At 41.8% G+C, this 135,967-nt stretch overlaps 5 protein-coding genes, 1 long non-coding RNA gene and 2 pseudogenes across 6 annotated transcripts; all 8 read left to right on the top strand.

Annotated features, from left to right (window-relative positions):
* Positions 1 to 4,296: 4,296 nt before the first annotated feature.
* Positions 4,297 to 7,045, top strand: LOC129631690 (zinc finger protein 345-like). Its single transcript, XM_055552870.1, has one exon. The coding sequence runs from the start codon at positions 4,323 to 4,325 to the stop codon at positions 6,909 to 6,911; it is 2,589 nt and encodes an 862-aa protein (XP_055408845.1). The 5' UTR covers positions 4,297 to 4,322; the 3' UTR covers positions 6,912 to 7,045.
* A 17,821-nt stretch (positions 7,046 to 24,866) lies between these two features.
* Positions 24,867 to 36,768, top strand: LOC129631694 (zinc finger protein 85-like; annotated as a pseudogene).
* Positions 36,769 to 52,227: 15,459 nt separating this feature from the next.
* On the top strand, positions 52,228 to 60,242 carry LOC129632475 (zinc finger protein 345-like). Its single transcript, XM_055554119.1, has 2 exons — positions 52,228 to 52,279; positions 56,953 to 60,242. Exon 2 carries the CDS (start codon positions 56,982 to 56,984, stop codon positions 59,442 to 59,444), a length of 2,463 nt encoding a protein of 820 aa, XP_055410094.1. The 5' UTR covers positions 52,228 to 52,279; positions 56,953 to 56,981; the 3' UTR covers positions 59,445 to 60,242.
* A 1,263-nt stretch (positions 60,243 to 61,505) lies between these two features.
* On the top strand, positions 61,506 to 72,459 carry LOC129632477 (KRAB domain-containing protein 5-like). The gene is made up of 3 exons (XM_055554121.1): positions 61,506 to 61,622; positions 71,646 to 71,772; positions 72,266 to 72,459. Exons 1-3 carry the CDS (start codon positions 61,608 to 61,610, stop codon positions 72,457 to 72,459), a joined length of 336 nt encoding a protein of 111 aa, XP_055410096.1. The 5' UTR covers positions 61,506 to 61,607.
* Positions 72,460 to 76,893: 4,434 nt separating this feature from the next.
* LOC129632476 (zinc finger protein 93-like) lies at positions 76,894 to 80,461 on the top strand. The gene has a single exon (XM_055554120.1). It carries the CDS (start codon positions 76,930 to 76,932, stop codon positions 78,301 to 78,303), a length of 1,374 nt encoding a protein of 457 aa, XP_055410095.1. The 5' UTR covers positions 76,894 to 76,929; the 3' UTR covers positions 78,304 to 80,461.
* Positions 80,462 to 81,396: 935 nt separating this feature from the next.
* LOC129632478 (uncharacterized) lies at positions 81,397 to 86,376 on the top strand. Its single transcript, XR_008704540.1, has 3 exons — positions 81,397 to 81,533; positions 83,842 to 83,937; positions 85,423 to 86,376. It is a non-coding gene; the product is annotated as an uncharacterized LOC129632478 (long non-coding RNA).
* Positions 86,377 to 96,081: 9,705 nt separating this feature from the next.
* LOC129630716 (zinc finger protein 501-like) lies at positions 96,082 to 102,969 on the top strand. The gene is made up of 3 exons (XM_055551213.1): positions 96,082 to 96,199; positions 96,693 to 96,785; positions 101,459 to 102,969. The coding sequence occupies exons 1-3, from the start codon at positions 96,082 to 96,084 to the stop codon at positions 102,799 to 102,801; spliced, it is 1,554 nt and encodes a 517-aa protein (XP_055407188.1). The 3' UTR covers positions 102,802 to 102,969.
* Positions 102,927 to 103,665, top strand: LOC129630715 (zinc finger protein 677-like; annotated as a pseudogene).
* The last annotated feature ends 32,302 nt before the right edge of the window (positions 103,666 to 135,967 follow it).

The following is a 135,967-nucleotide window of genomic DNA, read 5'->3' as shown; positions in this document are numbered from 1 at the left end:
AGTGGTAGACAAACTACCAAATTTCCAGGAATACTAGGGACGGGTTTTTGTTCTCTGATTTATAACTTCCTATCTACTGGGAGCGACCCAGAGGACTTTCTAAGTAAATTTCAAATTCAAGTAATTTTTCACTGCAGAAAGCAAAACCTGGTGAAAATGAAACAATGCACATCTCAGGTTGACTTGAAAGTTTCTCTTTACCTTATATGATCTCATACTAAATATCTTTAGTGTATTTGCCCCAATTCTAATGTGCTAAAATACTTTATTGTGTTTTATTACCTCATAGAATTTTAAAATAAATGGACATAAAATCTTAGCACATTTTCCACTACATTATTAATGGTTGATTCAAACTATGACAATTTTTAGATTCTATAAAGAAATCTTTATTAAAAGTTCTAATTGGAATATAGCTGTTTTCCAATTTTGTACTCCTATACAGCAAAGAGCATCAATTATACATATCAGTCAGTTCAGTTCTGAGTCTGCGATCCATGGTCTGCAGCAGGCCAGGCTTCCCTGCCCATCACTAACTCCCAGAGCCTTCTCAAACTCATGTCCATCGAGTCAGTGATGCGATGCAACCATCTCACCCTCTGTCGTCCACTTCTCCTCTCATCTTCAATCTTTCCCAGCATCAGGGTCTTTCTCAGTGGGTCAGTTCTTCATATCAGGTGGCCAGAGTATCAGAACTTCAGCTTCACTATGTCCTTCCAATGAATATTGAGGACTGATTTCCTTTAGAATGGAGTGGTGTGATCTTCTTGCAGTCCAAGGGACTCTCAAGAGTCTTCTCCAATAGCAGAGTTCAAAGGCATCAATTCTTCAGCAGTCAGCTTTCTTCATGGTCCAACTCTCACATCCGTAAATGACTACTGGAAAAACCATAGCTTTGACTGGATGGACCTTTGTCAGCAAAGTAGTGTTTCTGGTTTTTAATTTGCTGCCTAGGTTGGTCATAGCTTTTCTTCCAAGGAGCAAGGATCTTTTACTTTCATGGCGGTAGTCACCATCTGCAGTGATGTTGGAACCCCCCAAAAATAAAGTTTCTCACTGTTCCCACTGTTTCTCCCACTATTTGCCATGAAACAATCTGACCGGTGCCATGATCTTTGTTTTTTGAAGATTGAGTTTGAAGCCAGCTTTTTCAGGCTCTTCTTTCAGTTTCATTAAGAGACTCCTCAGTTCCTTTTGGCTTTCTGCTCTAAGGGTGGTGTCATCTGTATATCTGAGATTATGGATATTTCTCCCTGAAATCATGATTCCAATTTGTGCTTCATCCATCCCAGTATGTCCCAATATGTACCGTGCATATACATTAAATGAGCAGGCTGACAATGTACAGCCTTGACGTACTCCTTTCCCAATTTGGAATCAGTCCGTTGTCACATGTCCAGTTCTCACTGTTGCTTGTTGACATGCATAGAGATTTCTCAGGAGGCAGGTAAGGTAGTCTGGTGTTCCCATCTCTTTAAGAATTTTTCACAGTTTCTTGTCCACACAATCAAAGGCTGTGATATAGTCAATAAAGCAGATGTCGTCGTTTCTCCAGAAATCTCTCGCTTTTTATATGATCCCAGGCATGTTGGCAATTTGATCTCTGGTTCCTCTGCCGTTTCTAAGTCCAGCTTGAACATCTGGAAGCTGTCGGTTTACGTACTGTTAAAGCCTGGCTTGGAGAATTTGGAGCCTTTGCTATTGTTGGAAATGAGGGAAATTGTGTAGTAGTTTGAGCGTTCTTTGGCATTGCTTTTCTTTGTGATTGGAATGAAAACTGACCTTTTCCCGTCCTGAGGCCACTGCTGAGTTTTCCAAATTTGCTGGCTTATCGAGTGCAGAACTTTAGCATTATCATCTTTTAGGACTTGAAATAGGTCAGCTGGAGTTCCATCACCTGCACTAGGTTTGTTGGTCCTCATGCCTTCTAAGGCCGACTTTACTTTGGATGCCAGGATGTCTGTTACTAGGTGAGTGACCACACCATCGTGGTTATCTCGGTCATTAAGATCTTTTTTGTATAGTTCTTCCATATATTCTTGCCAACTTCTCTTAATATCTTCTTCTTTTAGGTCCATCCTGTTTCTGTCCTTTATCGAGCCCATGTTTGCATGAAATATTCTTAAAAGAGATCTCTAGTCTTTACCGTCCTATTGATTCCTTCCCATTTAGGTCTCCACAGAGCAATGAGTAGAGTTCCCTCTTTCAATCATAGTTTTAAAGTCTCTCTTATTTAATTTCTTAAAACTAGGACTTTATTAAGTTTATCTTATTTGTATTCAGCTTCCTTGGACACTGTCTTATGTGTCCTCAGTTTCTGACTAGTTCTCTGTCACTATCATTTATGCTTCTTAGATTGAAACAGCTAATAGAACATTCTCAGAAACATGTGTGGCAAGAAGTGGATTTAAGAATTACTAGGCACCTAGGATTTGTGAAAGTGTTTAGTGTCTCCACTTAAGATGACTAAAAGCAAGAAGTAATCATTAGATTGCCTATCACCTCTTAATTCAGTGGTCTTTGGAGGGTTTTATCTTGTTTCTTCCCCTATATCGTATTTCTTTGCCATCTCATGTTGTCCTGCGTTCTGTATGTGGTCTTTGTTTTGAAGCATGCAGCCACCTAGTTAATCTTCCTTCTGATAGCTGCACCTTGGTGGGTGAGGTTGGTCCAGAGGTTTGTGCCCTTGTCCTCTCTTGATCTGTGCTCTGATTGCTGTTAACTGTGACCAGAGCCTGCCCTGGATATTCAGGGCTGTTTCCCCCTTGTTCTGTGGTTGTTGGTGCCCTCTGGTGGTGTCTGCTCCCTGCATGGTGGAATAGAGCTCCCAGATCTGAGTCTTTGCTGTGATTCTGATCTGTGGTGCCAGGCAGGTGGGATTGGGGCACACCCACTGGGAGAGAAGTCACTGAATATTACTCCTCTAGGAATGGTCCCCTCAGGGTGTGCTCTGGTGTCCTCTCTCATGCGTTCTGCAAGCTCTCATGTTATGAGGTGCTAGCACTGCTCTTGTCCCCACCTTAACCATGGGCATGATGGCACACGGCCCTGGTGTCTCTCAGCTGTTGTTTTCACAAGGTCACCAGCATGGATTCAGTGAAGTCAGGTTCTGGGATTGCATTCAGCATGGAGCTGGACCCACTGTGGTGCTATGGGGAAGCTCAGGCTCTGTCCTGGCCCAGCCCCCTTGGATAGGAGCCCACAAAGTCTACAGCTACTAAAGCTATACCTGCCGTGAATGAGAGAGCCCTTGGTTGTTGGTTCAGATGCTCTGTAGGGGCTGAGGTTACAAAGCTGGTCATGGGTATAATACCGTGGCTTGTGTTGCTGCAAGGAGAGTTTTCAGCTTTTCTTCTTTATTGCTGGCATTCACCTGTGCTTTCTGCTCCATCTGTGCATGTGGCCAACTCACAGGTGTCTTCTCCTGAGGCTGCCCCAGAGCTCAGGATTCTGCTGATTGGGGAGGAGGTCAATGGGGGAGGCCATGGCTGGGGGCTCAAATGATCCCAGGCTGTGTAGAGTTCTTTGTAGTCCTTGGATAGCAGGGGCAGGCATAAGGGACAAAGGATGCAACTGGCTCATTGTCTGGGCATCACTCAACAATGACACTTTCTCTGTAGTGGTTCACGCTTCCTCCACAAGCATCCTGTTTATAGACCTCCTCCCTCACTCCCGTCCCCTCAGTACGTCTCCTCACAGCACACCGCAGTCCTCTGCCTGGGTCTGCTCTCCAAACCCCACATTTCAGCACCCAGCCCTTGTCTGCATTGCTGGACATGCCGCTAAGGCTGGGTGGGCAGGGCTGGGGTCAGAACCCTGTGTGCAGGTCTCACTCTGTCCTGCTGCCACACACTGTTTGCCGTGTTCTCTTCCCACAGAGAATGAGGCTCTTCTGTCCAAATTGAGCTCCCCCAGTGAGGGGATTCCTTGAATATGGAGACATCTCCTCACTTTCATCTCCCTGCAGGGTTGCAGGCCCCAACCCACTTCCTCTCCTCTTCTTTTTCCTTCTTCTTTCTTTTGTCCTACCCTACAGAGCAGGAATCTTTCTTTTCCTTTCAGATTTCCAAGGGCCTCCGCTAGTGTTCAGCTGGGCTCTGTGAGAATTGTTCCCATTTCTCATTCATTTGTGGGGAGAGAGATGAGCTCCACATCTGCCTAAGCCTCTGGCATCTTGATCCTTCCATCTCCATTGTATTTTTAAACTAGCTATGGTCATCAATTTTCTGTAAATCTTTAAAGATATTCACTAGGAATAGCAGGTAAAATTACTTGTTATTTGGTATCTTTCAGCTATGTCTCCACAAGACACCCAGGATTTGATGCCAAAGAATCCAGCATTAGAAGATGTATTCCAAAAAGCAAACCTAGGAATGTATCAAATATTTCACCTCAAAAACTTAAATTTAATGACGGATTGGGAATATACCAGGATAAATGAAAGACAGTTCTTCCCCCAACAGATATCTTCTATCCATTCCAAGATGTATAATGTTGATGATAATGGAAGAGATGCAATCCAACCATCATTGTTCAATACATATTGTGGTATGGTTAATACACAACAGCTTTCCATGTATAATAAAATGAGTCAGACCTTAAGTAAGAGCCCCAGCTCCAATAATTACAAGAGTATTTATGGCGGACTGAGAAGATATTCCGGCAATGAAACTAGGTATACATTTGAAGGAGACTCAAACCTTAAGAAACATCAGGGACCCGAATCTTCAAACAAGGATTCAAAAACTAATAATAGTAGAAATACCTTTGATCAAATGTCAGGTTTTTCTCTAGATAAGAGTACTTGTACTGGAGACAGGACTTGTAGTGAATATGGTAAGGTTTCTAATCACTGTTCAGAACTTACTCAACAGGATGCTATTCAGAATCCACAGAAAGAAAACAAGTGTAAGATAGGTGAGAAAATATTTAGTAAGTCATCCAATCTAATTAGACATGGGAGAATTCATACAGGAAGGAAACCTTTCAAATGTACAGAATGTTGCAGAGTATTTAACTGTCACTCACTTCTTACTCAACATCAGCGAATTCATGCTGGAGAGAAACCTTATATATGTAAAGAATGTAACAAAGCCTTTCGTCGTTCCTCATTTCTTACTCAACATCAGAGAATTCACGCTGGAGAGAAACCTTATAAATGTACAGTATGTGGCAAAGCCTTTACTTACAACTCAAGCCTTATTAAACATCAGCAAATTCATGCTGGAGAGAAACCTTATAAATGTACAGAATGTAGCAAAGCCTTTACTTACAACTCACTTCTTATTCAACATCGGCGAATTCATACTGGAGAGAAACCTTATAAATGTACAGAATGTAGCAAAGCCTTTACTTCCAACTCACACCTTATTCAACATCAGCGAATTCATGCTGGTGAGAAACCTTATAAATGTACAGAATGTAGCAAAGCCTTTACTTATAACTCAGTTCTTATTAAACATCGGCAAATTCATACTGGAGAGAAACCTTATAAATGTACAGAATGTAGCAAAGCCTTTACTTGCAACTCACTTCTTATTCAACATCAGCGAATTCATACTGGAGAGAAGCCTTATAAATGTACAGAATGTAGCAAAGCCTTTACTTGTAACTCAGACCTTATTCAACATCAGCGAATTCATACTGGAGAGAAACCTTATATATGTAAAGAATGTAACAAAGCCTTTCATCGTTCCTCATTTCTTTCTGAACATCAGCGAATTCATACTGGAGAGAAACCTTATAAATGTACAGTATGTGACAAAGCCTTTACTTACAACTCACGCCTTATTAAACATCAGCGAATTCATACTGGAGAGAAACCTTATAAATGTACAGAATGTAGCAAAGCCTTTACTTACAGCTCAGTTCTTATTAAACATCGGCAAATTCATACTGGAGAGAAACCTTATAAATGTACAGAATGTACCAAAGCCTTTACTTACAACTCACGCCTTATTGAACATCAGCGAATTCATGCTGGAGAGAAACCTTATAAATGTACAGAATGTACCAAAGCCTTTTCTTACAACTCACTTCTTACTCAACATCGACGAATTCATACTGGAGAGAAACCTTATAAATGTACAGATTGTAGCAAAGCCTTTACTTGCAACTCAGACCTTATTGAACATCAGCGAATACATACTGGAGAGAAACCTTATATATGTAAAGAATGTAACAAAGCCTTTCGTCGTTCCTCATTTCTTACTCGACATCAGAGAATTCACGCTGGAGAGAAACCTTATAAATGTACAGTATGTGGCAAAGCCTTTACTTACAACTCAAGTCTTATTAAACATCGGCAAATTCATACTGGAGAAAAACCTTATAAATGTACAGAATGTAGCAAAGCCTTTACTTACAACTCACTTCTTATTCAACATCAGCGAAATCATACTGGAGAGAAACCTTATAAATGTACAGTATGTGGCAAAGCCTTTACTTACAACTCACGCCTTATTAAACATCAGCGAATTCATGCTGGAGAGAAACCTTATAAATGTACAGAATGTAGCAAAGCCTTTACTTACAACTCACTTCTTATTCAACATCGGCGAATTCATACTGGAGAGAAACCTTATAAATGTACAGAATGTAGCAAAGCCTTTGCTTACAACTCACGCCTTATTCAACATCGGCGAACTCATACTGGAGAGAAACCTTATAAATGTACAGAATGTAGCAAAGCCTTTACTTGCAACTCAAGCCTTATTCAACATCAGCGAATTCATACTGGAGAGAAACCTTATATATGTAAAGAATGTAACAAAGCCTTTCATCGTTCCTCATTTCTTACTCAACATCAGCGAATTCACACTGGAGAGAAACCATATAAATGTACAGAATGTGGCAAAGCCTTTACTTACCAGTCAAACCTTATTCAACATCAGCGAATTCATGCTCGATAGAAACCTTATAAATCTACAGAATGTAGCAAAGCCTTTACTTAAAACTCAAGCCTTATTCAACATCAGTGAATTCATGATGGAGAGAAACCTTATAAATGTACAGAATGTAGCAAAGCCTTTACTTACAACTCACACCTTATTCAACATCAGCAAATTCATGCTGGAGAGAAACCTTATAAATGTACAGGATGTAGCAAAGCCTTTGCTTACAACTCAGTTCTTATTAAACATCGGCGAATTCATACTGGAGAGAAACCTTATAAATGTACAGAATATAGCAAAGCCTTTACTTACAACTCACTTCCTATTCAACATCGGCGAATTCATACTGGAGAGAAACCTTATATATGTAAAGAATGTCACAAAGCCTTTCATCGTTCCTCATTTCTTACTCGACATCAGAGAATTCACACTGGAGAGAAACCTTATAAATGTACAGAATGAGCAAAGCCTTTATCTGTTACTCAGATCTAACCTCTCATCAGCAAATCCATACTGGAGAGAAGCCTGATATAGGTAAAGAATGTAACAAAGCTTTTCATCATTGCTCAATTCTTACTCGACATCATCGAATCCATTTGGTGAAAAACCATACAAATGTAAAGAATGTGGCAAAGCCTTTATTAGGAGTTCAGCCCTTTTTCAACATCACCCAATTCATACCGGGGATAGACGTTATAAATGGACAGAATGTCGCAAGGCCTTTAGTACGCGTTATAATCTTACTGAACATCGGCACATGCATACTGGAGAGAGACCATATAAATGTACTGAATATGGCGAAGTCTTTGGTTACAACTCTGCTCTTACTCAACATCGGCAAATGCATACTGGAGAGCGACCTTATGAATGTACTGAATGTGGCAAAGCCTGTAGTCAGAGTGCTTATCTCACTAAACATCTGAGAACACACACTGGAGCGAAATTCTAGTAATGGAACAAGTGATGGAAGAGGTTTGCCCTAAACATGCATCAGAAAACACAAGAGTTTATAGAAAAAAAACAAAAAAAAAACAAAAAAAAACAATGGAAATGATGTAACCAATATGTAGAAAAGTATTTAATCAAAAGTTAAATGGAAATAAATATCAGAGATTGCATAATAGAAGGCATTTCATCAATCTTGTTTTCAGAAGTTTCTCTGAAGTACAATGACTGTAGGGAGTACTCCATAGTTAAAACACATAGAAAATGGACATATTAGCATGAATCGTGAGATGAAGGTTGATGGTTAGAAAGTTACAATTCTTAGCAATGTATGTATGAAAGCAAAAGTAAAGTCGCTCAGTTGTGTCCAACTTTGCAACCCCATAGACTGTAGCCTACCAGGCTCCTGTGTCTATGGGATTTTCCAGGCAATAGTACTGGAGTGGATTGCTATCTGTATGCTTGTTTAGAATGATGTGATTTTAGATTCTTTTACATGAATGTAATTGAACACTCCATCCATACTAAGCTTTCTACTGTGTTGGAAAACGTAGTTTTTTTATGGTTTGTTAAAGATTAGCCTTTTTATATTGTGTTGCAACCATTTCTATCTATCCTCCATTAGAAGATGAAGGATACCATAATGTAAAATGGACAGTGACCATCTAAATGGAGGTGTTTGGCACTGATGTGAAATATCTGGAAGTTTCCATGATGTAAGTGATCATTTAATCTTTCCATGTATTAAAGTAAGATAGAAGTTGGTTCTAAAGTTTCAATAGTAATATCCTTGATTTGTAATAAAAACACAATGAGAGTTCACTGCAATATTGATGTATCTTTATAATATCAACACACAAGTCATGATTATTACTTGACAGTGTTGAAATAAAGACAGCTTCTGTGATAACCCAGAAACGTATTAGAAAGTCTTCCTGGAAGAGGCGTGGAATTAGTGTATACCATGCTTCCTAAGTGCTTCCTAGGCTTTGTCTGGTAAGCTGTAAAAGTCACAAATCTCATATCCTTATATCAAAAAACGAATATTGTTGACAATTTCTGTAAACTGGTCCATGCTGTTGCTGCCTCAGCATCTGTCTGGGCAGCAGGCAGCCTGCGGTTTCTTGAACTCACAAAAGCCAGTCCTGTGAGCACCTGGTCTAGGCGACCAGCTTCCTTGAGATCAACAGTCTTGCTAAACACCAGGGTCTACTTTACAAGCCCCTCTTCAATGACACCCTCACAGTGCTCACCGGATTTGTTGTATTGGTTTAAATGGGTTAATTCACACACACCCAAGGGATCCCAGAGCACCTCACCCAGCGTAACTTCTACAGGCTAAACTGCAAGAACTGGTGTTTTCTCTGCCTGATTCTAGCTTTGACCTCTCTCAGAAATTCCTGCCCGAAATCCTCCCCTACAGAGAGGTCTTAGGTGTGGTGAGTGTGAGGCTTTGAGCTCAGGACTCCTGAACGTTGGTTTGGGAGAAGAAACATCAGAAAAAAGTGGGATTTGCTGATGACTCCATTAACGGCCACATTGTAGACCTGCAGATTGATAACTACTTGGAGTGGTGACCTGACCACCAGGGATTTGTATTCATTGAAATGGTTCAGAAAGAATCTTTACCCAAGTAGTTTCCATCTGGTTTTCCATCAGGATCACATGACCAGTGTCAGGAACTGACCTCACTGATGCCCCCCCAACAGAGTTCTATGTTGGTCCTGTGGGAGCATCACTGTGGTGTCTAAGAAGTACTCCAGGGCATTCTAAGCAGAGGCCCTGGTTAAGGAAGTGCCTCGTGATCCATCTGTGAGAGCTGAGCCCTGGCTTTCTCCACAGAGAGGCAACAGGGTTGGTCTAGCTGGATTTGGACAGGGAAATTCAGTCAGCTCACATCATCTGTGTGAGGAGAATGTTAGGAGCTCTCTATGGTGAGAGAACAATCAAGAAATAAGTTCACAGGCTGGTCTCCAGGTAGGAATTGATTGTTCCTGAATTTCTCCTGAGACAGAGGACAGGAGAGGTCAGGCTTCTCAGCTTTTCAAGGCCCTTCTGTCTGTAGGAGCATTGGTTGCATTTTAAAGAGCTATTGTGATGCCCTCAACGGTATTTTCTGAAACTTCAGAAGTGCGTTTGCAGCGTAATATCCCCAGAGAAGACAGAGCAGGAGGAAGAAGAGGAGGAAATGGCAATTTCTCAGGTAAATATCCTGTCCTGGGTCTGGGGCTGCATCTGCTTTTCCTCCTGAAATGCCCAAATGAGAATCTGCAAGCCTTTAGCTTTCTGCTCCTAGTTTTTCTTCCCGGGCATCTCATCATCTTATTTCTTCCCATTTCTTCTTATCATAGTGAAGACCAGCCCTTTAGACTTCCTTCTGTCCCAGAGCCTTTGCTCCATTGTCTGCATCCTCGCTTTCTGTGGAGCATAATGAATTCTCAACGTGAATTAGGGAGTTTGAACTGTTGAAACTATTCTTTTTGTGAGAGATCAGCATGGGGAGTCACTCCTATTCTCACTCCCACTGGGATGTGGTTTGGTGTTGGGATTTTAGGGATGTTGCGAAATGCAGTGATGACTTAGCATCTGGGTGCAATATAGATATTTAAAACAGAGTTTGAAAATGCCATTATACAAAGAACCAACTCTCTTCTGTCCATGGGATTTTCCAGGCAAGAATTTTGCATTGGATTCCCATTTCCTCATCCCAGGGATTCTCTCCACCCCGAGACTGAAGCTGCATCTCCAGCATTGGCAGGCAGATTCTTTACCACTGAGCCAGCTGGGAAGCCCAATGACTCAACTCAGAGGACCAGAGTTTTTCAGAAAATTTTCAGAAATAAAACTAGGAGATGCTGTCTTTTGCATTGCTGAGTCTTACTACTTAAATGCATTATTAGGATACTAAACAGGGGAAGTATATGTGAAATGAAATTTGCATAAAATTGAGATTTTTAAATGTTAAATTCAAGTTATAATTTCACTGTTAATTCCAGAATGCCCAGGCAGTGATTGTGCATTTCATGTGATTCATTTACACCGTGACATCTGATGTCCACTGGTTCTGGAGACGTCACTCTGACATCATGAGACTATGAAGTTCATACTTCTCTCTCTCTTTAAACAAGGTTGTGGAAAAAAGAAATAAGGAATGTGTGGAAATGCTCATAGTTAATGGAGAAACTCCCTATCTTCTTGGTTTCTCTTTGCTTCTGAGAATGAACACTCATTGTGTTGATTATAGATAGTGGGTTTTCCGGGTAGACGAAATGATCAGTCAAGCCCAGGTGTGATGTTTCCAGAACACTCCAGGCTCAAATCACAGACACAGTCTTTTTACCACCTCCCTGTACTTCTACCCCATGACTCATGTTCACTGGTTTAAGTGTTTCTGTGAGATTCCCATGCTGTGAATTTGTTTTTTTCCACTTGACTTGAACAAGTGTCTTGGAAAGAAAAATGAGGGATGTGCCTAAACTATCACAATTAATGAAGTAACTTCCTGTCTTCTTACTTTCTTTCTGCTTTGGAAAATGAACACTCGTGTGTTTAGCAGAGATGCTGGGTTTGGGGAGTGGTGGTTTTCATCCCAAGCCCAGGTCTGATCTTTTCCAGTACACTCCATGCTCACATCACAGAGTCTCTTCACAGTTTTGTATTTTCCAAAATGTTTACAAGAATCTTATTAGTCCTAATCTATGCTCAACTGTATTAAAATTTAAAATACAGCTCAGTGCAAGTAACAAATATCATCCTCTAACATTATGTACATTTTACTACATTCAAAATTACCTGAGTTTAGTGACATGAAAATGTCTCTCTCTTCCCCCTAATGAGCATATAGCCCCATTTGAGTGTATGTCTGTACTCCGTGGAGATGAGTTTGAGTAGGCTCCGGGAGTTGGTGATGGACCGGGAGGCCTGGCGTGCTGGTCATGGGATCACAAAGAGTGGGATACGACTGAGCAACTGAACTGAACTGTGTGTATGAAAATATTAACATGACTTGATCAATTTTTTCTTCTTCTTTTCTTTTTGCTTTGTTTTTCTGAAGAACTTCTGGGGAAGGGAATGACTACCAGTTCCAGTATTCCTGCTTGGGAATTTCTTGGACAGATGAATCTGGCAAGTTAGAGTCCATGGGGTCACTAAGAATGGAACATGACTGAGTGACTAAAACTTTTCTTGCCTTTAGTATTCTTTTCAGTTACAGAAACTTCTACAACTTTTCTTAGAGTTGTCACTGTGAATCTGTGTTTTATTAGTTAAAGTCTGAAGTACATAAACTGAAATAACGTTTAAGCTCTGCTATTTAATGGCTATTTGTTAAAATATGTGCCAAAAAGTACAAGAGCAACATTACTGATTTTTAGTTATTTCTCTTGCACTTTCAAGACTCTGATAAAAGCAATCAGAAAGATACAGAGCATATACTAAATAGTTAAAATGATTCTTTCTGCCAAGGTTGTGGTTACCCAAAGAGTGAAGAGCAGATAAAACCAAGGAGGGTCTTAGAATGCAGAAACTGAAAAACCAAACCCGTATTGTCTCATGTCTGGAAATTCTTTTCCAACCGGCACCCAGACCGTGACATTTTTGTGGCTTGTTCAGGGACTTGGAGTCTCTTGCCCCCCCCACCCCAACCCACCCCTGCCCTCACTTCTCCTTTCTCACAGGGACCCTCATCCAAAAGGCAACTGCTCTGGAGGCAACTGAGGAATGCTGGCCAGGGTTACCCTCTGGTGTGTTCCAAACGCCCCACTGCTCACTGCGCCCAAAGTATCTGCCACTTGAATGGGTGAGGGTCTCTCCTTTTTTTTTTTTTTTTTTTTTTTTGCAAATGAGGACTATGCCAACCAATATTCTGTGGGCACAGATCAGACACGTAAAAGCCATTAGGGCTCCTGCCACAGAAAGACTCCCATGTGAGGATGGGGGGCACACAGAAAGGATCAGGCCACAAGGGCATACACCTGCAGCAAGACAACTTCCGTCCACCATGTCAGGCTCATAGTGGTTGAAGCAAAACAGAAAGCATTCTTCCCAGGCCACCACCTCCCGGATATATTGTTCGGCGGATGCCTCAGCCTTCTTCCCTGTCACTTTCTCTTCTTTCCATTTTGGTTTGGATTGATTTACAGAAGCCTGGGTATTGCCTCTGAGCCATCCCAAGAGTGCCTTCCACGTTTCAGGGAATCACCAAATGGTGAGTCACCTGGTTGCTCCCAGGAATTTCTGTCTTTCTCTGCCCGTGTCACCTGGTGGCTTAGCTGCATGGTTCTCAGAGGTCTCCTCTCACTGTTGGATGTGACTGTTGGGCCGCTCAGCCATTCTGTGCCCTCAGTCACACGGAGAGACCACTGGGGAAAAAGGGACGTCTTTCTCTCAGCCAGTGACTCTCAGTACTCCCATTCTATGGTAGATAGGTTATGAGTGGGTTCTGTTACATCCCAGGAGGCTCTCATACTCAACCTTTGTCTACATTCTCAGAAACTGGATACTTGTCAGCCTTCAAAAGGCCTGGCTCCAAAACAAACAGGGGACCGCCAAAAATGGCCTCTGAATGGCTCACTAGGTTTTGCCAAAAGACGGGAAAGGATTCAGAATGTCCTTACATTCTGTTGTCTCCCTGTCTCCTGTCCCTCTCTCTCTCTCCATCAGATTTCCTAGATGACCTCTATGTGACCTTTTATATCCACATGATCTCTAGGAAAGGATTCTGAGGTTCCCTTTGGTCCAGGTTTCTTCTATATTCAAAAGCCTGAAGGATCAAAAACTGTCCCTTTCTAAGGAAGCTTATCTCTCACGTGGAGAGGGAACCAAGCTTCCCCCACGCCTGAACATCCTAAAGAATTCCCTTCTGAGTACTCCTGTTTCTCAGGGCTGCCAAGGACCAAGGTTCCCCCAGTCCTGCAAATTCCCTTAACCCTTCAGATTCTTCTGATGGGACAAAGACCTCACTTTCCACCACAGGGACAGTCCAAAATTTTCATTAGCTGAAATGCCCCTGATATTAGAGTCAATTTGAGCATTATTTGGTGTATATTTTAGCTATAAAACTAAGACTACAGAAAGGAAAGGTAACTTTTTGACACAGGATGGCCCTGATATTCTTTAGACTGGAGAAAACTGGTTAAAATAAAAGTTTCTTTCCCTTGGAAACTGCAAAACCGGTTCTTTTTGCATATGCATTTTAAAACAACTAGCTTGTTAACAACTAGGTTGGAGAAGGAAATGGCAACCCACTCCAGTATTCTTGCCTGGAGAATCCCAGGGATGGGGGAGCCCAGTGGGCTACCGTCTATGGGGTCGCACCGAGTCGGACACGACGGAAGCGACTTAGCAGCAGCAGCAGCAGCTTGTTAAAAGGCCTGCCTAGGGAAAAACTTGTAGTTAACCCTTTCCATGTCCTTGAATGTCACTGCCCACTTTGCCTGAGACCTGAGTCAGCCTTGGGCAAATCAGAACTTCAAGCCAAACAAACAAACAGTCAAAGAGATGTTTTAAATCTTAAGCAGGAAACTATGAAATATCTGTCTGTCTGTCTGGATTTATGTATGTCTCAGTGTGCTTTTTTTTTTTTTTTTATAATATTGCTGAAGTTCTAAATGAGTTCTAATTTAAATGGCCTAAAGGGCATCCCTGATGGCTCAGAGGTTAAAGCATCTGCCCGCAATGCAGGAGACTTGCGTTCGATCCCTGGGTTGGGAAGATCCCCTGGAGAAGGAAATGGCAACCCACTCCAGTATTCTTGCCTGGAGAATCCCATGGACGGAGGAGCCTGGTGGGCTGCAGTTCACGGGGTCGCAAAGAGTCGGACATGACTGAGCGACTTTACTCACTTCCCCTAAAGGAAGGTAAGTGCTTACAAATCAGACAATTCTAACTCCAAGAGAAATGTACCTAAGTAAATTTCAGATTCATGTGAACTGGGAAATATTAAATATCTAGCATTAATGTTTGTTTGCTAATCTAATGTAGATATGTCTAAGAGTCATTAAGCACAGTATTTTCATTGTGCCTAGGTTTATTATTACCTACATATTGTTATATTTTTATATCTGTTCCAAGTTTCTCAACCAGGAAAGTACCTCTAGGAAAGGGAAAACAAAACTTCAAAGAAAATGTAAAAGAGATATGATCTTTCAGAGAAACTCTTTTAAGAATAATTATACTTTAGAAATATCTCTCTAAAACATTCTCTAGATTTCGGTAACCTGACTTTCTAGGGCTGTGCCAAACTAAGTGATGGAAGTTTATGGAATAGCTAGGTCATTTCCAAGTAAAATAAGATTCTGAAACATTCATTACTGAGGACTAACTTCCTCTTACAGAGAAAGTAGAGATGTTGGACTGTTCATGACTAATGCTTGATGCCATCCTGAGATGTTCTCTAGAATATTTCTTTTAGTACTTATCACTGGTATTTATGTTCACCAATCCACAAAATGCTTAAGTTCTAGGCTGCTTCAGGAAAGTAGCATGTGTATTTTCAGTAAAGAAGGTATGAGGAAAGAAATTACATTTTATGAAGAGAAAAGGAAGTAGGTTTGACTTAGAGGTGGCTCTTTCAGCATGGGAGAACAAAGTAATGGGTACAAAAAGTGATAAGGTTTTATGGAAAGAGGACACCAAGGGAAGAGTTTTGTGCATAAATACATGTTTTCTTGTGATGTTGAGCTGCCTTTGATAATGGATTTTAAGTTTCTTTACCTCTGAAGTGATCTGTTCTAGGTTTACCTTTGAGATCTTCTTTGTTACTTGGGCTAAGTGAATACATTGTTTCCCAGTGATCTATATGATTTTCCAAAGTAGTTTTTATACCTTAAGTTATGCATAGAGGATAATGGGGGAAGGGGTAGAGTCATGCAGTAAGCCAGGCTTTCTTCCTGCAAACTTATCATATGCAAAAGTTTAGGTGATTTGCATCATCTTCTGGCCCGGAGGCCTGTTAACATTTTAAGAAATTTATTTTTCTCTAAAGGTGATTAAAGTCAGGCGCCACCCTCCAAAAGCATTAGATAAAGTTGCATTCCTATAGGGCAAAGGTGTGGTGGGCTATAACAAGAAAAAGAATTAACTCAAGGGTCCAAGATTACAAACATTAAAGCTACTACTTACACCAATTATATTAATCAATACATTGCCAGGAACACAGCAGGTAAGGGATATGGAAACTTAGCAGCAAACATTGGCGCAAGAAGTGAAAAACCCTTCACCAATACAATTTCTAATCAATCTTTTAACTGCTCAAAGGAATCTGTATTCAGACAGTTTAGAACATCTCATGCCTCTCACAGTTGGGAGGCTCTGAACAAACACATGTGGCCTGAAAAACCTATTCAGGCAGGCTAGAGGACTTCCAAAGGAGTTTGTAGGTTGAAACACTGTCACACCCAGGAATTATTAACAGGAGCTCTAAGTTAATTCTTTTTTCAGAGAGAGGTAGTGGGGGACGGCCCCCCAAAAAGTCAGAGGTGTAGGTGAGAGCACAAAGCAGAAAGTAGGCAGACACTGATTTTGGGGGGTAGATGCTCGAGCATTTCCAGGGGGACTCCTGAGGCTCGATCCCGCCTTTGCGTATGCCGAGCCTCCTTCCTCATGACCTTTGCCAGGGGCAGAGCTACTGCTCCCAGCAGAATATGCTATCTAGGTGGGTCATAACTTTCTTTCCAAGGAGTAAGCGTCTTTTAATTTCATGGATGAAGTCACCATCTGCAGTGATTTGAAAGCCCAAAAAAATAAAGTCTGACACTGTTTCCCCATCTATTTCCCATGAAGTGATGGGACCGGATGCCATGATCTTCGTTTTCTGGCATTGAGATTTAAGCCAACATTTTCACTCTCCGCTTTCACCTTCATCAAGAGGCTTTTTAGTGCCTCTTCACTTTGTGCCAGAAGGGTGGTGTCATCTGCATATCTGAAGTTATTGATATTTCTCCCTGCAATCTTGATTCCAGCTTCTGTTTCATCCAGTCCAGCGTTTCTCATGATGTACTCTGCATATAAGTTAAATAAACAGGGTGACAATATACAGCCTTGACGTACTCCTTTTCCTATTTGGAACTAGTCTGTTGTTCCATGTCCAGTTCTAACTGTTGCTTCCTGACCTGCATACAAATTTCTCAAGAGGCAGATCAGGTGGTCTGGTATTCCCATCTCTTTCAGAATTTTCCACAGTTTGTTGTGATCCACATAGTCAAAGGCTTTGGCATAGTCAATAAAGCAGAAATAGATGTTTTTCTGGCACTCTCTTGCTTTTTCCATGATCCAGTGGATGTTGGCAGTTTGATCTCTGGTTCCTCTGCCTTTTCTAAAACCAGCTTGCACATCAAGAAGTTCACGGTTCATGTATTGCTGAAGCCTGGCTTGGAGAATTTTGAGCATTACTTTACTAGTGTGTGAGATGAGTGCAATTGTGCGGTAGTTTGAGCATTCTTTGGCATTGCTGTTTTTGGGGATTGGAATGAAAATGGACCTTTTCCAGTCCTGTGGCCACTGCTGAGTTTTCCAAATGTGCTGGCATATTGAGTGCAGCACTTTCACAGCATCATCTTTCAGGATTTGAAAGAACTCATCTGTAATTCTATCACCTCCACTAGCTTTGTTTGTAGTGATGCTTCCTAAGGCCCCTTGACTCCACATTCCAGGATGTCTGGCTCCAGGTTAGTGATCATACCATTGTGATTATCTGGGTCATGATGATCTTTTTTGTACAGTTTCTCTGTGTATTTTTGCCATCTCTTCTTAATATCTTCTGCTTCTGTTAGGTCCATACTATTTCTGTCCTTTATCGAGCCCATCTTTGCATGAAATGTTCCTTTGGTATCTCTGATTTTCTTGAAGAGATCTCTAATCTTTCCCATTCTGTTGTTTTCCTCTATTTCTTTGCATTGATTGCTGAAGAAGGCTTTCTTATCTCTTCTTGCTATTCTTTGGAACTCTGCATTCAGATGTTCATATCTTTCCTTTTCTCCTTCGCTTATTGCTTCTCTTCTTTTCACAGCTATTTGTAAGGCCTCCCCAGACAGCCATTTTGCTTTTTTCATTTCTTTTCCAATGGGATGGTCTTGATCCCTGACTCCTGTACATTGTCACGAACCTCATTCCATAGTTCATCAGGCACTCTATCTATCAGATCTAGGTCCTTAAATCTATTTCTCACTTCCATTGTATAATCATAAGGGATTTGATTTAGGTCATACCTTAATGGTATAGTGGTTTTCCCTACTTTCTTCAATTTAAGTCTGAATTTGGCAATAAGGAGTTCATGGTCTGAGCCACAGTCAGCTCCTGGTCTTGCTTTTGCTGACTGTATAGAGCTTCCCCATCTTTGGCTGCAAAGAATATAATCAATCTGATTTCGGTGTTGACCATCTGGTGATGTCCATGTGTAGAGTCTTCTCTTGTGTTGTTGGAAGAGAGTGTTTGTTATGACCAGTGCATTTTCTTGGCAAAACCCTTTTAGTCTTTGCCCTGCTTCATTCCGTATTCCAAGGCCAAATTTGCCTGTTACTCCAGGTGTTTCTTGACTTCCTACTTTTGCATTCCAGTCCCCTATAATGAAAAGGACATCTTTTTTGGGTGTTAGTTCTAAAAGGTCTTGTAGGTCTTCATAGTACCGTTCAACTTCAGCTTCTTCAGCGTTACTGGTTGGGGCATAGACTTGGATCACTGTTATATTGAATGGTTTACCTTGGAAACAAACAGAGATCATTCTGTCATTTTTGAGATTGCATCCAAGTACTGCATTTCGGACTCTTTTGTTGACCATGATGGCTACTCCATTTCTTCTGAGGGATTCCTGCCCGCAGTAGTAGATATAATGGTCATCTGAGTTAAATTCACCCATTCCAGTCCATTTCAGTTCGCTGATTCCTAGATTGTCAACATTCACTCTTGCCATCTCTTGTTTGACCACTTCCAATTTGCCTTGATTCATGGACCTGAAATTCCAGGTTCCTATGCAATATTGCTCTTTACAGTTTTGGACCTTGCTTCTATCACCAGTCACATCCACAGCAGGGCATTCTTTTTGCTTTGGCTCCATCCCTTCATTCTTTCTGGAGTTATTTCTCCACTGATGTCCATTCTCCATCACAGTGTAAACTAAAAGTCTCCTCGTGCCTTGTGACAAACTGCATTCATTCGTTGTTCTTCCATTTCTGGGGGCCCTAGGAAAACTCTGCCCATTTCTGAGTAGCTGTATGACAGTCCTTTTAACATTTCCTTCTACCTCTAGACAGAAATGTGTGAGTGAAGTGGTAGACAAACTGCTAAACTTCTATGAATCCTAGGGACGGGTTTTTGTTCTCTGATTTATAATTTCTTATCCACTGGGAGCGACACATAGGACCTTCTAAATAAATTTCAAATTTAAGTAAGTTTTCATTGTAGAAAGCAAAACCTGGTGAAAATGAAACAATGCACATCTGAGGTTGACTTCAAAGTTTCTCTTTTCATTATATGATCTCATATTAAATATCTTTAGTGTATTTGCCCGAATTCTAACATGCTAAAATACTTATTATATTCTATTACCTCATAGAATTTTAAAATAAATGGACATAAAATCTTAGCACATTTTCCACTATATTATTAATGGTTGATTTAAACTACGACAATTTTTAGATTATATAAAGAAATCTTTATTAAAAGTTCTAATTGGAATATAGCTGTTTTCCAATTTTGTACTCCTATACAGCAAAGAGAATTAATTATAAATATCAGTCGGTTCAGTTTAGTTGCTCAGTAAAGTCTGAGTCTGCGATCCATGGTCTGCAGAAAGCAGGCTTCCCTGTCCATCACCAACCCCCAGAGCCTGCTCAAACTCATGTCCATCGAGTCAGTGATGCCATGCAACCATCTCACCCTCTGTCATCCCCTTCTCCTCTCATCTTCAATCTTTCCTGGCATAAGGGTCTTTCTCAGTGCATCAGTTCTTTGCATCATGTGGCCAAAGTATCGGCGCTTCAGGTTCACCATGTCCTTCCAATGAATATTGAGGACTGATTTCCTTTAGGATGGAGTGGTGTGGTCTTCTTGCAGTGCAATGAACTCTCAAAATTCGTCTCCAACACCACAGCTCAAAAGCATGAATTCTTCAGCATTCAGCTTTCTCATGGTCTAACTCTCACACCCATACATGACTACTGGAAAAACCATAGCTTTGACTAGATTGACCTTTTTAATATGCTGCCTAGGTTGGTCATAGCTTTTCTTCCAAGGAGGAAGCGTCTTTTACTTTCATGGCTGTAGTCACCATCTGCAGTGATTTTCGAAGTCCAAAACTTAAAGTCTCTCCCTGTTTCCACTGTTTCTCCCCTTGTTTGCCATGAAACGATCTGACCACTGCCATGATCTTCGCTTTTTGAATGTTGAGTTTCAACCAGCTTTTTCACCCTCTTCTTTCAGTTTCATCAAGAGACTCCTCAGTTCCTCTTTGCTTTCTGCTGTAAGGTGGTGGTGGTGTCATCTGTGTATCTGAGATTATGGATATTTCTCCCTGAAATCTTGATTCCAATTTGTGCTTCATTCAACCCGGTATGTCGCATGAAGTACTGTGCATATAAGTTAAATAACCAGGGTGACAAATGATGTGCTCCTTTCCCAATTTGGAATCAGTCCGTTGTCACATGTCCAGTTCTCACTGTTGCTTCTTGACATGCATACAGATTTCTCAGCAGACAGGTAAGGTAGTCTGGTGTTCCCATCTCTATAAGAATTTTCCACAGTTTCTTGTGATTCACAAATCAAAGGCTGTGGTGTAGTCAATAAAGCAGATGTAATTGTTTTTCCAGAGCTCTCTAGCTTTTTATATGATCCAAGGGATGTTGGCAATTTGATCTCTGATTCCTCTGCCGTTTCTAAATCCAGCTTGAACATCTGGAAGCTCTGGGTTCACATACTGTTAAAGCCTCACTTGGAGAATTTTGAGCCTTTGCTATTGTTGAAATGAGAGAAATTTTGTAGTAGTTTGAGTGTTCTTTGGCATTGCCTTTCTGTGTGATTGGAATGAAAACTGACCTTTTCCCGTCCTGTGGCCACTGCTGAGTTTTCCAAAATTGCTGGCCTATCGAGTTGCAGAACTTTAGCATTATCATCTTTTAGGACTTGAAATAGCTCAGCTGGAGTTCCATCAGCTTTGTTGGTGTTCATGCCTTCTAAGGCTGACTTGATTTTGGATTCCGGGATGTCTGTTACTAGGTGAGTGATCACACCATCGTGGTTATCTCGGTCATTAAGATCTTTTTTGTATACTTATTCCCTGTATTCTTACCAACTTCTCTTAATATCGTCTACTTCTTTTAGGTCCATCCCGATTCTGTCCTTTATTGTTCCCATCTTTGCATGAAATATTCCCAGTACTTCTAATTTTCTTAAGGAGATCTCTAGTCTTTACCGTTCTATTGATTTCCTTCCCATTTAGGTCTCCACAGAGCAATGAGTAGAATTCCCTCTTTCAATTATAGTTTTAAAGTCTATCTTCTTATTTAATTTCTTAAAACCAGTACTATATTAAGTTTATCTTATTTCTATTCAGCTTCCTCGGACACAGTCTTATGTATCCTCAGTTTCTGCTTAGTTCTCTGTCACTATCATCTATGATTTTTAGATTGAAAGATCTAATAGAACATTCTCAGAAACATGTGTGGCAAGAAGTGCATTAAAGAATTACTAGGCACCTAGGATTTGTGAAAGTGTTTGGTGTCTCCACTTAAGATGACTAAAAGCAAGAAGTAATCATTAGATTGACTATCACCTCTTTATTTAGTGGTCCTTGGAGGTTATTACCTTGTTTCTTCCCCTATAACCTATTTCTTTGATATCTCATTTTGTCCAGCATTCTGTGTGTGGTCTCTGTTTTGAAAGGTGCAGAAACCTAGTTAATCTTCCTTCTGGTATCTGCACCTTAGTAGATGAGGTTGGTCCAGAGGTTTGTGCCCTTATCCTCTCTTGATCTGTGCTCTGATTGCTGTGAACTGTGACCAGAGCCTGCCGTGGATATTCAGGGCTGTTTCCCCCTAGTTCAGTGGTTGTTACTGCCCTGCCTCTGGTGGTGCCTGCTCTCTGCGTGGACTAATAGAGCCCCCAGATCTGAGTCTTTGCTGTGAATCTGATCTGTGGTGCCAGGCAGGTGGGATTGGAGCACACCCACTGGGAGAGAAGTCACTGAGTATTGCTCCTCTAGGAATATTCACCTCAGGGTGTGCTCTGGTGTCCCTCTCATGCGTTCTGCAGGCTCTCATGATATGTAGTGTTGGCACTGCTCTTGGACGACCTTAACCATGGGCATGATGGCACATGGCCCTGGTGTCTCTCAGATGTTGTTTTTGCAAGGTCACCAGCATAGATTCAGTGAAGTCAGGTCCTGGGATTGCATTGAGTGTGCAGCTGAACCCGCTGTGGTGCTACGGAGAAGCTCAGGCTCTGTCCTAGCCCAACCCCCCTGTGTAGAAGCCCCCAAAGTCTACAGCTGCTAAAGCTACACCTGCCATGACTGGGAGAGCGCTGGTTGTTGATTCAGATGCTCTGTAGGGGCTGAGGTTACAAGGCCGGTCGTGGGTGTAAGCCCATGGTTTGTGTTGCTCCAAGGAGAGGTTTCAGGTTTCTTCTTTATCCCTGGGTTTCACCTGTGCTTTCAGCTCCATCTGTGCGTGTGGCCAACTCACAAGTATCTTCTCCTGAAGCTGCCCCCAAGCACAGGATTCTGCTGATTGTGGAGGCGTTGGATGGGGGAGGCCGTGGCTGCGGGCTAAAAGTCCTACGTGGATGGAGTTTTTCATAGTCCTTGGAGAGCAGAGGCCGGCACAAGGGACAAGAGGTGCCATGGGCTTCTTGTTTGGGCGTCACTCACCAATGGCACTCTGCTCTATGGTGGTTCAGGCTTCACCACAAGCATCTTGTTTGCAGAGCTCCTCCGTCATGGCCATCCCTTCAGGATGTTTTCTCATAGCCAATAGTAGTCCTTTGCCTCGGTCCGCTCTACAAACCCCACATTTCAGCACCCAGCCCTTGTCTGCATTGGTGGACATGCCTCTAAGGCTGGGTGGGCAGGGCTGGGGTCAGCACCCTGTGTGCAGGTCTCACTCTGTCCTGCTGCCACACGCTGCTTGCCATGTTTTCTTCGCACAGAGAATGAGGCTTTCCTTCTGTCCAAACTGGGCTCCCCCAGTGAGAGTCTTCCCCGGATATGGAGACATCTCCTCACTTTCATCTCCCGGCTGGGTTACACGCCCCAACCCACTTCCTCTCCTCTTCCTTTTCCTTCTTTCTTTTGTCCTACCTGGCTCAGCAGGAATCTTTCTTGTCCTTTCAGATATCCAAGGGCCTCTGCTACTGTTCAGCTGGGCTCCGAGAGAATTGTTCCATTTCTCATTCATTTGTGGACAGACAGATGAGCTCCGCATCTGCCTAAGCCTCTGGCATCTTGATCCTTCGGTCTCTATTTTATTTTTAAACTAGCTAATTGTCATCAATTTTCTTTAAATCTTTAAAGATATTCACTGAGAATAGCAGGGAAAATTACTTGTTATTTGGTATCTTTCAGCTATGTCTCCACAACACACCCAGGATTTGATGCCGAGGAATGCAGCGTTAGAAGATGTATTCCCAAAAGCAAACCTAGGAATATATCAAATATTTCACCTCAGAAACTTAAATTTAATGAAAGACTGGGAATATACAAGGGTATATGAAAGACAGAGGGATGTTTATATGGACATAAAGAAATGGAGGCAGTTACACGTAATGCTAGCAATACTGCCAAAAGCAATGAGCAACGTGAGTCGAACTGGGAAAACACCAACTTCAATCTTCAATATCTGCCGAGAAGTGTAAGTGTTTAAGAAAAGATTTCCATCCTTTTTTGAAACCTACATATTCTCTGAAGGGACATGTGGAAAATATGGAAGGTAATTTAGTCTCTACTGCAAATCCTCATTCATACAATTGTGAACGTAGGCTTCGGCTAAACATACATTCAGGGATGTCTGAACACCTACAATTTAACACTGAGTGGGAAAATTCACTATCTAATCAATTTGAGAGATCCGTGAGCAGAGAGTCATTTTTCTTCCCCCGACAGATATTTTCTCTCCATTCCATGATATATAATGTTGATAATAATGGAGGAGACATAATCCAGCCATCATTGTTCAGTAAATATTGTGATATGGTTAATACACAACAACTTTCCATATGTAATAAAATGAGTCAGACCTTAAGTAACAGCTCCAGCTCCAATAATTACAAGAGTATTTATGGTGGACTGAGAAGGTATTCAGGCAATGAAAATGGGTATAGGGTTGAAGGAGACTCAAACCTTAGGAAACATCAGGGTACCGAAACATCAAACAAGGATTCTAAAAGTAATAAATGTAGAAATACCTTTGATCAAATGTCAGGTTTTTCTCTAGATAAGAGTACTTGTACTGAAGAGTGGACTTGTACTGAATATGGGAAGGTTTCTAATCAGTCTTCAGAACTTATTCAACAGCAGACTGTTCAGAATCCACAGAAAGAAAACAAGTGTAATATATGTGGGAAAGTATTTAGTAATTCATGCCATCTACGTAGACATTAGAAAATTCATACAGGAAGGAAACCTTTCAAATGTACAGAATGTACCAAGGCGTTTAACCATAGCTCACTTCTTACTAAACATCGGAGAATTCACGCTGGAGAGAAACCTCATAAATGTACAGAATGTGGCAAAGCCTTTAATCACAACTCAAATCTTATTCAACATTGGCGAATTCATACGGGAGAAAAGCCTTACAAATGTACAGAATGTAGCAAAGCCTTTATCTGCTACTCACAGCTAACCTATCATCAGCGAATTCATACTGGAGAGAAGCCTTATAAATGTAAACAATGTAACAAAGCCTTTATCCGTTCCTCACATCTTACTGGACATCAGTGAATTCATTCTGTGGAGAGACCTTATAAATGTAAAGAATGTAACAAAGCCTTTATCGTGGCTCACATCTTACCGAACATCAGCAAATTCATACTGGAGAGAGACCTTATAAGTGTAAAGAATGTGGCAAAGCCTTTATTACGAAAACACCCTTACTCAACATCACCGAATTCATACTTGGGATAGATGTTACAAAGGTACAGAAAGTGGCAAGGCCTTCATTAAGGGTTCTAGTCTTACTAAGCATCAGCGAATGCATACTGGGGAGAGACCATATGAATGTACAGAATGTGGCAAAACCTTTAATCGGAATTCAATTCTTACTACACATTTTCGAGTTCATACTGGAGAGAAACCTTATAAATGTAAAGAATGTAACAAAGCCTTTCATCGTCCCTCACTTCTTACTCGACATCAGCTAATTCATTCTGGGGAGAGACCATATAAATGTAAAGAATGTGACAAAGCCTTTATTCAGTGCTCACATCTTACTCAACATCAGCGAATTCATACTGGAGAGAGACCTTATAAATGTACAGAATGTGACAAAGCTTTTAGTCATAGTAGTAATCTCACTAAACATCTGAGAACACACACTTGAGAGAAGCCCTAGTAATGGAACAAGTGATGGAAGACGTTTGCCCTAAACATGCATCAGAAAACACAAGAGTTTATATAAGAAACCAATGGAAATGATGTAACAAATATATAGAAAGGTATTTAATCAAAAGTTAAATCGAAGTAAAGATGCGTGCTCCTGCTGCTAGGTCGCTTCAGTCGTGTCTGACTCTGTGCGACCCCGTAGATGGCAGCCCACCAGGCTCCCCCGTCCCTGGGATTCTCCAGGCAAGAACACTGGAGTAGGTTGCCATTTCCTTCTCAATGCATGAAAGTGAAAAGTGAAGTAGCTCAGTCGTCTCCGACTCTTTGCGACCCCAAGGACCGCAGCCCAGCAGGCTCCTCCATCCATGGGAATTTCCAGGCAAGAGTACTGGAGTGGGGTGCCATCGCCTTCTCCGAAATATGCGTACTAGAAGGCATTTCATCAATTTTCCTTTCAGAAGTTTCTCTGAAGGAGAATGACTGCAGGGAGCACTCCATAGTTAAAACTGGTGGAAAATGGATATTTTAGCATGAATCGTGAGATGAAGGTTGATGGTTAGAACATTACAGTTCTCAGCAATGTATATATGCTTGTTAATAATGATGTGATGTGACGTTATTTGAACTGAATGTAATTCACCACTCAAATAATCCACGTTATGCTTTCTTTCTAGTGTGTTTGCAAACATAGGTTTTTGATGTTTTATTAAAGATTAGCCTTTTTATGTTGGGTTGCAACCATTTCTATCTAATCTCCATTAGAAGATTGAGGATAGCATAATGTAAAATGGACAATGAACATTTAAATAGAGGTATTTGTCGTTGACGTGAAATATCTGGAGGTTGCCATGAAGTAAGTGATCATTTAATCGTTCCGTGTATTAAAGAAAGACAGAAGTTCGTTGTAATGTTTCAATAGTAATATCCTTCATTTGTAAGAAGAACACAATGACAGTTCACTGCAATATTGATGTATCTTTATAATATCAACACAAGTCATGATTACTATTTGACAGTGTTGAAATAAGGACAGTAATAACCTAGAAACGTAAGAAAGCTTTCCTGGAAAAGGCATGGAATTGGTGCATATCATGCTTGCTAAGTGCTTCCTAGTCTTTGTTTGGTAAGCCATGGAAATCAGAAATCTCACATAATTCTATCAACAAAGGAATATCTTTCTCCGTACTTTTGATCTGTATTTAATCATGGATCATACCGCGGATTGTAAAAGGTTTTATTTCAACTATGTGTGAAATTTAATACATGGTTATTCATAAAAGTGAATGGCTTTTATTGTTTCGGTTGTTGTAATGTATGAAATGTTAACCCACCACCAACAGCAACCTCGCCCACCTTATTTAAGGTTGTAGTGAAGAGACCACAATTAACTGTTCGGTAACACACAAAGATGGCATATGGGGAAATTAGTTTACTCACTGGATTTAAACTTCTCATAACTTCATGTACATTCCATCATTTCTAGGTTGTATCTCCTCTTTCATTTTGTAACTGCTTAGACACTGGGATGATTCTAGTAAGAAAGATGATACAGAGTATTGTTGACAGTTTCCCTAAACTGCTCCATGATGTTGCTGCCTCAGCATCTGTCTGGGGATCAGGCAGCCTGCAGGTCCTTGAGCTCACACCAGCCAGTCTTGTGAGCACATGCACTAGATGAACCCCTTCCTTGAGACCAGCAGTCTTGCTGGACCTCAGGGTCTATCCACAGACCCCCGTTCAATCACACTGAGAGAGTCAATTTCTTGGCAGGTTGATAAGTCCAGGGGTCCCCAAGGAGAGAGGGGTCTGGAATTCTCAAGGAGGAAGAAAGGACAAACGTGGTTCTTTCCTGTTTGAGGACACTCGGGAAAAAAACTTTCTGGCTAATCTTATTGTCTTAAAATGTAAATTATGGGAGTGGGCCTAGTGAGGTCTTTACAACCTCCAGACAGTCTTTTGATTCACTGGAATAACTAAATAATAGTATGTAACTCCTTTGCTAACACTAGCAAGGGGGCACTCTTTCTGCCCCTTCTGAAGTCTATGTCAGAAGCTTTCTCTATTCTCTTTTAAACTTTAATAAAACTTTATTACACAAAAGCTCTGAGCGATCAAGCCTCATCTCTGGCTCCAGATTGAATTCTTCTCCTCAGGAGGCCAAGAATCCAGGGGTCTTTTTTGGTTGAACAACAACCTTTCAACACGCTCACAGTGCTCACTAGAATCCTTGACTTGGTTTGAATGAATTAACCCACACTCAGCCTAGAGAGCCTGAGGCACTTCACTCAGGGTAAAGTATAAAAGCTGAACTCCAAGTACTCCTGTTTTCTCTGCCTGATTCTAGCTTTAACCTCTCTCAGAAATTCCTGCCCTAAATCGTCCCCTACAGAGAGGTCTTAGGTGTGGTGAGTGTGAGATTTTGAGCTCAGGACTCCGGAACGTTGGTTTCGGGGAAGAAACATCAGAAAAAATGGGATTTGCTGATGACTCCTTTCACGGCCCGACTGTAGACCTGCAGATTCATAAGTTCTTGGAGTGGGAACCTGACCACCAGGGATTTGTATTCATTGAAATGGTTCAGAAAGAATCTCTAGCCAAGTGGTTTCCTTCTGGTTTCCCATCAGGATCACGTGACCCGTTTCAGAAATGACCTCACTGATGCCCTCCCAACAGAGTTCTATGTGGTCCTGTGGGAGCATCAGTGTGGTTTGTAGGAAGTGTTCCAGGAGATTCTAAGCAGAGGCCCGGGTTAAGGACGTGGCTCCTGGTCCGTCTGGTCCATCTTAGAGCTGAGCCCCGGAGTCAGTCTGAGGAGAGGCAGCAGGGTTGGTCTAGCTGGATTTGGACCGGGGAAGTCAGTCAGCTCACATCATCTGTGTGAGCAGAGTGTTAGGAGCTCTCTATGGGGAAAGAACAATCAAGAAATGAGTTCACAGGCTGGTCTCTAGGTAGGCATTGATTGTCCCTGAATCTCTCCTGAGACAGAGGACAGGAGAGGTCGGTCTTCTCAGCTTTTCAAAATCCTTGTGTTTGTACGAGCGGTGGTTGCAGGTTAGAAAGTTGTGTTGATGCCCTCCAAGGTATTTTCTCAAAACTCAGAAGTGCGTTTGCCGCGTAATATCCCCAGAGAAGACAGAGCAGGAGGAAGAAGGGGAGGAAATGGCAGCTCAGGTAAATATCCTGTCCTGGGTCTCAGGCTGTGTCTGCTTTCCTCCTAAAATGCCCGAATGAGAATATGCAAGCCTTTAGCTCTCTGCTTCTAATTTTTCTTCCCGGGCATTTATTATCATCTTATTTTTTCCTATTTCTTCTTATGATAGTGCAGATCAGCCCTTTAGACTACTTCCTTGTGTCCCAGAGCATTTTCTCTGTTGTCTGCAGCCTCACTTTCTGTGGAGCATGATGAATTCTCAACGTCAATCGGCGACATTCAACTGTTGAAAATATTCTTTTTGTGAGAGATCAGCATTTGCAGTCACTCCTATCCTCACTCCCACTGGGATGTGGTTTGGTGTTGGGATTTTAAGGACGTTGGGAAATGCAGTGATGACTTGGCACCTGCATGCCATTTAGATATTTAGGACAGAGTTTGAAAGTGCCATTATACGTAGAATCAACTCTCTTCTGTCCATGGGATTTTCCGGGCAAGAATTCTGCAGTGGGTTGCCATTTCCTCCTCCCCGGGATTCTCTCCACCCCGAGACTGAAGCCGCATCTCCAGCACTGGAAGGCAGATTCTTTACCACTGAGCCAGCTGGGAAGCCCAGTGACTCAATTCAGTGGTCCAGAGTTTTTCACAAAATTTTCAATGGGCACTGTACAGGGACGTGATGTGAGAGAACTCTAGGAAGCTGGCCTGCTTGGATGATGACAGCTTCCTTCCAGAATCCCTTATCTACCTACTGGGTTTTGGTTCCATCATTTCTAGAATGTTTCTGAAAATTTCTGATTCCCACAATAGTTTGAAATCTCTCCTTTCTAAGGGAAATGGGTATGTATGAATTTGGAAAGAAAGGCTTCAGGATAATTCATTATGCTTGTAACCTTTTTCTTCCTTGATGTACTCTGCCTCCTGTGAGTCAATTCCTAGGCAGGTTGATAAGAAGTCCAGGGTCCCGAGGAGGAAGGGGCAGGGGGGTGGTCTGGGACTCTCAAGAAGGAGATACGGGTCTGCAATTCTAAAGGAGGAAAAGACAAATACCTTCTTTCTCTTTACATTCCTTGGTCTTAGACACATAAAATGACTTTTTTATGTCTTTATGAGTCTTAGACACAGGACTTTTTCTTTAAGCCCAGAACTGATGATTAAACAACAAAAAACTCGGTTTAAACTCTGTACTAGGGATTATATAACAAAATGTATCCTGCTTGAGCACAGTTTCTCCTTCCTGAAAACATTCTGGCTAATCCTGATATCTTAGAATTTATATTATGGGAGAGGGTCTGGTTCAGTTCAGTTCAGTTGCTCAGTCTTGTCTGACTATTTGCAACCCATGGACCTCCGCACACCAAGCCTCCCTGTCCATCACCAACTCGCGGAGTTTACGCAAACCCATTGAGTCGGTGATGCCATCCAGCCGTCTCATCCTCTGTCGTCCCCTTCTCCTCCAGCCTTCAATCTTTCCCAGCATCAGGGTCTTTTGAAATAAGTCAGCTCTTTCCATCATCTTGACAAAGTATTGGAGTCTTAGTTTCAGCATCAGTACTTCCAATGAATATTTAGAACCGATTTCCTTTAGGATTGTGGGAGTGGGTCTGGTAAAATTTTTACAACCTTGAGACATTCTTTTGATTTATTGTAATTACTGATTAAAAAAGTAAATAGCTCCCTTGTTTAGACTAGCAAGGGGTCACTCTCCACCCCCTTCTGATGTCTACGTCAGAAACTTCTGTCCCTTTTTCACTTTAATAAAACTCTGCTACACAAATGCTCTTGAGCCATCAACCCTGGTGCCTGGTCTGTGGTCCCAAAGTGAAATCTTCTTGTTTGGAGATCATGAATCTGACACCCTTCACTGGAACCTATCACTACATTCTAGGTTAGTGGTAATTGTTTAAGCTCTGTAGTATTAAATAGACACCCCTGTTATTTTTTATTTTTTTTCCCCTTTTTTTTAGATTATTTTTTTTTATTATTTTTACTTTACAATATTGTATTGGTTTTGTCATACATCAACATGCATCCACCACAGGTGTACACGTGTTCCCCATCCTGGACCCCCCTCCCACCTCACTCCCCATACCATCCCTCTGGGTCATCCCAGAGGCACACCTTTTCTTAATTTCACAGTTACACACTTACTTTGCCTTCGTAGTACTTGACCAGTATCTCAGGATCTGATGTTATGTATTTGTTAGTGTTATATAGGTGATTTGAATAAAGGATTTGGGGAAATCATTTTCCAGGCTGTATTAACATTGTCTCTTGCGTTCTTGTCTCAACTGAACACATATTGGATTGGACACTGATGAGTCTCTGAAACACAAATATTCGTTTCTCTGATGAACAAGTCTTGTGGGCTCTAAGCTGGACCTCATTACCTTTCTGGAGCAACTGAGCAATCCCAGGACTATAAGGAGAATGGAGGCAACAGCCATATTCCCAGGTCGGTATGAATGGCTGGAGATGATGACTCAGATAAGAGGTCCAAGGAGCTAGAGGAAGTCATCCTTTGTCAGGTGGTTTTGGAAGATCATCTTCAGTGGAAATGATTTTGGAAAACCTGGGTTTGTGTCCACTGCTGCCATAGAAATGTATCACCTGCCCTAGTCTGTCTCTTAAATCATTCATAAATTCATCTCCAGTGATTACTTTCCTTCATCACAGTGTGAACTAAAAGTCTCCTCTTGTCTTGTGAGAAACTGCATTCATTGGTTGCTCTTCCATTTCTTAGGGGTCCTAGGAAAACTGTGCCCATTTTGGGTAACTGTATGACAGTCCTTTTAAAGTTTCTTTGTACCTCCAGGCAAAAATGTGTGAGTGAAGTGGTAGACAAACTGCTAAATGTCTAGGAATACTGGGGACAGGATTTTGTTTTCTGATTTATAACTTCCTATCCACTGGGAGCTAGAAGGACCTTCTAAATAAATTTCAAACTCAAAAGCTTTTTTCACTACAGAAAGCAAAACCTCCCGAAAATGAAAGACTGCACATCTCAGGTTGACTACAAAGTTTCTCTTTTCCTTATATGATCTCATATTAAATATCTTAAGTGTATTTGCTCCAATTCTAAAATGCAAAAATATTTACTATATTCAATTACCTCATAGAATTTTAAAATGAACTGGCATAAATGCTTAGCACATTTCACACCATATTATTAATATTTGATTCAAGTTATAAACATTTCTAGATTATATAAAGAAATTAGCTTAAAAAGTTCTAATTGGAATATAGCTGTTTTACAATTTTGTACTACTGTATAGCAAAGAGAATCAATTATACCGATCAGTCAGTTCAGTTCTGATGCTCAGTCGTGTCCAACTCTTTGGGACCCCATGGACTACAGCATGCCAGGCTTCCGTGTCCATCGCCAACTCCCAGACCCTGCTCAAACTCACGTTCAAGTCAGTGATGCCATCCAACCATCTCATCCTCTGTTGTCCCCTTCTCCTCCTGCCCTCAGTCTTACCCAGCATCAGGATGTTTCCAATGCATCAGTTCTTCACATCAGATGGTCAAAGTATTGGAGCTTCAGCTTTAGCATCAGTCCTTCCAACGAATATTCAGGATTGATTTCCTTTAGAATAGAGTGGTGTGATCTCCTTGCAGTCTAAGAGACTCTCAAGTGTCTTCTCCAACACTGCAGTTCAAAAGCCCTCTTTATGACCCTATGGACTATACAATCCATGGACTTCTTCAGGCCAGAATACTGGAGTGGGGAGCCATTCCCTTCTCTAGGGGATCTTCCCAACCCAGGCACCGAGCTGAGAGCTCCTGCATGATGTACTCTGCATATAAGTTAAATAAGCAGGGTGACAATAGGCAGTCTTGACATATTCCTTTCCCAATTTGCAACTAGTCCATTGTTCCATCTCCGGTACTGTTTCTTCTTGACTTGCATACAGATTTCTCAGGAGGCAGGTAAGGTGGTCTGGTATTCCCATCTTGTTAGGAATTTTCCACTTTGTTTTGATCCACACCGTCAAAGGCTGTGGCGTAGTCAATAAAGCATAAGTAGATGTTTTTCTGGAACTCTCTTGCTTTTTCTATGATTCAATGTATGTTGGCAATTTAACCTCTGGTTCCTCTGCCTTTTGTAAATCCAGCTTGAACGTCTGGACGTTCTCGGTTCACACACTGTTGATGCCACGCTTGGAGAATTTTGAACCTTACTTTTGTAGTATGTGAAATGAGTGCAATCGTGTGCTAGTTTCGTCATTCTTTGGCGTTGCCTTTCTTTGGGATTGGAATGAAAACTGACCTTTTCCAGTCCTGTGGCCACTGCTGAGTTTTCAAATTAGCTGGCATAATGTGTGCAGCACTTGAGCAACATCATCTTTTAGGACTTGAAAGAGCTCAACTGGAATTCTATCACCTCCACTAGCTTTATTCATAATGATCCTTCCCATGGCCCACTTGACTTCAGACTCCAGGATATCTGTCTCTAGCTGAGTCATCACACGGTCCTGGTTTTATTGGTCATTATGATTTTTTTTGTATATCTCTCCTTGTATTCTTGTCCCTTTTTCTTAATATTTTCCACTTCTGTTAGGTCCATATACCATTTCTGTCCTTTATTGTGCCCATCTTTGTATGAAAAGTTCCCTTGATATATCAATTTCTGTGAAGAGATCTACAGTCTTCCCCATTCTATTGATTTCCGTACCACTTTGGTCTCCACAGAGCTATGAGTACACTTCCCTGTGTTTCAACCATATTTTTAAAAGGCTCTCTTCTTATTTAATTTCTTAAGAACTAGCACTTTATTTAGTTTATCTTATTTGTAATCCACTTCCTCGGACACTGTCTTATGTGTCCTCAGTTTCTGATTCGTTTTCTGTCACTATCATTTATGATTTTTAGATTGAAACATCTAATAGAGCACTCTCAGAAACATGTTTGAAAAGAAGTGGATTAAAGAATTATCAGGAGCCTAGGATTTGTGAAAACGTCTGGTGTCTTCACTTAAGATGACTCAAAGCAAGAAGTAATTTTTAGATTGCTTATCTTCTCTTCATTTAGTGGTTCTTGTAGGGTTTGATGTTGCTTTCCTCTATATAACCTATTTCTTTGCCATCTCATTTTGTCCAGTTTTCTGTCTGTGATCTCTGTTTTGACAGCTACAGGAGCCCAGTTAGTCCTCTGTCTGGTGTCTGCAACTTGGTGGGTGAAGTTGATCCAGAGGTTTGTGCCCTTATCCCCTCGATCTGGGCTTTGATTGGATTGCTATGACCAGAGCTTGCCTTGGATATTGAGGGGATCTTCCCAATTGCTCTGTGGTTTTCACTGCCCTCTCTGTGGTGATACCTCTCCCCGGTTGGTGGAATAGAGCCCCAGATCTGTTTCTGAGCTGTGTTTCTGATCTGTGGTGCGAGGCTGGTGGGATCGGGGCACACCCACTGGGAGAGAAGCCACTGAATATTTCTCCTCGCAAAATATTCTCCACGGGGTGTGCTCTGTGTGTCACCTTTCATGCTCTAGCAAGCTCTTGTGTGATCCTATTACTGGCATTGCTCTTGGCCCCACCATAAGCATGGGTCACCCTGTTTATTTAACTCATATGTAGAGTACATCGTGAGAAATGCTGGACTGCATGAAGCACAAGCTGGAATCAAGATTGCTGGTAGAAATACCAATAATCTCAGGAATGCAGATGGCACAACCATTAGGGCAGAGAGCAAAGAAGAATTAAAGAGCCTTTTGATGAAACTGAAAGCGGAGAGTGAAAAAGTTCGCTTAAAACTCAACATTCAGAAAACTAAGATCATGGCATCTGGTCTCAACACTTCATGGGAAATAGACGGGAAACAATGGAAACAGTGACAGACTTTATTTTTTGTGGTTCCAAAATCACTGCAGATGGTGACTGCAGCCATATAATTTAAAGATGTTTATTCCTGGGAAGAAAAGTTATGACCAACCTAGACAGCATATGAAAAAGCACAGATATTATTTTGCCAACAAATGTCCGTGTAGTCAAGGGTATGGTTTTTCCAGGGGTCATGTATGAATGGGAGAGTTGGTCTATAAAGAAAGCTGAGCACTGAAGAATTGATCCTTTGTAACTGTGGTGGTGAAGACTCTGAGTCCCTTGGAGAGCAAGGAGATCCAACCAGTCCATCGTAAAGGAAATCAGTCCTGAATATTCATTGAAAGGACTGTTGCTGAAGGTGAAACTCGAATACTTTGGCCACCTGATGCGAATAAGTGACATTAGGAAAGACCCTGATACTGGGAAAGGTTGAAGACAGGAGCAGAAGGGGACAATAGAGGATGAGATGGTTGGGTGGCATCACTGACTCAATGGGGTCCCAAAGAGTCGGACACGACTGAGCGACTGAACTGAATTGAATCACTCAGATGAACCGTTGGGAGGAAACTGTAACCAGAGACGTGCTTAAAACAGGGCAGTTGGCTTTTCTCTTAGGAAGTGAGTCCAGAAAGAAAGAGGGAGACCGGACCCACATTGTTGTTTATAACATAACCACAGAAGTGACATACCGTTATTCCTGCCAGAGTCTGTTGATACACAGATTGCTTCTGTTAATTGTTGTTGCGGCTGCTGCTGAAGTGATTACGTTCTACTTTTCGTCACTGAGGAGACACCCATCTTCACACACTCACAAAAAGGGCTTTTGCATTTTCCCCGTTTTTCAACTTGCTGAAAACACCTCGGATTCCCATAGAGACATCTCTCAAAATTTTTCTCTTTTGCCTTAATTGTCTGAAACACTAGTTAGAACAGGCAGGAAGCAGCTCTGCTCCAGAAGGAATCCAAGAGATTTAAAGGCATCAAAAGGTAGAGAAAGGAGGCACAACTGGACAGAAGGACCAACAGACCCAAAATTGACAGGAGCGGGGGTGAGGGGAGGCAAGGCTCTGCCCCCACTGGCCCCGCCCCTACGTACCTGTGCTTTTGGCCTCTTACTACCCTCGACCTTACGACGCCTCTTGTTGGCCGTGGTGTAGCTCACTCACCTTCCTCTGTCATACAGGAAGGAAACCTTTCAAGTGTACAGAATGTACAAAGCATTTATCCGTTGCTCGCATCTTACTCAACATCAGCGAATTCATACTGGAGAGAAACCTTATAAATGTACAGAATGTGGCAAAGCCTTTAATCACAACTCAACAATTTCTGAAAATCAGCAAATGCATACTGCAGAGAAACCTTATAAATGTACAGAATGAGGAAAAGCCTGTAATCAGAACTCAACTCTTACTCAACATCAGTGAACACATACTGGACAGAAACCTTATAAATGCAAAGAATGTGACAAAGCCTTTATCCGTTGCTCACATCTGACTCGACATCAGCGAAATCATACTGGTGAGAGACCTTATCATTGTACAGAATGTGGTCAAACCTTTATTCAAAGTTCAAGTTTAACTGCACATCATCAAATCCATACTGGGGAGAAATGACACAAATGTAAAGAATGTGGCAAAACCTTTATTACAAGTTCAAATCTTACTGAACATCACCGAATTCATATGGGGGACAGATGTTATAATTGTACAGAGTGTGGCAAGGCCTTTATTAACAGTTCTTGTCTTACTAAACATCAGCAAATCCACTGGGGAGAGACGGTATAAATGCACTGAATGTGGCAAAGCCTTTAATCGGAACTCCATTCTTACTACACATTTGCGAGTTCATACTGGAGAGAAACCTTATAAATGTACAGATTGTATCAAAGCCTTTAGTCATAGTGGTCATCTCACTAAACATCTCCGAACACATGCTGGAGAGTGATGGATCAAGTGATGGAAGATGTTTGCCCTAAACATACATCAGAAAACAAGAGTTTATACAAGACACCTATGGAAATGTTGTAACAAATATGTAGAAAAGTATTTAATCAAAAATCAAATTGAAATAAATTACAGAGATTGCATACTAGAAAGTATTTCATCAATCCTCTTTTCTAAATTTTCTCTAGATGGAGAATTACTGTAGAGAGCAATTCATAGTTAAAAAACAGAAAATGGATATATTAGCCAGGATCGTGAGATAAAGGTTGACAGTTAGAAGGCTACACTTATTAGCAATGTATCTTTGTTTACAATGACTTGATTTGAGATTAGTTGAAAAGCAAAATGAATGTAATTCACTGCTCATATAATCCATACTATGCTTTGTTTCTAGTGTGAATGAAAAAAAGTTTTTGACGGTTTATGCTTCCAAGATTAGCCTTTTTATGTTGTGTTGCAACCATTTCTACCTATTTTCCATTAGAAGATGAAGGATCAGTTCGGTTCAGTTCAGTCACTCAGTCATGTCCAACGCTTTGCGACCCCATGAACCACAGCAGGCCAGGCTTCCCTATCCATCAACAACACCCGGAGTTTATCCAAACTCATGTCCATCGAATCGGTGATGCCATCCAGCCATCTCATCCTCTGTCATCACCTTCTCTTCCTGCCCCCAGTCCCTTCCAGCATCAGGATCTTTTCCAGTGAGTCAACTCTTCACATGAGGTGGCCAAAGTATTGGAGTTTCAGCTTTAGCATCAGTCCTTCCAATGAACACCCAGGACTGATCTCCTTTAGGATGGACAGGTTGGATCTCCTTGCAGTCCAAGGGACTCTCAAGAGTCTTCTCCAACACCACAGTTCAAAAGCATCAATTCTTCGGTGCTCAGCTTTCTTCATAGTCCCACTCTCACATTCATACATGACCACTGGAAAAACCATAGCCTTGACTAGACGGACCTTTGTTGGCAAAGTAATGTCTCTGCTTTTAGGTATGCTATCAAGGTTGATCATAACTTTCCTTCCAAGGACTAAGTGTCTTAATTTCATGGCTACAGTCACCATCTGCAGTGATTTTGGAGCCCAAAAAAATAAAGTCTGTTTAAAAACTGTTTCCACTGTTTCCCCATCTACTTCCCATGAAGTGATCGGACCGGATGCCCTGATATTAGTTTTCTAATGTTGAGCTTTAACCCAGCTTTTTCACTCTCCTCTTTCACTTTCATCAATACCGTAATGTAAAATGTACAATGAACATCTAACTGAAGGTGTTTGTTATTCATATGAAGTATCCTGGGAGGTTGCCATAATATAAGTGATCATGAAATCTTTCCATGTATTAAAGTAAAAAAGAAGTTGGTTCTATTGTTTTTTGTTTACTATTTATTTATTTGGCTACATCAGATCTTAGTTGCAGCATGTGGGACCTAGTTCCCTGACCAGGGATTGAACCCAGACCCCCTACATTGGGAATGCAGAGTCTTAGCCACTGGACCACCAGGGAACTTCTCCAAAAGTTGGTTCTAAATTGTCATTACTTATATCACTTGAACTTTAAGAACACAATCACAGTTCACTACAATATTGATTTATATTTATAATATCAGCATAAGTGAAGTATATGACTTGACAATGTTGAAATAAAGACAGCTTCTGTGATAACCTAGAAATGTATTAGAAACCCTTTCCAGAAAAGGCATGTAATTAGTGTATTTCTTGTTTACTAAGTGTTTCCTAGGGTTTGTTTTGGAAGTCATAAACATAATGATCCTCACATCCTTTTATCAGAAAAATGAGTATTTCTCTGTGCTTTTAATCTGATTTAATCCTGGATCATACTGTGGATTGTAAAATGTTTAATTTCAACCCTGTGTGAAATTAACACATGGTTATTAATAAAAGTGAATGGTTTCTAGTGTTTCAATTGATTGTAATGAATGAAGTGTTAAGATTGTGATCAGCGGTCTTGCTCATCCCCAGGTTCTACTTCACAGGTCCCCGTTCAATGACACCCTCACAGAGCTCATCAGAATCCTGCTCGTCTTGGTCTGAAGAGACCGATTCACCTTCAGTCTGTGGAGCCCAGAGGATTTCACCCAGGGTCAACTTATAAGCCTGAGTCCCACTTACTGGCACTGTCTGGGCCTGGTTCTAGCCTTGACCTTCCACAGGGTCCCTCAAGGCTTGCTGTGAATTCTCTCATAAACTCACCAGCTTCAATTATCCTTTCTTCTTCTGTTGAACTAAGACTTTCCATGGGATCATTTTAGCAAATATAAATTTAACAAAATCACAGAAACGACAATTAAAAAACATGATTGCAAAATTCTGAACTACGATTCGTAAAATTTTACCACATGTAAAATTCTCAGCACATGTCTCTCATCTAGGCTTAAAGGAACTGTTTCCTCATGCCTTTGACATACATTGAATGTAATATATAAATATCTGAAGGTACATACATTAGCAGTGAGAAAACTAATATAGAATGTGCAAGTGTAGGAGTTTTAGTGCATATTTATTTAAAGAATTTGGGAATGATAGATCAAAAGTGAGAATATCAGCATTGCAGATGATTTACCACGAATTTACAGAGTTGTCAACTAATCTGTTTTGTCGACTTTTCATGGAATTTATTTCCTTACATGTCAGGAGGTTGCGTTTGTCAAGGAACTGCCACACTGTCCTCCCTAGCGGCTGCACCAGCTTCCATTCCCTTCAGTCATGTAGGAGGTTCCCTGATCTCCATAGCCTCTTCAGCCTTTATTTTATCTTTAGTGGGCATTTTGATAATGGTTATTCTGACTAGAATGAGGTGATACCTCATTGTAGTTTTGTTTTCCATTTTATAATAATTACTGATGCTGAGTGTCTTTCATTTGGCTCTTGCCCATCGAAATGTCTTCTTTGGAGATATGAGGTCTTGGTCCAATTTGTGATTGAGTTATTTTTGTCCCTGATATTTTAAACATTTTAAAAATTTTTGTTGCTGTGTGCAGGCTTCCTCTAGGTGTGCTGCATGGGCTTCTCATTGCAGTGGCTTTTTCTGTGAAGCACGGCTCTAGGCGTCAGTAGTTGCAGCACACAGGCTCAGTAGTCGTGCTGCACAGGCTAAGTTGCCCTGCAGCGTGTGGAATATTCCTGGGCCAGGGTTCAGCCCCATATCCCCTGCACTTGCTGGCAGATTTGTATCCACTGGGCAATTGTTTCACAATTTTTTTTTTAATGGAATTTTTTTTTTCTTTTGAAATGTATATATTTTTAGCTTTTGAGTTTTTTAATCTTTTTAAAATTTTTCCATTGAAGGATAATTGCTTTACAGAATTTTGTTGTTTTCTGTCAAACATGAACAAGAATCAGCCATAGGTACACCCGTGTCCCCGCCCTTCTGAGCCTCCCTCCCATGTCCCTCCCCATCCCACCCTTCTACATTGTTACAGTGCTGTGTTCCTTTCTGCTGTACAACATTGTCAATCAGCCATAAGCGGTGAGGCACTCTGAGTGCGGGTTGGAAAAGGATTTCCAGACACAGGCCATTTCAGAAAGGAGTGAGTTTCTTAAAAACAAAGGGCAGAGATAAAGCAGGCAGTGCGAGTGCAATGGGCCCACATCTGCACAGACCAGGGGATGCCGACAGTTTCCATGAGCTAATAGCCAATTTTTACAGCCTCAAAGCAAAATTGCTGCTGGATGGTTGATGTTAGGTGATTGGTTGGGGCACTATAGGGTGCTTACTGGAGTGGGCATCTTTGCCCCACTGGGAGTTTGGAAGCCTGGTATGACTATCAGTGGGCTTTTAAAATGGTTACAGAGGAGTATAGTCAGCTTTGAAAGTGTCCTTGACTCTGAGCTCCTCTTCTGTGTTCTCGGTGCAAGGCTTTACATCTGTGGCCTTGGGGCAGCACGCCAGAAATAACACTAGCCATGATCTATATTCTCTGTGTTGATTGTGTCCTTCCACTTGGCAGTCATTTAAAATGGAACCAAAATACTGAGAATCATGCTGAAGATCCAGCAGAGGATACTGAAGGTGCCCACATATTTGGGAGCTTTTCTCTTAAGCTTTGCCCACCTGGAGTCACTGGGAATGATGATCACCTGAAAGGCACTCAAGAGGAAGATGGTGCCAATGGACACATCTCTGCCAACTCTTGGAACGGAAAAAGCAAGTGTGCATCCAAAGCTGCCAGTGTTTCAGGAATTCCTTTCAAATGAACAACTAAGAGTTTGGCTAGAGTCACGTGCATGAGAATCCAATCTGTGGACCGACATTTGCCTCCTTCGAAATAAAGGGAGTGAAAATGGTAAACAAGACAGAAATTCCCCATAATCCCTGCCGTAGTCTGCAATAAAAAGATCACTCCTATTGCCAAATCCTCCGGGGCCATTTTGTCAAATCCCGGGAACTAATAATCTTCTTCTGAGCCAGAGAATCCTGCATGAGAAAATGAGGCAGAACTCTGTACCATATCAACTGGAATTGATACTCTTAAGTATTCTTCATTTACCTTAGATGCCACTGAAAAAGAAGAATTTATATTTCTTCCTGTAAAACAAGTGTCTGATATTTGAATGTGTAAAAGTGAAAAAACTTAAAGGAATATCAATGAGGATTTAAAAGTCATGCCCTGGTGGTTCAATGGTAGAGATTCCACCTGCCAAGCAGGAGACGAGTGTTCGATCCCTGGGGAAGGAACAAATGAATGTAATATCAGTAAAGATACCATGATTATATTCTAAACTACACAAGATGATTTTTAAGTCCACACAGGGTAAAGATAAAGTAAGAGTAAAAATATTCAGGAAACAATATTAAAGCATACCATTTAGTTACAATAAATGAAAGTTTGATAATAAAGTAGAAATAGGTGGATGTGATTGATAAGTTCAGTGCAATGGTGGGAAGGAGGATAAATACTGCATTACAAAGCGGTAGTGAAAAGATGATTTTTTTTTTTTCAACAAATGAGTTAGTATAATGGCGACTATCTTCCCACCTTTGTACATACCAAGTGAATCAAAGTTTTTAAAAAATCTTGGTAAAATGCTAGGAGCCAGCACGGGAGTTTCCACCCATGACAAAGGTCATGTGGAGAGGATCTGACATGCAAAGGTGAATAAGAACTCAAGGGTCCCACCGGACCTACCCAAGGATCTACCCCAAAACCAAAATCTGTCTGTGTTACTATTTCACGACCTTCACCACCTCTTCTGACATTAACGGGGGGCTATCCCTGATCACCTTTCTCTGAAGAAAATCAATTTAGAGCTCTAGTTAATAAGTCTCTTGGAAAAAAAAAAAATAAGAAAAAGTCTCCTGGGCATAATAGGAATGTTTCAATTCAAACCCCTCTGATGACTTTCTAGCTTGCCTGACAGGTTTGTTCAGATTCCTGCAGCTACACATGTGATTGTTCACAGCCTCCCAACCACAAGAGGCAGGGAAGCTTAAGACATTCTAACAATGCAGAGCTTCTCAGAGAGTGAAAATTGTTAGAATACAACTAGTAGAGGATTTCTTTGTTGAGCTGATGCTTGCTGCCAAGTTTCCATATCCCTTACCTATTATGTCTCTGGGAGTGTATTGACTAATATAGTTGGTATATAGAAATGTAAGTAGTAGCTTTAATGTTTGTAACCTTGGACCCTTGGGTTAATTCTTTTCTTGTTATAACCCACCACACTTTTGCCCTATAGGAATGCAACTTTATCTAACGCTTTCAGAGGGTGGTGCCTGACTTTAGAATAATCACCTTTAGAGAAAAATAAGTTTTCTGAAGAAAGGGTCATAAAATGTTAACAGGCCTCCTGGCCAGAAGATGATGTAAATCACCTAAAGCTTTTGCACATGACAAGTTTGCAGGAAGAAAGCCTGGCTTTGATAAGGGTTAAGCACCGCTGACCTTGCATGACTCTACCCCACCCCCATTATCCTCTATGCACAACTTAAGGTATAAAAACTACTTTGGAAAATAAAGTGTGGGCTTTGCCCACCGAAGCTTGGTCTCCCCATGTCGTTCTTTCTCTTTCCTTTTCCTTTTTCAGGATGATTCCCTGCAGCGCAGGGGCCCTCTGTGATCACTTTCCTGCCTGGGCTTCTAAGACCCACTGGAGAAGGTGCCTAAGGTGGGGCACATTCAGCTATTTGAGAGGGCGCCTGAAGCCTACGTGAACAGAGCAAGTCTTGTGCTGGGGCTTTATTGGCATTCTTTTCTCTCCTCTTTTTTCTCCTCTTTTCTCTCCTCTATTTTCTTAACTGCAAAATTCTTTCCTTATCTCTTTATTTCTCTCAGTCGCCAATGCCGTCCTCCGAGGGAATCCCTGGATGCAACAGGGGCTGGACCCCAGCAGTAAAACATACATAAGATGAAATTATAAAAATAAATAAAATTCATGTCTATAATACACGTTTACATACATCAAAATTCATGCCAGGATGAGTATTCTCATGGAACCATAAGTACAATGAGCCTAATACAGGTTACAGACTTGTAAAAATGTTAAGTCTTTTTATTAAAAAGGTGAAAAGTAGAACTTAGTTCAGTTCAGTTCAGTTGTGACCAACTCTCTGCAACCCCATGGATTGCAGCATGCCAGGCTTCCCTGTCCATCACCAACTCCCAGTGTTTGCTCAAACTCGATTCCATTGAGTCAGTGATGCCATCCAACCATTTTCATCCACTGTCGTCCCCTTCGCCCCCTCTCTTCAATCTTTCTCACCAACAGGGCTATTTCCAATAAGTTAGTTCTTCGCATCAGGTGGCCAAAACTATTGGAGCTTCAGCTTCAGTATCAGTCTTTCCAAAGAATATTCAGGACTGATTTCCTTTAGGATTGACTGTTATGATCTCCTTGCTGTCCAAGGGATTCTTGAGAGTCTTCTCCTACACCACAGTTGAAAAGCATCAATTCTGCAGCGCTCACTTTTCTTTATGGTCTAACTCTCACATCCATATATGACTACTGGAAACACCATAGCCCTGACTATACAGACCCTTGTTAATAGAGTAATGACCTCGATTTTTAATATGCTCGCTAGGTTGGTTATGGCTTTTCTTCCAAGAAACAAGCGCCTTTTAATTTCATGGCTGCAGCCAATATCTCTAGTGATTTTGGAGCCCGAGAAAATAAAGTCCGTCACTCTTTGCATTGTTTCTCCATCTATTGAAGTCCACCCTATGAAGTGATGGGACTGGGTTTCATGATCTTCATTTACTGAATGCTGAGTTTGAAGCCAGCTTTTTCACTCTCCTGTTTCACTTTCATCAAGAGATTCTTTAGTTCCTCTTCACTTTCTGCCTTAAGGGTGGTGTCATCTGCATATCTAAGGTTATTGATATTTCTCCCAGCAATCTTGGTTCCAGTTTGTGCCTCACCCAGCCGCGCATTTAGCTTAAATACTAAATACTCTGCATTTAAGTTAAATAAGCAATGTGAGAACATACGGCCTTGATGTACTCCTTTCGAAATGTGGAACCAATCTGCTCCATGTCCAGCTCTAATTGTTGCTCCTTGACCTGCATCGTAATTTTTCAGGAGACTGCTAAAGTGTTCTGGCTTTCCCATCTCTTTAAGAATTTTCCACAGTTTCTTGTGATCCACACAAATGTTTTAACATAGTCAATGAAGCAGAAGTAGAGGTTTTTCTGGAACTCACTTTTTCTATGATCTAAGGGATCTTGGAAATGTGATCTTTGCTTCCTTTGCCTTTTCTAAATCCAGCTTGAACATCTGGAAGTTCTTGGTTCACGTACTATTGAAGCCTGGCTTGGAGAATTCCGAGCACTACTTTACTAGCATGTGAGATGAGTGCAACAACTGTGCTTCAGTTTGACCATTCTTTGGCATGGCCTTTCTTTGAGATTTGAATCAAAACTGATATTTTCCAGTCCTGAAGCCAGGGCTGAATTTTCCAAATGTGCTGGCACATTGAGTGCAGGATTTTGAACCTGAAACTCCAGTACTTTGGTTACCTGGTGCAAAGAGCTGACTCATTAGAAAACAGTCTGACACTGGGAGGGATTGGGGGCTGGAGGAGAAGGGGACAATAGACGATGAGATTGCTCGATGGCATCACCGACTCGATGGACATGAGTTTAAGTGAACTCAGGGAGTTGCTGATGGACAGGGAGGCCTGGCCTGCTGTGATTCATGGGGTCGCAAAGAGTCAGACAGGACTGAGCGTCTGAACTGAACTGAATTCCAAATTATAAACTGATCTGTTAATTAATGTGACATTAAAAGTGTTGAGCGGAAGTCAAGATATCTGAAACATTAATATATCACATTTAAAGAAAATGACATTTTAAGAAAGTGATTTTTATTTTGTAAAATGAAGTTATACAACTATAAATTTTGAGAATATTTTCAAATCAGAGAATAGGACACACTAGGCTTTTATGCCTGATAGCTGCCATCTGAAACCCATTTCTGAAGTTACTTTTGGAAAATGGTCTGACCCAAGTCACCCATTTATGTATTTTTCAATAGGAAACAATGTCTCTGTTAAGCGCTTTATAAATTCCAGAGGCAGAGAAGGTATTTCTACTGCTTTCTGGTAGTTCAGATGGTAGAGAACCTGCCAACAATGCAGGAAACCAGGGATCGATACCTTGATCAGAAAGATCCCCTGGAGAAGGATATGGCTACCCACTCCACTATTCTTGCCTGGAGACTTTCATGGATAGATGAACCTGGCTGTCTACAGTCCATGGCGTTGCAAAGAGTCAGACACGTCTGATGGACTAAGCACACTATTGTCAAATGTATACACTGTTTCTAATAAATATCATTCCTATAGATTTATTACTCATGGGGGTACTGTTGGCACACATATCGTAACCCCCAAAATGTATGATTTCTGTAAGGTACTCCATAATTTCCCATATATCTCTACAATTCCAGTCATTAGTTACACTAAACGTTAGGTTTCATATCACTTGGATTCTAAAATAACAATCACTGTCAAAAAAATTACACTGTGATTTCCTTGGTGGTCCAGTGACTAAGACATCTGGCTCTCAATGCTAGCTTCGGCGAGGGCGGGGGTGGGGGGTGGGGGGTCAGGACTTGGGGGAGGTGCCTAGGTTTGATCCCTGATCAGGGAACTAAATCCCATATAGCACAAGTAAGATCCAGTTGCTGCTGCAGCTAAGTCACTTCAGTCGAGTATGACTCTGTGCGACCCCATAAACTGCAGCCCACCAGGCTCCCCCGTCCCTGGGATTCTCCAGGCAAGAACACTGGAGTGGGTTGCCATTTCCTTCTCCAATGCTTGAAAGTGAAAAGTGAAAATGAAGTGGCTCAGTCATGTCCCAGTCTTAGCGACCCCTCGCACTGCAACCTAACTGGCTCTTCTGTCCATGGGATTTTCCAGGCAAGAGTACTGGAGTGGGGTGCCATTGCCTTCTCCAAAGATCCAGTACAGCCAAATAAATAAATATTTTTCAAAAAGAATTACACTAAGATATGTTAGGAGGCATTGCGAATTGACATCTGGTAGCACCTAATCTCTCTTTAATAGCTCCATTACATTTTTTGAATTCTTCCTCCTTCCAGTGTTGCTTTGGCACTGCATTACTTTGAGTCAGAACACTTTGTTTTCCTGAATGGTCACCAACCCAGACTCCTGAAAGCACCTGTTTCTTGCAGATTCTTGCCCACAAGCTGAAACAGAAAATACTCACTTGATATCCTCACATAGCCCAGATATTAGGTTCAGAGTGCTGGTCACATCAAGCTGCTCCTGTGGGGGACCGACTACATTTTCACTTTTCACTTTCAAGCATTGGAGAAGGAAATGGCAAGCTGCGGACAGGGACGCAGCCAGACCCCTAGATAGGGGTTTGTGATTCTGTGACCTCATGACCCCTCAAAACTACAATTATCTTTTCACCTGTATCTGCGATGTGAGACAGGCTTGGAGAACTGTGATTATTTGTGGAAATCTTTATGGCTCAGTTGCTAATGATAAAACAACAATTAAAAGTTTGTACCGATCATCTCCAAAGGGACTCCTGAAATGCTTAAGGAAGGTTCTATTCCCTTTGGTCCCTGGAGACAGACAGGGACTCACAAGGAACCAGTAGTAAATACTGAGGTCTGACAAAGGAAGGGAATTTCATGTGTCTGCTTGTATAGTTTGTATCCATGAGAAGTGTTTCTACCAAAAACGAGTTATTTCCTATTCTTGAGACCACTGAACTGTGCCTCCGTTTAGATTATGAGTAGAGAGATGGAGCCAAAGCACCTGAGAGGGATTTTCAAGAATTTCTCCATCTGTCATTTTACAAAGGTGAAATGTTTATACCTCATTGTCTAAAATGTCATAGAACTTCTCAAAAAGTATCTTGAGGCAAATACCCCCTGTTTATAGTTAGGATTCAATGTCTGATAGAAATTCCCGCATAATTTCCACTGTAGTCTGCAATAGCAGGTACACCTTAGTGCCAACTCCCTAGAGAATATTCTCCTAGTTCTTAGTGACCAAAGTCATATTCAGAACCAGAGGTTCCAGCAGGGAACCGTCAGAATTGACCTACTGATACATTTATCATGACAATCAGTATCAATATCCTCTACTTAGAATTTGTCCCCACTCACAGATACTTAAGAAACATATTTTCTTTTTTGTTCACACCTCCAAACATGTGGGATCTTAGCTCCCTGGCTAGGGAAGGAACCGCAATGCTGCATCGGAAGGTGGGGTCTTAACCACTGGGCTGCTGGGGATGATCCTAAACACATTTTCTTTAATAAGTAATTTATTACCTTGACATACATTTTCCTTTATATTGTAATGATTAATGCTCTTTCTGTGTAAGAAATGATTAAACCTTCAACTCTGAGATCTTAACTCCCCGAGCACGGATTGAACCCAATAATAACCTGCAGTGGAAGCACAGCATCTTAACCACTGGACTACTAGGGAAGTTGCTAATCTCACATTTAAAGAGAAAGGTGTACTCTCCTGGGATACAATGGTCTGTGGGCCTCTTACTAGTTTTCATGTCTTGCGTTAGCGCTTCTCCAGATTATCCTTTCAAGGACTGGGTGAAGAGGGGGAGGTTAGGAAAGAAAGCCAACAGTAGGAGAGGGTGTTTGTGAAGCTAAGTGCAGAGCAGTCGATGTGATCCAAGCGTCCCATTTGCCTAATTTCGTGCCCAGTTTTAGCACAAAAAGTCCTGCTTCTTGGAAACTTCTTCACTCCTGGAAGAAGCAAGGCAATTGGTTGCTTCAGCAGCAGCAGCAACAATTAACAGAGGCAATCTGTGTATCAACAGATTCTGACAGGAGTAACGGTATGTCATTTCTGTGGTTACGTTATAAACGACAATGTGGATTCCTATCTCCCTCTTTCTTTCTGGAATCACTTCCTAAGAGAAAAGCCAGCTTCCCTGATGTAAGGAGGTTTCTGGTTACAATTCCTGAGGCTTCCTCTCAACGGATTATCTGAGCGATTACATTCTGCTTTTCATCACTGAGGAGACACCCATCTTCACACACTCACACAAAGGGCTTTTGAAATTTCCCCGTTTATCGACTTGCTGAAAACATCTCCGCTTTCCATAGAGGCAGCTCTCAAAATTCTTCTCTTTTGCCTTAAGTTGTTTGAAACACTAACTTAGAACAGGCAGGAAACAGCTCTGCTCCAGAGGAAATCAAAGAGATTTAAAGGCATCAAAAGGCAGAGAAAGGAAGCACAGCTGGACAGAAGGACCAACGGACCCAAAACTGACAGGGGCGGGGGTGAGGGGAGGCAAGTCTCCGTCCCCACGGGCCCCGCCCGTAAGTACCTGCGCTTCCGGCCTCGTCCCACCCTCTCCCCTTTCCTCGCCTATCTTTGGCTGCAGCGAAGCGCACTCACCTTCCTCTGTACCGGATCTTCCTCCCGCGCGTGCGCAGTATCCTGCAGACCCGGAATTGAGTTTAAATGAGCGACCGAGTGTTCTGGTGAGTTTTGTTTGTTTAAAACCCGATTCCTAGTCCCACAGCCTGTTGTCCTTCACACGTGGCTTTCGGGGGTCTCTGTGAACGTTCAAACCACCGTTCCCATTTTCCCGTTCCCAGTGTGTGTCCTCGCATCGCCGTCAGAAGTTCTGAAGTCCTTTATCTTAGCTGCCGGGACCTTGGGGTCCACGTCCGCTTCCTGTTAATATCGTTCTAGACTCCACGTCCTTCTCTGGCAGTTCTACCTTCTAACTTGTAGAGACCGCTGCTTAAAGTCCTGCATTGCCCAACCCCTAAGTCCCTGATCCACGAAGAGGTGAAGGAGGCTCTATTCTGTAAGGAGTTTGGTCAGGGTCTCGCCTAAGGTTTGAAGGGGAGGGTCAGCCTAGAACGTGTGGTTTTCACAGGAAGGGCCGCGAGTTCTGAAGAAAAGAAGAAAACGAAAAACACCTCGTTTGATTCTGTGTTCCAGAATCCCTGCTGTGTCAGTGGCCGTAGAGGATTGTATTTTGTACCTGTTGAGATCCTCCCTCTGTGTGGGGCTGTGTTACAGGGAGCTCGATGTGTTTTTCTAAGTATTAAACAGTCTATTTTCAACATTCAGGGGTCACTTCCCAAGACTGATCTTACGTGAGAAGGAAGCCCAGAGGAAGAATAAAGCAGGGAGTCAGAAATGACTCATTCCGAGGTAAGAGGCATAGTCCTTCTGTTTGTTTGTTCTGTCTCTTTCCTGAAATGCTGTTTCTTTGGACTTGATAAGCTTCTTAACTTCTGAACGGGTTTGTTTACACTTAATGATAATCATGACCGCAAGGGACCCATTGCCCTCCTGGCACATCAGAATGACAGAAGACAGAGTATTGCCAGCCAAAGAGTCTCAGTTCAGTGCAGTTCAGTCGCTCAGTCGTGTCCGACTCTTTTCAACCCCATGAATCACAGCACGCCAGGCCTCCGTGTCCATCACCAACTCTCGGAGTTCACTCAGACTCACATCCATCGAGTCAGTGATGCCATGCAGCCATCTCATCCTCTGTCGTCCCCTTCTCCTCCTGCCCCCAATCCCTCCCAGCATCAGAGACTTTTCCAATGAGTCAACTCTTCGCATGAGGTGGCCAAAGTACTGGAGTTCCAGCTTTACCATCATTCCTTCCAAAGAAATCCCAGGGCTGATCTCCTTCAGAATGGACTGGTTGGATCCTCTTGCAGTCCAAGGGACTCTCAAGAGTCTTCTCCAATATCACAGTTCAAAAGATCAATTCTTCAGCGTTCAGCCTTCTTCACCGTCCAACTCTCACATTCATACATGACTATAGGAAAAACCAAGGCTTGACTAGATGGACCTTTGTTGGCAAAGTAATCTCTGCTTTTGAATATGCAGTCTATGTTGGTCATAACTTTCCTTTCAAGGAGTAAGTGTCTTTTAATTTCCTGGCTGCATTCACCATCTGCAGTGATTTTGGAGCCCCAAAAATAAAGTCTGCTACTGTTTCCACTGTTTCCCCATCTATTTCCCATGAAGTGATGGGATCAGATGCCATGATCTTCGTTTTTTGAATGTTGATCTTTAAGCCAACTTTGTCACTCTCCACTTTCACTTTCATCAAGAGACTTTTGAGTTCCTCTTCACTTTCTGCCATAAGGGTGGTGTCATCTGCATATCTGAGGTGATTAATATTTCTCCCGGCAGTCTTGATTCCAGCTTGTGCTTCTTCCAGTCCGGTGTTTCTCATGATGTACTCTGCATATAAGTTAAATAAACAGGGTGACAATATACAGCCTTGATGAACTCCTTTTCCTATTTGGAACCAGTCTGTTGTTCCCTGTCCAGTTCTAACTGTTGCTTCCTGACCTGCATACAGATTTCTCAAGAGGCAGGTCAGGTGGTCTGGTAGGCCCATCTCTTGAAGAATTTTCCACAGTCTATTGTGATCCACACAGTCAAAGGCTTTGGCATAGTCAATAATGCAGAGATAGATGTTTTTCTGGAACTCTCTCGTTTTCCGTGATCCAGCGGATGTTGGCAATTTGATCTCTGGTTCCTCTGTGATTTCTAAAAGCAGCTTGAACATCAGGAAGTTCACGCCTCACGTATTGCTGAAGCCTAGCTTGGAGAATTTTGAGCATTACTTACTAGCATGTGAGATGAGTGCAATTGTGCAGTAGTTTGAGCATTCTTTGGCATTGCCTTTCTTTGGGATTGGAATGAAAACTGACCTTTTCCAGTCCTGTGGCCACTGCGGAGTTTTCCAAATGTGCTGGCATATTGAGTGCAGCACTTTCACAGCATCATCTTTCAGGATTTGAAATAGCTGGAATTCCATCACCTCCACTAGCTTTGTTCATAGTGATGCTTTCTAAAGCCCACTTGACTTCACATTCCAGGATGTCTGGCTCCAGATCAGTGATCACACCATTGTGATTATCTGGGTCGTGAACATCTTTTCTGTACAGTTCTTCTGTGTATTCTTGCCACCTCTTCTTAATATCTTCTGCTTCTGTTAGGTCCATACCATTTCTGTCCTTTATCGAGCCCATCTTTGCATGAAATGTTCCCTTGGTATCTCTAATTTTCTTGAAGGGATCTCTAGTCTTTGCCCTTCTGTTGTTTTCCTCTATTTCTTTGTATTGATCGCTGAGGAAGGCTTTCTTATCTCTTCTTGCTATTCTTTGGAACTCTGCATTCAGATGCTTATATCTTTCCTTTTCTCCTTTGCTTTTCGCTTCTCTTCTTTTCACAGCTATTTGTAAGCCCTCCCCAGACAGCCATTGTGCTTTTTTGCATTTCTTTTCCATGGGGATGGTCTTGATCCCTGTCTCCTGTACAATGTCACGAACCTCATTCCATAGTTCATCAGGCACTCTTATCTATCAGATCTAGTCCCTTAAATCTATTTCTCACTTCCACTGTATAATCATAAGGGATTTGATTTAGGTCATACCTGAATGGTCTAGTGATTTCCCCTACTTTCTTCAATTTAAGTCTGAATTTGGCAATAAGGAGTTCATGGTCTGAGGCACAGTCAGCTCCTGGTCTTGTTTTTGTTGACTGTATAGAGCTGCTCCATCTTTGGCTGCAAAGAATATAATCAATCTGATTTCGATGTTGACCATCTGGTGATGTCCATGTGTAGAGTCTTCTCTTGTGTTGTTGGAAGAGGGTGTTTGTTATGACCAGTGCAGTTTCTTGGCAAAACTCTTATTAGTCTTTTCCCTGCTTCATTCCGTATTCCAAGGCCAAATTTGCCTATTACTCAGATTTTATCTGACTGAATGGTATATGGATCACATTAGGAAGACTTCCCATGGCCTATTGGCATCTGTACCTTGTATTTCAGGGATGGCTGACGTTTCAGGATGTGGCCATAGACTTCACTCAAGAGGAGTGGGAATGCCTGGACCTCGGTCAGCGGAAATTGTACAGGAGCGTGATGTTAGAGAACTACAGGAACCTGGCCTCCTTGGGTGAGGATATCTGCCTTCCAGAATCCCTTATCTACCCACTGCATTTTTGTTCCATCACTTCTAGAATGTCTTCTGAAATTTTCTGCTTCCCACAGTATTTTCAGATCTGTACTCTCTAGGGGATAATAGGTTATTTCTGAGTTTAGAAAGAAAGGCTTCATGATGAATCGTTGTGCTGGTGATGTTTTTCTTCCTTGATGTACTCTGCATCCTTCATTCTATGTTACTGGTAATTGTGTAAGTTCTGTGGTATTAAATAGCTGCACCCTCTCTTAATCTCACATTGACTCTACTTACCTTTGCCTTAGCGCTACTTGACCAGAATCTCAGGACCTGATTGTTAGGTGTGTGTTAGTATTGTATAGCGGCTTTGAATAAAGTATTTCAGGAAATCGTTTTCTAGAAGAAAAGGCATTCTCGTCTCACCTGAATACATATTGGATTCGATACTGATGAATCTCTAACAACACAAATATTCCTTTCTCTGATCACCAGGGCTTGTCTCTAAGGTGGACCTGGTCACCTTTCTGGAGCTATTGAGGGATCCCAGGAATATAAGGAGAATTGAAACAACAGCCATTTACCCAGGTAGGTATGAATGGTTGGAGATGATGACTCAGATGGTGTTGGGAGATTTGCTTCAATGGAAATGGTTTTCGAAAACGTGGGTTTGTTCTGCTACTGTGATAGAAATGTATCACCTGCCCCATTCTCTCTCTTAAATCATTCATGAATTTATCTCCAGTGATTACTTTTCTCCATCACAGTGTGACCTAAAAGTCTCTTCTTGGCTTTTGACAAACTGCATTTATTCATTGCTCTTCGATTTCTTGGGGGCCCTAGGAAAACTCTGCCCATTTCTGAGTAACTGTATGACAGTCCTTTTAAAGTTTCCTTCTACCTCTAGACAGAAATGTGTGAGTGAAATGGTAGAAAAACTGCCGAAATTCCTGGAATACTAGGGACAGGATTTTATTCTCTGATTTATAATTTCCTATCCACTAGGAGCGACACATAGGACCTTCTAAATAAATTTCAAATTCAAGTAATTTTTCACTGCAGAAAGCAAAACCTGGTGAAAATGAAACAGTGCACATCTGAGGTTGACTTGAAAGTTTCTCATTACCTTATATGATCTCATATGAAATATCTTTTGTGTATTTGCCCCAATTCTAACATGCTAAAATACTTTATTGTGTTTTATTACCTCATAGAATTTTAAAATAAATGGACATAAAATCTTAGCACATTTTCCACTACATTATTAATGGTTGGTTCAAACTATGACAATTTTTACATTATATGAAGAAATCTTTATTAAAAGTTCTAATTGGAATATAGCTGTTTTCCAATTTTGTTCTCCTATACAGCAAAGATAATTATTTATACGTATCGGTCAGTTCAGTTCCGTCGTTCCATTGAATCTGAGTCTGCGATCCATGGTATGCAGCAGGCCAGGCTTCCCTGTCAATCACTTAACTCCCAGAGCCTGCTGAAACTCATATCCATCGAGTCAGTGATGCCATGCAACCATCTCCCATCTCACCCTCTGTCGTCCCCTTCTCCTCTCATCTTCAATCTTTCCTGGCATAAGGGTCTTTTTCAGTGGGTCAGTTCTTCACATCAGGTGGCCAAAGTATTAGAACATCAGCTTCACCATGTCCTTCCAACGAATATTGAGGACTGATTTCCATTAGGATGGAGTAGTGTGATCTTCTTGCAGTACAAGGCACTCTCAAGAGTCTTCTCCAATACCACAGTTCAAAAGCATGAATTCTTCAACACTCAGCTTTCTTCATGGTCCAACTCTCACATCCATACATGACTACTGGAAACAATATAACTTTGACTAGATGGACCTTTGTCAGCAAAGTAATGTTTCTGCTTTTTAATATGCTGCCTAGGTCGGTCATAGCTTTTCTTCCAAGGAGCAAGTGTCTTTTACTTTCCTGGCGGTAGTCACCATCTGCAGTGATTTTGGAACCCCCAGAAAATACAGTTTCACACTGTTTCCACTCTTTCTCCCACTGTTTGCCATGAAATGATCTGACCGGTGCCATGATCTTTGTTTTTTGAAGGTTGAGTTTGAAGCCAGCTTTTTCAGGCTCTTCTTTCAGTTTCATCAAGAGACTCCTCAGTTCCTCTTCGCTTTCTGCCCTAAGGGTGGTGTCATCTTTATATCTGAGATTATGGATATTTCTCCCTGAAATCATGATTCCAATTTGTGCTTCATCTTTCCCAGTATGTCACATTATGTACTGTGCATATAAGTTAAATAAGCAGGGTGACAGTATACAGCCTTGACATACTCCTTTCCCAATTTGGAATCAGTCTGTTGTCACATGTCCAGTTCTCCCTGCTGCCTGTTGACATGCATACAGATTTCTCAGGAGGCAGGTAAGGTAGTCTGGTGTTCCCATCTCTTTAAGAATTTTCCACAGTTTCTTGTTGTCCACACAATCAAAGGCTGTGATATTGTCAATAAAGCAGATGTTGTCGTATCTCCAGAACTCTCTCACTTTTTATATGATCCAAAGGATGTTGGCAATTTGATCTCTGATTCCTCTGCCGTTTCTAAATCCAGCTTGAACCTCTGGAAGCTCTCAGTTCACGTGCTGTTAAAGCCTCGCTTGGAGAATTTGGAGCCTTTGCTATTGTTGGAAATGAGGGAAATTGTGTAGTAGTTTGAGCGTTCTTTGGCATTGCTTTTCTTTGTGATTGGAATGAAAACTGACCTTTTTCCGTCCTGAGGCCACTGCTGAGTTTTCCAAATTTGCTGGCTTATCGAGTGCAGAACTTTAGCATTATCATCTTTTAGGACTTGAAATAGGTCAGCTGGAGTTCCATCACCTGCACTAGGTTTGTTGGTCCTCATGCCTTCTAAGGCCGACTTTACTTTGGATGCCAGGATGTCTGTTACTAGGTGAGTGACCACACCATCGTGGTTATCTCGGTCATTAAGATCTTTTTTGTATAGTTCTTCCATATATTCTTGCCTACTTCTCTTAATATCTTCTTCTTCTTTTAGGTCCATCCTGTTTCTGTCCTTTATTGTTGCCATCTTTGCATGAAATATTCCCGGTACCTCTAATTTTCTTAAAGAGATCTCTAGTCTTTACTGTCCTATTGATTTCGTTCCCATTTAGGTCTCCACAGAGCAATGAGTAGAGTTCCCTCTTTCAATCATAGTTTTAAAGTCTCTCTCCTTATTTAATTTCTTAAAACTAGTACTTTATTAAGTTTATCTTATTTGTATTCAGCTTCCTCGGACACTGTCTTATGTGTCCTCAGTTTCTGACTAGTTCTCTGTCACTATCATTTATGATTCTTAGATTGAAACAGCTAATAACACATTCTCAGAAACATGTGTGGCAAGAAGTGGATTTAAGAATTACTAGACACCTAGGATTTGTGCAAGTATTCGTTGTCTCCACTTAAGATGACTAAAATCAAGAAGTAATCATTAGATTGCCTATCACTCAGTGGTCCTTGGAGGGTTTTATGTTGTTTCTTGCCCTGTAACATATTTCTTTGCCATCTCATATTGTCCTGCGTTCTGTATGTGGTCTTTGTTTTGAAGGGTGCAGCCACCTAGTTAATCTTCCTTCTGGTATCTGCACCTTAGTGGGTGAGGTTGGTCCAGAGGTTTGTGCCCTTATCCTCTCTTGATCTGTGCTCTGATTGCTGTGAACTGTGACCAGAGCCTGCCCTGGATATTCAGGGCTGTTTCCCCCTTATTCTGTGGTTGTTAATGCCTTGTCTCTGGTGGTGCCTGCTCCCTGTGTGGTGGAATACAGCCCCCAGATCTGAGTCTTTGCTGTGATTCTGATCTGTGGTGCGAGGCAGGTGGGATTGGAGCACACCCACTGGGAGAGAAGACACTAAGTATTACTCCTGTAGGAATGTTCACCTCAGGGTGTGCTCTGGTGCCCCCTCTCATGCGTTCTGCAAGCTCTCCTTATGTAGTGTTGGAACTGCTCTTGGCCCCACCTTAACCATGGGCATGATGACACACGGTCCTGGTGTCTCTCAGCTGTTGTTTTCACAAGGTCACCAGCATGGATTCAGTGAAGTCAGGTTCTGGGATTGCATTCAGCGTGGAGCTGGACCCGCTGTGGTGCTACGGAGCAGCTCTGGCTCTGTCCTCGCCCAGCCCCCTTGAGTAGGAGCCCACAAAGTCTACAGCTACTAAAGCTATACCTGCCAGGAATGAGAGAGCCCTTGGTTGTTGGTTCAGATGCTCTGTAGGGGCTGAGGTTACAAAGCTGGTCATGGGTGTAAGACCATGGCTTGTGTTGCTGCAAGGAGAGTTTTCAGCTTTTCTTCTTTATTGCTGGTGTTCGCCTGTGCTTTCTGCTCCATCTGTGCTTGTGGCCAACTCACAGGTGTCTTCTCCTGAGGCTGCCCCAGAGCTCAGGATTCTGCTGATTATGGAGGAGGTCGATGGGGGAGGCCATGGCTGGGGCTCAAAAGACCCCAGGCTGGGTAGAGTTCTTCCTATTCCTTGGCTAGCAGGGGCAGGCACAAGGGACAAGGGATGCAGTGGGCTCATTCCCTGGGCATCACTCAACAATGACACTCTCTCTATGGTGGTTCAGGCTTCCTCCAGAAGCATCCCTTTAGAGACCTCCTCCCTCACTCCCGTCCCCTCAGGATGTATCCTCACAGCGAACCGAAGTCCTCTGCCTGGGTCTGCTCTCCAAATCCCACATTTCGGCACCCAGCCCTTGTCTGCATTGCTGGACATGCCGCTAAGGCTGGGTGGGCAGGGCTGGGGTCAGCACCCTGTGTGCAGGTCTCACTGTGTCCTGCTGCCACACACTGTTTGCCATGTTCTCTTCCCACAGAGAATGAGGCTCTCCTTCTGTCCAAACTGAGCTCCCCCAATGAGGGGCTTCCTCGGATATGGGGACCTCTCCTCACTTTCATCTCCCTGCAGAGTTGCAGGCCCCAACCCACGTCCTCTCCTCTTCTTTTTCCTTCTTTCTTTTGTCCTACCCTGCAGAGCAGGAAGCTTTCTTGTCCTTTCAGATTTCCAAGGGCCTCTGCTAGTGTTCAGCTGGGCTCTGTGAGAATTGTTCCATTTCTCATTCATTTGTGGAGAGAGAGATGAGCTCCACATCTGCCTAAGCCTCTGGCATCTTGATCCTTCCATCTCTGTTTTATTTTTAAACTAGCTATGGTCATCAGTTTTCTTTAAATCTTTAAAGATATTCACTGAGAATAGCAGATAAAATTACTTGTTATTTGGTATCTTTCAGCTGTGTCTCCACAAGACACCCAGGATTTGATGCCAAAGAATCCAGCATTAGAAGATGTATTCCCAAAAGCAAACCTAGGAATATATCAAACATTTCACCTCAGAAACTTAAATTTAATGAAAGATTGGGAATATACCAGGGTATATGAAAGACAGAGAGGATGTTTATATGGACATAAAGAAATGGAGACACTTACAAATAATGCTAAGAGTACTGCAAAAAGAAATGAGCAGCCTGAGTCAAATTGGGAAAAACAGCAACTTCAATCTTCACTATCTGCCGAGAAGTGTAAGTGTTTAAGAAAAGATGTCCATCCTTTTTTGAAACATACATGTTCTCTAAAAGAAAACGTGGAAAATCTGGAAGGTAATCTAGTCTCTACTGCAAATACTCATTCAGACAATTGTGAACGTAGGCTTCGACTAAACATACATTCAAGGATGTCTGAACACCTACAATTTAACAATGAGTGTGAAAATTCAAAATCTAAGCAATTTCAGGGATCCGTGAGCAGGGTGTCATTGTTCTTCCCCCAACAGATATCTTCTATCCAGTCCAAGATATATAATGTTGATGATAATGGAAGAGATGCAATCCAACCATCATTCTTCAATACATATTGTGATATGGTTAATACACAACAACTTTCCAGGTATAATAAAATGAGTCAGACCTTAAGTAAGAGCCCCAGCTCCAATAATTACAAGAGTATTTATGGCGGACTGAGAAGATATTCAGGCAATGAAACTAGGTATACAGTTGAAGGAGACTCAAACCTTAAGAAACATCAGGGACCCGAATCTTTAAACAAGGATTCTAAAATTAATAAATGTAGAAATACCTTTGATCATATGTCAGGTTTTTCTCTAGATAAGAGTACTTGTACTGGAGACAGGACTTGTAGTGAATATGGTAAGGTTTCTAATCACTGTTCAGAACTTACTCAACAGGACACTGTTCAGAATCCACAGAAAGAAAACAAGTGTAAGGTATGTGAGAAAGTGTTTAGTAAGTCATCCAATCTTAGTAGACATAGGAGAATTCATACAGGAAGGAAACCCTTCAAATGTACAGAATGTAGCAGAGCATTTAACTGTCACTCACTTCTTACTCAACATCAGCGAATTCATGCTGGAAAGAAACCTTATATATGTAAAGAATGTAACAAAGCCTTTCATTGTTCCTCATTTCTTACTGAACATCAGCAAATTCACACTGGAGAGAAACCGTATAAATGTACAGTATGTGGCAAAGCCTTTACTTACAACTCAGACCTTATTGAACATCAGCGAATTCATACTGGAGAGAAACCTTATAAATGTACAGAATGTAGCAAAGCCTTTACTTACAACTCACTTCTTATTCAACATCGGCGAACTCATACAGGAGAGAAACCTTATAAATGTACAGAATGTAGCAAAGCCTTTACTTACAATTCAGACCGTATTGAACATCAGCGAATTCATACTGGAGAGAAACCTTATATATGTAAAGAATGTAACAAAGCCTTTCGTCGCTCCTCATTTCTTACTCAACATCAGCGAATTCACACTGGACAGAAACCTTATAAATGTACAGAATGTGGCAAAGCCTTTACTTACAAGTCACTTCTTATTAAACATCGGAGAATTCATACTGGAGAGAAACCTTATAAATGTACAGAATGTAGCAAAGCCTTTACTTACAACTCAAGCCTTATTCAACATCAGCGAATTCATGCTGGAGAGAAACCTTATAAATGTACAGAATGTAGCAAAGCCTTTATTTGCAACTCAGACCTTATTGAACATCAGCGAATTCATACTGGAGAGAAACCTTATATATGTAAAGTATGTAACAAAGCCTTTCGTCGCTCCTCATTTCTTACTCGACATCAGCGAATTCACGCTGGAGAGAAACCTTATAAATGTACAGTATGTGGCAAAGCCTTTACTTACAACTCAAATCTAATTCAACATCAGCAAATTCATACTGGAGAGAAACTTTATAAATGTACAGAATGTAGCAAAGCCTTTATCTGTTACTCAGATCTAACCTATCATAAGCGAATCCATACTGGAGAGAAGCCTTATACATGTAAAGAATGTAACAAAGCCTTTCATCATTGCTCAGTTCTTACTAGACATCATCGAATCCATACTGGGGAGAAACCATACAAATGTAAAGAATGTGGCAGAGCCTTTATTAGGAGTTCAGCCCTTACTCAACATCACCGAATTCATACCGGGGATAGACGTTATAAATGTACAGAATGTGGCAAGACCTTTATTACGCGTTATAACCTTACTGAACATCGGCGCGTGCATACTGGAGAGAGACCATATACATGTACTGAATGTGGCAAAGCCTTTGGTTACAAGTCAGCTCTTACTCTACATCGGCGAATGCATACTGGAGAGAGACCTTATGAATGTACCGAATGTGGCAAAGCCTTTAGTCAGAGTGCTCATCTCAGTAAACATCAGAGAACACACACTGGAGAGAAACTCTAGTAACGGAACATGTGATGGAAGAGGTTTGCGCTAAACATGCATCAGAAAACACAAGAGTGTATACAAAAAAACCAATGGAAATGATGTAACCAATATGTAGAAAAGTATTTAATCAAAAGTTAAATGGAAATAAATATCAGAGATTGCATAATAGAAGGCATTTCACTAATCTTGTTTTCAGAAGTTTCTCTGAAGTACAATGACTGTAGGGAGTACTGCATAGTTAAAGCACATAGAAAATGGACGTATTAGCATGAATCATGAGATGAAGGTTGATAGTTAGAAAGTTACAATTCTTAACACTGTATGTATGAAAGCGAAAGTAAAGTCGCTCAGTCGTGTCCAACTTTGCAACCCCATAGACTGTAGCCTACCAGGCTCCTGTGTCTATGGGATTTTCCAGGCAATAGTACTGGAGTGGATTGCTATTTGTATGCTCGTTTATAATGACATGATTTGAGATTCTTTGACGTGAATGTAATAGAACACTCAATCCATATTAAGCTTTCTACTGTGTTTGGAAAGGTAGATTTTTTATGGTTTATTAAAGATTAGCTTTTTATATTGTGTTGCAACACAATTTCTATCTATCCTCCTTTAGAAGATGAAGGATACCATAATGTAAAATGGACAATGACCATCTAAATGGAGGTGTTTGGCATTGATGTGAAATATCTGGAAGTTGCCATGATGTAAGTGATCATTTAATCTTTCCATGTATTAAAGTAAGATAGAAGTTGGTTCAAAAGTTTCAATAGTAATATCCTTGATTTGTAAGAAAAACACAATGAGAGTTCACTGCAATATTGATGTATCTTTATAATATCAACACACAAGTCATGATTATTACTTGACAATGTTGAAATGAAGACAGCTTCTGTGATAACCCAGAAACGTATTAGAAAGTCTTCCTGGAAGAGGCGTGGAATTAGTGTATACCATGCTTCCTAAGTGCTTCCTAGGCTTTGTCTGGTAAGCTGTAAAAGTCACAAATCACATATCCTTATATCAAAAAATGAATATTGTTGACAATTTCCGTAAACTGGTCCATGCTGTTGCTGCCTCAGCATCTGTCTGGGCAGCAGGCAGCCTGCGGTTTCTTGAACTCACAAAAGCCAGTCCTGTGAGCACCTGGTCTAGATGACCAGCTTCCTTGAGATCAACAGTCTTGCTGAACCCCAGGGTCTACTTTACAAGCCCCCCTTCAATGACACCCTCACAGTGCTCACCGGATTTGTTGTTTTGGCTTGAGTGGATTAATTCACACTCACCCTATGGAGCCCAGAACACCTCACCCAGCATAACTTCTACAGGCTAAACTGCAAGAACTGGTGTTTTCTCTGCCTGATTCTAGCTTTGACCTCTCTCAGAAATTCCTGCCCGAAATCCTCCCCTACAGAGAGGTCTTAGGTGTGATGAGTGTGAGGCTTTGAGCTCAGGACTCCTGAACGTTGGTTTGGGAGAAGAAACATCAGGAAAAAATGGGATTTGCTGATGACTCCATTAACGGCCACACTGTAGACCTGCAGATCGATAACTTCTTGGAGTGGGGACCTGACCACCAGGGATTTGTATTCATTGAAATGGTTCAGAAAGAATCTTTAGCCAAGTGGTTTCCCTCTGGTTTCCCACCAGGATCACATGACCAGTGTCAGGAATTGACCTCACTGATGCCCTCCCAACAGAGTTCTATGTTGGTCCTGTGGGAGCATCACTGCGGTGTCTAGGAAGTGCTCCAGGGGATTCTAAGCAGAGGCCTGGGTTAAGGAAGTGCCTCCTGATCCATCTGTGAGAGCTGAGCCCTGGCTTCTTCCACAGAGAGGCAACAGGGTTGGTCTGTCTGGATTGGACAGGGAAACTCAGTCAGCTCACATCATCTGTGAGAGCAGAGTGTTAGGAGCTCTCTATGGGGAGAGAACAATCAAGAAATAAGTTCACAGGCTGGTCTCCAGGTAGGAATTGATTGTTCCCAAATCTCTCCTGAGACAGAGGACAGGAGAGGTTGGTCTTCTCAGCTTTTCAAGGCCCTTCTGTCTGTAAGAGCATTGGTTGCAGGTTAAAGAGCTGTTTTGATGCCCTCAGCGGTATTTTCTCAAACCACAGAAGTGCGTTTGCAGCGTAACATCCCCAGAGAAGACAGAGCAGGAGGAAGAAGAGGAGGAAATGGCAACTTCTCAGGTAAATATCCTGTCCTGGGTCTGGGGCTGCATCTGCTTTCCCTCCTGAAATGCCCAAATGAGAATCTGCAAGCCTTTGGCTTTCTGCTCCTAGTTTTTCTTCCCAGGCATCTCATCATCTTATTTTTTCCCATTTCTTATTATAAAAGTGAAGACCAGCCCTTTAGACTATTTCCTTGTGTCCCAGAGCCTTTGCTCCATTGTCTGCATCCTCACTTTCTATGGAGCATGATGAATTCTCAACGTGAATCAGCGACTTTCAACTGTTGAAACTATTTTTTTGTGAGAGATCAGCTTGGGGAGTCACTCCTATTCCCCCAGTGAGATGTGGTTTCTTGTTGGGATTTTAGGGATGTTGCGAAATGCAGTGATGACTTAGCACCTGGGTGCAATATAGATATTTAAAACAGAGTTTGAGAATGCCATTATACATAGAAGCAATTCTCTTCTGTCATGGGATTTTCCAGGCAAGAATTTTGCTGTGGGTTCCCATTTCCTCGTCCCGGGGATTCTCTCCACCCCGAGACTGAAGCCACATCTCCAGCATCGGTAGGCAGATTCTTTACCAGTGAGCCAGCTGGGAAGCCCAGTGACTCAACTCAGAGGTCTAGAGTTTTTCAGAAAATTTTCAGAAATAAAAAGAAAACTAGGAGATGCTGTCTTTTGCATTGCTGAGTCTTACTACTTAAATGCATTATTAGGATACTAAACAGGGGAAGTATATGTGAAATGAAATTTGCATAAAATTGACATTTTTAAATGTTAGATTCAAGTTATAATTTCATTGTTAATTCCAGGATGCCCAGGCAGTGATTGTGCATCTTTCATGTGATTCATTTACACCATGACATCTGATGCCCACTGGTTCTGGAGACATCACTCTAACATCATGAGACTATGAAGTTCATACTTCTCTCTCTCTTTAAACAAGGTTGTGGAAAAAAGGAATAAGGAATGTGTGGAAATGCTCATAGTTAATGGAGAAACTCCCCATCTTCTTGGTTTCTCTTTGCTTCTGAGAATGAACACTCATTGTGTTGATTATAGATAGTGGGTTTTCAGGGTAGGCGAATTGATCACTCAAGCCTAGGTGTGATGTTTCCAGAATACTCCAGGCTCAAATCACAGACACAGTCTTTTTACCACCTCCATGTACTTCTTACCCCATGACTCATGTTCACTGGTTTAAGTGTTTCTGTGAGATTCCCATGCTGTGAATTTGTTTTTTTCCACTTCACTTGAACAAGTGTCTTGGAAAGAAAAATGAGGGATGTGCCTAAACTATCACAATTAATGAAGTAACTTCCTGTCTTCTTACTTTCTTTCTGCTTTGGAAAATGAACACTCATGTGTGTTTAGCAGAGATGCTGGGTTTGGGGAGTGGTGGTTTTCATCCCAAGCCCAGGTCTGATCTTTTCCAATACACTCCATGCTCACATCACAGAGTCTCATCACAGTTTTGTATTTTCCAAAATGTTTACAAGAATCTTATTAGTCCTAATCTATGCTCAACTGTATTAAAATTTAAAGTACAGCTCAGTGCAAATAAAGAATATCATCCTCTAATATTATGTACTTTTTAATTCATTCAAAATTACCTGAGTTTAGTGACATGAAAATGTCTCTCTCTTCCCCCTAATGAGCATATAGCCCCATTTGAGTGTATGTCTGTACTCCGTGGAGATGAGTTTGAGTGGGCTCCGGGAGTTGGTGATGGACCAGTAGGCCTGGCGTGCTGTGGGCCATGGGGTCCCAAAGAATGGAATACGAATGAGGAACGGAACTGAACTGTGTGTATGAAAATATTAACATGACTTGATCAATTTTTTCTTCTTCTTTTCTTTTTGCTTTGTTTTTCTGAAGAACTTCTGGGGAAGGGAATGACTACCCATTCCAGTATTCCTGCTTGGGAATTTCTTGGACAGTGGAATCTGGCAAGTTAGAGTCCATGGGGTCACTAAGAATGGGACATGACTGAGTGACTAAAACTCTTCTTGTCTTTAGTATTGTTTACAGTTACAGAAACTTCTATCAACTTTTCTTAGAGTTGTCTCTGTGAATCTGTCTGTTTTATTAAAGTCTAAAGTACATAAACTGAAGTAACGTTTAAGCTCTGCTATTTAATGGCTATTTGTTAAAATATGTGCCAAAAAGTACAAGAGCAACATTACTGATTTTTAGTTATTTCTCTTGCACTTTCAAGACTCTGATAAAAACAATCAGAAAGATACAGAGTATATACTAAATAGATAAAATGCTTCTTTCTGCCAAGGTTGTGGTTACCCAACGTGTGAAGAGCAGATAAAACCAAGGAGGGTCTTAGAATGCAGAAACTGAAAAACCAGCCCTGTATTGTCTCATGTCTGGAAATTCTTTTCCAACCAGCACCCAGACCATGATATTTTTGGTGCCTTGTTCAGGGACTTGGAGTCTCTTGTCTCCCCTCCTCACTTCTCCTTCCTCACAGGGACCCTCTTCCAACGGGCAACTGCTTGGTGGCAACTGAGTTACGCTGGTGAGGGTTACCCTCTGGTGTGTTCCAAAAGCCCCACTGCTCACTGCGCCCAAAGTAGCTGCCTCTTGAATGGGTGAGGGTCTCTCCTTTGTCTTTTTTGCAAGTGAGGACTATGCCAACCAATATTCTGTGGGCACCGATCAGATGCGTAAAAGCCATTAGGGCTCCTGCCACAGAAAGACTCCCATGTGAGGATGGGGGCACACAGAATGGATCAGGCCACAAAGGCATCCACCCGCAGCAAGACAACTTCTGTCCACCATGTTGGGCTCATAAAGGTTGAAGCAAAACAGAGACCATTGTTCCCAAGCCACCGCCTCCCGGATATATTGTACGGCGGATTCCTCAGCCTTCTTCCCTGTCACTTTCTCTTCTTTCCATTTTGGTTTGGATTGATTTACAGAAGCCTGGGTGTTGCCTTTGAACCATCCCAAGAGTGCCTTCCACGTTTGAGGGAATCACCAAATGGTGAGTCACCTGGTTGCTCCCAGGAATCTCTGTCTTTCTCTGCCCGTGTCACCTGGTGGCTTAGCTGCATGGTTCTCAGAGGTCTCCTCTCACTGTTGGATGTGACTGTTAGGCCACTCGGCCATTCTGTGCCCTCAGTCGCACGGAGAGACCACTGGGGGAAAACGGACGCCTTTCTGTCAGCCAGTGACTCTCAGTACTCCCATTCTATTGTGGATAGGCTATGAGTGGGTTCTGTTACATCCCAGGAGGCTCTCTCATACTCAACCCTTGGCTACATTCTCAGAAACTGGATACTTTTGACCCTCCGAAAGGCCTGGCTCCAATACAAACGGGGGACCCCCCAAAAATGACCTCTGAATGGCACACTAGGTTTTTCCAAAAGAAGGAAAAGGACTCAGAATTTCCTTACGTTCTGTTACCTCCCTGTCTCCTGTCCCTCTCTGCTCTCTCCATCAGATTTCCTAGATGAACTGTATGCGAACTTTTATATCCACATGATCTCTAGGAAAGGATTCTGAGGTTCCCTTTTGCCCAGGTCTTTCTTCTATATTCAAAAGCCTGAAGGATCAAAAACGGTCCTAATATTCTAAAGAATCCCTTTCTAAGGAAGCTTATCTCTCAGGTGGAGAGGGAACCAAGCTTCCCCCACTCCTGAACGTCTTAAAGAATTCCCTCCTGAGTACTCCTGTTTCTCAGGGCTGCCAAGGATCAAGCTTCCCCCAGCCCTGCAAATTCCCTTAACCCTTCAGATTCTTCTGATGGGACAAAGACCTCACTTCCCACCACAGGGATGGTCCAAAATTTTTATCAGCTGAAATGCCCCTGATATCAGAGTCAATTTGAGCATTATTTGGTCTATATTTTAGCTATAAAACTAAGACTACAGAAAGGGAAGATAACTTTTTGACAGAGGATGGCCCTGATATTGTTTAGACTCTGGAGAAAACTGGTTAAAATGAAAGTTTCTTTCCCTTGGAAACTGCAAAACCGGTTCCTTTTGCATATGCATTTTTAAAACAACTAGCTTGTTAACAACTAGGTTGGAGAAGGAAATGGCAACCCACTCCAGTATTCTTGCCTGGAGATTCCCAGGGTTGGGGGAGCCCGGTGGGCTACCATCTATGGGGTCGCACCGAGTTGGACACGACGGAAGCGACTTAGCAGCAGCAGCAGCAGCTTGTTTAAAGGCCTGCCTAGGGAAAAGCTTGTAATTAACCTTTTCCATGTCCTTGAATGTCACTGCCCACTTTGCCTGAGACCTGACTCAGCCTTGGGCAAATCAGAACTTCAAGCCAAAGAAACAAGCAAACAAAAAAGGGTCAAAGAGATGTTTTAAATCTTAAGCAGGAAACTATGAAATCTCTGTCTGTCTGGATTTAGGTATGTCTCAGTGTGCATTTTTTTTTTTTTTAATAATATTGCTTAGTTCTAAATGAGTTCTAATTTAATTGGCCTAAAGGGCTTCCCTGGTGGCTCAGAGGTTAAAGCATCTGCCCGCCATGCGGGCGACTTGGGTTCGATCCCTGGGTCGGGAACATCCCCTGGAGAAGAAATGGCAACCCACTCCAGTATTCTTGCCTGGAGAATCCCATGGACGGAGGAGCCTGGTGGGCTACAGTTCACGGGGTCGCAAAGAGTCGGACATGACTGAGCGACTTCACTCACTTCACTCAAAGGAAGGTAAGTGCTTACAAATCAGACAATTCTAACTCCAAGAGAAATTTACCTAAATGAATGTCAGATTCACGTGAACTGGGAAATATTAAATATCTAGCATTAATGTTTGTTTGCTAATCTAATGTAGATATGTCTAAGAGTCATTAAGCACAGTATTTTCATTGTGCCTAGGTTTATTATTACTTACATATTGTTATATTTTTATATCTGTTACAAGTTTCTCAACCAGAAAAGTACCTCTAGGAAAGGGGAAAAAAAACTTCAAAGAAAATGTAAAAGAGATATGATCTTTCAAAGAAACTCTTTTAAGAATAATTATACTTTAGAAATATCTCTCTAAAACATTCTCTAGATTTCGGTAACCTGACTTTCTAGGGCTGTGCCAAACTAAGTGATGGAAGTTTATTGACTAGCTAGGTCATTTCCAAGTAAAATAAGATTCTGAAACATTCATTACTGAGGACTAACTTCCTCTTACAGAGAAAGTAGAGATGTTGGACTGTTCATGACTAATGCTTGATGCCATCCTGAGATGTTCTCTAGAATATTTTTTTTAGAAATTATCACTGGTATTTATGTTCACCAATCCACAGAATGCTTAAGTTCTAGGCTGCTTAAGGAAAGTAGCATGTGTATTTTCAGTAAAGAAGGTATGAGGAAAGAAATTACATTTTATGAAGAGAAAAGGAAGTAGGTCTGACTTTGAGGTGGCTCTTTCATCATGGGAGAACAAAGTAATGGGTACAGAAAGTGATAAGGTTTTATGGAAAGTGAACGCCAAGGGAAGAGTTTTGTGCATAAATACATGTTTTCTTGTGATGTTGAGCTGCCTTTGATAATGGATTTTAAGTTTCTTTATCTCTGAAGTGATCTGTTCTAGGTTTACCTTTGAAATCTTCTTTGTTTTGGGCTAAGTGAATATATTGTTTCCCAGTGATCTATATGATTTTATCTGACTGAGTGTTATAACCCCCTTTGATATTTGTCCACAAAACTTCCTAAATGACTTGACTTCTAGCTGACTTTGGAATGCTTCAGAGGGCCCGTGAGACATCCCAGGGAGCTATTAAACTACCTGGGTTCATTGGACATGTTAAATTACATGGGAAGTATGGTTGAAGGGGTGATAAATCTTCTCAGATTGTGCTATATGGTTGATGTTACTAATATAGATATCCTAGAATGATGTGGAAGTCATATATAGATCTGATACGCCCTAGTAAAATGTGGTCAACTATAATTGTACTTACCCTGTTACAGTGTTACAAGTCACAGTAGTGACCAGGCTACATTGTCAATTGCAGTTCAATCAGATTTAAACATGACTTCTATGGTTTCACTCTGATGCCTTTGTAAGAATACTGCTATTTCAAGATTTATGGAAAGGATTTTTCTGAGATTACCCGACAAACAAATTTTGTTTGCTATCTGATGCAAAAGACAAATGGCTGTCTGAGGAGGCCTTACAAGTAGCTATGAAAAGAAAAGAAGCCAAAAGCAAAGGAGAAAAGGAAAGATGTGCCCATTTGAATGCAGAGTTCCAAAGAATAGCCTGGAGAGATAAGAAAGCCTTCCTCAGTAATCAATGCAAAGAAATAGAGGAAAACAATAGAATGAGAAAGACTAAAGATCTCTTCAAGAAAATTAGAGATACCAACCAGTCCATTCTAAAGGAGATCAGTCCTGGGTGTTCCTTGGAAGGACTGATGCTAAAGCTGACACTCCAATACTTTGGGCACCTCATGCGAAGAGTTGACTCATTGGGAAAGACTCTGATGCTGGGAAGGATTGGGGGCAGGAGGAGAAAGGGACGACATAGGTTAGATGGCAGGATGGCATCACTGACTCGATGGACATGAGTTTGAGTAAACTCCGGGAGTTGGTGATGGACAGGGAGGCCTGGCGTGCTGCAATTCATGGGGTCACAAACAGTCAGACACGACTGAGCGACTGAACTGAACTGAAGCTAGTACCAGACTGGAATTTAGTCTAATCTCTATGTTAATAGAACAAAGTTTTCTTAGAATGCAGCTTTCAATATGAGCTTATGAGTTTCTTTGCCTTTAAGTGATTTATATTCATTTTAAAAACCTTTTGTTACATTGGTAAAGTAAATAAGCATTACTTAAGATTATGGTCCTGTGGTCATGTATGGATGTGCGAGTTGGACTGTGAAGAAGGCTGAGTGCTGAAGAATTGATGCTTTTGAACTGTGGTTCTGGAGAAGACTCTTGAGAGTCCCTTGGACTGCAAGGAGATCCAACCAGTCCATTCTGAAGGAGATCAGCCCTGGGATTTCTTTGGAAGGAATGATGCTACAGCTGAAACTGCAGTACTTTGGCCACCTCATGCGAAGAGTTGACTCATTGGAAAAGACTCTGATGCTGGGAGGGATTGGGGGCAGGAGGAGAAAGGGACGACAGAGGATGAGATGGCTGGATGGCATCACTGACTCGATGGACGTGAGTCTGAGTGAACTCCGGGAGTTGGTGATGCACAGGGAGGCCTGGCGTGCTGTGATTCATGGGGTCGCAAAGAGTAGGACACGACTGAGCGACTGATCTGATCTGATCTGATCTGAAGATTATGGTACATGTAGACAAAGCTCATTCTTCTTCTACAAAAATAACCCCTCATGGTTAGACTTTTGCCATCCTGATATCCTTAAAACATGGCCATAGTCTGCTCCTAAATCGGGGAATTAAAAATGGGTGACCAGTAGCTGTAAATCAAAGACTCAGGGCTATGGGAAATCCAACATGGCTGCCTGGCTTTTCCCAGCTCCCTGACAAACCTCATTTCTATATGATGGGTTAAAGCCTTCCCGGGCTACAGGCTTAATGCCCTCAAAATGAAAAAATTGTTTCACTGTATATTAAGTTTTGTTCATTGTTAAACTAAGTTTCTAGTTTTGTTAATTAAAGTGTAGTGTTTACTAAGCCTCACTTCTGAGATAGTTCATTCTTATGTTATCTTTCTAAAAGATTTAATGAAGTTATTAAAAAGGACACTCTAAGTTTGTTTCTAAAGGTAATGTCAGGAAACAATCTTCAGATAAAGATTAGATGCTCCATGATATACAACCAGGAGATTAACACCTGGCTATAGCCATTTAACAAATGAAGTCAGATGACCTGTGGTATCCTGAGCTCTACTTAATGAAAGTGCTTGACTTATCATTTTTACTTACAACCTGACTAATAACTGCTAGCTAATCCCGTGGACGGAGGAGCCTAGTAGGTTGCAGTCCATGGGGTCCCTAAGAGTCGGACACGACTGAGCGACTTCACTTTCAGTTTTCACTTTCATGCATTGGAGAAGGAAATGGCAACCCACTCCAGTGTTCTTTCCTGGAGAATCCCAGGGACGGGGGAGCCTGGTGGGTTGCCGTCTATGGGGTCACACAGAGTCGGACACGACTGAAGTGACTTAGCATAGCATAGCATAGCTATATTATTTCCTATGTCACTTGCTTCAGAAGATTGTTTCTTAGGTTACTAAATGTGTGACTGAGCCTGTGATAAAATGTTGATATGTAGCTCCATATGCTATCAATGATTGTAATCATGTAACTCTAGATATGGGAAGAAGCAACAAGAGGGAATATTTTCCGGGACCTAGAAGCTGTAAGACAGGTATGGTCCAGAGACTTTTGCTACTCACAAGGCCTGCTCTAGAAGCAGCACATTGAGTGGCCTAATGGAACTTTCCCTAGACCTGGGAATGAGTCTTGCCAGTGCCGTACATGGTTAAATATGTGGCTATGAAGAGACCCTGCTGACTGGACTCTGCCAGCTGTCTCTACAAAGATGACATCATGACCACTGCAAGCTCCTGACTTTCTACACCCCCTGAAAGGAGTTCAGAGTAGAGATCAGAAACAAGGAACCCTGTGCTCTGGGAAAAACCTAGAACTGCCTCCAAAGGTCAGATGTTTTCATGTAAAGATTTTATGAGCCCAAATTCTTGCTGCTTCTTGTACCTAGAGAAACACTAACATCACGAACCGATGTCCGGTTCTGGTTTTCCTGGCTAGCCCCTAATCTTTGGGCCATGTGCCTTTAACTTTCTTGTAAAGTTTGTTTCTTCTAAAATACCACAAATTTCCAAGTGGTCGTGCAAGAATATTCCCTGACCAACACCTAAACAATGCTGAAGCAATTCACCTTATCATTCAATGGACTCTCATCTCTCTCTATAAATGCTCCCTGACAGAGTAGGCAAAGGGAACCCAGAGCCCCATGGCGCCCCTGCTCAGCCTGAAGAAGCCAGAGCAGTCATTGCTCCATTTTCCCTGAAACTGGATTCCCAAATGTGTGAGAAGGGAAATGGGTAGATAGTTGGACATGAGCAGGCTATCAACAAGGGCCAAGGAATTGGCCCTAAAAATAAAGACAGGGAGGTATGTGGTGACCCAGGGACAAAAGACTAGATAAAACCAAGGAGGGTCTTGGAATGTAGGAATGGAAAAACAAGACCCATTAGCATCTTTCCCTCCCCGATGTTGTAACTGTTGATGGATTTCAGGTCCTCCTCAGCAGTATAAATGGTCTCCCCTCCTACCCCATAAGGAGAAAGTATTTTTCTTACTCTTCCCCCACCCAGTATAGGTGCCTCATCCAGTCAGCAAATGATCTGCAAGACCCCTGTCCCACTCCTTGTATCCTGCCTATGAAAGTGGACTAAGGACCCCTGTTCAACATCCATTCTCCCTTGAGCTGGCCAACTGTTCTAACAACGTCCCCCATTCTAATAATCTTTATGTCCCTCTCATTTTGTCTCATGTCCGGAAATTCTTTTCCAACAGGAGACGAGACCACAAGAAAGGTTACTATCCTATTAGACCTGTTAAAATCTGTAAAACAATTAGAGTTCCAACTTATGTATGAATTATTACCTTACTGTTCTATTTCATTGTGGCTCAAAAATCGTCATTCATCGAGCAGAATTTTCAACATTACTAACTCAAATAACCTTTCTAAAAATGTGGCACTTTGGCCCCACATCAGAACTCTTGGCTCAGAATACACTTGAAAAAAAAAAATTCCTGTTCCTTTGATAAACAATTTGTCTTATCTCACACGAGTAGAACACTGAGAATAAATATGTTAATGTTGCCCTGATTATTTTATAATTGCTCTTTCAGATGAGACTAGTCTCCCTAATGGCTTGTAGATCATAACTCATCCTTTTTTCTCCACATTAGAAATTGGATAGAAAGGAGTACTGTGTAAAAAGTATATTTTGTAATACCAGCCAAGCCACTAAATCACGACCAGTTCTCTGAACTTGCCGTTTTCATCTTGGGTCACATTGTGAAGTCTTCCCACGGCCACATGGCATCTGTACTTTGTATTTCAGGGACGGCTGACGTTCCAGGATGTGGCCATAGACTTGACTCAAGAGGAGTGGGAATGCCTGGACCTCGGTCAGCGGGAATTGTACAGGGACGTGATGTTAGAGAAGTACGGGAACCTGGCCTCCTTGGGTGAGGATAACTGCCTTCCAGAATCCCTTATCTACCCACTGGGTTTTAGTTCCGTCATATCAAGAATGTCTTCTGAAATTTTCTGCTTCCCACAGTTGTTTCAGATCTCTGCTTTCTAGGGGAAAATGGGTATTTGTCAGTTTAGAAAGAAAGGCTTCATGATGATTCGTTATGCTGGTGACGTTTTTCTTCCTTGATGTATTCTACGTCCTTCCTTCTAGGTTCGTGGTAATTGTGTAAGTTCTGTGGTATTAAATAGTTGCACCCTCTCTTAATTTCACATTGACACTACTTACTTTTACCTTAGTACTACCTGACCATAATCTCAGGATCTGATGTTAGGTGTGTGTTAGTATTGTATAGCTGCTTTGAATAAAGTATTTAAGGAAATCGTTTTCTAGAACAAAATGCGTTCTTGTCTCACCTGAATACATATTGGATTCGACACTGATGAATCTCTAACAACACAAATATTTCTTTCTCTGATAAATAGGGCTTGTGTCTACGCTGGACCTGGTCTTCTTTCTGGAGCAATTGAAGGATCTCTGGAATATGAGGAGAATGGAGACAACAGCCATTTACCCACGTGGGTATGAATGGATGGAGATGATGACTCAGATGAGAGGTCCGAGGAGCAGGGAGGAACTAATCTTTTGCCACATGGTTTTGGAAGATTTTCTTCAATAGAAATGGTTTTCAAAAACCTGGGTTTGAGTCCGCTACTGTGATAGAAATGTATCACCTGCCCCATTCTCTCTCTAAAAGCATTCATAAATTTATCTTGTGATTACTTTTCTCCATCACAGTGTGACCTAAAAGTCTCCTCTTGGCTTGTGACAAACTGCATTCATTCGTTGCTCTTCCATTTCTGGGGGCCCTAGGAAAACTCTGCTCATTTCTGAGTAACCGTATGACAGTCCTTTTAAAGTTTCCTTCTACCTCTAGACAGAAACGTGTGAGTGAAGTCGTAGACAAACTGCCAAACTTCTAGGAATACTGGGGACGGGTTTTTGTTCTCTGATTCATAATTTCCTATCCACTGGGAGCGACACATAGGACCTTCTAAATAAATTTCAAATTCAAGTAATTTTTCACTGCAGAAAGCAAAACCTGGTGAAAATGAAACAATGCACATCTCAGATTGACTTGAAAGTTTCTCTTTTCCTTATATGATCTCATACTAAACATCTTTAGTGTATTTGCCCCAATTCTAACATATTAAAATACTTATTATATTCTATTACCTCATGGAATTTTAAAATACATTGACATAAAATCTTAGCGCATTTTCCACTACATTATTAATGGTTGATTCAAACTATGACAATTTTTAGATTATATAAAGAAATCTTTATTAAAAGTTCTAATTGGAATATAGCTGTTTTCCAATTTTGTACTCCTATACAGCAAAGAGCATCAATTATACATATCAGTCAGTTCTGTACAGTCACTCAGTCAAGTCTGAGTCTGCAATTCATGGTCTGCAGCAGGCCAGGCTTCCCTGTCCATCACCAACTCCCAGAGCCTGCTCAAACTCATGTCCATGTAGTCAATGATGCCATGCAACCATCTCACCCTCTGTCGTCCCCTTCTCCTCTCATCTTCAATCTTTCCTGGCATGTCTTTCTCAGTGCATTAGTTCTTCACATCAGGTGGCCAAAGTATCGCAACTTCAGCTTCACCATGTCCTTCCAATGAATATTGAGGACTGATATCCTTTAGGATGGAGTGGTGTGATATTCTTGCAGTCCAAGGGACTCTCAAGAGTCTTCTTCAACACCACAGCTCAAAAGCATCAATTCTTCAGCACTCAGCTTTTTCATGGTCCAACTCTCACATCCATACATGACTACTGGAAAAACCATAGCTTTGACTAGATGGACCTTTGTCAGCAAAGTAATGTTTCTGCTTTTTAATATGCTGCCTAAGTTGGTCATAGCTTTTCTTCCAAGGAGCAAGCATCTTTTACTTTCATGGCTGTAGTCACCATCTCCAATGATTTTCAAATCCCAAAACTTAAAGTCTCTCACTGCTTCCACTGTTTCTCCCACTGTTTGCCATGAAACGATCTGACCGGTGCCATGATGTTTGTTTTTTGAAGGTTGAGTTTGAAGCCAGCTTTTTCAGCCTCTTCTTTCAGTTCCATCAAGAGACTCCTCAGTTCCTCTTTGCTTTCTGCTGTAAGGTGGTGGTGGTGTCATCTGTGTATCTGAGATTATGGATATTTCTCCCTGAAATCTTGATTCCAATTTGTGCTTCATCCAACCCGGTATGTCGCATGAAGTACTGTGCATATAAGTTAAATAACCAGGGTGACAAATGATGTGCTCCTTTCCTAATTTGGAATCAGTCCGTTGTCACATGTCCAGTTCTCACTGTTGCTTCTTGACATGCATACAGATTTCTCAGCAGACAGGTAAGGCAGTCTGGTGTTCCCATCTCTATAAGAATTTTCCACAGTTTCTTGTGATCCACACAATCAAAAGCTGTGGGGTAGTCAATAAAGCAGATGTATTTGTTTTTCCAGAACTCTCTTGCTTTTTATATGATCCAAGGGATATTGGCAATTTGATCTCTGATTCCTCTGCCATTTCTAAATCCAGCTTGAACATCTGGAAGCTCTGGGTTCACGTGCTGTTAAAGCCTCACTTGGAGAATTTTGAGCCTTTGCTATTGTTGGAAATGAGGGAAATTGTGTAGTAGTTTGAGTGTTCTTTGGCATTGCCTTTCTTTGTGATTGGAATGAAAACTGCCTTTTTCCCGTCCTGAGGCCACTGCTGAGTCTCCAAAATTTGCTGGCTTATCGAGTGTAGAACTTTAGCATTATCATCTTTTAGGACTTGAAATAGCTCAGCTGGAGTTCCATCAGCTTTGTTGGTGTTCATGCCTTCTAAGGCTGACTTGACTTTGGATGCCGGGATGTCTGTTACTAGGTGAGTAATACCACCATCGTGGTTATCTCGGTCATTAAGATTTTTTTGTATACTTATTCCATGTATTCTTGCCTACTTCTCTTAATATCTTCTTCTTCTTTTAGGTCCATCCCGTATCTGTCCTTTATCGTTCTCATCTTTGCATGCAATATTCCCAGTACCTCTAATTTTCTTAAAGAGATCTCTAGTCTTTACCATCCTATTGATTTCCTTCCCATTTAGGTCTCCACAGAGCAATGAGTAGAGTTCCCTCTTTCAATCATAGTTTTAAAGTCTCTCTTCTTATTTAATTTCTGAAAACTAGTACTATATTAAGTTTGTCTTATTTGTATTCAGCTTCCTCGGACACTGTCTTATGTGTCCTCAGTTTCTGACTAGTTCTCTGTCACTATCATTTATGATTTTTAGATCAAAAGACCGAATAGAACATTCTCAGAAACGTGTGGCAAGAAGTGCATTAAAGAATTACTAGGCACCTAGGATTTCTGAAAGTGCTTGGTGTCTCCACTTAAGATGACTAAAAGCAAGATGGAATCATTAGATTACCTATCACCTCTTAAATCAGTGGTCCTTGGAGGTTTTTATCTTGTTTCTTCCCCTATAACCTATTTCTTTGCCATCTCATTTTGTCCAGCGTTCTGTTTGTGGTCTCTGTTTTGATGGGTGCAGAAACTTAGTTAATCTTCCTTTTGGTATCTGCACCTTGGTGAGTGAGGTTGGTCCAGAGGTTTGTACCCTTTTCCTCTCTTGATCTGTGCTTTGATTGCTGTTAACTGTGACCAGAACCTGCTGGGGATATTCAGGGCTGTTTCCCCCTTGTCCTGTGGTTGTTACTGCCCTGCCTCTGGTGGTGCCTGCTCCCTGCATGGTGGAATAGAGCTCCCAGATAGGAGTCTTCGCTGTGATTCTGATCTGTGGTGCAAGGCAGATGGTTTTGGTGCACACCCACTGGGAGAGAAGTCACTGAGTATTGCTCCTCTAGGAATATTCACCTCAGGGTGTGGTCTGGTGTCCCCTCTCATGCGTTCTGCAGGCTCTCATGATATGTAGTGTTGGCACTGCTCTTAGACCACCTTAACCATGGGCATGATGGCACATGGCCCTGGTGTCTCTCAGATGTTGCTTTCGCAAGGTCACCAGCATAGATTCAGTGAAGTCAGGTCCTGGGATTGCATTGAGTGTGCAGCTGGACCCGCTGTGGTGCTACGCTGCAGCTCTGGCTCTGTCCTGGCCCAGCCCCCTTGTGTAGGAGCCCACAAAGTCTACAGCTGTTAAAGCTATACCTGCCATGACTGGAGAGCCCTGGTTGTTGATTCAGATGCTCTGTAGGGGCTGAGGTTACAAGGCCGGTCATCAGTGTAAGACCATGGCTTGTGTTGCTCCAAGGAGAGGTTTCAGCTTTTCTTCTTTATCCCTGGGTTTCACGTGTGCTTTCAGCTCCATCTGTGCATGTGGCCAACTCACAGGTGTCTTCTCCTGAGGCTGCCCCAGAGCACAGGATTCTGCTGATTGTGGAGGCGTTGGATGGGGGAGGCCGTGGCTGGGGGCTCAAAAGTCCTACGTGGGTGGAGTTCTTCGTAGTCCTTGACGAGCAGAGGGCAACACAAGGAACATGGGATGCAATGGGCTTCTTGTTTGGGCGTCACTCACCAATGGCACTCTGCTCTATGGTGGTTCAGGCTTCACCACAAGGATCTTGTTTGCAGAGCTCCTCCCTCATGCCCATCCCTTCAGGATGTTTCCTCATAGCCAGCAGTAGTCCTCTGCCTCGGTCCGCTTTACAAAGCCCACATTTCAGCACCCAGCCTTTGTCTGCATTGGCGGACATGCCTCTAAGGCTGGGTGGGCAGGGCTGGGGTCAGCACCCTGTGTGCAGGTCTCACTCTGTCCTGCTGCCACACGCTGGTTGCCATGTTTTCTTCCCACAGAGAATGAGGCTCTCCTTCTCTCCAAACTGAGCTCCCCCAGTGAGACTCTCTAAATCTTTAAAGATATTCACTGAGAATAGCAGGGAAAATTACTTGTTATTTGGTATCTTTCAGCTATGTCTCCACAAGACACCCAGGATTTGATGCCAAGGAATGCAGCGTTAGAAGATGTATTCCCAAAAGCAAACCTAGGAATATATCAAATATTTCACCTCAGAAACTTAAATTTAATGAAAGACTGGAAATATACAAGGGTATATGAAAGACAGAGAGGATGTTTATATGGACATGAAGAAATGGAGACAGTTACACATAATGCTAACAATACTGCCAAAAGCAATGAGCAACGTGAGTCAAACTGGGAAAAACACCAACTTCAGTCTTCAACATCTAACGAGAAGTGTAAGTGTTTAAGAAAAGATTTCCATCCTTTTTTGAAACGTACATATTCTCTAAAAGGACACGTGGAAAATATGCAAGGTAATTTAGTCTCTATTGCAAATACTCATTCAGACAATTGTGAACGTAGGCTTCGACTAAACATACATTCAAGGATGTCTGAACACCTACAATTTAACAATGAGTGGGAAAATTCACTATCTAATCAATTTGAGAGGTCCAAGAGAAGAGAGTCATTTTTCTTCCCCCAACGGATATTTTCTCTCCATTCCAAGATGTATAATGTTGATAATAATGGAGGAGACATAATCCAGCCATCATTGTTCAATAAATATTGTGATATGGTTAATACACAACAACCTTCTTTATGTAATAAAATGAGTCAGACCTTAAGTAACAGCTCCAGCTCCAATAATTACAAGAGTATTTATGGTGGACTGAGAAGGTATTCAGGCAATGAAAATGGGTATAGGGTTGAAGGAGACTCAAACCTTATGAAACATCAGGGTTCTGAATCATCAAACAAGGATTCTAAAAGTAATGAATGTGCAAATACCTTTGATCAAATGTCAGGTTTTTCTCTAGATAAGAGTACTTGTACTGAAGAGAGAACTTGTACTGAATATGGGAAGGTTTCTAATCGGTCTTCAGAATTTATTCAACAGCAGACTGTTCAGAATCCACAGAAAGAAAACAAGTGTAAGATATGTGGGAAAATATTTAGTAACTCATGCCATCTACGTAGACATAAGAAAATTCATACAGGAAGGAAACCTTTCAAATGTACAGAATGTACCAAAGCATTTAACCATAGCTCACTTCTTACTAAACATCAGAGAATTCACGCTGGAGAGAAACCTTATAAATGTACAGAATGTGGCAAAGCCTTTAACCACAACTCAAACCTCATTCAACATTGGCGAATTCATATGGGAGAGAAGCCTTACAAATGTACAGAATGTAGCAAAGCCTTTATCTGTTCCTCACATCTAATCTATCATCAGCAAATTCATACTGGAGAGAGACCTTATAAATGTACAGAATGTAGCAAAGCCTTTATCTGTTACTCACAGCTAAGCTATCATCAGCGAATTCATACTGGAGAGAAGCCTTATAAATGTAAAGAATGTGACAAAGCCTTTATTCAGTGCTCACATCTTACTCAACACCAACGAATTCATACTGGAGAGAGACCTTATAAATGTACAGAATGTGACAAAGCCTTTAGTCATAGTAGTAATCTCACTAAACATCTGAGAACACACACTTGAGAGAAACCCTAGTAATGGAACAAGTGATGGAAGAGTTTGTTCCAAACATGCATCAGAAAACACAAAAGTTCATATAAGAAACCAATGTAAAATATTTTCCCACATATCTTACACTTGTTTTCTTTCTGTGGATTCTGAACAGTCTGCTGTTGAATAAATTCTGAAGACTGATTAGAAACCTTCCCAATGTATATTCCCAAAAGCAAACCTAGGAATATATCAAATATTTCACCTCATAAACTTAAATTTAATGAAAGAATGGGAATATACAAGGGTATATGAAAGACAGAGGAGCAACGTGACAAATATATAGAAAGGTATTTAATCAAAAGTTAAATCGAAGTAAATATGCGTGCTGCTGCTGCTAAGTCACTTCAGTCGTGTTTGACTCTGTGCGACCCCATAGACGGCGGCCCACCAGGCTCCCCCGTCCCTGGGATTCTCCAGGCAGGAACACTGGAGTGGGTTACCATTTCCTTCTCCAATGCATGAAAGTGAAAAGTGAAGTCGCTCAGTCGTGTTCGACCCCCAGCAACCCCATGGACTGCAGCCTTCCAGGCTCCTCCATCCATGGGATTTTCCAGGCAAGAGCACTCCATAGTTAAAACAGATCGAAAATGGATATTTTAGCATGAATCGTGAGATGAAGGTTGACGGTTAGAACATTACAGTTCTTAGCAATGTATATATGCTTGTTAATAATGATGTGATGTGAGGTTATTTGGACTGAATGTAATTCACCACTCAAATAATCCACGTTATGCTTTCTTTCTAGTGTGTTTGCAAACATAGGTTTTTGATGATTTATTAAAGATTAGCCTATTTATATTGTGTTGCAACCATTTCTATCTAATCTCCATTAGAAGATTGAGGATGCCATAATGTAAAATGGACAATGAACATTTAAATAGAGGTGTTTGTCATTGACGTGAAATATCTGGAGGTTGCCATGAAGTAAGTGATCATTTAGTCTTTCCGTGTATTAAAGTAAGACAGAAGTTCGTTACAATAGTAATATCCTTCATTTGTAAGAAGAACACAATGACAGTTCACTGCAATATTGATGTATCTTTATAATATCAACACAAGTCATGATTATTACTTGACAGTGTTGAAATAAGGACAGTAATAAGCTAGAAACGTAAGAAACCCTTCCTGGAAAAGGCATGGAATTGGTGTATATCATGCTTGCTAAGTGCTTCCTAGTCTTTGTTTGGTAAGCCATGGAAATCAGAAATCTCACAACATTCTATCAACAAATGAATATCTTTCTCCGTACTTTTGATCTGTATTTAATCATGGATCATACCGTGGATTGTAAAAGGTTTTATTTCAACTATGTGTGAAATTTAATACATGGTTATTCATAAAAGTGAATGGCTTTTATTGTTTTGGTTGGTTGTAATAAATGAAATGTTAACCCACCACCAACAGCAACCTCGCCCACCTTATTTAAGGTTGTAGTGAAGAGACCGCAATTAACTGTTCGGTAACACACAAAGATGGCATATGGGGAAATTAGTTTACTCACTGGATTTAAACTTCTCATAACTTCATGTACATTCCATCATTTCTAGGTTGTATCTCCTCTCTCATTTTGTAACTACTTAGACACTGGGATGATTCTAGTAAGAAAAATGATACAGAGTATTGTTGACAGTTTCCCTAAACTGCTCCATGATGTTGCTGCCTCAGCATCTGTCTGGGGATCAGGCAGCCTGCAGGTCCTTGAGCTCACACCAGCCAGTCTTGTGAGCACATGCACTAGATGAACCCCTTCCTTGAGACCAGCAGTCTTGCTGGACCTCAGGGTCTATCCACAGACCCCCGTTCAATCACACTGAGAGAGTCAATTTCTTGGCAGGTTCATAAGTCCAGGGGTCCCCAAGGAGAGAGGAGTCTGGAATTCTCAAGGAGGAAGAAAGGACAAACGTGGTTTTTTCCTGCTTGAGGACACTCTCTGGAAAAAAACTTTCTGGCTAATCTTGTTGTCTTAAAATGTAAATTATGGGAGTGGGTCTAGTGAGGTCTTTACAACCTCCAGACAGTCTTTTGATTAACTGGAATAACTAACTAAAAGTATGTAACCCCTTCTGAAGTCTATGTCAGAAGCTTTCTCTATCTCTTTTATACTTTAATAAAACTTTATTACACAAAAGCTCTGAGCGATCAAGCCTCATCTCTGGCCCCAGATTGAATTCTTTTTCTCAGGAGGCCAAGAATCCAGGGGTCTTTTTGGTTGAACAACAAGCTTTCAACACCCCCACAGTGCTCACCAGAGTCCTTGACTTGGTTTGAATGAATTAACCCACACTCAGCCTAGAGAGCCTGAGGCAAAGACTCAGGGCAAAGTGTAAAAGCTGAACTGCAAGTACTCCTGTTTTCTCTGCCTGATTCTAGCTTTAACCTCTCTAAGAAATTCCTGCCCTAAATCGTCCCCTACAGAGAAGTCTTAGGTGTGGTGAGTGTGAGGCTTTGAGCTCAGGACTCCGGAACGTTGGTTTCGGGGAAGAAACATCAGAAAAAAAAGGGATTTGCTGATGACTCCTTTCACGGCCCGACTGTAGACCTGCAGATTCATAAGTTCTTGGAGTGGGCACCTGACCACCAGGAATTTGTATTCATTGAGATGGTTCAGAAAGAATCTTTAGCCAAGTGGTTTCCTTCTGGATTCCCATCAGGATTACGTGACCCGTTTCAGAAATGACCTCACTGATGCCCTCCCAACAGAGTTCTGTGTGGTCCTGTGGGAGCATCACTGTGGTGTCTAGGAAGTGTTCCAGGTGATTCTAAGCAGAGGCCCGGGTTAAGGACGTGGCTCCTGGCCCATCTGGTCCATCTTAGAGCTGAGCCCCAGAGTCTTTCTGAGGAGAGGCAGCAGGGTTGGTCTAGCTGGATTTGGACTGCGGAAGTCAGTCAGCTCACATCATCTGTGTGAGCAGAGTGTTAGGAGTTCTCTATGGGGAGAGAACAATCAAGAAATGAGTTCACAGGCTGGTCTCCAGGTAGGAATTGATTGTTCCTGAATCTCTCCTGAGACAGAGGACAGGAGAGGTCGGTCTTCTCAGCTTTTCAAAATCCTTCTGTTTGTAGGAGCGGTGGTTGCAGGTTAGAAAGTTGTGTTGATGCCCTCCAAGGTATTTTCTCAAAACTCGTAAGTGCGTTTGCAGCGTAATATCCCCAGAGAAGACAGAGCAGGAGAAGAAGAGGAGGAAATGGCAGCTTCTCAGGTAAATATCCTGTCCTGGGTCTCAGGCTGTGTCTGCTTTTCCTCCTAAAATGCCCGAATGAGAATATGCAAGCCTTGAGCTCTCTGCTTCTAATTTTTCTTCCCAGGCATTTATTATCATCTTATTTTTCCTATTTCTTCTTATGATAGTGCAGACCAGCCCTTTAGACTACTTCCTTCTGTCCCAGAGCCTTTTCTCTGTTGTCTGCAGCCTCGGTTTCTATGGAGCATGATGAATTCTCAGCGTCGATCAGAGACTTTCAACTGTTGAAAATATTCTTTTTTAGTGAGAGATCAGCATTTGCAGTCACTCCTATCCTCACTCCCACTGGGATGTGGTTTGGTGTTGGGATTTTAGGGACGTTGGGAAATGCAGTGATGACTTAGCACCTGCATGCCATTTAGATATTTAGAACAGAGTTTGAAAGTGCCATTATACATAGAATCAACTCTCTTCTGTCCATGGGATTTTTCCGGGCAAGAATTCTGCAGTGGGTTGCCATTTCCTCCTCCCCTGGATTCTCTCCACCCCGAGACTGAAGCCGCATCTCCAGCACTGGAAGGCAGATTCTTTACCACTGAGCCAGCTGGGAAGCCCAGTGACTCAACTCAGTGGTCCAGAATTTTCACAAAATTTTCCATGGGCACTGTACAGGGATGTGATGTGAGAGCACTCTAGGAAGCTGGCCTGCTTGGATGATGACAGCTTCCTTCCAGAATCCCTTATCTACCTACTGGGTTTTGGTTCCATCATTTCTAGAATGTTTCTGAAAATTTCTGATTCCCACAATAGTTTGAAATCTCTCCTTTCTAAGGGAAATCGGTATGTATGAATTTGGAAAGAAAGGCTTCAGGATAATTCATTATGCTTGTAACCTTTTTCTTCCTTGATGTACTCTGCCTCCTTCTGTGAGAGTCAATTCCTAGGCAGGTTGATAAGAAGTCCAGGGTCCCGAGGAGGAAGGGGGAGGGAGGTGGTCTGGGACTCTCAAGGAGGAGATAGGGGTCTGCAATTCTCAAGGAGGAGGAAAAGACAAATACCTTCTTTCCCTTTACATTCCTTGGTCTTAGACACATAAAATGACTTTTTTAAGTCTTTATGTGTCTTAGACACAGCACTTTTTCTTTAAGCCGAGAGCTGATGATTATACAACAAAAAACTCGGTTTAAACTTTGTACTAGGGATTATATAACAAAATGTATCCTGCTTGAGATCTTAGAATTTATATTATGGGAGAGGGTCTGGTTCAGTTCAGTTCAGTTGCTCAGTCTTGTCTGACTATTTGCGACCCCATGGACCGCAGCACACCAAGCCTCCCTGACCATCACCAACTCACGGAGTTTACTCAAACCCATTGAGTCGGTGATGCCATCCAACCATCTCATCCTCTGTCGTCCCCTTCTCCTCCCACCTTCAATCTTTTCCAGCCTCAGGGTCTTTTGAAATAAGTCAGCTCTTCGCATGAGCTTGCCAAAGTATTGGAGTCTTAGTTTCAGCATCAGTACTTCCAATGACTATTCAGAACTGATTTCCTTTAGGATTGTGGGAGTGGGTCTGGTAAAAATTTTAAAACCTTGAGACATTCTTTTGATTTATTGTAATTACTGATTTAAAAAGTATATAGCTCCCTTGCTTAGACTAGCAAGGGGGGCACTCTCCACCCCCTTCTGATGTCTACGTCAGAAACTTCTCTGTCTCTTTTTCACTTTAATAAAGTTCTGCTACACAAATGCTCTTCAGCGATCAACCCTGGTGCCTGGTCCCTGGTCCCAGAGTTAAATCTTCTTGTTTGGAGATCATGAATCTGACACCCTTCACTGGAACCTATCACTGCATTCTAGGTTAGTGGTAATTGTATAAGCTCTGTAGTATTAAATAGGCTCACCTTTTCTTTTTTAATTTTTTCTTTTTTTTTAGTTTTAATATTATTATTATTTTACTTTACAATATTGTATTGGTTTTGCCATACATCAACATGCATCCGCCAGGGTGTACACGTGTTCCCCATCCTCAACCCCCCTCCCACCTCACTCCCCATACCATCCCTCAGGGTCATGCCAGAGGCACACCTTTTCTTAATTTCACAGTTACACACTTACTTTACCTTTGTCGTACTTGACCAGTATCTCAGGATCTGATGTTATGTATTTGTCAGTGTTATATAGGTGATTTGAAAAAACTATTTGGGGAAATCATTTTCCAGGCTGTATTAACATTGTCTCTTGCGTTCTTGTCTCAACTGAACATATATTGGATTGGACACTGATGAGTCTCTGACAACACAAATATTCCTTTCTCTGATGAACAGGTCTCGTGGGCTCTAAGCTGGACCTGATTACCTTTCTGGAGCAATTGAATGATCCCAGGAGTATAAGGAGAATGGAGTCAACAGCAGTATTCCCAGGTATGTATGAATGGATGGAGATGATGACTCAGATCAGAGGTCCAAGGAGTAGTGAGGAAGTCATCCTTTGTCAGGTGGTTTTGGAAGATCATCTTTGGTGGAAATGATTTTGGAAAACCTGGGTTTGTGTCCACTGCTGTCATAGAAATGTATCAGTGTGAACTAAAAGTCTCCTCTTGTCTTGTGAGAAACTGCATTCATTGGTTGCCCTTCCATTTCTTGGGGGTCCAAGAAAACTGTACCCATTTTGAGTAACTGTATGACAGTCCTTTTAAAGTTTCTTTGTACCTCCAGGCAAAAATGTGTGAGTGAAGTGGTAGACAAACTGCTAAATTTCTAGGAATACTGGGACAGGTTTTTGTTTTCTGATTTATAACTTCCTATTCACTGGGATCTAGAAGGACCTCCTAAATAAATTTCAAACTCAAAAACTTTTTTCACTACAGAAAGCAAAACGTCCCGAAAATGAAAGACTGCACATCTCAGGTTTCTCTTTTCCTTATATGATCTCCTATTAAATATCTTAAATATATTTGCCCCAATTCTAAAATGCAAAAATGTTTACTATATTCAATTACCTCATAGAATTTTAAAATGAACTGGCATAAATGCTTAGCACATTTCGCACCATATTATTAATACTTGATTCAAGTTATAAACATTTCTAGATTATATAAAGAAATTAGTTTTAAAAGTTCTAACTGGAATATAGCTGTTTTACAATTTTGTACTACTGTATAGAAAAGAGAATCAATTATATCTATCAGTCAGTTCAGTTCCGTCACTCAGTCGTGTCCAATTCTTTGGGACCCCATGGATTACAGCATGCCAGGCTTCCGTGTCCATCACCAACTCCCAGGCCCTGCTCAAACTCACGTTCATTGAGTCAGTGATGCCATCCAACCATCTCATCCTCTGTCGTCCCCTTCTCCTCCTGCCCTCAGTCTTACCCAGCATCAGGATGTTTTCCAACGCATCAGTTCTTCACATCAGATGGTCCAAGTATTGGCGCTTCAGCCTTAGCATCAGTCCTTCCAATGAATATCCAGGATTGATTTCCTTTAGAATAGAGTGGTGTGATCTCCTTGCAGTCTAAGAGACTCTCAAGAGTCTTCTCCAACACCACAGTTCAAAAGCATCAATTCTTCGATGCTCAGGCTTCTTTATGGTTCAAGTCTCACATCCATACATGACTACTGGAAAAACCATATCTTTGAGTACACAGACATTTGTCTGCAAAGGAATGTCTCTATTTTTTGGTATGCTGTCTATATTGCTCATAGCTTTCCTTCCAAGGAGCAAGCGTTTTCTACTTTCATGGTTGAAGTCAACATCTGCAGTGATTTTGCAGCCCAAGAAAAGAAAGTCTGTCACTGTTTTGATTGTTTTCCCATCTATTTGCCATGAAGTGATGGGACCATATGCCATGATCTTAGTTTTCTAAATGCTGAGTTTGAAGCCAACTTTTTCACTCCTCTCTTTCAGTTTCATCAAGACACTCTTCAGTTCCTCTTTTGTTGGGGGCCAGCGTGAGGCACTCCACCCATGGCAAAGGTCATGAGGAAGGAGGCTCAACATACACAAAGGCGGGATCGAGCCTCAGGAGTCCCCCTGGAAATCCTCGAGCATCTACCCCCATAACCAGAGCCTGCCTACTTGACTACTTTGTGCTCTCACCTACACCTCTGACTTTATGGGGGGGGGGGTGGGGGGGGGCTGTCCCCCACCACCTCTTTTGGAGAAGGAGTTAACTTAGAGCTCCAGTTAATAAAAACTCCTGGGTGTGACAAGAGTGTTTCAACCTACAAACTCCTCTGAAGGTTCTCTAGCCTGCCTGACAGGCTTGTCCAGCCACATGTGATTGCTCACAGCCTCCCAACAGTGAGAGGCATGAGATGCTTTAAACCTTCTAAAAACAGGTTCTTTAGAGAAGTTAGAAAAGCATTAGTATAAGTATAGTGGGCTGATTAGAAATTGTATTGGTGAAGGGTTTTTCATTTGTTGAGCAAATGCTTACTGCTAAGTCTCCACATCCCCTGCCCTTATACACATTAATGAATATATAGAAGAAATAAGTATTAACCTTTGATATTAATCACGTTAGACCTTAGGCTAAGTAAATTCTTTCCTTAATTAAAACCCACTACACCCTCACCCTATAGGAATGTAATGTTATTTGGGTGGCATCTGTTTTAAGAATAATCACCCCTGGAGAAATAAGTGTTGACTGACCGCTGTCACAAGGAGAGGGTCTTAAATTGTCAGCAGGCCCCCTGGCCAGAAGATGATGTAACACCCCTAATACCTCTGTATACATTTGTATGAAGCACCTGACTTTAATAAAAGTCAGGACTGCTGTCCCCACGTGACTTTTGCATAACATCTCAGTGTATAAAAACAGACTCTGGAAAATAAAGAATTGGGATCAGTTCCTTGAAATACTGGTCTCCCCATGTCTCTCTCTCTCTCTCTCAAACTCTGGCTGAGTCTCCATCTGGAGCACGAAACCCGCCATGCTTACTAGTTATGCCTGGGCTTCTAAGATCCGACTGGGGAGGCCTCAGTGCCTCCTCTCCTTCAGGAGAACAGAAGGACGCCTGCGGCCTACGTAAGTGGTGCAAACTTCTTGTCTTGAAGTTTTATTGGTCTCCTGCGTAAACCAAGCTACTCAGACTCTTCTCCACTGAATTTTCCTATTGAGCTATCTTCATTCTATTACTCTTTATATCTCTAAATAATATCTAATTGAAGCTATTGTATCCTGATCCTCACGACATCGGCCCCGCTTCGAATACTCTGGATCAGCCGGGGCTGGACCCCGGCACTCTTTGCTTTCTGCAATTAGGGTCGTGTCATCTGTATATCTGAGGTTATTGATATTTCTCCCTGCAGTCTTGATTCCAGTTTGTGCTTCTTCAAGCGCGACATTTCACATGATGCAAAGTGAAAGTGAAAGTCAATCATATCAGATCAGATCAGCCTCTCAGTCGTGTCTGACTCTTTGCGACCCCATGAATCACAGCACGCCAGGCCTCCCTGTCCATCACCAACTCCCAGAGTTCACTCAGACTCACGTCCATCGAGTCAGTGATGCCATCCAGCCATCTCATCCTCGGTCGTCCCCTTCTCCTCCTGCCCCCAATCCCTCCCAGCAGCAAAGTCTTTTCCAATGAGTCAACCCTTCCCATGAGGTGGCCAAAGTACTGGAGTTTCAGCTTTAGCAGCATTCCTTCCAAAGGAATCCCAGGGCTGATCTCCTTCAGAATGGACTGGTTGGACCTCCTTGCAGTCCAAGGGACTCTCAAGAGTCTTCTCCAACACCACAGTTCAAAAGCATCAATTCTTCGGCGCTCAGCCTTCTTCACAGTCCAACTCGCACATCCATACATGACCACAGGAAAAACCATGGCCTTGACTAGACGAACCTTTGTTGGCAAAGTAATGTCTCTGTTTTGAATATGCTATCTAGGTTGGTCATAAATTTTCTTCCAAGGAGTAAGCGTCTTTTAATTTCATGGCTGCAGTCACCATCTGCAGTGATTTTGGAGCCAGAAAAATAAAGTCTGACACTGTTTCCACTGTTTTCCCATCTATTTCCCATGAAGTGCTGGGACCGGATGCCATGATCTTCGTTGTCTGAATGTTGAGCTTTAAGCCAACTTTTCACTCTCCACTTTCACTTTCATCAGAGGCTTTTGAGTTCTTCTTCACTTTCTGCCATAAGGGTGGTGTCATCTGCATATCTGAGGTTATTGATATTTCTCCCAGCAATCTTGATTCCAGCTTGTGTTTCTTCCAGTCCAGAGTTTCTCATGATGTACTCTGCATATAAGTTAAATAAGCAGGGTGACAATATACAGCCTTGATGATCTCCTTTTCCTATTTGGAACCAGTCTGTTGTTCCATGTCCAGTTCTAACTGTTGCTTCCTGACCTGCATACATTTCTCAAGAGGCAGATCAGGTGGTCTGGCATTCCCATCTCTTTCAGAATTTTCCACAGTCTATTGTGATCCACACAGTTAAAGGCTTTGGCATAGTCAAGAAAGCAGAAATAGATGTTTTTTCTGGAACTCTCTTGCATTTTCTGTGATCCAGTGGATGTTGGCAATTTGATCTCTGGTTCCTCTGCCTTTTCTAAAACTAGCTTGAACATCAAGACGGTCCACATATTGCTGAAGCCTGGCTTGGAGAATTTTGAGCGTTACTTTACTAGCGTGTGAGATGAGTGCAATTGTGCGGTAGTTTGAGCATTCTTTGGCATTGCCTTTCTTTGGGATTGGAATGAAAACTGTCCTTTTCCAGTCCTGTGGCCACGGCTGAGTTTTCCAAAATTGCTGGCATATTGAGTGCAGCACTTTCACAGCATCATCTTTCAGGATTTGGAATAGCTGAACTGGAATTTCATCACCTGCAAACTCACTCAGTTCTGACCAACTCTTTGTGACCCTATGGACTATACAATCCATGGACTTCTTCAGGCCAGAATACTGGAGTGGGGAGCCATTCCCTTCTCTAGGGGATCTTCCCAACCCAGGCACCGAGCTGAGAGCTCCTGCATGATGTACTCTGCATATAAGTTAAATAAGCAGGGTGACAATAGGCAGTCTTGACATATTCCTTTCCCAATTTGCAACTAGTCCATTGTTCCATCTCCGGTACTGTTTCTTCTTGACTTGCATACAGATTTCTCAGGAGGCAGGTAAGGTGGCCTGGTATTCCCATCTTGTTAAGAATTTTCCACTTTATTTTGATCCACACCATCAAAGGCTGTGGCGTAGTCAATAAGGCATAAGTAGATGTTTTTCTAGAACTCTCTTGCTTTTTCTATGATTCAACGGATGTTGGCAGTTTAATCTCTGGTTCCTCTGCCTTTTGTAAATCCAGCTTGAACATCTGGAAATTCTCGGTTCATATACTGTTGATGCCATGCTTGGAGAATTTTGAACCTTACTTTTGTAGTATGTGAAATGAGTGCAATTGTGCACTAGTTTCATCATTCTTTGGCATTGTCTTTCTTTGGGAATGGAATGAAAACTGACCTTTTCCAGTCCTTGGCCACTACTGAGGTCTCCAAATTAGCTGGCATACTGTCTGCAGCACTTGAGCAACATCATCTTTTAGGACTTGAAACAGCTCAACTGGAATTCTATCACCTCCACTAGCTTTATTCATAGTGATCCTTCCCATGGCCCACTTGACTTCAGACTCCAGGATGTCTGTCTCTAGCTGAGTCATCACACGATCCTGGTTATATTGGTCATTATGATCTTTTTTGTATATCTCTCCTTGTATTCTTGTCGCTTTTTCTTAATTATTCTCCACTTCTGTTAGGTCCATACCATTTCTGTCCTTTATTGTGCCCATCTTTGTATGAAAAGTTCCCTTGGTATATCAATTTCCGTGAAGAGATCTCCAGTCTTCCCCATTCTATTGATTTCTGTACCACTTTGGTCTCCACAGAGCTATGAGTACACTTGCCTGTGTTTCAACCATATTTTTAAAAGGCTCTCTTCTTATTTAATTTCTTAAGAACTAGCACTTTATTTAGTTTATCTTATTTGTAATCCACTTCCTTGGACACTGTCTTATGTGTCCTCAGTTTCTGATTCGTTTTCTGTCACTATCATTTATTATTTTTAGACTGAAACATCTAATAGAACATTCTCAGAAACATGTTTAAAAAGAAGTGGATTAAAGAATTATCAGAAGCCTAGGATTTGTGAAAACGTCTGGTGTCTCCACTTAAGATGACTAAAAGCAAGAAGTAATTTTTAGATTGCTTATCTTCTCTTCATTTAGTGGTTCTTGTAGGGTTTGATGTTGCTTTGCTCTCTATATCGTATTTCTTTGCCATCTCATTTTGTCCAGTTTTCTGTCTGTGAGCTCTGTTTTGACGGCTACAGGAACCCAGTTAGTCTTCCATTTGGTGTCTGCAACTTGTTGGGTGAGGTTGGTGCAGGGGTTTGTGCCTTTATCCCCTCGACCTGGGCTTTAATTGGATTACTATGGCCAGAGCTTGCCCTGGATATTGAGGGGAACTTCCCCATTGCTCTGTGGTTTTCACTGCCCTCTTTGTGGTGATACCTCTCCCTGGTTGGTGGAATAGAGCCCCAGATCTGTTTCTGAGCTGTGTTTCTGATCTGTGGTGCGAGGCTGGTGGGATTGGGGCACACCCACTGGGAGAGAAGCCACTGAATATTTCTCCTCGCAAAATATTCTCCACGGGGTGTGCTCTGTGTGTCACCTTTCATGCTCTAGCAAGGTCTTGTGTGATCCTATTACTGGCATTGCTCTTGGCCCCACCCTAAGCATGGGTCACCCTGTTTATTTAACTCATATGTAGAGTACATCATGAGAAATGCTGGACTGCATGAAGCACAAGCTGGAATCAAGATTGCTGGTAGAAATACCAATAATCTCAGGAATGCAGATGACACAACCCTTAGGGCAGAGAGCGAAGAAGAGTTAAAGAGCCTTTTGATGAAACTGAAAGAGGAGAGTGAAAAAGTTCGCTTAAAACTCAACATTCAGAAAACTAAGATCATGGCATCTGGTCTCAACACTTCATGGGAAATGGATGGGAAACAATGGAAACAGTGACAGACTTTATTTTCTCGGGTTCCAAAATCACTGCAGCCATATAATTTAAAGACGTTTATTCCTTGGAAGAAAAGTTATGACGAACTTAGATAGCATATTAAAAATCACAGATATTATTTTGCCAACAAATGTCCGTGTAGTCAAGGGTATGGTTTTTCCAGGAGTCATGTACGGATGGCACAGTTGGGCTATAAAGAAAGCTGAGCACTGAAGAATTGATGCTTTGTAACTGTGGTGGTGAAGACTCTGAGTCCCTTGGAGAGCAAGGAGATCCAACCAGTCCATCGTAAAGGAAATCAGTCCTGAATATTCATTGAAAGGACTGTTGCTGAAGGTGAAACTCGAATACTTTGGCCACCTGATGCGAATAAGTGACATTAGAAAAGACCCTGATACTGGGAAAGGTTGAAGACAGGAGCAGAAGGGGACAATAGAGGATGAGATGGTTGGGTGGCATCACTGACTCAATGGGGTCCCAAAGAGTCGGACACGACTGAGCGACTGAACTGAATTGAATCACTCAGATGAACCGTTGGGAGGAAACTGTAACCAGAGACCTGCTTACAACAGGGCAGTTGGCTTTTCTCTTAGGAAGTGAGTCCAGAAAGAAAGAGGGAGACCGGAACCCACATTGTTGTTTATAACATAACCACAGAAGTTACTCCTGCCAGAGTCTGTTGATACACAGATTGCTTCTGTTAATTGTTGTTGCGGCTGCTGCTGAAGTGATTACGTTCTACTTTTCGTCACTGAGGAGACACCCATCTTCACACACTCACACAAAGGGCTTTTGAATTTTCCCCGTTTTTCAACTTGCTGAAAACACCTCGGCTTCCCATAGAGACACCTCTCAAAATTTTTCTCTTTTGCCTTAATTGTCTGAAACACTAGTTAGAACAGGCAAGAAGCAGCTCTGCTCCAGAAGGAATCCAAGCGATTTAAAGGCATCAAAAGGCAGAGAAAGGAAGCACAACTGGACAGAAGGACCAACAGACCCAAAATTGACAGGAGTGGGGTTGAGGGGAGGCAAGGCTCCACCCCCACTGGCCCCTCCCCTACGTACCTGCGCTTGTGGCCTCGTCCTACCTTCTACCTTACGACGCCTCTCGTTGGCCGCGGCGTAGCGCACTCACCTGCCTCCGTACCGGATCATCCTCCCGCGCGTGCGCAGTATCCTGCAGACCCGGAATTGCTTTTAAATGAGTGACAGAGTGTCCTGGTGAGTTTTGTTTGTTTAAAACCCGATTCCTAGTCCCACAGCCTTTTGTCTTTCACACCTGGGTTTCCGGGGTCTCTGTGAACGTTCAAACTACCGTCTCCATTTTCCCGTCCCCAGTGTATGTCCTCGTATCGCCGTGAGAAGTTCTGAAGTCCTTCATCTTAGCTGCCGGCTCCCTGGGGTCCACATCCGCTTCCTGTTACTATCGTTCTAGAGTCCACGTCCTTCTCTGGGAGTTCTGCCTTCTAACTTGTGGAGACCGCTGCTTAAAGTCCTGCATTGCCCAACCCCTAAGTCCCTGATCCACGAAGAAGTGAAGGAGGCTGTATCTGTATGGAGTTTGGTCAGAGTCTCGCCTACGGTTTGAAGGGGAGGGTCAGCCTAGAACGTGTGGTTTTCACAGGAAGGGCCGCAAGTTCTGAAGAAAAGAATAAAACTAAAAACACCACGTTTGAGTCTGTGTTCCAGAATCCCTGCTGTGTCAGTGGCCGTAGAGGATTGTATTTTGTACCTCTTGTGATCCTCCCTCTGTGTGGGGCTGTGTTATAGGGAGCTCAGTGTGGTTTTCTAGGTATTGAACAGTCTATTTTCAACATTCAGGGGTCACTTCCCAAGACTGATCTTACGTGAGAAGGAAGCCCAGAGGAAGAGGAAAGCAAGGAGTCAGAAATGACTCATTCCGAGGTAAGAGGCATAGTCCTTTTGTTTGTTTATTCTGTCTCTTTCCTGAAATGCTGTTTCTTTGGACTTGATAAGCTTCTTAACTTCTGAACGGGTTTGTTTACACTTACCCGTAATCATGATCCCAAGGAACCCATTGTCCTCCTGACACATCAGAATGACAGAAAACACAGTATTGCCAGCCAAAGAAGCTCAGTTCAGTGCAGTTCAGTCGCTCAGTCGTGTCCGACTCTTTGCAACCCCATGAATCGCAGCACGCCAGGCCTCCCTGTCCATCACCAACTCCCGGAGTTCACTCAGACTCACGTCCATCGAGTCAGTGATGCCATGCAGCCATCTCATCCTCGGTCGTCCCCTTCTTCTCCTGCCCCCAATCCCTCCCAGCATCAGAGAATTTTCCATTGAGTCAACTCTTCGCGTGAGGTGGCCAAAGTACTGCAGTTTCGGCTTTAGCATCATTCCTTCCAAAGAAATCCCAGGGCTGATCCCCTTCAGAAAAGACTGGTTGGAACTCCTTGCTGTCCAAGGGACTCTCAAGAGTCTTCTCCAATATCACAGTTCAAAAGCATCAATTCTTCGGCGCTCAGCCTTCTTCACAGTCCAACTTTCACATCCATACATGACCACAGGTAAAACAATAGGCTTGACTAGAGGGACCTTTGTTGGCAAAGTAACGTCTCTGCTTTTCAATATGCTATCTAAGTTGGTCATAACTTTCCTTCCAAGGAGTAAGCGTCTTTTAATTTCATGGCTGCAGTCACCATCTGCAGTAATTTTGGAGCCCCAAAAATAAAGTCTGACACTGTTTCCACTGTTAACCCATCTATTTCCTATGAAGTGATGGGACCAGATGCCATGATCTTCGTTTTCTGAATGTTGAGCTTTAAGCCAACTTTTTCACTCTCCACTTTCACGTTCATCAAGAGGCTTTTGAGTTCCTCTTCACTTTCTGCCATAAGGGTGGTGTCATCTGCATATCTGAGGTGATTGATATTTCTCCCGGCAATCTTGATTCCAGCTTGTGCTTATTCCAGTCCAGTGTTTCTCATGATGTACTCTGCATATAAGTTAAATAACCAGGGTGACAATATACAGCCTTGACATACTCCTTTTCCTACTTGGAACCACTCTGTTGTTCCATATCCAGTTCCAGCTGTTGCTTCCTGACCTACATACAGATTTCTCAAGAGGCAGGTCAGGTGGTTTGGTAGTCCCATCTCTTTCAGAATTTTCCAGTCTATTGTGATCCACACAGCCAAAGACTTTGGCATAGTCAATAAAGCAGAAATAGATGTTTTTCTGGAACTCTCTTGCTTTTTCCATGATCCAGCGGATGTTGGCAATTTGGTCTCTGGTTCCTCTGCCTTTTCTAAAACCATCTTAAACATCAGGAAGTTGACAGTTCACGTATTGCTGAAGCCTGGCTTGGAGAATTTTGAGCATTACTTTACTAGAATGTGAGTTGAGTACAATTGTGCAGTACTTTGAGCATTCTTTGGCATTGCCTGGGATTGGAATGAAAACTGAGCTTTTCCAGTCCTGTGGCCACTGCTAAGTTTTCCAAATGTGCTGGCATATTGAGTACAGCACTTTCACAGCATCATCTTTCAGGATTTGAAAGAACTCATCTGTAATTCCATCACCTCCACTAGATTTGTTCGTAGTGATGCTTTCTTTTTTTTTTTTATTTCCTTAATGATGCTTTCTAAGGCCCACTTGACTTCACATTCCAGGATGTCTGGCTCCAGGTCAGTGATCGCACCATCGTGATTATCTGGGTCGTGAAGATCTTTTTTGTACAGTTCTTCTGTGTATTCTTGCCACCTCTTCTTAATATCTTCCGCTTCTGTTAGGTCCATACCATTTCCGTCCTTTATCGAGCCCATCTTTGCATGAAATGTTCCCTTGGTATCGCTAATTTTCTTGAAGAGATCTCTAGTCTTTGCCATTCTGTTGTTTTCCTCTATTTCTTTGCATTGATCGCTGAGGAAGGCTTTCTTATCTCTTCTTGCTATTCTTTGGAACTCTGCATTCAGATGCTTATATCTTTCCTTTTCTCCTTTGCTTTTCGCTTCTCTTTTTTTCACAGCTATTTGTAAGGCCTCCCCAGATAGCCGTTTTGCTTTTTTGTATTTCTTTTCCATGGGGATGGTCTTGATCCCTGTCTCCTGTACAATGTCCCGAACTTCATTCCATAGTTCATCAGGCACTCTATCAGATCTAGGCCCTTAAATCTATTTCTCACTTCCACTGTATAATTATAAAGGATTTGATTTGGGTCATACCTGAATGGTGTAATGGTTTCCCCTACTTTGTTCAAGTTAAGTCTGAATTTGGTAATAAGGAGTTCATGATCTGAGGCATAATCAGCTCCTGGTCTTGTTTTTGTTGACTGTATAGAGCTTCTCCATCTTTGGCTGCAAAGAATATAATCAATCTGATTTCGGTGTTGCCCATCTGGTGATGTCCATGTGTAAAGTCTTCTCTTGTGTTGTTGGAAGATGGTGTTTGTTATGACCAGTGCATTTTCTTGGCAAAACTCTATTAGTCTTCGCCGTGCTTCATTCCGTATTCCAAGGCCAAATTTGCCTGTTACTCAGATCTTATCTGACAGATTGTTATAATAACCCCTTTTGATATTTGTCCACAAAGCTTCCTAAATGATTTGACTTCTAGCTGACTTTCAAATGCTTCAGAGGGCCCCTGAGACATCCCAGGGAGCTATTAAACTACCTGGGTTCATTGGACATGTAAAGTTACATGGGAAGTCCTGTTGAGTGGGTGTAAATATTCTCAGATTATAGTGTATGGTGGATTTTACCAATATAGATATCCTAAAATTATGTGGAGTTCATATAGATCTGATACGCCCTAATAAAATCAGGTCAACTATAATTCTACTTATCCTGTTAAAGTGTTACAAGTCACAGCAGTGACCAGGCTACACGGTCAATTGCAGTTTAATCAGATTTAAACATGCCTTCTATGGTTTCACTCTGATGCCTTTGGAAAAATACTGCTACTTCATGATTTATGGAAAAGATTTTTCTAAGGTTAACCGATAAACAGCTTTTGTTTGCTATCTGGTAAGCTGGTAGCAGACTGGAATTTAGTCTAATCTCTATGTTAATACAACAAAGTTTTCTTAGAATGCAGCTTTCAAGAAGAGATTATGAATTTCTTTGCCTTTAAGTGATTTACTTTCATTTTTAAAATCTTTTGTTACTTTGGTAAAGTAAATAAGCGTTACTTAAGGTTATGGTACATGTAGACAAAGCTTATTCATCTTCTCCAAAAGTAACCCCTCATGGTTAGACTTTTGCCATCCTGATGCCTTAAAACATGGCCGTGGTCTGCTCCTGAATCACGGAATAAATATGCTACTGTGGCCCTGATTATTTTATAATTGCTCTTTCAGATGAGAATAGTTTCTCTAATGGCTTGTGGATCATAACTCATCCTCCTTTCTTCACATTAGAAATTGGGTAAATAGGAAAACTGTGTAAAAAAATATATTTTATAATACCAGCCAAGCCACCAAATCACGACCAGGTCTCTGAACTTGCCGTTTTCATCTTGGATCACATTAGGAAGACTTCCCACGGCCTATTGGCATCTGTACTTTGTATTTCAGGGACGGCTAATGTTTCAGGATGTGGCCATAGACTTCACTCAAGAGGAGTGGGAATGCCTGGACCCCAGTCAGCGGAAATTGTACAGGGACGTGATGGTAGAGAACTACAGGAACCTGGCCTCCTTGGGTGAGGATAACTGCCTTCCAGAATCCCTTATCTACCCACTGTGTTTTTGTTCTGTCATTTCTAGAATGTCTTCTGAAATTTTCTGCTTCCCACAGTATTTTCAGATCTGTGCTGTCTAGGGGATAATAGGTTATTTCTGAGTTTAGAAAGAAAGGCTTCATGATGAATCGTTGTGCTGGTGATGTTTTTCTTCCTTGATGTACTCTGCATCCTTCATTCTAGCTTAGTGGTAATTGTGTAAGTTCTGTGGTATTAAGTAGTTGCACCCTCTCTTAATCTCACATTGACACTACTTACTTTTGCCTTAGTACTACTTGACCAGAATCTCAGGACCTGATTGTTAGGTGTGTGTTAGTATTGTACAGCAGCTTTGAATAAAGTATTTCAGGAAATCGTTTTCTAGAAGAAAATGCATTTTCGTCTCACCTGAATACATATTGGATTCGATACTGATGAATCTAACAACACAAATACTCCTTTCTCTGATCACCAGGGCTTCTCTCTAAGGTGGACCTGGTCACCTTTCTGGAGCTATTGAAGGATCCCAGGAATATGAGGAGAATGGAGGCAACAGCCATTTACCCAGGTAGGTGTGAATGGCTGGAGATGATGACTCAGATGAGAGGTCCAAGGAGCAGCAAGGAACTCATCCTTCATCACGTGATGTTGGGAGATTTGCTTCAATGGAAATGGTTTTTGAAAACCTGGGTTGGTTCTGCTACTGTGATAGAAATGTATCACCTGCCCCATTCTCTCTTTCTGAAATCTTCATGAATTTATCTCCAGTGATTACTTTTCTCCATCACAGTGTGACCTAAAAGTCTCCTCTTGGCTTCTGACAAACTGCATTCATTCATTGCCCTTCGATTTCTTGGGGGCCCTAGGAAAACTCTGCCCATTTCTGAGTAACTGTATGACAGTCCTTTTAAAGTTTCCTTCTATCTCTAGACAGAAATGTGTGAGTGGAGTGGTAGACAAACTACCAAATTTCCAGGAATACTAGGGACGGGTTTTTGTTCTCTGATTTATAACTTCCTATCTACTGGGAGCGACCCAGAGGACTTTCTAAGTAAATTTCAAATTCAAGTAATTTTTCACTGCAGAAAGCAAAACCTGGTGAAAATGAAACAATGCACATCTCAGGTTGACTTGAAAGTTTCTCTTTACCTTATATGATCTCATACTAAATATCTTTAGTGTATTTGCCCCAATTCTAATGTGCTAAAATACTTTATTGTGTTTTATTACCTCATAGAATTTTAAAATAAATGGACATAAAATCTTAGCACATTTTCCACTACATTATTAATGGTTGATTCAAACTATGACAATTTTTAGATTCTATAAAGAAATCTTTATTAAAAGTTCTAATTGGAATATAGCTGTTTTCCAATTTTGTACTCCTATACAGCAAAGAGCATCAATTATACATATCAGTCAGTTCAGTTCTGAGTCTGCGATCCATGGTCTGCAGCAGGCCAGGCTTCCCTGCCCATCACTAACTCCCAGAGCCTTCTCAAACTCATGTCCATCGAGTCAGTGATGCGATGCAACCATCTCACCCTCTGTCGTCCACTTCTCCTCTCATCTTCAATCTTTCCCAGCATCAGGGTCTTTCTCAGTGGGTCAGTTCTTCATATCAGGTGGCCAGAGTATCAGAACTTCAGCTTCACTATGTCCTTCCAATGAATATTGAGGACTGATTTCCTTTAGAATGGAGTGGTGTGATCTTCTTGCAGTCCAAGGGACTCTCAAGAGTCTTCTCCAATAGCAGAGTTCAAAGGCATCAATTCTTCAGCAGTCAGCTTTCTTCATGGTCCAACTCTCACATCCATAAATGACTACTGGAAAAACCATAGCTTTGACTGGATGGACCTTTGTCAGCAAAGTAGTGTTTCTGGTTTTTAATTTGCTGCCTAGGTTGGTCATAGCTTTTCTTCCAAGGAGCGAGCATCTTTTACTTTCATGGCGGTAGTCACCATCTGCAGTGATGTTGGAACCCCCCAAAAATAAAGTTTCTCACTGTTTCCACTGTTTCTCCCACTATTTGCCATGAAACAATCTGACCGGTGCCATGATCTTTGTTTTTTGAAGATTGAGTTTGAAGCCAGCTTTTTCAGGCTCTTCTTTCAGTTTCATTAAGAGACTCCTCAGTTCCTTTTGGCTTTCTGCTCTAAGGGTGGTGTCATCTGTGTATCTGAGATTATGGATATTTCTCCCTGAAATCATGATTCCAATTTGTGCTTCATCCATCCCAGTATGTCCCAATATGTACCGTGCATATACATTAAATGAGCAGGCTGACAATGTACAGCCTTGACGTACTCCTTTCCCAATTTGGAATCAGTCCGTTGTCACATGTCCAGTTCTCACTGTTGCTTGTTGACATGCATAGAGATTTCTCAGGAGGCAGGTAAGGTAGTCTGGTGTTCCCATCTCTTTAAGAATTTTTCACAGTTTCTTGTCCACACAATCAAAGGCTGTGATATAGTCAATAAAGCAGATGTCGTCGTTTCTCCAGAAATCTCTCGCTTTTTATATGATCCCAGGCATGTTGGCAATTTGATCTCTGGTTCCTCTGCCGTTTCTAAGTCCAGCTTGAACATCTGGAAGCTGTCAGTTTACGTACTGTTAAAGCCTGGCTTGGAGAATTTGGAGCCTTTGCTATTGTTGGAAATGAGGGAAATTGTGTAGTAGTTTGAGCGTTCTTTGGCATTGCTTTTCTTTGTGATTGGAATGAAAACTGACCTTTTCCCGTCCTGAGGCCACTGCTGAGTTTTCCAAATTTGCTGGCTTATCGAGTGCAGAACTTTAGCATTATCATCTTTTAGGACTTGAAATAGGTCAGCTGGAGTTCCATCACCTGCACTAGGTTTGTTGGTCCTCATGCCTTCTAAGGCCGACTTTACTTTGGATGCCAGGATGTCTGTTACTAGGTGAGTGACCACACCATCGTGGTTATCTCGGTCATTAAGATCTTTTTTGTATAGTTCTTCCATATATTCTTGCCAACTTCTCTTAATATCTTCTTCTTTTAGGTCCATCCTGTTTCTGTCCTTTATCGAGCCCATGTTTGCATGAAATATTCTTAAAAGAGATCTCTAGTCTTTACCGTCCTATTGATTCCTTCCCATTTAGGTCTCCACAGAGCAATGAGTAGAGTTCCCTCTTTCAATCATAGTTTTAAAGTCTCTCTTATTTAATTTCTTAAAACTAGGACTTTATTAAGTTTATCTTATTTGTATTCAGCTTCCTTGGACACTGTCTTATGTGTCCTCAGTTTCTGACTAGTTCTCTGTCACTATCATTTATGCTTCTTAGATTGAAACAGCTAATAGAACATTCTCAGAAACATGTGTGGCAAGAAGTGGATTTAAGAATTACTAGGCACCTGGGATTTGTGAAAGTGTTTAGTGTCTCCACTTAAGATGACTAAAAGCAAGAAGTAATCATTAGATTGCCTATCACCTCTTAATTCAGTGGTCTTTGGAGGGTTTTATCTTGTTTCTTCCCCTATATCGTATTTCTTTGCCATCTCATGTTGTCCTGCGTTCTGTATGTGGTCTTTGTTTTGAAGCATGCAGCCACCTAGTTAATCTTCCTTCTGATAGCTGCACCTTGGTGGGTGAGGTTGGTCCAGAGGTTTGTGCCCTTGTCCTCTCTTGATCTGTGCTCTGATTGCTGTTAACTGTGACCAGAGCCTGCCCTGGATATTCAGGGCTGTTTCCCCCTTGTTCTGTGGTTGTTGGTGCCCTCTGGTGGTGTCTGCTCCCTGCATGGTGGAATAGAGCTCCCAGATCTGAGTCTTTGCTGTGATTCTGATCTGTGGTGCCAGGCAGGTGGGATTGGGGCACACCCACTGGGAGAGAAGTCACTGAATATTACTCCTCTAGGAATGTTCCCCTCAGGGTGTGCTCTGGTGTCCTCTCTCATGCGTTCTGCAAGCTCTCATGTTATGAGGTGCTAGCACTGCTCTTGGCCCCACCTTAACCATGGGCATGATGGCACACGGCCCTGGTGTCTCTCAGCTGTTGTTTTCACAAGGTCACCAGCATAGATTCAGTGAAGTCAGGTTCTGTGATTGCATTCAGCATGGAGCTGGACCCGCTGTAGTGCTATGGAGAAGCTCAGGCTCTGTCCTGGCCCAGCCCCCTTGGATAGGAGCCCACAAAGTCTACAGCTACTAAAGCTATACCTGCCGTGAATGAGAGAGCCCTTGGTTGTTGGTTCAGATGCTCTGTAGGGGCTGAGGTTACAAAGCTGGTCATGGGTATAATACCGTGGCTTGTGTTGCTGCAAGGAGAGTTTTCAGCTTTTCTTCTTTATTGCTGGCATTCACCTGTGCTTTCTGCTCCATCTGTGCATGTGGCCAACTCACAGGTGTCTTCTCCTGAGGCTGCCCCAGAGCTCAGGATTCTGCTGATTGTGGAGGAGGTCGATGGGGGAGGCCATGGCTGGGGGCTCAAATGATCCCAGGCTGTGTAGAGTTCTTCAAAGTCCTTGGATAGCAGGGGCAGGCATAAGGGACAAAGGATGCAGCTGGCTCATTCTCTGGGCATCACTCAACAATGACACTTTCTCTGTAGTGGTTCACGCTTCCTCCACAAGCATCCTGTTTATAGACCTCCTCCCTCTCTCCCGTCCCCTCAGTATGTCTCCTCACAGCACACCGCAGTCCTCTGCCTGGGTCTGCTCTCCAAACCCCACATTTCAGCACCCAGCCCTTGTCTGCATTGCTGGACATGCCGCTAAGGCTGGGTGGGCAGGGCTGGGGTCAGAACCCTGTGTGCAGGTCTCACTCTGTCCTGCTGCCACGCACTGTTTGCCGTGTTCTCTTCCCACAGAGAATGAGGCTCTTCTGTCCAAATTGAGCTCCCCCAGTGAGGGGATTCCTTGAATATGGAGACATCTCCTCACTTTCATCTCCCTGCAGGGTTGCAGGCCCCAACCCACTTCCTCTCCTCTTCTTTTTCCTTCTTCTTTCTTTTGTCCTACCCTACAGAGCAGGAATCTTTCTTTTCCTTTCAGATTTCCAAGGGCCTCCGCTAGTGTTCAGCTGGGCTCTGTGAGAATTGTTCCCATTTCTCATTCATTTGTGGAGAGAGAGATGAGCTCCACGTCTGCCTAAGCCTCTGGCATCTTGATCCTTACATCTCCATTGTATTTTTAAACTAGCTATGGTCATCAATTTTCTGTAAATCTTTAAAGATATTCACTAGGAATAGCAGGTAAAATTACTTGTTATTTGGTATCTTTCAGCTATGTCTCCACAGGACACCCAGGATTTGATGCCAAAGAATCCAGCATTGGAAGATGTATTCCGAAAAGTAAACCTAGGAATGTATCAAATATTTCACCTCAAAAACTTAAATTTAATGACGGATTGGGAATATACCAGGGTAAATGAAAGACAGTTCTTCCCCCAACAGATATCTTCTATCCATTCCAAGATGTATAATGTTGATGATAATGGAAGAGATGCAATCCAACCATCATTCTTCAATACATATTGTGGTATGGTTAATACACAACAGCTTTCCATGTATAATAAAATGAGTCAGACCTTAAGTAAGAGCCCCAGCTCCAATAATTACAAGAGTATTTATGGCGGACTGAGAAGATATTCCGGCAATGAAACTAGGTATACATTTGAAGGAGACTCAAACCTTAAGAAACATCAGGGACCTGAATCTTCAAACAAGGATTCAAAAACTAATAATAGTAGAAATACCTTTGATCAAATGTCAGGTTTTTCTCTAGATAAGAGTACTTGTACTGGAGACAGGACTTGTAGTGAATATGGTAAGGTTTCTAATCACTGTTCAGAACTTACTCAACAGGATGCTGTTCAGAATCCACAGAAAGAAAACAAGTGTAAGATAGGTGAGAAAATATTTAGTAAGTCATCCAATCTAAGTAGACATAGGAGAATTCATACAGGAAGGAAACCTTTCAAATGTACAGAATGTTGCAGAGCATTTAACTGTCACTCACTTCTTACTCAACATCAGCGAATTCATGCTGGAGAGAAACCTTATATATGTAAAGAATGTAACAAAGCCTTTCGTCGTTCCTCATTTCTTACTCCACATCAGAGAATTCACACTGGAGAGAAACCTTATAAATGTACAGTATGTGGCAAAGCCTTTACTTACAACTCAAGCCTTATTAAACATCGGCAAATTCATACTGGAGAGAAACCTTATAAATGTACAGAATGTAGCAAAGCCTTTGCTTACAACTCATGCCTTATTCAACATTGGGGAATTCATACTGGAGAGAAACCTTATAAATGTACAGAATGTAGCAAAGCTTTTACTTGCAACTCAAGCCTTATTCAACATCAGCGAATTCATACTGCAGAGAAACCTTATATATGTAAAGAATGTAACAAAGCCTTTCATCGTTCCTCATTTCTTACTCAACATCAGCGAATTCACACTAGGGAGAAACCATATAAATGTACAGAATATGGCAAAGCCTTTACTTACCAGTCAAACCTTATTAAACATCAGCGAATTCATGCTGGAGAGAAACCTTATAAATGTACAGAATGTAGCAAAGCCTTTACTTACAACTCAGGCCTTATTCAACATCAGTGAATTCATGCTGGAGAGACACCTTATACATGTACAGAATGTAGCATAGCCTTTACTTGCAACTCAGACCTTATTCAACATCAGCGAATTCATACTGGAGAGAAACCTTATATATGTAAAGAATGTAACAAAGCCTTTGTCATTCCTTATTTCTTCCTGGACATCAGCGAATTCACTCTGGAGAGAAATCTTATAAATATTCAGAATGTGGCAAAGCCTTGACTTACAACTCACATCTTACTCAACATTTGCAAATTCATACTGGAGTGAAACCTTATAAATGTACAGAATGAGCAAAGCCTTTATCTGTTACTCAGATCTAACCTCTCATCAGCAAATCCATACTGGAGAGAAGCCTGATATAGGTAAAGAATGTAACAAAGCTTTTCATCATTGCTCAATTCTTACTCGACATCATCGAATCCATTTGGTGAAAAACCATACAAATGTAAAGAATGTGGCAAAGCCTTTATTAGGAGTTCAGCCCTTTTTCAACATCACCCAATTCATACTGGGGATAGACGTTATAAATGGACAGAATGTCGCAAGGCCTTTATTACGCGTTATAATCTTACTGAGCATCGGCGCATGCATACTAGAGAGAGACCATATAAATGTACTGAATATGGCGAAGTCTTTGGTTACAACTCTGCTCTTACTCAACATCGGCGAATGCATACTGGAGAGCGACCTTATGAATGTACTGAATGTGGCAAAGCCTGTAGTCAGAGTGCTTATCTCACTAAACATCTGAGAACACACACTGGAGCGAAATTCTAGTAATGGAACAAGTGATGGAAGAGGTTTGCCCTAAACATGCACCAGAAAACACAAGAGTTTATAGAAAAAAAAAAAAAAAAAAAACAATGGAAATGACGTAACCAATATGTAGAAAAGTATTTAATCAAAAGTTAAATGGAAATAAATATCAGAGATTGCATAATAGAAGGCATTTCATCAATCTTGTTTTCAGAAGTTTCTCTGAAGTACAATGACTGTAGGGAGTACTCCATAGTTAAAACACATAGAAAATGGACATATTAGCATGAATCGTGAGATGAAGGTTGGTGGTTAGAAAGTTACAATTCTTAGCAATGTATGTATGAAAGCAAAAGTAAAGTCGCTCAGTTGTGTCCAACTTTGCAACCCCATAGACTGTAGCCTACCAGGCTCCTGTGTCTATGGGATTTTCCAGGCAATAGGACTGGAGTGGATTGCTATCTGTATGCTTGTTTAGAATGACGTGATTTTAGATTCTTTTACATGAATGTAATTGAACACTCCATCCATACTAAGCTTTCTACTGTGTTGGAAAACGTAGTTTTTTTACGGTTTGTTAAAGATTAGCCTTTTTATATTGTGTTGCAACCATTTCTATCTATCCTCCATTAGAAGATGAAGGATACCATAATGTAAAATGGACAGTGACCATCTAAATGGAGGTGTTTGGCACTGATGTGAAATATCTGGAAGTTGCCATGATGTAAGTGATCATTTAATCTTTCCATGTATTAAAGTAAGATAGAAGTTGGTTCTAAAGTTTCAATAGTAATATCCTTGATTTGTAAGAAAAACACAATGAGAGTTCACTGCAATATTGATGTAGCTTTATAATATCAACACACAAGTCATGATTATTACTTGACAATGTTGAAATGAAGACAGCTTCTGTGATAACCCGGAAACGTATTAGAAAGTCTTCCTGGAAGAGGCGTGGAATTAGTGTATACCACGCTTCCTAAGTGCTTCCTAGGCTTTGTCTGGTAAGCTGTAAAAGTCACAAATCTCATATCCTTATATCAAAAAATGAATATTGTTGACAATTTCCGTAAACTGGTCCATGCTGTTGCTGCCTCAGCATCTGTCTGGGCAGCAGGCAGCCTGCGGTTTCTTGAACTCACAAAAGCCAGTCCTGTGAGCACCTGGTCTAGATGACCAGCTTCCTTGAGATCAACAGTCTTGCTGAACTCCAGGGTCTACTTTACAAGCCCCCCTTCAATGACACCCTCACAGTGCTCACCGGATTTGTTGTATTGGTTTCAATGGGTTAATTCACACACACCCTAGGGATCCCAGAGCACCTCACCCAGCGTAACTTCTACAGGCTAAACTGCAAGAACTGGTGTTCTCTCTGCCTGATTCTAGCTTTGCCCTCTCTCAGAAATCCCTGACCGAAATCCTCCCCTACAGAGAGGTCTTAGGTGTGGTGAGTGTGAGGCTTTGAGTTCAGGACTCCTGAACGTTGGTTTGGGAGAAGAAACATCAGAAAAAAGTGGGATTTGCTGATGACTCCATTAACGGCCACACTGTAGACCTGCAGATTGATAACTACTTGGAGTGGGGACCTGACCACCAGGGATTTGTATTCATTGAAATGGTTCAGAAAGAATCTTTACCCAAGTAGTTTCCATCTGGTTTTCCATCAGGATCACATGACCAGTGTCAGGAACTGACCTCACTGATCACTGATGCCCTCCCAACAGAGTTCTATGTTGGTCCTGTGGGAGCATCACTGTGGTGTCTAAGAAGTGCTCCAGGGCATTCTAAGCAGAGGCCCTGGTTAAGGAAGTGCCTCGTGATCCATCTGTGAGAGCTGAGCCCTGGCTTTCTCCACGGAGAGGCAACAGGTTGGTCTAGCTGGATTTGGACAGGGAAATGCAGTCAGCTCACATCATCTGTGTGAGGAGAATGTTAGGAGCTCTCTATGGGGAGAGAACAATCAAGAAATAAGTTCACAGGCTGGTCTCCAGGTAGGAATTGATTGTTCCTGAATCTCTCCTGAGACAGAGGACAGGAGAGGTCAGTCTTCTCAGCTTTTCAAGGCCCTTCTGTCTGTAGGAGCATTGGTTGCAGGTTAAAGAGCTATTGTGATGCTCTCAACGGTATTTTCTGAAACTTCAGAAGTGCGTTTGCAGCGTAATATCCCCAGAGAAGACAGAGCAGGAGGAAGAAGAGGAGGAAATGGCAATTTCTCAGGTAAATATCCTGTCCTGGGTCTGGGGCTGCATCTGCTTTTCCTCCTGAAATGCCCAAATGAGAATCTGCAAGCCTTTAGCTTTCTGCTCCTAGTTTTTCTTCCCGGGCATCTCATCATCTTATTTCTTCCCATTTCTTCTTATCATAGTGAAGACCAGCCCTTTAGACTTCCTTCTGTCCCAGAGCCTTTGCTCCATTGTCTGCATCCTCGCTTTCTGTGGAGCATAATGAATTCTCAACGTGAATCAGGGACTTTGAACTGTTGAAACTATTCTTTTTGTGAGAGATCAGCATGGGGAGTCACTCCTATCCTCACTCCCACTGGAATGTGGTTTGGTGTTGGGATTTTAGGGATGTTGCGAAATGCAGTGATGACTTAGCATCTGGGTGCAATATAGATATTTAAAACAGAGTTTGAGAATGCCATTATACAAAGAACCAACTCTCTTCTGTCCATGGGATTTTCCAGGCAAGAATTTTGCATTGGATTCCCATTTCCTCATCCCAGGGATTCTCTCCACCCGGAGACTGAAGCTGCATCTCCAGCATTGGCAGGCAGATTCTTTACCACTGAGCCAGCTGGGAAGCCCAGTGACTCAACTCAGAGGACCAGAGTTTTTCAGAAAATTTTCAGAAATAAAACTAGGAGATGCTGTCTTTTGCATTGCTGAGTCTTACTACTTAAATGCATTATTAGGATACTAAACAGGGGAAGTATATGTGAAATGAAATTTGCATAAAATTGACATTTTTAAATGTTAAATTCAAGTTATAATTTCACTGTTAATTCCAGAATGCCCAGGCAGTGATTGTGCATTTCATGTGATTCATTTACACCGTGACATCTGATGTCCACTGGTTCTGGAGACGTCACTCTGACATCATGAGACTATGAAGTTCATACTTCTCTCTCTCTTTAAACAAGGTTGTGGAAAAAAGGAATAAGGAATGTGTGGAAATGCTCATAGTTAATGGAGAAACTCCCCATCTTCTTGGTTTCTCTTTGCTTCTGAGAATGAACACTCATTGTGTTGATTATACATAGTGGGTTTTCCGGGTAGGCGAAATGATCAGTCAAGCCCAGGTGTGATGTTTCCAGAACACTCCAGGCTCAAATCACAGACACAGTCTTTTTACCACCTCCCTGTACTTCTACCCCATGACTCATGTTCACTGGTTTAAGTGTTTCTGTGAGATTCCCATGCTGTGAATTTGTTTTTTTCCACTTGACTTGAACAAGTGTCTTGGAAAGAAAAATGAGGGATGTGCCTAAACTATCACAATTAATGAAGTAACTTCCTGTCTTCTTACTTTCTTTCTGCTTTGGAAAATGAACACTCGTGTGTGTTTAGCAGAGATGCTGGGTTTGGGGAGTGGTGGTTTTCATCCCAAGCCCAGGTCTGATCTTTTCCAGTACACTCCATGCTCACATCACAGAGTCTCTTCACAGTTTTGTATTTTCCAAAATGTTTACAAGAATCTTATTAGTCCTAATCTATGCTCAACTGTATTAAAATTTAAAATACAGCTCAGTGCAAGTAACGAATATCATCCTCTAACATTATGTACATTTTACTACATTCAAAATTACCTGAGTTTAGTGACATGAAAATGTCTCTCTCTTCCCCCTAATGAACATATAGCCCCATTTGAGTGTATGTCTGTACTCCGTGGAGATGAGTTTGAGTAGGCTCCGGGAGTTGGTGATGGACCGGGAGGCCTGGCGTGCTGGTCATGGGATCACAAAGAGTGGGATACGACTGAGCAACTGAACTGAACTGTGTGTATGAAAATATTAACATGACTTGATCAATTTTTTCTTCTTCTTTTCTTTTTGCTTTGTTTTTCTGAAGAACTTCTGGGGAAGGGAATGACTACCCGTTCCAGTATTCCTGCTTGGGAATTTCTTGGACAGATGAATCTGGCAAGTTAGAGTCCATGGGGTCACTAAGAATGGGACAGACTGAGTGACTAAAGCTTTTCTTGCCTTTAGTATTCTTTTCAGTTACAGAAACTTCTATCAACTTTTCTTAGAGTTGTCACTGTGAATCTGTGTTTTATTAGTTAAAGTCTGAAGTACATAAACTGAAATAATGTTTAAGCTCTGCTATTTAATGGCTATTTGTTAAAATCTGTGCCAAAAAGTACAAGAGCAACATTACTGATTTTCAGTTATTTCTCTTGCACTTTCAAGACTCTGATAAAAGCAATCAGAAAGATACAGAGCATATACTAAATAGTTAAAATGATTCTTTCTGGCAAGGTTGTGGTTACCCAAAGAGTGAAGAGCAGATAAAACCAAGGAGGGTCTTAGAATGCAGAAACTGAAAAACCAAACCCGTATTGTCTCATGTCTGGAAATTCTTTTCCAACCGGCACCCAGACCGTGACATTTTTGTGGCTTGTTCAGGGACTTGGAGTCTCTTGCCCCCCCCACCCCAACCCACCCCTGCCCTCACTTCTCCTTTCTCACAGGGACCCTCATCCAAAAGGCAACTGCTCTGGAGGCAACTGAGGAATGCTGGCCAGGGTTACCCTCTGGTGTGTTCCAAACGCCCCACTGCTCACTGCGCCCAAAGTATCTGCCACTTGAATGGGTGAGGGTCTCTCCTTTTTTTTTTTTTTTTTTTTTTTTGGCAAATGAGGACTATGCCAACCAATATTCTGTGGGCGCAGATCAGACACGTAAAAGCCATTAGGGCTCTTGCCACAGAAAGACTCCCATGTGAGGATGGGGGGCACACAGAAAGGATCAGGCCACAAGGGCATCCACCCGCAGCAAGACAACTTCCGTCCACCATGTCAGGCTCATAGTGGTTGAAGCAAAACAGAAAGCATTCTTCCCAGGCCACCACCTCCCGGATATATTGTTCGGCGGATGCCTCAGCCTTCTTCCCTGTCACTTTCTCTTCTTTCCATTTTGGTTTGGATTGATTTACAGAAGCCTGGGTATTGCCTCTGAGCCATCCCAAGAGTGCCTTCCACGTTTCAGGGAATCACCAAATGGTGAGTCACCTGGTTGCTCCCAGGAATTTCTGTCTTTCTCTGCCCGTGTCACCTGGTGGCTTAGCTGCATGGTTCTCAGAGGTCTCCTCTCACTGTTGGATGTGACTGTTGGGCCGCTCGGCCATTCTGTGCCCTCAGTCACACGGAGAGACCACTGGGGGAAAAGGGACGTCTTTCTCTCAGCCAGTGACTCTCAGTACTCCCATTCTATGGTAGATAGGCTATGAGTGGGTTCTGTTACATCCCAGGAGGCTCTCATACTCAACCTTTGTCTACATTCTCAGAAACTGGATACTTGTCAGCCTTCAAAAGGCCTGGCTCCAAAACAAACAGGGGACCGCCAAAAATGGCCTCTGAATGGCTCACTAGGTTTTGCCAAAAGACGGGAAAGGATTCAGAATGTCCTTACATTCTGTTGCCTGCCTGTCTCCTGTCCCTCTCTCTCTCTCCATCAGATTTCCTAGATGACCTCTATGTGACCTTTTATATCCCCATGATCTCTAGGAAAGGATTCTGAGGTTCCCTTTGGTCCAGGTTTCTTCTATATTCAAAAGCCTGAAGGATCAAAAACTGTCCTAACATTTCTAAAGAATCCCTTTCTAAGGAAGCTTATCTCTCACGTGGAGAGGGAACCAAGCTTCCCCCACGCCTGAACATCCTAAAGAATTCCCTTCTGAGTACTCCTGTTTCTCAGGGCTGCCAAGGACCAAGGTTCCCCCAGTCCTGCAAATTCCCTTAGGCCTTCAGATTCTTCTGATGGGACAAAGACCTCACTTTCCACCACAGGGACAGTCCAAAATTTTTATTAGCTGAAATGCCCCTGATATTAGAGTCAATTTGAGCATAATTTGGTCTATATTTTAGCTATAAAACTAAGACTACAGAAAGGAAAGGTAACTTTTTGACACAGGATGGCCCTGATATTCTTTAGACTGGAGAAAACTGGTTAAAATAAAAGTTTCTTTCCCTTGGAAACTGCAAAACCGGTTCTTTTTGCATATACATTTTAAAACAACTAGCTTGTTAACAACTAGGTTGGAGAAGGAAATGGCAACCCACTCCAGTATTCTTGCCTGGAGAATCCCAGGGATGGGGGAGCCCAGTGGGCTACCGTCTATGGGGTCGGACACGACGGAAGCGACTTAGCAGCAGCAGCAGCAGCAGCTTGTTAAAAGGCCTGCCTAGGGAAAAACTTGTAGTTAACCCTTTCCATGTCCTTGAATGTCACTGCCCACTTTGCCTGAGACCTGACTCAGCCTGGGGCAAATCAGAACTTCAAGCCAAACAAACAAACAGTCAAAGAGATGTTTTAAATCTTAACCAGGAAACTATGAAATCTCTGTCTGTCTGTCTGGATTTATGTATGGCTCAGTGTGCTTTTTTTTTTTTTATAATATTGCTGAAGTTCTAAATGAGTTCTAATTTAAATGGCCTAAAGGGCATCCCTGATGGCTCAGAGGTTAAAGCATCTGCCCGCAATGCAGGAGACTTGCGTTCGATCCCTGGGTTGGGAAGATCCCCTGGAGAAGGAAATGGCAACCCACTCCAGTATTCTTGCCTGGAGAATCCCATGGACGGAGGAGCCTGGTGGGCTACAGTTCACGGGGTCGCAAAGAGTCGGACATGACTGAGCGACTTCACTCACTTCACCTCAAGGAAGGTAAGTGCTTACAAATCAGACAATTCTAACTCCAAGAGAAATTTACCTAAGTGAATTTCAGATTCATGTGAACTGGGAAATATGAAATATCTAGCATTAATGTTTGTTTGCTAATCTAATGTAGATATGTCTAAGAGTCATTAAGCACAGTATTTTCATTGTGCCTAGGTTTATTATTACTTACATATTGTTATATTTTTATATCTGTTCCAAGTTTCTCAACCAGGAAAGTACCTCTAGGAAAGGGGAAGAAAAAAGAAAAAAAAAAAACTTCAAAGAAAATGTAAAAGAGATATGGTCTTTCAGAGAAACTCTTTTAAGAATAATTATACTTTAGAAATATCTCTCTAAAACATTCTCTAGATTTCGGTATCCTGACTTTCTAGGGCTGTGCCAAACTAAGTGATGGAAGTTTATTGACTAGCTAGGTCATTTGCAAATAAAATAAGATTCTGAAACATTCATTACTGAGGACTAACTTCCTCTTACAGAGAAAGTAGAGATGTTGGACTATTCATGACTAATGCTTGATGCCATCCTGAGATGTTCTCTAGAATATTTCTTTTAGTGCTTATCACTGGTATTTATGTTCACCAATCCACAAAATGCTTAAGTTCTAGGCTGCTTCAGGAAAGTAGCATGTGTATTTTCAGTAAAGAAGGTATGAGGAAAGAAATTACATTTTATGAAGAGAAAAGGAAGTAGGTCTGACTTAGAGGTGGCTCTTTCAGCATGGGAGAACAAAGTAATGGGTACAGAAAGTGATAAGGTTTTATGGAAAGAGGACACCAAGGGAAGAGTTTTGTGCATAAATACATGTTTTCTTGCGATGTTGAGCTGCCTTTGATAATGGATTTTAAGTTTCTTTACCTCTGAAGTGATCTGTTCTAGGTTTACCTTTGAAATCTTCTTTGTTACTTGGGCTAAGTGAATACATTATTTCCCAGTGATCTATATGATTTTCCAAAGTAGTTTTTATACCTTAAGTTATGCATAGAGGATAATGGGGGAAGGGGTAGAGTCATGCAGTAAGCCAGGCTTTCTTCCTGCAAACTTATCATATGCAAAAGTTTAGGTGATTTGCATCATCTTCTGGCCAGGAAGCCTGTTAACATTTTAAGAAACTTATTTTTCTCTAAAGGTGATTAAAGTCAGGCGCCACCCTCCAAAAGCATTAGATAAAGTTGCATTCCTATAGGGCAAAGGTGTGGTGGGGTATAACAAGAAAAAGAATTAACTCAAGGGTCCAAGATTACAAACATTAAAGCTACTACTTACACCAATTATATTAATCAATACATTGCCAGGAACACAGCAGGTAAGGGATATGGAAACTTAGCAGCAAACATTGGCGCAAGAAGTGAAAAACCCTTCACCAATACAATTTCTAATCAATCTTTTAACTGCTCAAAGGAATCTGTATTCAGACAGTTTAGAACATCTCATGCCTCTCACAGTTGGGAGGCTCTGAACAAACACATGTGGCTGGAAAAACCTATTCAGGCAGGCTAGAGGACTTCCAAAGGAGTTTGTAGGTTGAAACACTGTCACACCCAGGAATTATTAACAGGAGCTGTAAGTTAATTCGTTTTTCAGAGAGAGGTAGTGGGGGACGGCCCCCCAAAAAGTCAGAGGTGTAGGTGAGAGCACAAAGCAGAAAGTAGGCAGACACTGATTTTGGAGGGTAGATGCTCGAGAATTTCCAGGGGGACTCCTGAGGCTCGATCCCGCCTTTGCATATGCCGAGCCTCCTTCCTCATGACCTTTGCCAGGGGCAGAACTACTGCTCCCAGCAGAATATGCTATCTAGGTGGGTCATAACTTTCTTTCCAAGGAGTAAGCGTCTTTTAATTTCATGGATGAAGTCACCATCTGCAGTGATTTTGAAGCCCGAAAAAATAAAGTCTGACACTGTTTCCCCATCTATTTCCCATGAAGTGATGGGACCGGATGCCATGATCTTCGTTTTCTGAATGTTGAGCTTTAAGCCAACATTTTCACTCTCCGCTTTCACCTTCATCAAGAGGCTTTTTAGTGCCTCTTCACTTTGTGCCAGAAGGGTGGTGTCATCTGCATATCTGAGGTTATTGATATTTCTCCCGGCAATCTTGATTCCAGCTTCTGTTTCATCCAGTCCAGCGTTTCTCATGATGTACTCTGCATATAAGTTAAATAAACAGGGTGACAATATACAGCCTTGACGTACTCCTTTTCCTATTTGGAACCAGTCTGTTGTTCCATGTCCAGTTCTAACTGTTGCTTCCTGACCTGCATACAAATTTCTCAAGAGGCAGATCAGGTGGTCTGGTATTCCCATCTCTTGAAGAATTTTCCACAGTTTATTGTGATCCACATAGTCAAAGGCTTTGGCATAGTCAATAAAGCAGAAATAGATGTTTTCCTGGCACTCTCTTGCTTTTTCCATGATCCAGCGGATGTTGGCAGTTTGATCTCTGGTTCCTCTGCCTTTTCTAAAACCAGCTTGCACATCAAGAAGTTCACGGTTCATGTATTGCTGAAGCCTGGCTTGGAGAATTTTGAGCATTACTTTACTAGTGTGTGAGTTGAGTGCAATTGTGCGGTAGTTTGAGCGTTCTTTGGCATTGCCTTTCTTTGGGATTGGAATGAAAACGGACCTTTTCCAGTCCTGTGGCCACTGCTGAGTTTTCCAAATGTGCTGGCATATTGAGTGCAGCACTTTCACAGCATCATCTTTCAGGATTTGGAATAGCTCAACTGGAATTCTGTCACCTCGACTAGCTTTGTTTGTAGTGATGCTTTCTAAGGCCCCTTGACTCCACATTCCAGGATGTCTCGCTCCAGGTCAGTGATCACACCATCGTGATTATCTGGGTCGTGATGATCTTTTTTGTACAGTTTCTCTGTGTATTTTTGCCATCTCTTCTTAATATCTTCTGCTTCTGTTAGGTCCATACTATTTCTGTCCTTTATCGAGCCCATCTTTGCATGAAATGTTCCTTTGGTATCTCTGATTTTCTTGAAGAGATCTCTAGTCTTTCCCATTCTGTTGTTTTCCTCTATTTCTTTGCATTGATTGCTGAAGAAGGCTTTCTTATCTCTTCTTGCTATTCTTTGGAACTCTGCATTCAGATGTTCATATCTTTCCTTTTCTCCTTCGCTTATTGCTTCTCTTCTTTTCACAGCTATTTGTAAGGCCTCCCCAGACAGCCATTTTGCTTTTTTCATTTCTTTTCCAATGGGATGGTCTTGATCCCTGACTCCTGTACATTGTCACGAACCTCATTCCATAGTTCATCAGGCACTCTATCTATCAGATCTAGGCCCTTAAATCTATTTCTCACTTCCACTGTATAATCATAAGGGATTTGATTTAGGTCATACCTTAATGGTATAGTGGTTTTCCCTACTTTCTTCAATTTAAGTCTGAATTTGGCAATAAGGAGTTCATGGTCTGAGCCACAGTCAGCTCCTGGTCTTGCTTTTGCTGACTGTATAGAGCTTCCCCATCTTTGGCTGCAAAGAATATAATCAATCTGATTTCGGTGTTGACCATCTGGTGATGTCCATGTGTAGAGTCTTCTCTTGTGTGGTTGGAAGAGAGTGTTTGTTATGACTAGTGCATTTTCTTGGCAAAACCCTTTTAGTCTTTGCCCTGCTTCATTCCGTATTCCAAGGCCAAATTTGCCTGTTACTCCAGGTGTTTCTTGACTTCCTACTTTTGCATTCCAGTCCCCTATAATGAAAAGGACATCTTTTTTGGGTGTTAGTTCTAAAAGGTCTTGTAGGTCTTCATAGTACCGTTCAACTTCAGCTTCTTCAGCGTTACTGATTGGGGCATAGACTTGGATCAGTTATATTGAATGGTTTGCCTTGGAAACAAACAGAGATCATTCTGTCATTTTTGAGATTGCATCCAAGTACTGCATTTCGGACTCTTTTGTTGGCCATGATGGCTACTCCGTTTCTTCTGAGGGATTCCTGCCCGCAGTAGTAGATATAGTGGTCATCTGAGTTAAATTCACCCATTCCAGTCCATTTCAGTTCGCTGATTCCTAGATTGTCAACATTCACTCTTGCCATCTCTTGTTTGACCACTTCCAATTTGCCTTGATTCATGGACCTGACATTCCAGGTTCCTATGCAATATTGCTCTTTACAGTATTGGACCTTGCTTCTATCATCAGTCACATCCACAGCAGGGCATTCTTTTTGCTTTGGCTCCATCCCTTCATTCTTTCTGGAGTTATTTCTCCACTGATGTCCATTCTCCATCACAGTGTAAACTAAAAGTCTCCTCGTGCCTTGTGACAAACTGCATTCATTCGTTGTTCTTCCATTTCTGGGGGCCCTAGGAAAACTCTGCCCATTTCTGAGTAGCTGTATGACAGTCCTTTTAACATTTCCTTCTACCTCTAGACAGAAATGTGTGAGTGAAGTGGTAGACAAACTGCCAAACTTCTATGAATCCTAGGGACGGGTTTTTGTTCTCTGATTTATAATTTCTTATCCACTGGGAGCGACACATAGGACCTTCTAAATAAATTTCAAATTTAAGTAAGTTTTCATTGTAGAAAGCAAAACCTGGTGAAAATGAAACAATGCACATCTGAGGTTGACTTCAAAGTTTCTCTTTTCATTATATGATCTCAGATTAAATATCTTTAGTGTATTTGCCTGAATTCTAACATGCTAAAATACTTATTATATTCTATTACCTCATAGAATTTTAAAATAAATGGACATAAAATCTTAGCACATTTTCCACTATATTATTAATGGTTGATTTAAACTACGACAATGTTTAGATTATATAAAGAAATCTTTATTAAAAGTTCTAATTGGAATATAGCTGTTTTCCAATTTTGTACTCCTATACAGCAAAGAGAATTAATTATAAATATCAGTCGGTTCACTTTAGTTGCTCAGTAAAGTCTGAGTCTGCGATCCATGGTCTGCAGAAACCAGGCTTCCCTGTCCATCACCAACTCCCAGAGCCTGCTCAAACTCATGTCCATTGAGTCAGTGATGCCATGCAACCATCTCACCCTGTGTCGTCCACTTCTCCTCTCATCTTCAATCTTTCCCAGCATAAGGGTCTTTCTCAGTGCATCAGTTCTTTGCATCAGGTGGCCAAAGTATCGGAGCTTCAGCTTCACCATGTCCTTCCAATGAATATTGAGGACTGATTTCCTTTAGGATGGAGTGGTGTGGTCTTCTTGCAGTCCAAGGGACTCTCAAAAGTCGTCTCCAACACCACAGCTCAAAAGCATGAATTCTTCGGCATTCAGCTTTTTCATGGTCTAACTCTCACATCCATACATGACTACTGGAAAAACCATAGCTTTGACTAGATTGACCTTTGTCAGCAAAGTAATGTTTCTGCTTTTTAATATGCTGCCTAGGTTGGTCATACCTTTTCTTCCAAGGAGCAAGCGTCTTTTACTGTCATGGCTGTAGTCTCCATCTGCAGTGATTTTCGAAGTCCAAAACTTAAAGTCTCTCACTGTTTCCACGGTTTCTCCCCTTGTTTGCCATGAAACGATCTGACCACTGCCTTGATCTTCGCTTTTTGAATGTTGAGTTTCAACCAGCTTTTTCACCCTCTTCTTTCAGTTTCATCAAGAGACTCCTCAGTTCCTCTTTGCTTTCTGCTGTAAGGTGGTGGTGGTGTCATCTGTGTATCTGAGATTATGGATATTTCTCCCTGAAATCTTGATTCCAATTTGTGCTTCATTCAACCCGATATGTTGCATAAAGTACTGTGCGTATAAGTTAAATAACCAGGGTGACAAATGATGTGCTCCTTTCCCAATTTGGAATCAGTCCGTTGTCACATGTCCAGTTCTCACTGTTGCTTCTTGACATGCATACAAATTTCTCAGCAGACAGGTAAGGTAGTCTGGTGTTCCCATCTCTTTAAGAATTTCCCACAGTTTCTTGTGATTCACAAATCAAAGGCTGTGGTGTAGTCAATAAAGCAGATGTAATTGTTTTTCCAGAGCTCTCTAACTTTTTACATGATCCAAGGGATGTTGGCAATTTGATCTCTGATTCCTCTGCCGTTTCTAAATCCAGCTTGAACATCTGGAAGCTCTCGGTTCAGGTACTGTTAAAGCCTCAATTGGAGAATTTTGAGCCTTTGCTATTGTTTGAAATGAGGGAAATTGTGTAGTAGTTTGAGCGTTCTTTGGCCTTGCCTTTCTTCGTGATTGGAATGAAAACTGACTTTTTCCCGTCCTGCGGCCACTGCTGAGTTTTCCAAAATTGCTGGCCTATCGAGTTGCAGAACTTTAGCATTATCATCTTTTAGGACTTGAAATACCTCAGCTGGAGTTCCATCAGCTTTGTTGGTGTTCATGCCTTCTAAGGCTGACTTGACTTTGGATTCCGGGATGTCTGTTACTAGGTGAGTGACCACACCATCGTGGTTATCTCGGTCATTAAGATCTTTTTTGTATACTTATTCCCTGTATTCTTGCCAACTTCTCTTAATATCGTCTGCTTCTTTTAGGTCCATCCCGATTCTGTCCTTTATTGTTCCCATCTTTGCATGAAATATTCCCAGTACTTCTAATTTTCTTAAGGAGATCTCTAGTCTTGACCGTTCTATTGATTTCCTTCCCATTTAGGTCTCCACAGAGCAATGAGTAGAATTCCCTCCTTCAATTATAGTTTTAAAGTCTATCTTCTTATTTAATTTCTTAAAACCAGTACTATATTAAGTTTATCTTATTTCTATTCAGCTTCCTCGGACACAGTCTTATGTGTCCTCAGTTTCTGCTTAGTTCTCTGTCACTATCATCTATGATTTTTAGATTGAAATATCTAATAGAACATTCTCAGAAACATGTGTGGCAAGAAGTGCATTTAAAAATTACTAGGCACCTAGGATTTGTGAAAGTGTTTGGTGTCTCCACTTAAGATGACTAAAAGCAAGATGGAATTATTAGATTGCCTATCACCTCTTAATTCAGTGGTCCTTGGAGGTTATTATCTTGTTTCTTCCCCTATAACCTATATCTTTGCCATCTCATTTTGTCCAGCATTCTGTGTGTGGTCTCTGTTTTGAAAGGTGCAGAAACCTAGTTAATCTTCCTTCTGGTATCTGCACCTTAGTAGATGAGGTTGGTCCAGAGGTTTGTGCTCTTATCCTCTCTTGATCTGTGCTTTGATTGCTGTGAACTGTGACCAGAGCCTGCCGTGGATATTCAGGGCTGTTTCCCCCTTGTTCAGTGGTTGTTACTGCCCTGTCTCTGGTGGTGCCTGCTCTCTGCGTGGAGTAATAGAGCCCCCAGATCTGAGTCTTTGCTGTGAATCTGATCTGTGGTGCCAGGCAGGTGGGATTGGAGCACACCCACTGGGAGAGAAGTCACTGAGTATTGCTCCTCTAGGAATGTGCACCTCAGGGTGTGCTCTGGTGTCCCCTCTCATGCGTTCTGCAGGCTCTCATGATATGTAGTGTTGGCACTGCTCTTGGACCACCTTAACCATGGGCATGATGGCACATGGCCCTGGTGTCTCTCAGCTGTTGTTTTCGCAAGGTCACCAGCATAGATTCAGTGAAGTCAGGTCCTGGGATTGCATTGAGTGTGCAGCTGAACCCGCTGTGGTGCTACGGAGAAGCTCAGGCTCTGTCCTGGCCCAACCCCCCTTGTGTAGAAGCCCCCAAAGTCTACAGCTGCTAAAGCTACACCTGCCATGACTGAGAGAGCGCTGGTTGTTGATTCAGATGCTCTGTAGAGGCTGAGGTTACAAGGCCGGTCATGGGTGTAAGCCCTTGGTTTGTGTTGCTCCAAGGAGAGGTTTCAGGTTTCTTCTTTATCCCTGGGTTTCACCTGTGCTTTCAGCTCCATCTGTGCGTGTGGCCAACTCACAAGTGTCTTCTCCTTAAGCTGCCCCAGAGCACAGGATTCTGCTGATTGTGGAGGCGTTGGATGGGGGAGGCCCTGGCTGGGGGCTAAAAGTCCTACGTGGATGGAGTTCTTCATAGTCCTTGGAGAGCAGAGGCCGGCACAAGGGACAAGGGATGCAATGGGCTTCTTGTTTGGGCGTCACTCACCAATGGCACTCTGCTCTATGGTGGTTCAGGCTTCACCACAAGCATCTTGTTTGCAGAGCTCCTCCGTCATGGCCATCCCTTCAGGATGTTTCCTCATAGCCAATAGTAGTCCTTTGCCTTGGTCCGCTCTACAAACCCCACATTTCAGCACCCAGCCCTTGTCTGCATTGGTGGACATGCCTCTAAGGCTGGGTGGGCAGGGCTGGGGTCAGCACCCTGTGTGCAGGTCTCACTCTGTCCTGCTGCCACACGCTGCTTGCCATGTTTTCTTCGCACAGAGAATGAGGCTTTCCTTCTGTCCAAACTGAGCTCCCCCAGTGAGAGTCTTCCCCGGATATGGAGACATCTCCTCACTTTCATCTCCCGGCTGGGTTACACGCCCCAACCCACTTCCTCTCCTCTTCCTTTTCCTTCTTTCTTTTGTCCTACCTGGCTCAGCAGGAATCTTTCTTGTCCTTTCAGATATCCAAGGGCCTCTGCTACTGTTCAGCTGGGCTCCGAGAGAATTGTTCCATTTCTCATTCATTTGTGGACAGACAGATGAGCTCCGCATCTGCCTAAGCCTCTGGCATCTTGATCCTTCGGTCTCTATTTTATTTTTAAACTAGCTAATGGTCATCAATTTTCTTTAAATCTTTAAAGATATTCACTGAGAATAGCAGGGAAAATTACTTGTTATTTGGTATCTTTCAGCTATGTCTCCACAAGACACCCAGGATTTGATGCCGAGGAATGCAGCGTTAGAAGATGTATTCCCAAAAGCAAACCTAGGAATATATCAAATATTTCACCTCAGAAACTTAAATTTAATGAAAGACTGGGAATATACAAGGGTATATGAAAGACAGAGGGATGTTTATATGGACATAAAGAAATGGAGGCAGTTACACGTAATGCTAGCAATACTGCCAAAAGCAATGAGCAACGTGAGTCGAACTGGGAAAACACCAACTTCAATCTTCAATATCTGCCGAGAAGTGTAAGTGTTTAAGAAAAGATTTCCATCCTTTTTTGAAACCTACATATTCTCTGAAGGGACATGTGGAAAATATGGAAGGTAATTTAGTCTCTACTGCAAATCCTCATTCATACAATTGTGAACGTAGGCTTCGGCTAAACATACATTCAGGGATGTCTGAACACCTACAATTTAACACTGAGTGGGAAAATTCACTATCTAATCAATTTGAGAGATCCGTGAGCAGAGAGTCATTTTTCTTCCCCCGACAGATATTTTCTCTCCATTCCATGATATATAATGTTGATAATAATGGAGGAGACATAATCCAGCCATCATTGTTCAGTAAATATTGTGATATGGTTAATACACAACAACTTTCCATATGTAATAAAATGAGTCAGACCTTAAGTAACAGCTCCAGCTCCAATAATTACAAGAGTATTTATGGTGGACTGAGAAGGTATTCAGGCAATGAAAATGGGTATAGGGTTGAAGGAGACTCAAACCTTAGGAAACATCAGGGTACCGAAACATCAAACAAGGATTCTAAAAGTAATAAATGTAGAAATACCTTTGATCAAATGTCAGGTTTTTCTCTAGATAAGAGTACTTGTACTGAAGAGTGGACTTGTACTGAATATGGGAAGGTTTCTAATCAGTCTTCAGAACTTATTCAACAGCAGACTGTTCAGAATCCACAGAAAGAAAACAAGTGTAATATATGTGGGAAAGTATTTAGTAACTCATGCCATCTACGTAGACATTAGAAAATTCATACAGGAAGGAAACCCTTCAAATGTACAGAATGTACCAAGGCGTTTAACCATAGCTCACTTCTTACTAAACATCGGAGAATTCACGCTGGAGAGAAACCTTATAAATGTACAGAATGTGGCAAAGCCTTTAATCACAACTCAAATCTTATTCAACATTGGCGAATTCATACAGGAGAAAAGCCTTACAAATGTACAGAATGTAGCAAAGCCTTTATCTGCTACTCACAGCTAACCTATCATCAGCGAATTCATACTGGAGAGAAGCCTTATAAATGTAAACAATGTAACAAAGCCTTTATCCGTTCCTCACATCTTACTGGACATCAGTGAATTCATTCTGTGGAGAGACCTTATAAACGTAAAGAATGTAACAAAGCCTTTATCGTGGCTCACATCTTACCGAACATCAGCAAATTCATACTGGAGAGAGACCTTATAAGTGTAAAGAATGTGGCAAAGCCTTTATTACGAAAACACCCTTACTCAACATCACCGAATTCATACTTGGGATAGATGTTATAAAGGTACAGAAAGTGGCAAGGCCTTCATTAAGGGTTCTAGTCTTACTAAGCATCAGTGAATGCATACTGGGGAGAGACCGTATGAATGTACAGAATGTGGCAAAACCTTTCATCGGAATTCAATTCTTACTACACATTTTCGAGTTCATACTGGAGAGAAACCTTATAAATGTAAAGAATGTAACAAAGCCTTTCATCGTCCCTCACTTCTTACTCGACATCAGCTAATTCATTCTGGGGAGAGACCGTATAAATGTAAAGAATGTGACAAAGCCTTTATTCAGTGCTCACATGTTACTCAACATCAGCGAATTCATACTGGAGAGAGACCTTATAAATGTACAGAATGTGACAAAGCCTTTAGTCATAGTAGTAATCTCACTAAACATCTGAGAACACACACTTGAGAGAAGCCCTAGTAATGGAACAAGTGATGGAAGACGTTTGCCCTAAACATGCATCAGAAAACACAAGAGTTTATATAAGAAACCAATGGAAATGATGTAACAAATATATAGAAAGGTATTTAATCAAAAGTTAAATCGAAGTAAAGATGCGTGCTCCTGCTGCTAGGTCGCTTCAGTCGTGTCTGACTCTGTGCGACCCCGTAGATGGCAGCCCACCAGGCTCCCCCGTCCCTGGGATTCTCCAGGCAAGAACACTGGAGTAGGTTGCCATTTCCTTCTCAATGCATGAAAGTGAAAAGTGAAGTAGCTCAGTCGTCTCCGACTCTTTGCGACCCCAAGGACCGCAGCCCAGCAGGTTCCTCCATCCATGGGAATTTCCAGGCAAGAGTACTGGAGTGGGGTGCCATCGCCTTCTCCGAAATATGCGTACTAGAAGGCATTTCATCAATTTTCCTTTCAGAAGTTTCTCTGAAGGAGAATGACTGCAGGGAGCACTCCATAGTTAAAACTGGTGGAAAATGGATATTTTAGCATGAATCGTGAGATGAAGGTTGATGGTTAGAACATTACAGTTCTTAGCAATGTATATATGCTTGTTAATAATGATGTGATGTGACATTATTTGAATTGAATGTAATTCACCACTCATAATCCACGTTATGCTTTCTTTCTAGTGTGTTTGCAAACATAGGTTTTTGATGTTTTATTAAAGATTAGCCTTTTTATGTTGTGTTGCAACCATTTCTATCTAATCTCCGTTAGAAGATTGAGGATAGCATAATGTAAAATGGACAATGAACATTTAAATAGAGGTATTTGTCGTTGACGTGAAATATCTGGAGGTTGCCATGAAGTAAGTGATCATTTAATCTTTCCGTGTATTAAAGAAAGACAGAAGTTCGTTGTAATGTTTCAATAGTAATATCCTTCATTTGTAAGAAGAACACAATGACAGTTCACTGCAATATTGATGTATCTTTATAATATCAACACAAGTCATGATTACTACTTGACAGTGTTGAAATAAGGACAGTAATAACCTAGAAACGTAAGAAAGCTTTCCTGGAAAAGGCATGGAATTGGTGCATATCATGCTTGCTAAGTGCTTCCTAGTCTTTGTTTGGTAAGCCATGGAAATCAGAAATCTCACATCGTTCTATCAACAAAGGAATATCTTTCTCCGTATTTTTGATCTGTATTTAATCATGGATCATACCGCGGATTGTAAAAGGTTTTATTTCAACTATGTGTGAAATTTAATACATGGTTATTCATAAAAGTGAATGGCTTTTATTGTTTCGGTTGTTGTAATGTATGAAATGTTAACCCACCACCAACAGCAACCTCGCCCACCTTATTTAAGGTTGTAGTGAAGAGACCGCAATTAACTGTTCGGTAACACACAAAGATGGCATATGGGGAAATTAGTTTACTCACTGGATTTAAACTTCTCATAACTTCATGTACATTCCATCATTTCTAGGTTGTATCTCCTCTCTCATTTTGTAACTGCTTAGACACTGGGATGATTCTAGTAAGAAAGATGATACAGAGTATTGTTGACAGTTTCCCTAAACTGCTCCATGATGTTGCTGCCTCAGCATCTGTCTGGGGATCAGGCAGCCTGCAGGTCCTTGAGCTCACACCAGCCAGTCTTGTGAGCACATGCACTAGATGAACCCCTTCCTTGAGACCAGCAGTCTTGCTGGACCTCAGGGTCTATCCACAGACCCCCGTTCAATCACACTGAGAGAGTCAATTTCTTGGCAGGTTGATAAGTCCAGGGGTCCCCAAGGAGAGAGGGGTCTGGAATTCTCAAGGAGGAAGAAAGGACAAACGTGGTTTTTTCCTGTTTGAGGACACTCGGGAAAAAAACTTTCTGGCTAATCTTATTGTCTTAAAATGTAAATTATGGGAGTGGGCCTAGTGAGGTCTTTACAACCTCCAGACAGTCTTTTTATTCACTGGAATAACTAAATAATAGTATGTAACTCCTTTGCTAACACTAGCGAGGGGGCACTCTTTCTGCCCCTTCTGAAGTCTATGTCAGAAGCTTTCTCTATCTCTTTTATACTTTAATAAAACTTTATTACACAAAAGCTCTGAGCGATCAAGCCTCATCTCTGGCTCCAGATTGAATTCTTCTCCTCAGGAGGCCAAGAATCCAGGGGTCTTTTTTGGTTGAACAACAACCTTTCAACACGCTCACAGTGCTCACCGGAATCCTTGACTTGGTTTGAATGAATTAACCCACACTCAGCCTAGAGAGCCTGAGGCACTTCACTCAGGGTAAAGTATAAAAGCTGAACTCCAAGTACTCCTGTTTTCTCTGCCTGATTCTAGCTTTAACCTCTCTCAGAAATTCCTGCCCTAAATCGTCCCCTACAGAGAGGTCTTAGGTGTGGTGAGTGTGAGATTTTGAGCTCAGGACTCCGGAACGTTGGTTTCGGGGAAGAAACATCAGAAAAAATGGGATTTGCTGATGACTCCTTTCACGGCCCGACTGTAGACCTGCAGATTCATAAGTTCTTGGAGTGGGAACCTGACCACCAGGGATTTGTATTCATTGAAATGGTTCAGAAAGAATCTCTAGCCAAGTGGTTTCCTTCTGGTTTCCCATCAGGATTACGTGACCCGTTTCAGAAATGACCTCACTGATGCCCTCCCAACAGAGTTCTATGTGGTCCTGTGGGAGCATCAGTGTGGTTTGTAGGAAGTGTTCCAGGAGATTCTAAGCAGAGGCCCGGGTTAAGGACGTGGCTCCTGGTCCATCTGGTCCATCTTAGAGCTGAGCCCCGGAGTCAGTCTGAGGAGAGGCAGCAGGGTTGGTCTAGCTGGATTTGGACCGGGGAAGTCAGTCAGCTCACATCATCTGTGTGAGCAGAGTGTTAGGAGCTCTCTATGGGGAAAGAACAATCAAGAAATGAGTTCACAGGCTGGTCTCTAGGTAGGAATTGATTGTCCCTGAATCTCTCCTGAGACAGAGGACAGGAGAGGTCGGTCTTCTCAGCTTTTCAAAATCCTTGTGTTTGTAGGAGCGGTGGTTGCAGGTTAGAAAGTTGTGTTGATGCCCTCCAAGGTATTTTCTCAAAACTCAGAAGTGCGTTTGCCGCGTAATATCCCCAGAGAAGACAGAGCAGGAGGAAGAAGGGGAGGAAATGGCAGCTCAGGTAAATATCCTGTCCTGGGTCTCAGGCTGTGTCTGCTTTCCTCCTAAAATGCCCGAATGAGAATATGCAAGCCTTTAGCTCTCTGCTTCTAATTTTTCTTCCCGGGCATTTATTATCATCTTATTTTTTCCTATTTCTTCTTATGATAGTGCAGATCAGCCCTTTAGACTACTTCCTTGTGTCCCAGAGCATTTTCTCTGTTGTCTGCAGCCTCACTTTCTGTGGAGCATGATGAATTCTCAACGTCAATCGGCGACATTCAACTGTTGAAAATATTCTTTTTGTGAGAGATCAGCATTTGCAGTCACTCCTATCCTCACTCCCACTGGGATGTGGTTTGGTGTTGGGATTTTAAGGACGTTGGGAAATGCAGTGATGACTTGGCACCTGCATGCCATTTAGATATTTAGAACAGAGTTTGAAAGTGCCATTATACGTAGAATCAACTCTCTTCTGTCCATGGGATTTTCCGGGCAAGAATTCTGCAGTGGGTTGCCATTTCCTCCTCCCCGGGATTCTCTCCACCCCGAGACTGAAGCCGCATCTCCAGCACTGGAAGGCAGATTCTTTACCACTGAGCCAGCTGGGAAGCCCAGTGACTCAATTCAGTGGTCCAGAGTTTTTCACAAAATTTTCAATGGGCACTGTACAGGGACGTGATGTGAGAGAACTCTAGGAAGCTGGCCTGCTTGGATGATGACAGCTTCCTTCCAGAATCCCTTATCTACCTACTGGGCTTTGGTTCCATCATTTCTAGAATGTTTCTGAAAATTTCTGATTCCCACAATAGTTTGAAATCTCTCCTTTCTAAGGGAAATGGGTATGTATGAATTTGGAAAGAAAGGCTTCAGGATAATTCATTATGCTTGAAACCTTTTTCTTCCTTGATATACTCTGCCTCCTGTGAGTCAATTCCTAGGCAGGTTGATAAGAAGTCCAGGGTCCCGAGGAGGAAGGGGGAAGGGGGTGGTCTGGGACTCTCAAGAAGGAGATACGGGTCTGCAATTCTAAAGGAGGAAAAGACAAATACCTTCTTTCTCTTTACATTCCTTGGTCTTAGACACATAAAATGACTTTTTTATGTCTTTATGAGTCTTAGACACAGGACTTTTTCTTTAAGCCCAGAACTGATGATTAAACAACAAAAAACTCGGTTTAAACTCTGTACTAGGGATTATATAACAAAATGTATCCTGCTTGAGCACAGTTTCTCCTTCCTGAAAACATTCTGGCTAATCCTGATATCTTAGAATTTATATTATGGGAGAGAGTCTGGTTCAGTTCAGTTCAGTTGCTCAGTCTTGTCTGACTATTTGCAACCCATGGACCTCCGCACACCAAGCCTCCCTGTCCATCACCAACTCGCGGAGTTTACTCAAACCCATTGAGTCGGTGATGCCATCCAGCCATCTCATCCTCTGTCGTCCCCTTCTCCTCCAGCCTTCAATCTTTCCCAGCATCAGGGTCTTTTGAAATAAGTCAGCTCTTTCCATCATCTTGACAAAGTATTGGAGTCTTAGTTTCAGCATCAGTACTTCCAATGAATATTTAGAACTGATTTCCTTTAGGATTGTGGGAGTGGGTCTGGTAAAATTTTTACAACCTTGAGACATTCTTTTGATTTATTGTAATTACTGATTAAAAAAGTAAATAGCTCCCTTGTTTAGACTAGCAAGGGGTCACTCTCCACCCCCTTCTGATGTCTACGTCAGAAACTTCTGTCCCTTTTTCACTTTAATAAAACTCTGCTACACAAATGCTCTTGAGCCATCAACCCTGGTGCCTGGTCTGTGGTCCCAAAGTGAAATCTTCTTGTTTGGAGATCATGAATCTGACACCCTTCACTGGAACCTATCACTACATTCTAGGTTAGTGGTAATTGTTTAAGCTCTGTAGTATTAAATAGACACCCCTGTTATTTTTTATTTTTTATTTTTTTTCCCCTTTTTTTTTAGATTATTTTTTATTATTATTTTTACTTTACAATATTGTATTGGTTTTGTCATACATCAACATGCATCCACCACAGGTGTACACGTGTTCCCCATCCTGAACCCCCCTCCCACCTCACTCCCCATACCATCCCTCTGGGTCATCCCAGAGGCACACCTTTTCTTAATTTCACAGTTACACACTTACTTTGCCTTCGTAGTACTTGACCAGTATCTCAGGATCTGATGTTATGTATTTGTTAGTGTTATATAGGTGATTTGAATAAAGGATTTGGGGAAATCATTTTCCAGGCTGTATTAACATTGTCTCTTGCGTTCTTGTCTCAACTGAACACATATTGGATTGGACACTGATGAGTCTCTGAAACACAAATATTCCTTTCTCTGATGAACATGTCTTGTGGGCTCTAAGCTGGACCTCATTACCTTTCTGGAGCAACTGAGCAATCCCAGGACTATAAGGAGAATGGAGGCAACAGCCATATTCCCAGGTCGGTATGAATGGCTGGAGATGATGACTCAGATAAGAGGTCCAAGGAGCTAGAGGAAGTCATCCTTTGTCAGGTGGTTTTGGAAGATCATCTTCAGTGGAAATGATTTTGGAAAACCTGGGTTTGTGTCCACTGCTGCCATAGAAATGTATCACCTGCCCTAGTCTGTCTCTTAAATCATTCATAAATTCATCTCCAGTGATTACTTTCCTTCATCACAGTGTGAACTAAAAGTCTCCTCTTGTCTTGTGAGAAACTGCATTCATTGGTTGCTCTTCCATTTCTTAGGGGTCCTAGGAAAACTGTGCCCATTTTGAGTAACTGTGTGACAGTCCTTTGAAAGTTTCTTTGTACCTCTAGGCAAAAATGTGTGAGTGAAGTGGTAGACAAACTGCTAAATGTCTAGGAATACTGGGGACAGGTTTTTGTTTTCTGATTTATAACTTCCTATCCACTGGGAGCTAGAAGGACCTTCTAAATAAATTTCAAACTCAAAAGCTTTTTTCACTACAGAAAGCAAAACCTCCCGAAAATGAAAGACTGCACATCTCAGGTTGACTACAAAGTTTCTCTTTTCCTTATATGATCTCATATTAAATATCTTAAGTGTATTTGCTCCAATTCTAAAATGCAAAAATATTTACTATATTCAATTACCTCATAGAATTTTAAAATGAACTGGCATAAATGCTTAGCACATTTCACACCATATTATTAATATTTGATTCAAGTTATAAACATTTCTAGATTATATAAAGAAATTAGCTTAAAAAGTTCTAATTGGAATATAGCTGTTTTACAATTTTGTACTACTGTATAGCAAAGAGAATCAATTATACCGATCAGTCAGTTCAGTTCTGATGCTCAGTCGTGTCCAACTCTTTGGGACCCCATGGACTACAGCATGCCAGGCTTCCGTGTCCATCGCCAACTCCCAGACCCTGCTCAAACTCACGTTCAAGTCAGTGATGCCATCCAACCATCTCATCCTCTGTTGTCCCCTTCTCCTCCTGCCCTCAGTCTTACCCAGCATCAGGATGTTTCCAATGCATCAGTTCTTCACATCAGATGGTCAAAGTATTGGAGCTTCAGCTTTAGCATCAGTCCTTCCAACGAATATTCAGGATTGATTTCCTTTAGAATAGAGTGGTGTGATCTCCTTGCAGTCTAAGAGACTCTCAAGTGTCTTCTCCAACACTGCAGTTCAAAAGCCCTCTTTATGACCCTATGGACTATACAATCCATGGACTTCTTCAGGCCAGAATACTGGAGTGGGGAGCCATTCCCTTCTCTAGGGGATCTTCCCAACCCAGGCACCGAGCTGAGAGCTCCTGCATGATGTACTCTGCATATAAGTTAAATAAGCAGGGTGACAATAGGCAGTCTTGACATATTCCTTTCCCAATTTGCAACTAGTCCATTGTTCCATCTCCAGTACTGTTTCTTCTTGACTTGCATACAGATTTCTCAGGAGGCAGGTAAGGTGGTCTGGTATTCCCATCTTGTTAAGAATTTCCACTTTGTTTTGATCCACACCGTCAAAGGCTGTGGCGTAGTCAATAAAGCATAAGTAGATGTTTTTCTGGAACTCTCTTGCTTTTTCTATGATTCAATGTATGTTGGCAATTTAACCTCTGGTTCCTCTGCCTTTTGTAAATCCAGCTTGAACGTCTGGACGTGCTCGGTTCACACACTGTTGATGCCACGCTTGGAGAATTTTGAACCTTACTTTTGTAGTATGTGAAATGAGTGCAATCGTGTGCTAGTTTCGTCATTCTTTGGCGTTGCCTTTCTTTGGGATTGGAATGAAAACTGACCTTTTCCAGTCCTGTGGCCACTGCTGAGTTTTCAAATTAGCTGGCATCATGTGTGCCGCACTTGAGCAACATCATCTTTTAGGACTTGAAAGAGCTCAACTGGAATTCTATCACCTCCACTAGCTTTATTCATAATGATCCTTCCCATGGCCCACTTGACTTCAGACTCCAGGATATCTGTCTCTAGCTGAGTCATCACACGGTCCTGGTTTTATTGGTCATTATGATTTTTTTTGTATATCTCTCCTTGTATTCTTGTCCCTTTTTCTTAATATTTTCCACTTCTGTTAGGTCCATATACCATTTCTGTCCTTTATTGTGCCCATCTTTGTATGAAAAGTTCCCTTGGTATATCAATTTCCGTGAGAGATCTACAGTCTTCCCCATTCTATTGATTTCCGTACCACTTTGGTCTCCACAGAGATATGAGTACACTTCCCTGTGTTTCAACCATATTTTTAAAAGGCTCTCTTCTTATTTAATTTCTTAAGAACTAGCACTTTATTTAGTTTATCTTATTTGTAATCCACTTCCTCGGACACTGTCTTACGTGTCCTCAGTTTCTGATTCGTTTTCTGTCACTATCATTTATGATTTTTAGATTGAAACATCTAATAGAGCACTCTCAGAAACATGTTTGAAAAGAAGTGGATTAAAGAATTATCAGGAGCCTAGGATTTGTGAAAACGTCCGGTGTCTTCACTTAAGATGACTCAAAGCAAGAAGTCATTTTTAGATTGCTTATCTTCTCTTCATTTAGTGGTTCTTGTAGGGTTTGATGTTGCTTTCCTCTATATAACCTATTTCTTTGCCATCTCATTTTGTCCAGTTTTCTGTCTGTGATCTCTGTTTTGACGGCTACAGGAGCCCAGTTAGTCCTCTGTCTGGTGTGTGCAACTTGGTGGGTGAAGTTGATCCAGAGGTTTGTGCCCTTATCCCCTCGATCTGGGCTTTGATTGGATTACTATGACCAGAGCTTGCCTTGGATATTGAGGGGATCTTCCCAATTGCTCTGTGGTTTTCACTGCCCTCTCTGTGGTGATACCTCTCCCTGGTTGGTGGAATAGAGCCCCAGATCTGTTTCTGAGCTGTGTTTCTGCTTTTTTTTTGTTTTTTTTTTTGTTTGTTTTTTTTTTATTTGAGCTGTGTTTCTGATCTGTGGTGCGAGGCTGGTGGGATTGGGGCACACCCACTGGGAGAGAAGCCACTGAATATTTCTCCTCGCAAAATATTCTCCACGGGGTGTGCTCTGTGTGTCACCTTTCATGCTCTAGCAAGCTCTTGTGTGATCCTATTACTGGCATTGCTCTTGGCCCCACCCTAAGCATGGGTCACCCTGTTTATTTAACTCATATGTAGAGTACATCATGAGAAATGCTGGACTGCATGAAGCACAAGCTGGAATCAAGATTGCTGGTAGAAATACCAATAATCTCAGGAATGCAGATGGCACAACCATTAGGGCAGAGAGCAAAGAAGAATTAAAGAGCCTTTTGATGAAACTGAAAGAGGAGAGTGAAAAAGTTCGCTTAAAACTCAACATTCAGAAAACTAAGATCATGGCATCTGGTCTCAACACTTCATGGGAAATAGACGGGAAACAATGGAAACAGTGACAGACTTTATTTTTTGTGGTTCCAAAATCACTGCAGATGGTGACTGCAGCCATATAATTTAAAGATGTTTATTCCTTGGAAGAAAAGTTATGACCAACCTAGACAGCATATGAAAAAGCACAGATATTATTTTGCCAACAAATGTCCGTGTAGTCAAGGGTATGGTTTTTCCAGGGGTCATGTATGAATGGGAGAGTTGGTCTATAAAGAAAGCTGAGCACTGAAGAATTGATCCTTTGTAACTGTGGTGGTGAAGACTCTGAGTCCCTTGGAGAGCAAGGAGATCCAACCAGTCCATCGTAAAGGAAATCAGTCCTGAATATTCATTGAAAGGACTGTTGCTGAAGGTGAAACTCGAATACTTTGGCCACCTGATGCGAATAAGTGACATTAGGAAAGACCCTGATACTGGGAAAGGTTGAAGACAGGAGCAGAAGGGGACAATAGAGGATGAGATGGTTGGGTGGCATCACTGACTCAATGGGGTCCCAAAGAGTCGGACACGACTGAGCGACTGAACTGAATTGAATCACTCAGATGAACCGTTGGGAGGAAACTGTAACCAGAGACCTGCTTACAACAGGGCAGTTGGCTTTTCTCTTAGGAAGTGAGTCCAGAAAGAAAGAGGGAGACCGGACCCACATTGTTGTTTATAACATAACCACAGAAGTGACATACCGTTACTCCTGCCAGAGTCTGTTGATACACAGATTGCTTCTGTTAATTGTTGTTGCGGCTGCTGCTGAAGTGATCACGTTCTACTTTTCGTCACTGAGGAGACACCCATCTTCACACACTCACAAAAAGGGCTTTTGAATTTTCCCCGTTTTTCAACTTGCTGAAAACACCTCGGATTCCCATAGAGACACCTCTCAAAACTTTTCTCTTTTGCCTTAATTGTCTGAAACACTAGTTAGAACAGGCAGGAAGCAGCTCTGCTCCAGAAGGAATCCAAGAGATTTAAAGGCATCAAAAGGTAGAGAAAGGAAGCACAACTGGACAGAAGGACCAACAGACCCAAAACTGACAGGAGCGGGGGTGAGGGGAGGCAAGGCTCTGCCCCCACTGGCCCCGCCCCTACGTACCTGTGCTTTTGGCCTCTTACTACCCTCGACCTTACGACGCCTCTTGTTGGCCGTGGTGTAGCTCACTCACCTTCCTCTGTCATACAGGAAGGAAACCTTTCAAGTGTACAGAATGTACAAAGCATTTATCCGTTGCTCACATCTTACTCAACATCAGCGAATTCATACTGGAGAGAAACCTTATAAATGTACAAAATGTGGCAAAGCCTTTAATCACAACTCAACAATTTCTGAAAATCAGCAAATGCATACTGCAGAGAAACCTTATAAATGTACAGAATGAGGAAAAGCCTGTCATCAGAACTCAACTCTTACTCAACATCAGTGAACACATACTGGACAGAAACCTTATAAATGCAAAGAATGTGACAAAGCCTTTATGCGTTGCTCACATCTGACTCAACATCAGCGAAATCATACTGGTGAGAGACCTTATCATTGTACAGAATGTGGTCAAACCTTTATTCAAAGTTCAAGTTTAACTGCACATCATCAAATCCATACTGGGGAGAAATGACACAAATGTAAAGAATGTGGCAAAACCTTTATTACAAGTTCAAATCTTACTGAACATCACCGAATTCATATGGGGGACAGATGTTATAATTGTACAGAGTGTGGCAAGGCCTTTATTAACAGTTCTTGTCTCACTAAACATCAGCAAATCCACTGGGGAGAGACGGTATAAATGCACTGAATGTGGCAAAGCCTTTAATCGGAACTCCATTCTTACTACACATTTGCGAGTTCATACTGGAGAGAAACCTTATAAATGTACAGATTGTATCAAAGCCTTTAGTCATAGTGGTCATCTCACTAAACATCTCCGAACACATGCTGGAGAGTGATGGATCAAGTGATGGAAGATGTTTGCCCTAAACATACATCAGAAAACAAGAGTTTATACAAGAAACCTATGGAAATGTTGTAACAAATATGTAGAAAAGTATTTAATCAAAAATCAAATTGAAATAAATTACAGAGATTGCATACTAGAAAGTATTTCATCAATCCTCTTTTCTAAATTTTCTCTAGATGGAGAATTACTGTAGAGAGCAATTCATAGTTAAAAAACAGAAAATGGATATATTACCCAGGATCGTGAGATAAAGGTTGACAGTTAGAAGGCTACACTTATTAGCAATGTATCTTTGTTTACAATGACTTGATTTGAGATTAGTTGAAAAGCAAAATGAATGTAATTCAATGGTCAAATAATCCATACTATGCTTTGTTTCTAGTGTGAATGAAAAAAAGTTTTTGACGGTTTATGCTTCCAAGATTAGCCTTTTTATGTTGTGTTGCAACCATTTCTACCTATTTTCCATTAGAAGATGAAGGATCAGTTCGGTTCAGTTCAGTCACTCAGTCATGTCCAACGCTTTGGGACCCCATGAACCACAGCAGGCCAGGCTTCCCTATCCATCAACAACACCCGGAGTTTATCCAAACTCATGTCCATCGAATCGGTGATGCCATCCAGCCATCTCATCCTCTGTCATCCCCTTCTCCTCCTGCCCCCAGTCCCTTCCAGCATCAGGATCTTTTCCAGTGAGTCAACTCTTCACATGAGGTGGCCAAAGTACTGGAATTTCAGCTTTAGCATCAGTCCTTCCAATGAACACCCAGGACTGATCTCCTTTAGGATGGACAGGTTGGATCTCCTTGCAGTCCAAGGGACTCTCAAGAGTCTTCTCCAACACCACAGTTCAAAAGCATCAATTCTTCGGTGCTCAGCTTTCTTCATAGTCCCACTCTCACATTCATACATGACCACTGGAAAAACCATAGCCTTGACTAGACGGACCTTTGTTGGCAAAGTAATGTCTCTGCTTTTAGGTATGCTATCAAGGTTGATCATAACTTTCCTTCCAAGGACTAAGTGTCTTAATTTCATGGCTACAGTCACCATCTGCAGTGATTTTGGAGCCCAAAAAAATAAAGTCTGTTTAAAAACTGTTTCCACTGTTTCCCCATCTACTTCCCATGAAGTGATCGGACCGGATGCCCTGATATTAGTTTTCTAATGTTGAGCTTTAACCCAGCTTTTTCACTCTCCTCTTTCACTTTCATCAATACCGTAATGTAAAATGTACAATGAACATCTAAGTGAAGGTGTTTGTTATTCATATGAAGTATCCTGGGAGGTTGCCATAATATAAGTGATCATGAAATCTTTCCATGTATTAAAGTAAAAAAGAAGTTGGTTCTATTGTTTTTTGTTTACTATTTATTTATTTGGCTACATCAGATCTTAGTTGCAGCATGTGGGACCTAGTTCCCTGACCAGGGATTGAACCCAGACTCCCTACATTGGGAATGCAGAGTCTTAGCCACTGGACCACCAGGGAACTTCTCCAAAAGTTGGTTCTAAATTGTCATTACTTATATCACTTGAACTTTAAGAACACAATCACAGTTCACTACAATATTGATTTATATTTATAATATCAGCATAAGTGAAGTATATGACTTGACAATGTTGAAATAAAGACAGCTTCTGTGATAACCTAGAAATGTATTAGAAACCCTTTCCAGAAAAGGCATGTAATTAATGTATTTCTTGTTTACTAAGTGTTTCCTAGGGTTTGTTTTGGAAGTCATAAACATAATGATCCTCACATCCTTTTATCAGAAAAATGAGTATTTCTCTGTGCTTTTAATCTGATTTAATCCTGGATCATACTGTGGATTGTAAAATGTTTAATTTCAACCTTGTGTGAAATTAACCCATGGTTATTAATAAAAGTGAATGGTTTCTAGTGTTTCAATTGATTGTAATGAATGAAGTGTTAAGATTGTGATCAGCAGTCTTGCTCATCCCCAGGTTCTACTTCACAGGTCCCCCTTCAATGACACCCTCACAGAGCTCACCAGAATCCTGCTCGTCTTGGTCTGAAGAGACCGATTCACCTTCAGTCTGTGGAGCCCAGAGGACTTCACCCAGGGTCAACTTATAAGCCTGAGTCCCACTTACTGGCACTGTCTGGGCCTGGTTCTAGCCTTGACCTTCCACAGGGTCCCTCAAGGCTTGCTGTGAATTCTCTCATAAACTCACCAGCTTCAATTATCCTTTCTTCTTCTGTTGAACTAAGACTTTCCATGGGATCATTTTAGCAAATATAAATTTAACAAAATCACAGAAACGACAATTAAAAAACATGATTGCAAAATTCTGAACTACGATTCGTAAAATTTTACCACATGTAAAATTCTCAGCACATGTCTCTCATCTAGGCTTAAAGGAACTGTTTCCTCATGCCTTTGACATACATTGAATGTAATATATAAATATCTGAAGGTACATACATTAGCAGTGAGAAAACTAATATAGAATGTGCAAGTGTAGGAGTTTTAGTGCATATTTATTTAAAGAATTTGGGAATGATAGATCAAAAGTGAGAATATCAGCATTGCAGATGATTTACCACGAATTTACAGAGTTGTCAACTAATCTGTTTTGTCGACTTTTCATGGAATTTATTTCCTTACATGTCAGGAGGTTGCGTTTGTCAAGGAACTGCCACACTGTCCTCCCTAGCGGCTGCACCAGCTTCCATTCCCTTCAGTCATGTAGGAGGTTCCCTGATCTCCATAGCCTCTTCAGCCTTTATTTTATCTTTAGTGGGCATTTTGATAATGGTTATTCTGACTAGAATGAGGTGATACCTCATTGTAGTTTTGTTTTCCATTTTATAATAATTACTGATGCTGAGTGTCTTTCATTTGGCTCTTGCCCATCGAAATGTCTTCTTTGGAGATATGAGGTCTTGGTCCAATTTGTGATTGAGTTATTTTTGTCCCTGATATTTTAAACATTTTAAAAATTTTTGTTGCTGTGTGCAGGCTTCCTCTAGGTGTGCTGCATGGGCTTCTCATTGCAGTGGCTTTTTCTGTGAAGCACGGCTCTAGGCGTCAGTAGTTGCAGCACACAGGCTCAGTAGTCGTGCTGCACAGGCTAAGTTGCCCTGCAGCGTGTGGAATATTCCTGGGCCAGGGTTCAGCCCCATATCCCCTGCACTTGCTGGCAGATTTGTATCCACTGGGCAATTGTTTCACAATTTTTTTTTTAATGGAATTTTTTTTTTCTTTTGAAATGTATATATTTTTAGCTTTTGAGTTTTTTAATCTTTTTAAAATTTTTCCATTGAAGGATAATTGCTTTACAGAATTTTGTTGTTTTCTGTCAAACATGAACAAGAATCAGCCATAGGTACACCCGTGTCCCCGCCCTTCTGAGCCTCCCTCCCATGTCCCTCCCCATCCCACCCTTCTACATTGTTACAGTGCTGTGTTCCTTTCTGCTGTACAACATTGTCAATCAGCCATAAGCGGTGAGGCACTCTGAGTGCGGGTTGGAAAAGGATTTCCAGACACAGGCCATTTCAGAAAGGAGTGAGTTTCTTAAAAACAAAGGGCAGAGATAAAGCAGGCAGTGCGAGTGCAATGGGCCCACATCTGCACAGACCAGGGGATGCCGACAGTTTCCATGAGCTAATAGCCAATTTTTACAGCCTCAAAGCAAAATTGCTGCTGGATGGTTGATGTTAGGTGATTGGTTGGGGCACTATAGGGTGCTTACTGGAGTGGGCATCTTTGCCCCACTGGGAGTTTGGAAGCCTGGTATGACTATCAGTGGGCTTTTAAAATGGTTACAGAGGAGTATAGTCAGCTTTGAAAGTGTCCTTGA

Source organism: Bubalus kerabau, chromosome 17 (assembly GCF_029407905.1).
Source record: "Bubalus kerabau isolate K-KA32 ecotype Philippines breed swamp buffalo chromosome 17, PCC_UOA_SB_1v2, whole genome shotgun sequence".
NCBI lineage: Eukaryota > Metazoa > Chordata > Mammalia > Artiodactyla > Bovidae > Bubalus > Bubalus kerabau.
This window is presented reverse-complemented; position numbering and strand designations above follow the sequence as displayed.

Bases quoted from the DNA above. Each gene is read 5' to 3' on its own strand.
- LOC129630716 (XM_055551213.1), top strand. From the start codon at position 96,082: ATGTTTCAGGATGTGGCCATAGACTTCACTCAAGAGGAGTGGGAATGC. The intron at 96,200-96,692 runs GTGAGGATAACT...TCTGATCACCAG, and splicing joins CAGGAACCTGGCCTCCTTGG to GGCTTCTCTCTAAGGTGGAC. The intron at 96,786-101,458 runs GTAGGTGTGAAT...GGTATCTTTCAG, and splicing joins GGCAACAGCCATTTACCCAG to CTATGTCTCCACAGGACACC.
- LOC129632476 (XM_055554120.1), top strand. From the start codon at position 76,930: ATGGAGACAGTTACACATAATGCTAACAATACTGCCAAAAGCAATGAG.
- LOC129632477 (XM_055554121.1), top strand. The intron at 71,773-72,265 runs GTGAGGATAACT...TCTGATAAATAG, and splicing joins CGGGAACCTGGCCTCCTTGG to GGCTTGTGTCTACGCTGGAC.
- LOC129631690 (XM_055552870.1), top strand. From the start codon at position 4,323: ATGCCAAAGAATCCAGCATTAGAAGATGTATTCCAAAAAGCAAACCTA.
- LOC129632475 (XM_055554119.1), top strand. From the start codon at position 56,982: ATGCCAAAGAATCCAGCATTAGAAGATGTATTCCCAAAAGCAAACCTA.